Genomic DNA, 144,179 nt, shown 5'->3' with positions numbered 1-144,179 from the left:
ATTCTAAGTTCAAATTTGGAAAGTTTATTGATTTAATGTTGTGAGAAATGAAATCCATTCCTAATATATTTAGATCGCAGCCATTCTTGGCTGAAATCCATGCTTTAATTTTTACCGGATTATCAGTGTTTGTCCCAAAAGTTGAGTCAAAATTAGTATAACCTATAAGTTTAAGTTTTTCTCCATTAACAGCAACTGTATTTGATCTACATTTATTCAGCTGTAGAGGCTGTATTTTACAATATTGTTCATAACTGTCAAAATAAATAAGCGAACATGTTGCTCCAGTGTCTAGTAGAAATTGGGTTTCCAGACCGTTATTTTTATTTTTGTCTCCGACGGGATGTTGGTATAAGTTAATATACAATTGTATTTTTGGTTCAGACGGAGACTGATCTAGTTTAAATTCACAAGTTCACACTCATTATCGGTATAGTCTCCTGGAATGTCATCATCACTAAAGTTGTGGATCTGGTAAGGTGAATGATAATCGTTATTTTCGTTGAAGTGTTTCTTACTGTTCGACCTGTCACGCGATTGAGAACTTTCATTGAAGTTTGACAAGTGCCTGAACTCTTGCTGAGAGTTTATGTCATTGAAATTGTTGTCTACTCTTGACCTACTCTTGCTATAGTTATGGTGACTTCTGTTTGAATTCTCTCTTAATTGAAGCGAGTTATAATTTTGCTCCTGTTGATCGTTATATTTAAAGCAATGGCTTATCGTGTGGCCTGATATGCAACACCAGTTGCAAATTATTGGGTTGTTTTGTTTGTTTCTATGCTCATGTGGATTATAGGCTGCGTTTATTTTATGATCCTTCATTAGTCCTGTTAACTCTTTAAGTTGATTCTTTATTCCCTCTATTTCCAATTTATTTTCTATGCTACTGGATGCTGTTCCGATAAATTCACTACTTATTGCAAAACTTAAGTCTTTTGTAGCAATATGATCTTTTAATTGTTGCCAAGTTGCGGGTGGATTCTCAATTAGGAATTGATGAGCCTTTTGTTTCAAGCCGGGCGGGCTTAAGCCGCGTACAAAGAATTCCATTTTCTTTGCTGTTCTTTGATCATCATTAAAAGTTGGATTAGGCCATCCACGGTCTACTGCAGTGCTTAATCTATGTATGTAGCTTTTAATGAATTCATCAGGTTGTCTTTTTATGTTTTCTGCTTCTATTCGTCTCCTATATTTATCCTTATCATCAGTGAATCTATCTATGAATTGATCTCTTATATCATTCCAAGGTAAGTTTGCTGCTAATCCCTGATACCATTGAGCGGCTGGACCTCTTAATATTGAACCAAATAAGGCTCTTTGTCTGTTATCATATGCGTCTTGTTCGTCACCTGCATCTCCTGGTCTAGTGCCTAGGGAAAATGCTATCTTTTTCTCTACTATATCAAGAAAATCTCTTGCATCTTCATTCGGATCTAAGCCGGTAAACTTTTCGAGAGCTAAATCTGGGTATGCTACTACGTTTGCCATTTTTGTTTAATTCACTCAATGTTTTCTTAACAATATATAAAGGGTTTGGATGTGTTCTGTACTGATCAATTGTACGGACTAAAATATTTGTATTTAAGTTACAAGGAAGTTTGCTGGTTTCAATGAATACGAGTTTTTGTTAGATAGATCAATAGTGCTATGGGGCTGTTTAAGCTTTTTTAAGATAGAAGTTATCTCTGGGGTATTGCTGCTGGAAAGAATGGTTAATTCGTGAATATTTTTGTGTGGGCGTTTGGACAAAATTGTGATTTGATCTTTTTGGATATTGGTGATATACCAAATAATTTTTGTGGATTTATTTTTTAATTTTAGTTTTAAATTAAATGGTGTTGTATTTACTTAATAAAAGTTGGTCATAGCATTTTACATCCTTTTAGGGACATAAATAATTATCTAGGGAATGATAAACAATATAAAAAATATTTAAATTTTTCTTATGAACTTGTTATGATTTTTAATTTTTGTTTAGGAAAATTTTGTGTTTTTAATAAAAAATGATTAAAATGCAAGTAGTTTTGTGCTTTGGTATATTATGATATCAAAAAGCAATCGGGAATGAAGCAATTAATCGCTCTTCCGGTATACAAATTATGTTATTTGGTATTTTTATTTGCTGAAGAATTGTGTCAATTTCTGGAGTATATCGTCGAAAGAAGACGTATAATTCGTGTTTATCTTCGTTAGGCTGTTTTGCTAGTATACTAATATGATTTTTTTCAGTGTTAGTGATATACCATATGATGTTAGAGACTTTATTTCCTAATTTGAGCTTTAAATTTATTGTACTGACGTCAATTTTAAAATGTGTTGACATTAATTTCACGATGTTTGTTTTCTTTTTCTTAAGCCAAGTTGTACTATTTGATTAGTATGTCTTAGAGTAATGAAAACCTCTTAGGAATTACTGAATATTAACAAAGGTTATTAATAATAAGATAAGGAAATAAAAAAACTGTCAAAATTAATAAGCGAACATGTTGCTCCAGTGTCTAGTAGAAATTGGGTTTCCAGACCGTTATTTTTATTTTTGTCTCCGACGGGATGTTGGTATAAGTTAATATACAATTGTATTTTTGGTTCAGACGGAGACTGATCTAGTTTAAATTCACAAGTTCACACTCATTATCGGTATAGTCTCCTGGAATGTCATCATCACTAAAGTTGTGGATCTGGTAAGGTGAATGATAATCGTTATTTTCGTTGAAGTGTTTCTTACTGTTCGACCTGTCACGCGATTGAGAACTTTCATTGAAGTTTGACAAGTGCCTGAACTCTTGCTGAGAGTTTATGTCATTGAAATTGTTGTCTACTCTTGACTTACTCTTGCTATAGTTATGGTGACTTCTGTTTGAATTCTCTCTTAATTGAAGCGAGTTATAATTTTGCTCCTGTTGATCGTTATATTTAAAGCAATGGCTTATCGTGTGGCCTGATATGCAACACCAGTTGCAAATTATTGGGTTGTTTTGTTTGTTTCTATGCTCATGTGGATTATAGGCTGCGTTTATTTTATGATCCTTCATTAGTCCTGTTAACTCTTTAAGTTGATTCTTTATTCCCTCTATTTCCAATTTATTTTCTATGCTACTGGATGCTGTTCCGATAAATTCACTACTTATTGCAAAACTTAAGTCTTTTGTAGCAATATGATCTTTTAATTGTTGCCAAGTTGCGGGTGGATTCTCAATTAGGAATTGATGAGCCTTTTGTTTCAAGCCTGGCGGGCTTAAGCCGCGTACAAAGAATTCCATTTTCTTTGCTGTTCTTTGATCATCATTAAAAGTTGGATTAGGCCATCCACGGTCTACTGCAGTGCTTAATCTATGTATGTAGCTTATAATGAATTCATCAGGTTGTCTTTTTATGTTTTCTGCTTCTATTCGTCTCCTATATTTATCCTTATCATCAGTGAATCTATCTATGAATTGATCTCTTATATCATTCCAAGGTAAGTTTGCTGCTAATCCCTGATACCATTGAGCGGCTGGACCTCTTAATATTGAACCAAATAAGGCTCTTTGTCTGTTATCATATGCGTCTTGTTCGTCACCTGCATCTCCTGGTCTAGTGCCTAGGGAAAATGCTATCTTTTTCTCTACTATATCAAGAAAATCTCTTGCATCTTCATTCGGATCTAAGCCGGTAAACTTTTCGAGAGCTAAATCTGGGTATGCTACTACGTTTGCCATTTTTGTTTAATTCACTCAATGTTTTCTTAACAATATATAAAGGGTTTGGATGTGTTCTGTACTGATCAATTGTACGGACTAAAATATTTGTATTTAAGTTACAAGGAAGTTTGCTGGTTTCAATGAATACGAGTTTTTGTTAGATAGATCAATAGTGCTATGGGGCTGTTTAAGCTTTTTTAAGATAGAAGTTATCTCTGGGGTATTGCTGCTGGAAAGAATGGTTAATTCGTGAATATTTTTGTGTGGGCGTTTGGACAAAATTGTGATTTGATCTTTTTGGATATTGGTGATATACCAAATAATTTTTGTGGATTTATTTTTTAATTTTAGTTTTAAATTAAATGGTGTTGTATTTACTTAATAAAAGTTGGTCATAGCATTTTACATCCTTTTAGGGACATAAATAATTATCTAGGGAATGATAAACAATATAAAAAATATTTAAATTTTTCTTATGAACTTGTTATGATTTTTAATTTTTGTTTAGGAAAATTTTGTGTTTTTAATAAAAAATGATTAAAATGCAAGTAGTTTTGTGCTTTGGTATATTATGATATCAAAAAGCAATCGGGAGTGAAGCAATTAATCGCTCTTCCGGTATATAAATTATGTTATTTGGTATTTTTATTTGCTGAAGAATTGTGTCAATTTCTGGAGTATATCGTCGAAAGAAGACGTATAGTTCGTGTTTATCTTCGTTAGGCTGTTTTGCTAGTATACTAATATGATAAGCTTTAAATTTATTGTACTGACGTCAATTTTAAAATGTGTTGACATTAATTTCACGATGTTTGTTTTCTTTTTCTTAAGCCAAGTTGTACTATTTGATTAGTATGTCTTAGAGTAATGGAAACCTCTGAGGAATTATTGAATATTAACAAAGGTTATTAATAATAAGATAAGGAAATAAAAAAATTTCTTTGGAAAAAAAATTTTTCTAAATTTTTTTCTAAGTTTTTCAAGTATTGTATTTGCTGAAACTTTAACTGAAACCTGAAACTTTGTTCAAGTGAAGTTTTGTTGATGCTATGGTATGGTTAACAATATAACTATATGCCTTTATTGGTTATTATTGGTTCAAAACTTAATTTTTTAGTTAAAAATTTTTAGAAAATTTTTTGACTGAAACGATAATCTGAAACCTGAAACTATGGTGGCTGAAGTTGAATTTTTTTAATCTTAAAGTTTTCTATACGCTGTATTATATCTGGTTTTCGCTTTAACTTGCAAAAAAATTCGAGAAAACCGAATCTTTTGATATCTTAAACTTAGTTTTTGAAATCTCAAACCTAAAACTCTTAAACTCTCTCAAACTCGATGCATGAAAATAAAAAGTTGGTTTTTGATAGCTGGTCTAGTGTAAATTAGAATTTTGAACAGGTTTGAAACTTCAAAATCAAAATATTGTTTGCGGAAACCTAAGTTTTTGGGGCTGAAACTGTGATTTCTAGAACTGAAACTATGGTTTGACCACTTGGTTTTAGAGTTTTGAGATTGAAAATTTAGGTTGGTCTCTCTGATATATTTCTATTCCAGCAATAAAATTGCTAAAACGATGAAAATTTTAGCCTAAAACGACGATTCTAGTTTTCTGAAACTATAAGTTTGAGGGCTCAAACTAACACCTTCTGGAAGTTTTTTTGAGTTCAAAAATTTGTTAGTGCATTAAGGATTCCTATTATCTTTCAATATTTCACAAAAATTTCACTTGGGAACTAAGATTTTTGGTTCTGAAACCAAAAACACCAATTCTGAAACGTACGTTTCAGCCTTAGGAACCAAAATTTAAAATTGGTTTGGTGGGTTTTAACACCGTTAGTTTTCTTTAGAAAGTCAAAATTCGGCGTTCGGAGCTCAATTTTGAGACCAAAAACTCAATTTTTGTGTTCTGAAACCTGAAACTAACAAAAACGTACCATTTAAGACCAGGTTTTTGACTTATGGTATCCAAATTTGGGTTTGACTAGTTCAACTTTTGCTGTTTTACCGGAATCCGTTTACAGAAACTTGAAATTTTGACCGGAAACTATACTTATTTTAACTGAAACGTTTGGACCTATAACTGAAACCTAGACTGAAACCAAAAATTTTGGCTGGTAAAAATCAATTTTTTAGTGCTTATGCTATCATATGAAACCTATTTTATCAATATAAAGTGGATGTGTCAGTGTTTTAAACTTAGTTTTTGTTGTGAAACCTGATATTTTTGTGCTGAAACTAAAACTTGGTGTTTGGTGTTATGTGGTTAACGTTTAAGATTGGTTTTAGACTGTAATCTTATTGTTAATTAGGTGTATATTTAAACTGTGTCAAAAAAACTAATGATTTATTAAAAAACACTCAAATCCGTTCCTTCCTTTTTGGTTTTTGTTATTTTCTTCCTTAGTTTCAGTAATTGGTAGCTTTACTGATGGATGATTTAGGTTTAAGTTACGTTAAGGTGGATAGAATTAAAATGAGTTTAAGAAAAGTTGAGGATAAGCCTCGAGAATTGATGAAGGATTAGAATAAATAGCAACAAGCGTGGATGGTTTGAGATAATGTGATGAAGAAATCAATTTATCATACAATTTAGAGTACTCTTAGATCGCACATATGACCACTTAACCCCCTCGAAAAAAGAATTGAAGATATTTAATAAGTTTTTGAGCACTTTAGTTTAATACAGAATTTCGTTAATTTTAGTGATGATAACTTTAAACTGAAGTTTCGGCAAAAGTTTAGTGGATTACTGGACAAAACGGGTATATCTTACTAGCGGACTTAGGCAGAGAACGATTCTTTCAGAAATTTTATATATTATTATAATAATAGATAATAGTTAAGTTCATGAGCTAATGTCAGTTAGAAAGCCGTCTAATAGACCTCGAGATGGAGGAATATCGTGGGCGACTGCTAGCGCAGGGGATGCTTTCGCAAGAACCCTACTAGGAATATCTGTCAAGTAGAAGACAATGAAATTGTGTTTCTATCGAAAGATACCCATTGTCTCTGGCTTTTTGAGGTTGGAAACTAATCTGACAAATACTCACAGATCCTAATAATAATATATATTTTTTTGAATTTTAAAAGCTGTTTCGAGTTTGTTGGAAAAGGAATTTCTTAAGGAGTAGTTCTCTGCTGCGGTCGCACCAGTTTTACTAAGCGCTCATTGCTGGTTGAATGCTTAGTAATTTTATCCTAAATTATAAGTCTCACCTTAGATCGTCAAATTGTCTTGACAAAAAGTTGAGTAGAAACAATAGTTAGAAAAAGTATGAATTAATTAGTTGGTTAGATACAGAGCACTGGGTTATTAGATTATATAAATGAATCGAACAGCTTAAAGAAATATACCTATGAGGGGAGGTTGAGCTAATCTTATTTTGTTCATCAATTTTTTATCTTCTTACTAAGGTCGGTGGCTGATTAGTATGTATGGTTGCCCTTGATTTTGTCCAAGTCAGCACTTCTGGTTGGGTCGTCTGAATCGTCTTGCCGTAGTCCTTTGGGTACTTGTAGTCCAGACTTCCTCGGGTGTGCGTATCTCGAGTATCTCGATTTATAATTTTTCAAATCAAACTTAAAATGAGAATTTATTCTCTTTTTATAAGTGAAAAGGGCTAGATTAATTTTAGTGTTCGGGCAGAAAAGAAAAATGATTTATTTTTAAAAGATCTGACTGAAGAGAACTGACTTGCTGCTTACTGACCAAAATGAAACACTGAAGATTTCAGGCCAGTCCTTTTGCTCGTAAGCATAAACCGGCGGCTGATTCAATCTTTAATTATTCAGGTTCACCTGCTCCTTTGTTCTCCCTTTCTTATAAGGGAATTTTCAACTAGTTTTTATTTGATTTTTTCAAATCAAATATCTTCAACTTATTAGTCCTCTTTGAAGAAAACCGCAGCCTTCAGTTTGTCTGATTGAAAATTCATATTACTTTCTCTGATGCATCATATTGCAGGTGCATCTATGCTAAATCAAAGCAAGGAGAATTTTAGTGCAGCCGGCAAGACTGCTAAATATTTATCCAGTTTGTTTCAAGTTAAGTTAAAAGGGACGTATTAATAATCGCCGCCCTTTTAAAATATTGAGCATGAAAAAATGAGAAAAATTGGACAAGTATTTAAAAAGGAGTGGATTTTCAAAACAAGATTTTATAGTCCTAATAAGAGTAAATCAGTCAATATCTGATTTAGTGAAAAGAGGCTTTAATTTAAATGGCACGCTCCAAATTAGAATTGGGTCGTTAAATAAACAATTAAGACAATGGTCTTTTGTGTGTGTGTAGTATTTCGCAATACTACAATTTAGTTGGTGCTTCACATCTTCTAGAGTCTCTATATTGTCATGTTAAATGCCATTTTTCGCAGGGTTTAAAAAGTTTACTGAGCTTTAAGTCAACCTTTTGAAATATTCTAGACTAATGTTGATTTACGTCTTTTTGTCCATACGAACGATTGGATGCAAATATCCGAGGTCATTTTTCGAAGTTCACGAGTTTCAGTCTTTGTTTCACAAAATTTGATACCTCGCCAAATTTGATACCTCTAGGGGGACGTTTTTCTGACAGGGTTTTTCTAGATGCATACCTGTTCTCAAAGTCTGAGTATACGAGATATGACTATTTTCCTGATTTTCAAAAAATGGAAATTTTGTTCAAAAATTTGGAAAATCTCAGACCAATCGTGGGGTGCTTTCGGTATCTCCCAGGTGAAATATGAATCTTCCAGGTTTTCGATATCTCCGTTGAAAGCATTTGAGCTTCATCTTGTAAGTAATGACGTTTCCAATGGCACGTCTAGTCGTGATCCTATACTTATTTTAATTGCAACCAGGCATGATTAAAGAACAAACATTTTGGATATTCCTGAAGAAATTGGTTACTGAATAATAACTGAACATCTAGAGAGAAAAGAACTGAAAAACGCTACCTTTTTTCTATTTATCGTCTATATCCATCCATCTATCTTTCCTTAATATATTTTTCTACATATCTATCTCTCGAAAGTTTTTGTTCACATGATTCAATCCTATTTGAAGTTTTAACTTGGCACCTAAAACACTACAATGCTGATATAAATTATCGGGACAAAACGCATAAATTTGAAACGCGTTTTTCTCAAATTGGGTTGACTTTAGACAGATGAAGTTGAAACTGGTTGAGAATTTGAGCAGTATTTTTATGGTGCAAGTTGTTTTGACAAATTCGGGCCCGTTGTTGTTGATTTTAGTCCCGAGGGGGTGCTTCCAGTATGCTCAAACCAAGCCCCAGAAACGTCGCAACTTCGGTCGGACGAAGTTACAAGTCTATTGGGGTTTAAAGTGTGCTCTTCTGGGAACAGTTAAAAATCTGTATTTTGGTATGGGGTGAAGGGCTTTATACAGTTTGGGGTTTTTTTTTGGTCATTTCGATTCAGGTACGTATTCAAGAAGAGACTGTATCCGGTCCGCAACTGGGAATGGGTTCTCCTTGTGGAACGAGGAAGGGATTCTTAGGCGGGGGAGGTTTCAGGTGGTCTGAGGGGAAGAACTTTTGGAGGTGGTGCATCTGCTAAGGCCTGTTTAACTCTATACGCGTGTATTTACTTTTGAAGTGGTTAAAATCGTTAGATGCTTGTACAAGATGCTTTTATCGAAAATGCTTGTAATTGCGTTTATGCAGAAAAAACGTGGATAATTTTTTTTCTGAATCCGTCGAGAATCATTCAGTTTTTTCTCTGATCATAGAGACTTTCGAGTTATAGTGTTATTTGTTATTTGTCTGATTTCCAAAGCTCTATATCCGTCACTTCATTCTTCCCTTACGACCTGACTTTGCTCAACAGTTCTTGCGTTTTCGCGAAAAATCGAGTTTAATTTAAAGTATACATTTCCTCGTTTTATCAGCTAGTAATCTTTCACTTTTTGAAACGTTTTATTGATTTACTTACATGCCAGCTAGTTACAAATTTCCCTCCGACAAATTCCCATCCAGTGGTCACAATCTTCATGTAAGCAATCAAAGTCAGGAGTCGCGTCATAACTCAAACCCCTCTACTGTAATGAACGCCCCAAATTAATCAAGCAAACCCCCTATCTACCAAATCTCTAAATCTCTAATCAATCTGCAATTAAACTGTAATGGCATCTCAGGGAAAGCACCCAAAAATACTGCCTTATTGCGCCAGTACCAGATCAATATCGCGGTTTTTCAATGAAAAAAGGTAAACTTGAAAAGTCCTACTCCCTCGCTGGGCCCAAATTTTACAATTATCGGAAAAGGCCAAACTCGATTGAGATATGGACTCCTTAACGCTAAGCATAGTTTCTTTCTATAACAGAAACTAGAAATAGTGAACGGAACTTTGGAGGCGCAATGCGTGCAAGTACAGGCCAGCAACCAAAATTTTAGCATCACATATATCTACATCCTCCTTGACTTGTCTGCCCCCAAAGATTAAAAGCCTCCATTATAGCTCCCTTGTCAGATGAAAAGTAAAAATCTGCATATTGATGAGCCAGAAAAACTTTTTTCTTTTCAACATTGCGCGAACATCAAGGGAAAATCAATATTGTTAAAAGAGAAATTGGCTGGTGTATAAAACATTAAGCCAAAAACAAAGGTGATAACAAAGATAGCCGGTTACTGTGCAAGCAGCGCAGATTTCAAGTAGCGCAGTTTTTTCAAGTTTTAATTGGATCAGTCCTGTGACTCGATAGTTATAACTTTGAATGTATATTCTTATCAGTGTAAAATTTTCATCAAAAAATGGTCCGAGATAACTCAATTTTAAATTGAAACAAAAACAAAAAAGTTAAAATTTAAATGACGCCAAAATTTTTTTTTAAGTTTCCTTTTATAAATGCTTGTCTACAACTATCAAATTTGAAGAAAAAGTTGTATTTTTCTTCCATTTGAGCACCGTGCTCTCCTCTAGACCGGTGGGTATTATTCAGTCGCTCACTGGGAAAGCTTCTCATAAGCTATCATTGTTTTGACAGAACTCTTACCGAGCAGTAAATGTCACATTTTTTCCATGAGCAATTGTCGAAGCTCAGCATCCATCATACAAATGCTTTTATTTCAAAAGGAACTATTTTTGATTAGATCTGTCATGTGACTCGATAGTCGAAATTTTGAATGTATATTCTTATCAGTGTAAAATTGTCATCAATAAATTTATCAAAACTTGAACGATTCCAGAAAAGAGCGCTAAAATGGGTAACAAACAGTTATGAGAGTGATTATCTAACGTTGTTGAAACGAACGAATACATTGCCCCTTACTATGTTCATACAGCTATGCAATCTATTGAATCTATCGAGCTTTTTTCACAGTGAAAACGATTTACAAATACGACTATTAACCAACAAGTCTGCCTCAAATACAAGACAAAATGACGGCCCGACATTAAGCCTTAAAAAAGTCCGCACAGAAAAAGCTCGCGCTGAGTTTTGTTTCAGGCTGTCTCGGGTGGCCAATCATCTACCTGGAACAGTAGATTTCTTCAATCCCACGGGGCTAAAAAACAGACTCTTGAATTTTATGTGGAACTATCAAATGGCGAAATTCAATGAGGCGAATCCTTGCACATGGATACTGTTGTGTGATTGTCGAAACTGCAGGAATGTATGGAAGACGTTTTAAGAAGAAACGAACTGGGAGCAGTCCCATCAGAAGTATTTCTGAGAATCCACAACAACAACGACAACAAACCAAGAAATGGTCTGAAATGTCTCAATTTTGAAACTGAAACAAACAAAAATTAATTTTTAATTGTCGCGAAATTTTTTTTAGTTTCCTTTTTTAAATGCTTGTCGTCTACTGCTATAAAATTTGACAAAAATTTCTATTTTTCTTCCATTTGAGCACCGGGCTCTCTAGACCGGCGAGTGCCATTCATTCACTGGAAAAGCTGTTCAGGAGCCATCATCGTTCTGACAAAACTCTTATTGCGCAGTTGCTGTCACATTTTTTTTCCATAAGCAAATTTCGAAGCTCAGCATTGATCATACAAATGCTTTAATTTCAAAAAGAAGATGTTTGTAATTGAGTTTACTCCGAAAAAACGTGGATAATTTTTTTCTGAATCCGTCGGGAATCATTCAGTTTTTTCTCTGATCATGAGGTCTTTCGAGTTGTATTGTTTTTCGTCTAATATCCAAAGCTCTATATCCCGCACTTCATTCTTCCCTTACGACCTGACTTTGCTCAACAGTTCTTCCGTTTCCGCAAAAATTCGAGCTTTATTTGAAGTATACATTTCCTCGTTTCATCAGCTTGTAAGCTTTCACGTTGTGAAACATTTTGTTGATTTTCCATTCCGCTTATCAATTTATTTAAATCATAGCCAAAATCCAGCACAAATCACCTGTTGAACATGAGTGATTTTTACTGCGAAGAAGATTCTTTTGCTCTATCTGTCACGCATCTATTTGGAGCCAGAGAAAATTTTTTGTCTTTACAGCTGACAACCCTTGTAACTCGTCAATATGCTATTTTGTGCACGCTTTTCAAATGATCTTATTTTTTGTCGTTAATTTCGTTAAATCCATCTTCCAAGTAACCTTCTATCCGGCAATTCTCATGAACTTTAATTTGCTTTTTTGCTGTATAGCACAGTTTTTGGACTGTTGTAGCAAGTGGTTACTCCATCAATTTAGATTTCAACCATTCTGACTTTCCTTTTATGAACAATCGTTTGATCTGTTCTTCTCGGTTGTCGTTTACTGCATCAATTCTTTCTTGCCATTGAGCAGTTTCTGTATGGAATCGTGCGGCTTCTATTGCAGCATCGTTTGGACTACGGCTGGCTAACCTGATGATGGGTACGCTCGGTTCGCTTTTTCGTTGAGTTCACAAGTAAATTTTTGACTGTATCTGCTTCTGGGTAAATTCGAAATGACTTCAGGGCGTAGATTTCTTGAAACTCGGGATTGCAGAAACGATCTCTTAGGGCTGCGAGACTGTTCGGAACGTTTGCTGTGATTGCTGCTGGAAGAATTTGGTAAAATCGCCGTGCATTGTCCCGTAGATTTAGTATGCAAGAAGTTCACTTGTTTTGCCACTTCTTAATAACCTTGGAACAGTTGTTCGAATTGCAGGAAGTCTTCGTGGTCCCTTCCTCAATAAGAAGCAACCAGACTTTCGCTGGTGCAATTTTTTTTATAGTTGAATAATTATCTGTTCTGATACAGTTAATGATGGGAGACAGTGCTTATTCAATTTAGGAGAACAACGGAAACTTTACCAGCTTTTGAATCAGCTATTGATGTTTCCATGGGATTGCTGATTCGATTGTGGTATTAAAACTATCACAGTGTGCCAAATATTCAGTTTACTTTACTTTTGATGGTTGTAGGTTTTTTATTAATATATCAATATCATTTTACTTCACTAAAGATAGTTAAGTTTTGGTTTAACTGACTCTTTCGAAATTGAAAACCTAACATTAACGTCTTTTGCTGCATGGTCAATAGCTCGCTTGACAAACAATCTCTATCTCGCTGCAGCCAGAAGCAGTGATGATAGAGGTCACGATCTGTAGTCTGAATAAATTGTCAGCCCTGAGAATTTGAAAATATTTGTCTTCTTTTCTGCCCTGTCTGTCTCAGACTTGCCAGCTTACAACTTGTTGTTGGAATCGAGTTCCACTGCACCGTTCTGCTTCAGCAAATGGTGTTTGTCACTGCCTGCTCGTGTAGTCTGGTCCTAATTTCCGAAAATGTTCCAATGATTGGTATTAAATTTCATCAATTGTTTATGTAGTGCAATAAATAAAACATTGAGCTACAATTTAGTATCAAGGTGAATAATATTATCTATTAAATTAAAGTAGCTAAAATGCAATGCATGGCATCATGCAAAGATGTCACAAGTTTTGCTCCTAGTTTTACGATCAAGCCAGTTTAAATTATATTGCAGTTTTTTAGAGAAAGTAAATAAGTTTTTGGGTTCTTGTTTTTTTTTTGCTTTTTCGGCCCCAAATTTTTTTATCATGATTTCCCAGATGCTATTTCGCTCCTAGTTTCATGTTGAGGCTAGACTCAAAATTTAATTTTGTTCAAGACTATCTTATGCGTAATGACTATCGTATTCGTAAAGACTATCGTATTCGTAATGACTATCGTATGCGTGCGTTATGACTATCGTATGCGTAAAGATGAGAATATGTTTTGATTCACTCTGGTTTAGTGGTTTCATCTGAATTTGTTTCTGTCTAGTGTCCGATTCCCATTGCTAATTTTCTCTAAATAAGCTGTTATGGAAGTTGTAAGCACTTTGGAAATTTTCTTTTTGATGCTGTTTCGATACCTGGATTTTTGAACACGTTTTTTCTTATTTTTTTTTCAATTTGTCTAGTCAATCAGCCCATAGTATTAACCCTGAGGTTAACTATTTAGGCTGAAAAGAAGTCATATGACCAGCGCCCATCAAGCCATGACTTATTTGCAAGAGCTCTTCCTGCAAATTGCAGTGCACGTGCGATATGAACCAGCAATCATATGAGTGCTGAGCACCATCAATACATCTGCGCCACAATGCCACAAATTAGGTTTACAATATTTGTTATGTTTACCCTTGCGATAAGCAAGGGTGCTGCTTCCGGTTGGTAGATTTTTTCCGTAAATAATTTTGTTCACAGTGATACAATTAGACATGGGTAATTTAGTCATTTCATTTAGCACCTACATGCACTACATGAAAAGTTTTGATCTTATGCGTATTATTCGATTTTCCTTCTATTTCGGTGTCGGCTTTAACTCAGTCTGCTTGGTTACTTTAAGGTATTTTCTACTAATCTTAGTCGTAGCAAATGATATTTTTTACAAAATTTTTTGTTCGAATATTTTGATTGCTATGCTGTATTTTCTACGCTTGCTATTAGCAAGCGTTATCGAATTGGAAGAGACAAACATATAAGAACTTTTTAAAGATAATTCCTAGCTATAAAAAAATCATTCGATCGTCTGATTAATTAAAAATTCAGTTTTGATAGCTTCTCTGGTACCCTTTGCCTTAACGTAACTACTGGGACGTCGAAAGGCCTAAGATCGCATCCCGCGAGGACCTGTTTTTTTTTCAAACTATAAATTTTCAGTTTTAAAAAATTATCGTGCTATATTTTGTCTGCTTATTTTTTGTCGGCCTAATTGCAATGAAACCAACAGTTTTTTGTGCTCTGAACAAGCTTAATTGTAATTTCATTTTGCTGATTTTTTAGCGACTTCTGTGAATTGTAAAATTTAATAACTCTGACTTATAATTTTTTGTTGTTTTCGCTTGAAAACCTAAATGGGTCTAACTGGTTTGGGCTTTTTTCTGCTTAATGACCTAATTTGAGTGTTTTGAATTGAAAAATGATTTTAAGTAGTTGCTCGCAAAGTGTTAATAGGAGGGCGTAAAAGTTTGGAATGTCAGAGCTTTATAGCTCAATTTTTCGAGGCATTTTTTTTACTTACGGCTCGACGGGAGTTTACCCTAGTGTTGTCGGGTGCCGCTCAATAATTATCCCTGTTGTGTTTTTGAACGTATTTTTCTCAATTTCAACTTTCTTTGAAGAAAAAGTTTAAAAAATTTTGTAGATGCCGTTATTTTGACATTTTAAAGTTTTTCCACTAGTAGTTTTCATTTTATTTACTGTCTGCCAGCTTGCAACAGAAGCTCTGTTTCTCCTCTGATGTGAAAGTAGCACGGAGAGTCATCAAACAATTTTGATGAGCGATTTTCTATTTCCGTAGTTTTTTTGGATATTGTTTGGAAATTCTCGTTTATGTCTCGTCATGATACGAAAGTAACGGAATATTTGTGCTCGGGGTGGTTTTTTTTCTTCAGACAAATTTCGACTTTTTAATTAGCCATTTTTGACGGAATTTTCTGATAATCATTCAAAAGGTGTTGTCGTCCTGAGCTTAAATTTGAAAAATTATTTCACCTGTGATCATTTTTCGTAAAGTTATGGGGGTTTAAAGATTGCCATTTTGGCCAATTTGGGACAATTAAGGCGCGATTTATTTCGTGCTATTAACGCGTAAGCGGAGATACAATCCGTCTTAGAATTTGTTCCAAATTGAATGAAAGAAGCTTATTTGCCATAATTGATTTGTTGCATTGAGCGAAATTTATTCTTTTGTACTGTATATGGCGTGTGCGGGGATGATTTCATAAAAGAAATTCAAATTTAAGAATTTTTTTTTTGATTTTATTTTATTACATTTCATATACTTTTATGTTACTACTGCTCCATAAACTTTAAAAGGCAGTCGGAACATTCAGGTCTTCGCCCTGATACGAGCAGTCTTGTTTTTATTTCGCACTCATGTGTCAAGCAAGCTACTGGTCATCTTTTTAGATTCCATCTGATAATAAAATAGATGAAACAAAAAGTTTTCTTTTAATTTCTAGAATTTGCTGATTGTTGAATTCGTGATATAAACTACAAATTCGTGCAATAAACTTTAATTTGAATGACTGTTTATATTGGAATTTGAATTTCAGAACATTTTGGTGAATAGATAAAATTTTTTGAAATTAATTCTCATCATACACATTCATCATTATTTATCGCTAGTAATGCGATGTCCCGCTACACCTCTGTGTTTCAAGTTTGTCTGAGTCAATATAAGTGGTCCCAAAATTTCATTTTTTTTGCTTGTTTGCAAAATGCCTCTTCGTCTCTGTGATCATGAAACGGTTCTTCTTTAATAAAAAACTTTAGAATTTTGGACACGAGAAAACATAGATAAAGAACAATTTTAAATATCATGAAAGTTATTCTAGCAGACAAATTGCCATCGAAAATTGTTTCTAACTAATAATTTATTCACCTATCTGTAACTGACCATCTCTTAAGACTAATAATCTATTAATAAACTAGTTTATTAATAATTAATCTATTAATAATTTTTTATTAAAACTTATAAACTAATAATCTATTAATCTATCTCTAACTGACCATCTCTCTAACTAATAATCTGTCTTAGTGTTTCGATCTGATTTTCCGTGGATCAGGATTTAATTGAAAAAAAATTGAAACTTTGGTCGACGCCTTTGAAAAACGGGTTGATTTAAAATGCGTGTGGTAAAAAAAAATGAGCCCCTTCGACACATTCAAAAATTCAAATCAAGAAATTTCTATCATTCAAAATTCTAAAATTCAAATCAAGAGAAATGCAAATTGTTGGAAGAAGGGAAGTTTGGTTAAAAAGGAGAAATTCAAGCAGACTTATTTATTTTGTCCTGTTAGCAGATATCAAATGCGTTGTTAGCAGATATCAGCTGGACTAAAAACTTTTTTGAAAAAAATTGAATTTGATTAGCTTCTAGGTATTTGCTTTCGCTTCTAGCTTTCAAAGCTTCTTAACACAAATTCAGAAATGTTTCATTTAAATGAGGTGACAAGACCTTTGGCTTTTGACACTAATTCGAGTTCAATCGGAAATGTGTAATCATCAATTATGAGCAGTTTTATGTATAACATTTAAGTTCCCTATTTTGGGTAGTTGAAGAAAAAGGAATAAACAGGAAAATAGAGAAAGTAATTTTAATTTACGATTGAGGCTAACAGTTTTTGCGTTTCGATCTGATTTTCAGTAAAGAAAACTTCCGCCTATTCGAAGCAAAATTCACCGCTTAAAACATAAAACAATTTATAGTTCTGTTCAGGCACTGAAAAGGTATAACTCAACAGTAATAAAACATGGGAATTGAAAAATTTTAGTATTTTTGTACACAATATTGATACGTCATCTGCGAATACAACCTACGAAAATATTCGAAGGCTGACGTGAACCCGTTTTCAATTGTTGTCCTCTGCCAAATATAAGTTAAAGGCATCATGCAAAGTTCTTAGAGGGAACCGAGCGCCGACGTTTTCTTGTTCGACTGACGTAAAGGGTTGACGTGGCACCTCGCTATGACATAGTTGTTAATTAACATGTTAATCTAACTTTTTCCCTTAAACCATTAAAGTTTTATTAACATGTTAATCTAACTTTTTCCCTTAAACCATTAAAGTTCTATAGCAGATTCAAATAAGGCAGAGAAAAATTAATAATCTAAATATTTAATTTATGATTTTGCTCAGCTGTGTTTTATTGTTTCAGCGTTTCACGCGGGAGTCATTCATTAAAAACAGGAATTTATCAGGGGACAATTAATAATTGCTCATCAGTGAAAACTTTTCATTTTGGTGCTTAGATGCTATTTTTGAATAGCTGAAGTCATACATCTACCTGAACAAATTAATTAGCTGCTATCTGAAGCTGACGTGAACATACTTTCCTTTGTCCCTCTTTTGTACCAACCAAACAAGAAAAAACAGCAATTTTAAAATGTTTCGATCTAACTTAACTTTTCCAACATTAGCTCTTCTTAACTTCTTGATAATTTGTTGTTTGAGCAGCTCAGCGCAACCAGGTGAGTAGAAGGGAGTTCCTTCAAACATTCAAACACTCATACGTTGAAACAAGCCCATGATAATTGAGCGATCATTAAAAATGGTGTAACTGATGAAAACGCTTATAAAAATCAGATTTGCTTGAATTTCAACTTGCCATTTAATTTTAACTTGCATTCAATCATACCAATGAAATAGGTTCAGAATACTGATCAAACAGTCATCTGAAAACTTGATTCTGCACTTTTCGAACGCAATTTCTAGAACGTGCGAACGTTGGCTTACCAAACAGGACTTTAAGTTAACCGAAGGAAAGTTAACCGCGATCGGCGCGACCGAAGGAATGTTAACCGCGACCGGCGCGACCGAAGGAAAATTAACCGCGACCGAAGGAATGTTAACCGCGACCAATGGAAAGTTAAACGCTACCGGCGCGACCGAATGAATGTTAACCGCGACCGGCGCGACCGAAGAAAATTTAACCGCGACCGACGCGACCGAAGGAATGTTAACCGCGACCAAAGGAAAGTTAACCGCGACCGAATGAATGTTAACCGCGACCGGCGCGACCAAAGGAAAGTTAACCGCGACCGAAGGAATGTTAACCGCGACCGAAGGCAAACTAACCGCAATGGGCGCGACCGAAGGAATGTTAACCGCGACCAAAGGAAAGTTAACCGCGACCGAAGGAATGTTAACCGCGACCGAAGGAAAATTAACCGCGACCGAAAGAATGTTAACCGCGACCAAAGGAAAGTTAATCGCGACCGAACGAATGTTAACCGCGACCGAAGGAATGTTAACCGCGACCAAAGGAAAGTTAACCGCGACCAAAGGAAAGTTAACCGCGACCGGCGCGACCAAAGGAAAGTTAACCGCGACCGGCGCGACCGAAGGAATGTTAACCGCGACCAAAGGAAAGTTAACCGCGACCGGCGCGACCAAAGGAAAGTTAACCGCGACCGGCGCGACCAAAAATATCGGCGCAACCGAAGCAAAATTAACAGCAATCGGGGAGAAGCGACCGGAGAAATGCATTTCGAAAGAGTTGGACACAGTTAAGACTGAAGAATTTTTTCATTCGAAAAAATTGAATGGAAATAAATTAACCCATGAACACAATTGACCGATGTATTTATTATCATATTTTCGTTTTTAACAATTATGCTGTGCAACGTCTAGGAACGTATAGACTCATAGCAGCTGTTTGTTATAAATTTATGATACAATTTTTGTTAACTATTCTCGCCCTCTTTTGTACCTTGTCAACTATTACCCCTATGCATGTATTTTTTGACAACATTTTCTGTATATGAAATATGCATTTCAAAAATGTCACCAACTTATTGTGTTTTCATTTTGGCGCGTTCGTATTTATATTACTAGTATTTATCTAATATATACCTTGAAAACTTTAATTAAATATTGCATGAAAATTGTCGTTGAGTAATGAAAATGTGGCAAACAAAGTTGAATTTCTGATAATCGAAATGGGGGAGGCTCTTTTCCAACCCCCTCCACATTTAAAGTTTTCAGTTTTTATAGTTGTTTAACTTGTTTATAGTTGTATTATGGTTGAACGCGTAAGGTTACGATATGAATTATGTGAACAAATTTATCACAATTGTGAGTTTGCTCACCATGCAAGTTTCATTTCATTATGATATCATAACAATAGTTTTTTAAAACTGAAACTCAACTGAAATCCAACTTTTTTAAACTGAAATCGAATTTTTTTTCTGAAAGAGAAAAAAAGCCCGAATGTCAATTTTTATAACAATCAGACAGTTTGAACAAAACTAATTTAACTTCTAGACTACTTTCCGTCCACTCCCGCATTTGAATTTCAAGTTTTAAAAACTATTTCAACATTGTCAAGAAGCAATTAAATTTTGCATGATGAAGTAACCAGCAAATGTCAAACAGATTTGGTCCTGACACTTTACATCGTAATAGTACGCATTTAGCCGTTGAAAATTTGAATTGTCGGGGGAGGGGAGTGGAAAAAAGCCGAAGTAGTTAACAAGATCCCAACTTTTATAAGGGTTAAAGTGATGTGCAGTAGTTAGACCTAGGTTACATTCTTTCGCTCATCTCAGAAAGCAGTTTAGGAGGGAGGTTTTAACTTGGTTCAAAGTTAGAGTTAATAGTTAATCAGACTCGAGCATTTTAAACGCTGCGCTTAGCAAAACATTTGCAAAATAAACGCAGGGAAAGATAATGTTAGCTTGATCCCAGCAGTCTCTGTAAAACATGATTACGTGAACTCAAGTTTGAACTACTTTTCTGATGGTTTGCTAAGCGCAGCGTTTAAAATGCTCTGATGGTTTGCTAAGCGCAGCGTTTAAAATTTGAATTGTCGGGGTAGGGGAGTGGAAAAAAGCCGAAGTAGTTAACAAGATCCCAACTTTTATAAGGGTTAAATTGATGTGCATTAGTTAGACCTAGGTTACATTCTTTCGCTCATCTCAGAAAGCAGTTTAGGAGGGAGGGTCTTAACTTGGTTCGAAGTTAGAGTTAATAGTAAACCAGACTCGAGCATTTTAAACGCTGCGCTAAGCAAAACATTTACAAAATAAACGCAGGGAAAGATAATGTTAGCTTGATCCCAGCAGTCTCAGTTAAACATGGTTACGTGAACTCAAGTTTGAACTACTTTTCTAAATGTTTTGCTAAGCGCAGTGTTTAAAATGCTTGAGTTCAATCTGGTCAAATTTGATTTATACAGCTCAAAAAAGCAATTAAAAAGTTTTTGGAAATTTGTGTGACAAAAACTAATTTTTTTCGATCACCTGTAAAAATCAGAAGAGAAAGCTTTTCTATGCATATATTCAGTTAACTTTATAAACAAAAATTGAATAATGAAACTTTAGTTGTCATTCAAGATTGCTACCTCCCTTTCTTTTCGAGCGTAATTTCGTAATTTTGCTCCAACTTCCGACAAACATGATGGTATGAATATTTGTATGGGTTAACTTTTTCTCCAGATAAATATTGACTTTCTCTTAACAATTTCTGACTTTTTTTTGCATTTGAAAGATTTTTATACCCTGAGTTGCAATCAAAACGCTTTTTTTTACTGCCAATTTTGTTAGTATAGTAACGAAGGCTTGAAACGTGTCCTAATGAAATAATGTTTTATCAGTGTTCCCATGGTTTATCATTGAGAGGAATAGGTGACGAACTAATCTGGTTTAAAATTTGTTCTTTATAAATCAGTCGAGGCGGGCTAATGGTATCAAACAATATATCAGTAGACGACCGGGTTGACCAAAAGTCTCTATCTTAGAAATTTTCTTATAAGAATTTTACACCTTATTTCAAAATAAGGCTCTAATAAAGTGATAAGATATGGATTTTTTTTAAAGAAAGGTGAATGAAAGTAACTTTTCTCAGAAGAAAGTTGTAAGATACACTTTTTTAAAATTTTCGTTTTTGTTTTTCAATTTTAATATTAAAACTTTTTTCTTTTATCCAATTTACAGGTTCCCCACTGTCGCAAAGCACAATAACGAAGCTCGTAGGCCAAAATTACTGCACGCCCCAAGCTATATGACATGACTCGTCAAAATTGATTTGTTATGCCTCCAAAAAAAATTTGAACCACCAAATACCTATAGTTAGGAAAACTGTTGTAAAAAATCAAAATTTTTGCTTCAACGATTTTTATTTGAAATGCGTATATTATACTCACTATCTAAAACGTATCTATTTTTTACGTGTATAAACTTAACAGAAAAACAAATTTTTTCGAAAATTTATATTTATCGTTAATTTAAGGTGTTTTTGGCATTTCTTTAGTTTTGGGGAAAAGTTACTATTTTAGAACTTGTCTTATAAAAAAGTTGTAAGATAGCGGAAGCTTCCTACAAGTCTTATAAGAAGTTCTAAGGCAGAGGATTTTTTGTTAGATGGTTAGCCCGGGCGCAAGTATTTGGCGAGTGAGGTCACCTAAAAAAATGATGTCAAGCGCCTGTTGCACTAGCTTTTTTTTCATAAGTTTGTTGAGCGAGGTGAAACTAGCCATTTTGACTATTTGGGACAACTAATGCATGCAAAATTTCAACTTTTTTGACAACATAGATCGTAAACTGACAATCAATTTGGCAAAAATTTCTTTTGAAACTACTTCGAGGCAAATCACTTGCTTCAGATGAGAATTTTATTCATTTTTTTCTCATTTTGTTTACAAAAACTTAAGAGTGTTTTGAAATGCAGTCGGCAAAATCAGCGCCTTGCCTTGATATGAGTAGTTTTGTTATTGCGATTACGCCATTAAAGTTACTGGAAGGAAATATAGCGTAGGGTCGGGTTCTTTAGCCGTTTGAAGGTACCACAAGGAAGGGAATCATGTCGCGGAATCTTATTGAAGCCTCATAAATCCATTTTTATCTCGAAAAATTGAAAATGTTGTCTCAGTGTGGAGAAAAATAGATCTGAACATATTTCTGTTTTAATGATTGGCGTTAACCTAGTTTATATGGAAAGTGAATTAATCTCTTATAAACTAATTTACGTGTGCACCCTCCTAATGTTTCGCGATTTGTTATTGTTTCATTACCTAGCGATCAGCAAGGGCATTGCAATCGAGTACTAGTCTTTTTTCTCGTAACTAACTTTGCTCACAGGACGCTTTCATCTGGACTCATTTGCTGGAAGCTTGTATGAAACAAAATTATTTGTTTTTTTAAAAAAATTTTTTCATGTTGGTTGTTATATTACCAACTCGATTTGTTAAGATTTCAATTTTTTTCTTTTCTTTTTTTTTCAGTTGATAGATTTTAGCTTATTTTACATCAGTTTAGTGGCTTCAAATTGCGTTATATCGTTCGGTGAGCAAAATGTTTTGTTTGTACGTGTTTTGAGGGTGAGGGACATAATAACTTTTCATTTGTCTTAAGTCTTGATTTTGTCGCCTTTTTTGTTGTTTTTAGGCGTAATCGGCTTCGGCCTATAATGTCTCATTTGACGAGCGATGATAATTTTTGTGTTTGTGGGTGTGTTTGAGGGTGAGGGTGACTTTTTATAAGTCTTATTGATGATTTTTTCGGCTTAATGGGTTTTTGCTAAGGTATTTTCAGCTTTGTTACCGCTTTGTTTTTCTAGACTTGAATATTTTTTTTAAATTATTTTGACTTAGCGGCTTTTTTGTTTTGTATGGCAAGTTGTGCAAAGCTCAGCTTTGCCTCTGTTTATTTTGAAGGATTAAATACGCACTATCATTTTTTTAAACCGGTTATTTCGCTGAATTCTTTTTGTTTTGTCTTCGACTTTTTATTTTTATTTTGATAAACACTGCTTTAGAGAAATTGAAAGGGCTGTTAGAACGTTCAAAGTTGTCTTTTGATACAAATAGTGCTCTTTTACGGTTTTTATTTCCATTGTCTTTTGAATGAAATGTTTGTTTAGGTAGAGGAGATGGTTTTCCGGAGTGGCGTCCCTTGCATACTTACGAAGGAGATGCACTTTTGTACAGCAGACTCATCGACGGTTTGCGAAATGGAGAAATGGAACAGATCGAAACCATGCATCAGCCGCGAAGTCAATGGAAACGAATGTTGGAAAAACGACCATTTGGCAACTACTTTCCACGTGACGGACAAAAGAAAACGGCGAGCATGTATTGAAAGCAGGAATCAAGTACAAATAGCTTCTAGCTGCAATCGATCACTTGACACTCAGCGGCTCGTATTCAGAGATTGGATCAAATGAATTTTAGATTGTTTTAAATTATTCTAAAAATTGTCATACAACCACTTTCTAATTCACTCTCCGAATCACTATTACTGTTTCTTCCGCAGCTTTAGTCAGACATAAATCTAAGATGCAAGCTTTCCCAATAGCTAGCCTGTGTTGGATGCCAAATTTTTTCAGACAGCTTTCATTTTTTCTCTAATTCAGCTCTAACTTGAGCACCCAACAAAAATTAAGAGCTTATTTTAGAATTTTCAGCTCAAGCGACAATTTTATTTCACACCGGCAGAATAAAATGAACAATGAGAACGCACATACTATAAATTTATATTCAATTACAAACGATGAACTTCAGTTTACGCAAATTTCAGAAAAACAGCAGCCAATTGCTGTGCACTATTTAAGTATGTTCTGACAACTACAATTTCAAACAACGAAAGAATTTTTTGAAATCTTTTGCAAGGCAGCTCAAATTTCGACAAAACAGTCTTGAAGGAGCTGTATCACTCTTTTCAAAAAAAACATCCCAAAAGTATGTCGAATAAGCGAAAAATTGAATTGAAGAGAAATTTTTGCTAATTCAAAATGCGAAAACAAAAGGCAAGAAACTTATGATCATTTTAAGACCATTTATCCACGGGGGAAAGGACCAACACAAGAGCTGTACAGCTCATCACGGCGAACCGCTGTTGTGCCCCTGTTTACGAACTCATGCTATTTTTTTGGGTTATTTTTCTGGGCTGGGTAATGTTGCTTTTACCCTCAAGCAACGAGCACGAATCATGGTAGGCCTCGATCATCCGACCTTTCGATTGAGAGGCGGAGACGTAACCACTTCACCACCGCTCCCAAAAATGCATCATTTATAAAAAATTATAAAATTTATAAACAATTGTTTTTTTTTTATTTAACAAATGTTTTCTTATCAAATGCTATCTTTAAAACGTTGAATTTCTTCAGCTGCATTATAAAAACAATGAAACTAGCATACTATATCAAAGCGTTTCCCGCAAGACACTGTTACATAAATGTTATAAAATTCATAATATAAAAATCAAAAATTCATAAAAGGGTAATAAGTTCATAAAAATTTTTCTCTCCCTCTTCCTATTTCTTTCTTTCTTTTTTTTTAGCTAAACTGCCTATCTTGCCCGATCTTGCTGATGAGGTATTTCCCGTCCAAAAAAGATGATGCACTGAGCATAATGGTCTAAGCGCAGAACGAATCAATTAATAGTGGCTATTATTAGCGTATTTTGTTATATTTACTATTTGCGAATTGCTTGCTGCAAATGCTAGTTTTTTGAAACTTTTTATACTCCCATTTGTTCTAAAACGTGGCGGCTGTTTGATCGGTAAAGAAAAGGCCTGCCGAAAACAATCCGGGCCAAAATCTTCTAAAATTGACTTCTTCTATTTGCAGAATGTCTTGACACTATCAGCAGCGTTACAGATCCGTATTCGATGAATAATGAAATTTTGTATCGCGATCGTGATTGCTCTGCAAGTAGTCTCATTCTGCTGCTGGAATTTTAGTCTCATCGAGTAGCCTTTTTTCGGCCGTTCTATGTCTTGACGGACAAAATTTGATAGACTGCGAACATGAAAAGGTTTGAGAAACACTATGCGTTCAAGTACGCATTGATGATTGTATTGTATTAAAGTAACAAAACGTTTAATGTCCTAACTGCAAGAAAATGTGAAAGACAATATGGAGGGTCTCAAGAATAATCAAGAAGATTTCTGCCATTTGCACAGAATCTATTGAAGGCTGTCAGGCCTGTCTAAGCGTAATCAGTTTATTATTATTTCCCCACTTTCAACTTGCTGAGCAAAGTTTTTTTTGCGACTCAACTCTGTTTTTGTTTGCGTCTAACCGTACGATGTTTTCTCTCCCAATTTCTGAAAACCCATCGTAAATAATCAAAGTATTGACGAATTTTAGTTTGATAGTACTCAGAGCGTACTTGATATACATTTATGGTATATTGTCAAAATTAAAAAACTTTTTTTTTTACATTTGACTCTTGCGTCTCTTGAGAAAAAATCCTCAAAAAATTGTTTTTGTCAGTAAAACTGTTGCAAAAACCTGAATATATCTGCATCATGAGAAAAATTAGCTTTCAGAGTTCTAGAAAGAAACTGAAGTTTCGAAAAGTTCTTTTTACGTAACTAAGCCGACAAAAATATGCAGACAGAACATAATTTAAAGTGGCCAAAAGTTATCAGGTGGTGAAAAAACAGTCTCGAATGGAATTGAACTCGCAGGCTTTGTCGTCTCAACCATGGTTGTTTTGGTAACTTGGAAACTGAATTGAACACTTTCGAATTTTGTTAGTACCCTTAAATTTTTCACATTACTTTTACGATTGACAGTTTGTTGATAACATAAGCTCAAACTGAGAAAACTATATCATTTTGTAATTGTTTTTAACCACAGCAAAATCTACACACAGGCAATGCAGAGCTTTGTATCATTTGCGATACAACACAATCGCAGCATTGCCAGCTCTCAAATAGAAAATGTCGAGACCGAAACAACAAAGTCGAAGAAAAAGTTTGGTAAAAACTGGAACCAATTTTAGAAAAACAGTCGACAAACACAATCGCCATATATAAAATTTTAGATTTTACCGAGCAGTCATTAGGTCGACAACAAGTTGGTAGATGCCTATTGCGCCGAAAACAAAAAAAATGCCCTAAGAAATTGGTGTCATAAAAAAAGACAAGATTAGCTTTAAAAATTTGAACACAAATAATCTCATTTTTTTGAAAAAAAAAAAATCTTTGTCTTTTTTGCCTTTGAAGCGACCCAAACACAGAGCTAATAGGCACTTGGAAAAGCCAATGGCTTCTAGTAAACAAATAATAATAGTAAGTCGATTTTCAAAAAAGTAGATACCGTTGGGGCTCTTGGCTGTACTTAATTGCTGGTTATTGATCAAAATGAACGCTTTAAAAATGAACACATTTTATCGGAACAATATTTGCGTCGCAACAATATTTGCGACTTAGGTTAGAAAAAAAAGATAGTTCATATTATAACACAATCTTTGCTTGAGTAAAAAATTAGTAAGCCGAGAAAAAGTAAATTTGAGCCTGAATTTTTCTTGTAACAAAAACGAATAAAATCATCACGAAACTACGTTCATCGACTCTTGAGGTAACTATACCACTAAAACACAAAACGAAACCATTTTGGTCGAACAGTTTTCACGCTAACAATAAGGAAAACCAAGGAAAATCAAAAACACTTGCATCTACGATGAAAATTGTTAATGGCACAAAAAATTATTTGATGACGCAACTAAGCCGACAAAACATAAGCAGACAATTGCAAGTCCGACGATTCAGTTTTTTCTGGAATATAAAAACTTCAATTTCATACATACTGAAAAAAAGATCCGCCAGGGTTTAGATGCTAAGTGGGAAGAGTCTCGAAGTTCGAAGGAGTCTCCCATTTTTATTGCAATCTAGGCCATTTTAGTGTCCATGGCGTTGGCTTTTATTCTCCCTTTGCTTTCTCGCTTCTGTAGAATTCTTACCTTTTCCATTATTTTGACATTCTCTTGATTTGATGTTTTATAGTAGACGAAGCAGCTTTTTGTTAAATCTCAGCTGGGGCCTGAAACCCACGGAAATGCATGTCTTAGGTCTTCCCCGCCATTCCCCATTCTATTTATTAGACGTTATAGATATCAGCGTAACTTAGCGGTGAAACGCTATCTCTACCAATATGATTCACTTTTAGCAAAACTTCATATAATGCTGAAAACAACTACACTGGAAAACTCGGCAAAGAGCCGCGTGATACTCCACTCGAGCCCGTATCTAGAAAGGACACGTTTGCAATGATTGAAGATAATTGGGAGCTGAAACGTTTTTTTATTTATTACACTGATTCATCCTAGTTCTAATTCATTCATTTTGACTTAACTGTCGCCCCAGAAGCTGTTTAAAATTTTAATTTCGTTTCACTACCCTACGATATTACATCTAGCACAATAATTGAATCAACTGTTAAATAGTTCGGAGTGCAAATAACAGCACTTCTTAAATCAGTTTGAGAGGTCATTTCAAATCGATCACTTTTCCGGCTCGTCGTCTGTGCTACCGCTAATATCTCTTGACGCCGTCTTGCTTTCCAGTGTGAAAGGAGGCACTTTAACATCAAATGCTTTTCCAGCTCTAGTCCGGATTCGGAAGGTTCCCCTGCAATCGAAAGAAAGCAATTCACCATTTAAAAGGAAGAACATAGCCGACAGGAGCGCTGCTTGAAAAAGGAAATAGCCTCACAATATAAACCGCCAGAACTTAGCGTGACAAATTTTAAAACATCTGCTGATAAAAACCACTCAAGCTATATAACTGAAACCTGTTTTCAGCCAGTAACACTTAAACAATGCTATGCACAGTATTAATAAAAATACCAATTATACTAATCATATAATACCATACTAACCATATAATACCATACTAACCATATAATAACTAACCATATAATACTACTCACCGGGCGTTCGGTGAGTAGTATTTTTTTTTAGTTCACCAGCCAGAGGCCTAACCCGGAGGTTACTTATTCAAGGTTAACAAAGCTATACCTATCTTACAAGAGCTCATCTTGTACATTACAGCGCACGTGCGATTTGAACCCGCAATCATATGATTGCTGGGCGCCATCACTACCGATGCGCCACAATGCCATAATCGGGCACCTACTTACCACATGTGTCCCGAGGGCGTGTAAAGACTGACATGACTGCTATATTGGAAAGCCGGCATATCCATACTCAATAAGGGTTCCTAAAACATCCACACAACGCTTGAATGAACTTTTATGCCAATATAGCCTCAACCATAAAAATTGTGAGAATTTTTGCACTAAATAAGAATAAGTTATGAAAAAATACAAGACAATGAGCTCTGATTTTATACGCTGCGCATCGCTTTTATAACGCAGAGGCGAAGCGGAGCTTCACACCACTTGCGATACAACAAAATCATTAAAGAAACATAAGTCGCAAAAAAAAATTTAAAAAATATTGAGAAAAACTAGGTGAAACAAAAATTTCGTGCAACTCGAGGAAGGACACCTAGGGCCCAGCTAAAGCTGGAAGCACGTGTTTGATATTTTTTGAATTTGTTATACTGATGCCGTACGAAATGCTTAATTTCAAAATTGAACTTTGTCCAAAACTCTGGTTGTTTCTCTACTAAAATTAGTCCTTAAGAGTGTTTGAGACTTTGGAATGTTGCCAAAGACATCATATTTCTTACAAAAAAGTGAAACGTTAACGTTTGAGATATTGGAGCATTGCAAAAGACATAACATTTCTGCGAAATGTAGGTCGTGACCGGAAAAGTAGAGAAAATTCCCAAAATACCGTTTCTCGATTGAACAATTAATCTAAGAATTGGCAACGGTAATCGTCGAGTAAAGTCACAAAACGTCCAAAAAGACGGCCGAAAGTTTCAAAACTTTCACTTGTTTGAAGTCCATAACTTTTTTAAAAACAAACAAGCAAATTACAAAGGAAAGCTTTAAACAAGCTATTCGACCGATCAACAAATCAAAACGGTCAACAGATCAGATAGTTGACATTTCCGAGAATCATGGCTTGTTTAAAACAATTTGCACCTAGCCGCTTATGCCGAAGAGATTCACCCAACCTGTAATTTCGATTGAACCCAAAAATCAAGGTTTGACTGGGTAGTTCTCCCGCAAAATCAAAAAAAGTTTCAAAAAATCAAAATTTTGACTTTTCCGAGGGCCAAAATTTATGGAGTCAAAAAATTGGGCGTATGCAAAAGAGCTTCCCATAATCAGTTCTTTGAATTTAACCTAAAATCTTAGATATCGGAGGGTATTTTTTGGTAGAGCTCATTAAATATTTTGTGAGTGGCCGCTAATGCGGGGAAGCTTCTCACAACCCGCTATCTCCATTGAACACTCAACATCAAGTTTGGGAGGTTAATTTTTGGGGAAAAAAAAAAGATTCAAAAAAACGGTCGAAAAATTTCACTTTTCCGAGGGCCATAATTTTAGGTTAAAAAAATTTGGGCGTAACCGTTTATGGAGGAGAGTTTTCCAAATCCGCTCTAATCATTGGAACAAAAATATCAGATTAGGTAGGTTAGTTTTTGATCACCCCTACAGCCTTTTTCAAACAGGAATTTTAGCTAGTATACGAAAAAGTTTTGTTGCGGGTCTCCTCACTACCTCTACGCTAAAGATCTATGATACCTTGAAGCTAAAGAACTATTTTTAATACAAAACTGCTCGTATCAAGGCAATATTCTGAATGTTCTGACTGCCTTTTAAGGTCTATGAAGCAAAAATAACATGAAAAAATTAATAATTAATTAAACTAAAATGATTTTTTTTTAATTCGAGATTTTTGAAAAAATCAACCCCCTAACACGCCATAAAAAGTACAAAGTGATAAACTTGGAACGATTTCTAAGACGGATTACATCTCCGCTTACGCGTTCATAGCCCGAAATAGATCGCGCATTAATTTTCCCAAATTGACAAACTTTAAACACTCATAAACTTACGAAAAATGATACAGGCTAAAAATCTTTTCGAATTTAAGCTCAAGACAACAATACCTTTGGAATGATATAAAAAAAATTCCGTCAAAAATGGCTGGTTAAAAAGTCGAATTTTGTCGGAAGAAAAAAAACCCACCCCGAGCACAAAAAATTCCGTTAATTTCGTTACGGAAGTCGGAACAATAATAGTCGGGTGTTAATATCCTTAGCATTGGCTGTACTTAATAGCTGGTTATTGATCAAAATGAACGCTTTCAAAATGAACACATTTTATCGCAACAATATTTGCGACTTAGGTTGGAAAAAAAGGATAGTTCATAGTATAACACAAGCTATGCTTGTGTAAAAAACCTAATCACATACATTTTCATGAAACCTGTTTTTTTTTCAAACAGGAATTCAAGGCAAACAGGCCAAGCAAGACATTTAAAATTCAAATTAGCAACTGAACAAAACTTACGAAGCGGAAACAAGTCCGAAAATCTTTAAGCAGACACCAATTGAGCCGGAAAAAAATCGTTTTGTATAAAACTTGTAAAAGTTTCAAGTCCCCACTGAAACTTCCCTGTAGTAACTAGTACCGACCTAGCAGTTAAATTTGAATTTTCATGGAATTGAGCATGTCAGCATTGAAATCAGCAAGTAAAATCAGCAAGTGATTCAACTGATTTTGTAAAACTAGTTGTTAACTCGGAAAAAAGTCTACATTCCGATTTGATAACGCTAGCTAATCGCAAGCGTAATTATTAATCAACCCATTGCAATAAAATCAGACCAAAAAGCATGCTGTACACTAAGTCCACCTGATGTTTCAAACAAAAATTCTTTTGTGTTACTTTCACTTTCATTTTTATTTTGCACAAGTCTTTAGCCGAGCATCACCTTTAATATAAAAACGGAAATCAAAATTCGGCACTACTGACCACCCCGTTGACTCCTCTGGCGCGCACAGTTTCCAGACTGCCATTCATGGAGAAGATACGCCAGTTCCGCTCACACAATTGCACGTTCTGGGTGCCAATGTTCTCCAGTCTGATGCAGTAGCGCCACCAGTACTGAGGAACAGTGCCAGAGTAGTTGTTGAGAGCCAGACTACCTCCGTTGCCACCAGTGTCGTTCTTCATCTTGCAACCTGACGAAGAGAACACATTAGTGATTGATTACACTTCCGAAAGCAAGATTCTTGTCTTACACATCTGTAAAAAACTGCGAAGTTGCTTGATTTGTGAACCTAAGAAACTCCGATACCTTTTCCCACTTGGCCTAAAGATAAGTGCGGACGCCTTTGTACCCTGAGGTGTGGAGTTCGCGGACCTTGGTTTTTTTTTCAATATGTATGAAATTGATAATTCTATTTCCGGAAAAGTGAATGTGTTATCGGGTTAGTTGCCACATCGGGGCATTTTCTTGTGCTGTCGGCAATTTTCATCGTATGCAAGTGTTTTTGGGTTACTCCTGTAGTTAATAAAAATTAATACCAATTCGTATGTTTTACTTAGTTTTCCTGTCTTTTTTCCTTTGCTTAAAGGGTTTATTCGGCCCAAATGTTTTCAGCTTTAAATGGGCTTAGATATCTTCTTTTGTGTCTATTAAAAGGCAAAAATGATCGATTTTTTCGGAAAATTCAGGTAGTTTTTGCAGCAAGAATTCAAGCTTTCAAAACTTAATTGATCAAAAATTTTTGAATGACAAAAATTTCTTCTGGCATTTTTTTCTCGGCTCAATGGGCGTCTACCCACTTTTTTGTCGGCTTAGGTTCCGCTCGGGAAAAACAAAAGCTTATTTAATACTGGTGGTAGTTTTTTTTGAATTTTTCTGACTTAGGTTGGAAAAAAAAGATTATTCATTCTATAACACAAGCTTTGCTTGTGTAAAAATTGAGTCAAACCGAGAAAAAGTAAATTTGAGCCCAACTTTTCTTGAAACGAAAACGAATTAAATCATCACGACCTATATTCAAGTGTCTTCTGTAGTTCAATAAATCTCTCGCTACCTACCCATGTAAAAAGGGATGACAGTCACCCTGATGTCGTTGGTCGTTTCTTTGTACACATCTGTTGGCTCCAACCAAAACCTGTTCCGCGATGTCCACTCTTTCAAGGCATGGCGTGCCACAAACGGGGGCTCTAAATCACAGTAACATCAATTTGCAAAAATGTGCTGCAACACTTAGAGTATAGCTAAAAGGTTATTGGAAAAAGAGACGATGGAAACGACGATTGACATTTTTTTCGAGTTTCAAAGAAAAAAATATACCACCTTCAATTGTCTGCTAAACTTGACCCAACTAGAGGAAAAAAAGATCAAAGATAATTTTTCTATTCCCCTAGAAAATCTAAGAATTAAACTCCAATTTTGAAACAATTAAATGCTCAAGTTTTTCGCACTATTTGCATTTTTGTCATTGGAGTAATTATCCTCCCATTTAGAAAATAAAAACATAGCCAACAGACCGTTGGAAAAGAGTCAATGAAGGCGAAAAAAAAATAAGGACTTTTGAAAAATTTGATGCTGAAAAAATTCGATGTTTTTAAGGCTCTTTGACTTTCTAGAAAAGTTTACTTGACACATTTTTATTTAATTAACCCAATTTGCGAAAACTAGATCAATAGGTAAGTTTTTTATTCCGCTGGGAAATCTTAAAATTAAATTACTTATTCGAAACTAGATTTCGATCACGTTTGTAGCACCTTTAAATTTTCGCTGTTCGATAGTGGAGTTTGCCTTCTTTTCAACATGGAAATGAGCTGAACTTAAAAAGGAATCAAAAGTCAAGCCACGAAAAAATAAATTTGATCCTGAACTTTCAAAAGTTTTCCCGAAAAAATCATCAGCACCTATATAAAAGACTGAACTATGTAAAAGTAAAAAAACAAACCGCTATAAAAATTGAGCGAAAACAAGTTTATAGACATTTTCTTGAAAAAAAACGCAACCTAAATGGTTTTCTTCGCTCATCGACTTTTAGTGAAGCGATGCCATCAAAACTGAGCTGCCATTTTTCAGATGCTCAGTTTGCGACACACAAATTCTTGAAAACTGTGCGCCTGCCTACTACATGTCTTAACAATATCGTAGTTTAATGCTTATAATCAAACCTCCTACTAACTGATTACTTACTGCTTCTCTTTTTTTCAATAAGTATCGATGAACGAAGTGAAGACAACTAATTAGGTGGCGTTTTTTTAAAGAAAATGTTAAAATAGTTGTTTACCTTTTTTCAGCGATGACAATGTTTGCAGAGATGACAAAATTTTGCGTAAATTTTTTTCTCAAACTTGATCTTTAAATCAGCACAGAGACGAAGCTAAGTGTTTCACACCTTTTGCTATGCAAAAAAAACGGTTACCCAAAAAAATCATTGCAAAAAAGCAATGACCTTCGAAAATTCTCTTTGTTTTGATTTGGTAGTTAACACTTAAACATGATAACAAACAGATTCACATACGCAAAGCCGAAATGAGAACGAAAATATCAATACACAGCACAGCATGAAGAAAAAACGTGTTATTATTGAAACTCGAGAAAATGCTAACTCATAATACCTACGAGAAGGATCACGATTCTCGCCATTTTAAAATTAAGGTCACGCTTGATTGAAATTATTGACACTTAAGAATTGAAAAAATAAAATAAGACAATTATGCCGAAAAAAACCAGATGGACACCTATTGCAACTATCCCATTGAAGAAAAGTCAGCTAGTTAAAAATCACCGCAATTGAAGAATTCAGGCACTAATTGAGTACAAAAATGACGAGAAACAAAAAAAGCTTGGGAAGAACAAAACGAATTTTACCAAAAAAATATAAAAACTAAATGTACAACTTTCATATCACGATCGTTACTCGATCGCGTTACTCGACCGAAATTAGACTTAATCTCAAAAAATTTCCCAACCGTTTTCCTCGACAAATGATTAAATTTTTTAAATGCCGTTCGAATCACGGCTAAGATGGCTTTAATAGAATAAATATATCACTCAACCATTCGACTAATTACGCTGATTATTTGTGGTACCTCAATTTCCGTGAAAACAAAAAAGAAAAATCACACAAAAACACATGTTCCTCCCCATTTTCATTGGTTGAAACAAAAAAAACGGTTACTTCAAAAAATAACAAGGAAAGCGAATTCGTTGTCAAACTAAAAAAAAATACATCCAAGAAGCAATTGTCGTTGGGCTTGCACTGATTTGAGAAAACGCCAGGGATAAACGTGTTGTATTAAAGCATTTTTAAACTTCATCCTGAAAAAAAAAACAAAAAAAAATCACGAAGATCTATCTAAGAGTCTTCACTAAATTCAGTACTGTAGTACTCGATTATGAAACACGTGTTATCACAAGTTTAGAAAACCGTCTGCGAATACCGCAACGTCAATTCATTCAAAAGCTAAACTGATATATATCGTAATCAGTTTTCAAATTTAACACATAGGCAGCTGCACTTTGCGAGCACAAGCGAGACAACGGCAAAAAGTAACTCCAAAAAGGTAAGAAAGAAATCAAAAATAAACGTTGATAATAAAAAAGAATCAAACCACCCAGCTTGAGATGACGAGTAAAACGACCTCTAATCTCAGCCCAGGTCCGTTAAAAAGAGCTATACACTAGCCACTAATAAAGCGTATCGAATCGAAAACATGCTAATAAATTGTCAATTCTACGTAGCAGCTAGAGTTACCGAACTGACACTATTTCATGCGAGTTGGGTTCAAAAAAAACAGATGTGTTATAGCACTAATCTCGCTAGTTCGAGAAGTTACACAGAGGCGAAGCAGAGCTTCGCGCCACTTGCGAAACAACACAAACATTAAAAAAAAAACGTAAGTCCAAAACCTTACTTGTTTGTCTACTAATTTTGAGATAATCCATTTTCCCAAGGAGATAAAATTCTCTTTAGAAAATTAATAAGTCGCCGCTTCTGCAGGAAAAATTATCTCAACCAGTTTTCTCAATTGAACTTTTCATCTCAGATTTGATTGTAAAAACTTTAAGAAAATTCAAAACAATTCTAAAAAAAACGGTCGAATGTTCTAAAAAACGGTCATAAGACTCAAAGAGTGTTTCTACAAAAAGCAGTCAGTTTGTGGCTACTAAGGCAGCGGAAATTCTTGAAACTGGGTTTTTTGGATGAAAAACAACCTGAGAATTGGCACGGTAAATTTTTGCGTAAAGTCAAAAAGAATCATAATTTTGCCTTGTTTGCAGACCATAACTTTTTTCTTAAACAAACTGGGCATGGCCAACTTCAAATGAAAGCTTACAGCAAAATTTTGTTTCGATTAAACCTATGATATGAGATTTGACAGGATGGTTAGCGAGAAAAGTTCAAAAGACGGTCAACAAAACGGAGAAAAGTCCAAAAGACGGTAAAAAAACGGAGAAAAGTCCAAAAAACGGGTCAAATTTTTTTAAAATGACATTTCCGAGAACAATAGCTTTTTGTGTGAAAATATGGTAAACTTGTGCAGAATGGATTCACGATCTGAACACGAACCTGACTTTTCCGAGGACGATAACTTAAAAAAAAATTATAAGTGACCGGTAATACCGGTTATAAGTGACCGGTAATACAGAGGACCGGTAATACAGGGGAGTGCGTTAAAAAAATTATAAGTGACCGGTAATACAGGGGAGCTTCCCACTGCCCGTTAATTCCATTGAACCCACAATGTCAGATTTGAGAGGTTAGTTTTCGGTCAATTTGACTAACCCGAGGGCCGTAAAACATGCCGAATTAATTTTTTTAGCGAAACAAAAAAAAACAGAAGGAAATATGAAGTCGACGTAAGTAAAATTATATCTCTTGTACGATTAAATCAAACACCAAAAACCACATTAAAGAAAAATGTGCGCAGTAAAAAAAATGATTCCAAGATGTGACAACTAAGCCGACAACAAATAAGCAGACAAATAAATGACCGAAAATATTATTTCAAACAAAATATTCACCGTTTAAAAAAACATCCCGGTCAGATTCGGACCCAGGACCTTTCTGTCCAAGGCATAATCGTTACCTCCAGGCTAAGTTGCCTTGGAAAGCAAAGAAGTTTGAATTCATTATGACCCAAGATACAAGTGATTCTGTTGAACAAGATGTTAAACCGAAAAAAAGTCTATATTCCAGTTTGATTGCGCTTGCTAATCGCAAGCGTAATGAAAAATTAATATTTTTTAAATAGCAAAAGACCGAACTTTAATCACAATTTCATAAAAGAATCGGTCATTCGCCCTATGTATGTCGTCTTGTGTAGCTATACCTGTGGTGGGCTCGTACGATATGAATTTGTCGAGGAGGTTGTGTTGTATGGGTTTGAGAGAGAGGGATGAGTAGGGCATGATGTCATCGTGAGAGACATAGTCCAGGCCAGGTATGGTGAAGAAGGGCGAGTTTTCCTCCGTCTCATGGAGAAATGTCACTCCCTCGGTCTGTGTGCGGTATTTCTACTCACAAAACCAACAATCTTAATCAAGCACGTCTTCATCTACTACTGTCATTAGCTTAAAACCCCTCATTTCAAAGCGAACAAAGAATTTCAATCAATTAAAAAAATTACGAGGATTCTAGCAGCTGTTGAAAGTGTTTCGTTGTAGTAGAGCGCAAATGCCAATTCTGAAAACAATATCGACAGAAAGGCGAAGCACAGAGGCCAAGCGGAGCTTATCACCACTATAAAATGACTTTTTGGGAGGGTAGTACTCGAGAAAATTCAAGAAGGTTCAACAATCGTTCAAAATCAAAATTTTGACTTTTCCGAAGGCCATACTTTTTTGAACGAAAATATTCGGGAGAAGCTGCAGATGCCGGTGGGCTTCTCACAAGCCGTTTTTTGGATTGAATTTAAAGTCTCAGATTGGAGAGGCTAGTTTTCGAAAAAAACTCAAAAAATCATATACTTGACAACTCCGAGGGCCTTAACTTTTTGTGTATAAAATGAGCGGAGTCGCTTATACATGGGATCTTTCCCCGACCCGTTTTATCCATTGGACCCGAAATCTCAAATTTGTAAGGGTAGTTTCCGAGAAAACGAAAAAATATATATATAAATATAAAAATGTATGTCAAATATTCCCAGAGACTTTTTCCAAAGCTCCAGACAGAGGGGCAAAGCAGAAAGAGACTAGATGAGTACCAAGCACACAAAGGAGGAGACGGTCTTTCCATAGATACGCCGAAAATTGGCGTCTCAAAATTGTCCGAAGCGTCTCAAAAAAGTAAAAATCTCAATCTCACATATTGCCATTAATACATCTTTATCAAACAGGAAATCTAGGCGAACAAACCAAGCAAGATATTTGAGTTTTGAATTAGCAACAGAACAAAACTTAGGACGCGGAAACAAAGTCGACAATTTGTGAGCAGACAACTTTTAAAAGTTCCCCTGAAACTGCAATGAGCAACACTTGCAACCAAAATGATACTTGCTTAAAGCACAAGGGAAATCCGTGATGTGGCAACTAAGCCGACAAAACTTGAGCATATGAACGAAAATGTGACGAATCATTTTTTACCTGAAAAAAAAAAGTTTTCTATTGCATACACACTGATAAAAAAATAGCCAACTGACAGTTGGAAAAGAGTAATGAACGCAAGTAAACAGAAAAAAGCTCTTCGAGTTTCTAGAACAAATTATGACTGGCACTTTCTGATAACATTAACCCAACTTGAGAAAACTGAATCAAAAATTAAGATTTATATTCAGCTGGAAATCTAACTATTAAATTCCTCTTTCGTATTTGGAGAGCACTATTTACGTAACTTTCACCGGATGAATTTAATTTGAAATCAGAAAAGTCATATACACCTAAGAGCATTCATAAAAGCATTAATAGGTATGAATGCACATCTGTAGTCAGGCCTGCCAACTTTTATAAAACGAAATATGAACCTGGGACCAAACCTTGAAAAACGAACTTTATATGAACCTAAAAGAGCATTTTCTAACTTTCAGAAAAACATGGTCAATTAAACCATTTATTTCTTGACAAATATTGAGTCAATGACAACTGCAGATTGTTGATCCAATGTGACCACAGAAACAGTTTGTTGGTTATGGAGCAGTTCCTTCTTCTTTTCAAGAGCTTCAAGAGCTTTTTTAGCCTCGTCAATGCTAGAATCAAATTCGTTCAGCTAGTTCTTGAGAGCTAAAGGAGTCATTAGTTTGAAAACATACAGTTCCTCTCGCAAATCTTCAGCATGCCCTCTTTTCCGTGAATTTTCTTTTACTTTCGACTCCGTGGATTTCTTATATTCAGAAGCTGCTTGGCGAACTGCGTCACATAACTCAGCTGGAAAATTGAACGCCTTTTCGAAATCGTCGCGGCTAAAGACTTCCTGAATGATATGGACACTGTCGTATGTTTCTGGCAAAAAAAAACAGTTCTGGTGTTGACTCTCAGCGAACTAGGGCCCTGCAAAGCTTTTGTCAGATTATAAATAAGTTTAACATGAAGAACTGTCTGATCACTACGTGTAACTCATTAAAAACAATTAAAAACATGAAATATGAACTCTGGCTCAAATATGAAACAAATATGAACCATATGAACTAGTTCATATAATATGAACTAGTTGGCAGGCCTGTCTGTAGTTATTAGAGCATTTTAAGATTTTTTCCTGAAAAAAAAACACACAAAGTCACCAAGACCTTTATAAGAGACTTCCCTACATTCATTACTCTTAACAAGCTCCGGCCGGGAGTCGAACCAGGACCTTAAGGTTCAAAGGCGACGGCGTTACCTCTATGCCAATTGCGAAGAAACCTGGAAGTCAAAAAGATTCAACTAAGCAAGTTGAAAATCTATAAGTTGTTTACGAAAAAAAAATTCCGGATTACAAGACACTTGCTTTGGCAAGTGTAATTAGAATATTGAGCATGTCAGCCGTTTAAAATTTCCTTTACAGTTTGATCGTTCCATTTTGCTGAGAGCGTATTCGTGATGCATTCCACCCACTATAAGTACTCAGTACCCACCACGTGTTTCCAATCTCTTTCGTCCATTAGCACCGAGTAGAACAGTCTAGACTGAGTGGAAGCCTGGCTCATCGTCTGCTCTACCGCACTCTCAGTCCCCCTCTCCGAACTCTCTTCTTTTCTCTTTCCCCGTATTCGCCCTGCATCATCATTGCCCGCTCTGCTGTGGTTGTCCGAGGAATCTCGATTGCTGTAGATAAAATTAAAATCACATGATGCGTCAAATCTACTGAAGCCTTAAGGTGGGAGCAGCAAAATGAGTGATTAGGGCCGGATGCGAAGAAGGTACTGTTAAGTTTTTTTTGCGTTGGTAAAAATCAAATTAAACAAAAATTTCAAGTTAATATTTAACTATTTTAGATGTCGTGATAGCATTTCTTAACTTTTTCTGCAGTTAAGGAATCTGAGTTTTCTAATTAAACTTCAATTTTTCCGAAAAGTTTATAATTGTGAGCACCTCTCCATCTCAGGAGTGTTTTTCAAGATTGCGTTTACGAAAAGGAACTTTCAACATATTGTTTATAGAACATCTAGTTCTCCGCGCAGAAATTTCAACAAAAAAAACATATCGTTCAAAGCCAACTCTCAAAGAAGCCCAGTTACTCAGCGCAAGACAAACTTCAACACAGAGGCAAAGTTGCACTTCGCATACACAAGCAATATATGACCGATAACGCAACTGGGAAAGACTGAATGAGTAAAACTTTGAGTCTAGAAAAACTCTCATGTGACGCACGCCAATTACGAGTCTACATAATTGCTAAGTGACCCAAACCAATTATGACGCATTAGCAGTACTAGTCAATTTGGAAAAAAAAAGAAATTCCAACTAATATCCTCAAATTATTGAGCGGACGCATTTTAGCTAGTATACGAAAAAGTTCATTAAATACATCCAATCCAACCCAACCCATCCAACCATGTCTCCTTCCCTACCTCTACGCTAAAGAGCCATGATACCTTAAAGCTAAAGTGCTATTTGTAACATAATAGTCTTGGTTAAAATCCTTAGCATTAGCTGTACTTTGATCACAATGAACACTTTCAAAATGAACACATTTTGCCGCAATAATATTTGCGTCGCAACAATATTTATAAGTCTTTTTCATGTAATTCTTATATAGTTTTAAAAAACAACATTTTGCCTGAAAAGATCTTCTAAATTCCCATTATCTTTTCTATTGGTAAAGGGTGACTCGATTAGATGGAAAACTGTTAGAAATTAGTTTCAACGTCACTTGAGCAAATTTACCTCGACTAGTTTATCAACCAGTTTTTGACACAGAGTTTGAAGTTTCTTTCTACAATCCGAATCACGACCAAAGGCAAAAGGGCGTCTTTCATGCTACTACAGCTGTGGTGAAATTTGGCTGAAAAAAACCGACCCGAAACCAAAATTCCTTCCATTCTTCGAGAGTGGTCGGAACGAAAAGATTGTTAATGATAAAATTATTGAGTCGAGCTCTAAAAACCAAGCTATGCAAATAATGTCAATAATTGGAGGCAATAGGTTGTGTTTGAAGCAGGCGTAAAGAAACCCACTAACTTTTTAAACACTTCAAGTATTTCAAGGACGACACAACTCTCTAACAACTCTCAAACATACTGTTGACAAGGAAGCAAACACTAAAAAAATCTGTTGAGAAAAATTCAAAATCATGATCAATCGGCCAAAAATCGGTATCACAAAATTCCAGCAAAATTTGTCGCAACTCAATTACCTGTACCATTATACCAAGATGATTAAAGCTTACAGTGAAATTTGCCTTAATCACTAAACAAGTCAGTTCTGAAGCGACAAATTTTCAGCATGCAAAAAAAGTTACTACTCGGGTGTGAACCACGGACCTTCGCTGTGCCCAGCATGGACGTCAGATCCAGATTAAACGTAACGGATAGAGGGCTGACTTTATCCGAAGTGAACCGAAAAAAAGTTGATTGGATGTTTGAACATTTTTTTAGTTTTAAATTTTGGAATGGTAAATTTTTATTCCGCTGGGAAATCTGAAAACTCATTAACTTTCGTAACGTTAACATATATTAACTAATTTTTCCAATCCGTTCGGAGTCTACAACAGCTCATACATAGCGGTGTGACATGGCACAGTCAGCAGGATACATACAAGAACCCGCTGAGTATCCCACCATTTTGGCAAAAGGCATCAGTAGAACCACCACTGGAATGGTCCAAGTGCGCGGCCATGATGGAAATGGCAATGTTTGCCAAAAACTGGATAAAGGCAAAAAATTTACTCAGAACAAAACCTTCAATTATCGAACCAACTGGAACAACCAACGAATTTGAAATTAGTGGCAAAACCGAGGCCCAAAAACGCAACCGAGACATCCGAAACTGAGAGCAAAAAAAATTGGGAAAACAACGATAAAAAACAGAGACAGGGGCGTCCTTTGTAACAACAACCCATGGTATGATGCGGAAGCCAAAGTAAAAAGCTACACATTCTTATGCCTGGAGGCCAGCAAAATTGCCACAGAGAAAACCGGGACTTGACATTCAATCGGCAACTACAAAAGAACTCATGCGGATACTAGAAGATATCTTTGTCATCAAAAGAATTATAGCTTTTGTAAGATATAATTTCATCTGCTGAAAACAACGAAAAAAGGAAATATTGAATTAATTCTATGCTGACCTCGTAGAACTAGCATCACGTGCCGACTGTGGAGACAGAGAAGATGAATGGGTTAATGACATGTTTACGGCTCATAATTCAAACGAGATGATAGCTGAAGAACTCCTAGCAGAAGAAAACAAAGGAATAGAACACAGCAAAGCAATGGCTAGAGCTTCGGATATGAAAACAAAAACAATCCTGTCTGGTATTCCGCAGATACGGTTTATACGAAATTAGACACCACAATCATAGCTTTTACTAGCCTCTTACAATTTGACGGTTTGAAGATTCGCCGAAACAGGTGCACCAACAAAAATGAAATGACATCTCAGTTAATGGAATCGGGGCCCTCCTTTTACCCAGATCGTCTGGTAATTCAGCCGGTTCAAAAATTCCGATTGGCTCTAGTCTGAAAGCAAACAATCAGCTGTTCGTCTGGTAAGACCTGGTTGTAAACTCATCAGAATCGTAAGCTTTGACAACCCGAGGAATGACTATGATCCCACGGTAACTGAAAACTCTGTAAAAACAAAGCTAAAAACAAACTGAACAGATCAGAGGAAAGAGTTCAAAATTCATTATTCTTTGATCACATTAAAAGCACAATTATTGGTAATATAACTAGAATGACTCAGGTCATCAAAAAGTGTCAGAAGTGCAGAACATGAAACTTCAACATTACTGGTAAAAGCTGATTTATTACTTTATATTGGCTCTTTCCAATTGCAATCATCACAGCTTGTTCTAATTAGAGACCCAAAATTTAGAATCCACTTTATTGCGAGTGCTGGAACTTAAATACTTCAATGCTACGGCGGTAAGGTCTAATGATGGATCAACATACTGGAGAACTTTCATTTACATGAAATACATAGAAGTTTTACCTGGCCAGTTACATACTGTTTTGTGTCATCAGCCGGTTCAAAAATTCCGATTGGCTCTAGTGTGAAAGCAAACAATCAGCAATTAACTTATACTTGCAGCTACATGTGTCAAACAATAAATCCGGTTGCCTAGCGAGCGGCACAGAATGTTCCGATCTGAGAATGAATGAACCAATAATAAAAATTAAAAATTATAAGAAATGTTGTTATTTTTAGACTGTTTTTATTTTGGTCAATGAGAGGGGGCTGAATTGGTTGATTGGCCATACGAATCAGTTAATAATATCTTAGAAAAGCAGTTAAAATGGCCGAATAAGATTGAAATTTCAGTCTAAAAATTTAGTCTAAGAACGAAAAAACGCAGAATCGCGGCCTATAGAATTTCAATATGGAACCACTTTTGATCCAAGTGTCCCCAACACGATACCCTACACGATACCAACCACCTATTTCGATTTCTTTCCCCCAAACCCTAGTTTACACTATTTCACATTGGTCCAATCATGTCGCGGCTTCTGCCTTCCTCAAATTGGATCAGCCTTCTGGCAAATCAGTCGAGGTCGCTCATGGTGGCCAGTGTCGACTCAATACTGGCTAGAGCTTCAGATATGGAATCAAAAACGTTCTTCTGTCTAATGTTCCGCAGATAAGGTATATACGAAATTAGACACCACAACCATAGCTTTTATTATCCTCTCCCCATTTGACGGCTTGAAGATTCGACGAAACAGGTGCCTCATCCAGAAGCAATTGACATCTCAATTAATGGAATCGGGGGCCCTCCTTCTACCCAGAGGCACCCCGCAGTGTGAGAATTGGACGAGACGACGCCAACAACAAACTTCCACTGAAAGTACTGAAAATAATCCATACTAAGAAATCAAAACTTTAAAACAAAACGAAGAACATTTATGACTACATCTGACAAAAATGACGAAATGTATGCGCAACAACAGCAGAAACTTAAGAAAAAAAATCAGGGAAAATCTAGTCAATAGGATTGCTTGAAACGTCTAGCAAAACAAAACTTTACGCCAGCTCCTGAAACAAAAAAACTTGTAATAGTTCAAAGTTTACAATATAACTTGAAATAATTTAAAGTTTCATCGTTTGAATAGCTTGCTTGATAAGCTTTCATTTTTGCAAGCTCTTTTTGGCTATCAAAACGACATCAAATTTTTTTATCTTAGAAATTATCTTAGCTTGAAGCACCTCGAAAAACTTAAGATTTTGATCGGTTCATTGGTTTCGCGAACAATTAGGTCTTCTAGCAAGCTACTCAAAAAAAAAACTGAAAAACTTAATTTTTTTTGATAGCTTGAGTATACAGCACTAATCTTACCTATTGGAGCTGTTCGTCTGGTAAGACCTGGTTGCAAACTCATCACGGTCATAAACTTTGACATCCCAAGGAATGAGTATGATCCCACGGTAACCGAAAATTCTGTGAAGAAAAAGCTAAAACAAACTAAATAGATTCAAAGTTGAAAGAAAATAGTTCGAAGTTCATAAATCTTTTCTCTTATCAAAAGCACAATTACAGGTGATAGTACTAGAATGATAAACTCAAGTCATCAAAAAGTGTCAAAAAAGCAGAACAATAAATTTCAGCATTACTGGTAATAGCTGATTTATGGCTTCATTTTGGCACTTTTCAATTACAATCATCATAGCTTGTTCTAATTACAGACCCAAAAGTTAGAATCCACTTTATTGCGAGGGCTGGAACTTAAATACTTCAATGCTACGGCGGTAAGGTCTAATGATGGATCAACATACTGGAGAACTTTCATTTACATGAAATACATAGAAGTTTTACCTGGCCAGTTACATACTGTTTTGTGTCATCAGCCGGTTCAAAAATTCCGATTGGCTCTAGTCTGAAAGCAAACAATCAGCAATTAACTTATACTTGCAGCTACATGTGTCAAACAAAAAATCCGGTTGCCTAGCGAGTGGCACAGAATGTTCCGATCTGAGAATGAATGAACCAATAATAAAAATTAAAAATTATAAGAAATGTTGTTATTTTTAGACTGTTTTTATTTTGGTCAATGAGAGGGGGCTGAATTGGTTGATTGGCCATACGAATCAGTTAATAATATCTTAGAAAAGCAGTTAAAATGGCCGAATAAGATTGAAATTTCAGTCTAAAAATTTAGTCTAAGAACGAAAAAACGCAGAATCGCGGCCTATAGAATTTCAATATGGAACCACTTTTGACTCCCTATGAGCTTTCCTTGAGGTAGTCAAAATCAGTAAGGAAAAACACAAACTACGCCATAGCTCCTTCACGCCCCCCTTTAGGAGCATACAACTAAAGATCATACTTGGCGGAGAAACGACATCTTTTACACACATTTGCTGGTTTACTGGCTAGTATCCTGAAAATCCGATGTTGCCAAAGACTCATTTTAATCTAAATCAGTATCGCCATCAGTAAAATTTGTTCCCTTTTCAATTTTGCATCGACGAACAAATACTTTATCTTCAAAGGTCAGTAATGCGACGATCAGCGCAAAGGTTGGATACGAAACTACCAACAATACATAAGAGCATAACACATATTTAGCATCGAGGAGTTTTCTGAGGGCTATATCAATAATTTCTGTGGTGAACAAATTTTTCACATCTATAGAGATAATACTTTTAAAAAACCATTTTTGTCGCGAGTCTTTGTCTCGTTTGTACCCTCAATCTTCAATAATTTTTTTTTGTATTTTTGCAGGGTAAATATCATAGTAACCGAGGTTACAGTCAGGAGTCCCTTCATCAAATATTCCAGTCAAAATCCTCGGAATTTTCTAGATATGGAAGTGATAATTAGCTGGTGCTGGCATATATCCATGCTTGATAGTGTACGTTCTGTCTGAATACTATGTTGGTTCTGGTATTTCAGACACTGCATTTTAATTACATGGTTTCAATCTAAAGTGTCTTCAACAACTCACCGACGACAAGGCTCAGCTATGCAGTGTCAACAATATGAGTCAAACGAGCAACAAGGTCCGCGCGGTTACTGTGTCCTGTCCCAAGCTGCAGCTACGAAACGCGAGGTTTGGATCCAAATGTCGCAAAACAGCTACTACGAATGTACCGGGAGACCAACCACGCAACTCAAAGTTCCTCGTCCGGAAAAACCAAAAAGACCCAAACTGGAACTCATTGGCGATTCCGTTGATGACACAAGCTGGTCGTTATTCGAGCACCAGTGGTCACAGTACAAAACACTAAAAACATAGACAGCCCACACCACGCGACGCAACTCATTGCATGACTGTCTCGCTGAAGAAATTATCCGTCTGTTGTTCTCAACTTACGGCACAGATCTACAAACACAAAGCGAGAAAACTCTTCTTTCGAACACTAAACGCCTGGTAACGGCTGGCAACAGATTGGTGACTATTATGGAGCTACTTCAAATGAAACAGGATCCTGGCCAGCCTATATAAACATATCTGGCAAAATTCCGTACAACAGCGAGACACTGCACGTTTCTCGCAGACTGCACGTGTAACGCAAAAGTTGAATACACGGACTAGATGCTCTTGCACCGGCTTCTCGTAGGCATGAATGAAAGAGGATTTACTTACTCTTGATAACCTGACTATCGACAGAGCTGAAAAAACTGCAATGGACCGAGAAGCGGCTAAACGGAGCCAAGGTACTCTGAACAGTGACATACGTATAAGCAGCTCGTACAAAAAGAACAAGAAAGAGCCAACAAAGAGTTCAACTATAGACAAGTGTAACATTTAAGGTAACGCGAAGCACAAAGGACCAAACTGGCGGTCACAGTGTCCAGCAAGAGGTCACATTTGTCCCTGTGGGAAGCAAACCATTCTGTTTCGTGTTGCAAGATAGGCGACAAGTCACCAAAGAACTAACGCGCAGATCGACACACATGACAGCAAGTTTATCATGGGTATGAACGGCTCAGCGGAACTTTGTGAACTCGCCAAACTTTTCGTTAATCACTTACGGTACGACAATAAAGCTCGCAAGTGGATCAGCAAAACTGCAAGTAACACAATATAGCTCGAGGTGACCATTCAAGTTCACAACAGAAGCTATGAAACTATCAACAGGCCCTTGCCTTCCTCAGGTTGGATGAGCCTTCACGCATATGGCTAAGAGCTTCAGATATGAAACCAAAAACGTTCCTCTGTCTATTGTTCCGCAGATAAGGTATATACGAAATTAGACACCACAACCATAGCTTTTATTATCCTCTCCCCAATTGAAGGCTTGAAGATTCGACGAAACAGGTGTCTCATCCAGAAGCAATTGACATCTCAGTTACTGGAATCGGGGTCCTCCTTCTACCCAGAGGCACTTCACAGTGTGAGAATTGGACGAGACGACGCAAACAACAACCTTCCGCTGGAAGTTTTGAAAATAACCCATACTAAAAAATCAGAACTTCTCTGAAGAAGCACTAAACTACCACACTAACCATTGAAAACAAAAACGAAGACCATTTATAACTAAATCTGACAGAAATGACGAAATTTATGCGCTGCCCCTCGACGAGGTAACTACAACGCAGCAACAGGATAGACACTTAAGAAAAAATTCATGGAAAAATCTAGTCAATATGATTGATTGAAACGTCTTGCAAAAAAAAATTTAACGCCAGCTCTTGAACAAAAAAACGGTAAATCCTCCTAACCCACATGTGACGTGGTGTCATCGCATGGTGGTAACAAGAAAACACAATGGTGAGCCCAGAAGAACTGCAGACATGCAGTCGCTCAATGCAGCAACATGCAGGCAGACACTAGATCACCCTTTCAACAAGCTATGTCAATTCTCCGGGTTATGTACAAAACAACACTAGCCGCTTGAAACGGGTACCACTCACTAGCAATTGGAGAAAACGACCGATATCTATCGACTTTTATTACGCCATGGGGTAGGTTGAGATTCAAGACGTGCCCCAAGGCTATCTCGCCTCGGGAGACGCATACACGCATCGATTTTTAAGGGTCACATTTGGTGTAGAGAATGTGCGCAGAGTGATCGACGACATTATTATCTACTCTGAATCAATCGAAGACCTATTCAACAGAACGGCGGAGACGCGTTTGGAAAAAACGCTGCTTGGAAATGCTGCTTGGAAAAAATGGTATACCGCAGAATCAAGAAAATTTGTCTTCTGTCAAAAGTCGGTTTCTTGGGCTGGGTTCTAGGTCAGTAAAGATTCCGTAGAGCCGTTGGAATCTCACACGAGGTCACTAAAAGAGTTTCCAACACCACAGAACGTCACAAATTTGAGATCCTTCTACACCCTTGTAAACCTAGTATCTCACATTTACGCCGCCCAACCGCAGCTCCTACCATTCCGTGAAATACTGAAAAGAAAAAACAGTCCTTGCTACTGGGACAGTCAGTTAAAAGTACTGTTCGATGAAGCAAAAAATATATAGCTATAGAAGCCGAAAAAACGGTGTCAAACAATTCGACCCAAAAAAACAGCCCTCCTCACAGACTGATGCAAAACCGGCATTGGATACATTCTGATGCAGTTTGTTTAGATGGAGCACCTATTCATAAGAGAACATACTATCATAAGAGAACAGTGTACATCAATACTACACCATCATAAGAGGTCAAAATTGCTCACAACTATAGCAGGCCAGCTCTTCCTTTCTGCCTCCGTCATGTCCTGTAACGGACCAGATGACTTCTTCGCACAATGAAGACCCAGACTGTTCAACATTCGAGCTTTCTTAGCAGTTTTCGAGAACTTAGCATCAGAGTTCTTCAAACTAGCAAAAAGATCATAATTGGCGCGATGGTTGGATTAACGCGCTTCCTTGTTGTTGTTGTTGTTGATGGAGCTCGTCATAAATGATATGAGGGACGTAAACGTCCTGTTCGGCCAATAAACATTAAAACTTTATCCGGATTTGTTTGCAAAACTGAGATAATGGGGTTTGCGCTTCCTAGTCGTTCGGTTGGTCTCAAGTTGGCGGATGTGCATCTAAGAATTTCTATAGCTCTGCGATTGGGTCTGCTGATATGTGAACCCCATACCTGTGAATGCGGTCAGCCAGTTGACAAATTCGGTACCCACGGTTTGTCGTGTAGAAGAAGTGCGGGCCGGATTCAGCGTCATGCTATGATAAACGATATTATTAAACGTGCTTTAGGTTCGGCGAACATCCCGTCTGTCTTAGAACCCCCAGGGCTGGCTACGTCAGACAACAAGAGACCAGATGGACTAACTTGGATGCCATGGGAAAGAGGCATGTGTCTTATCTGGGACACGACGGTTGTGGACGCGCTCGCCCCGAGTAGGATTTCTAACAACCCTTGCCAGTTCTCTGCAGCTACCGAAGCAGAAGTGAGAAAAAACTCTAAATACTCGGAAATCATAAGGTTATATCTTTGCTCCGGTGGCCTTTGAAGTCCAAGGTGGTTGTGGGCCCGTCACGTACAGTTTCCTACGCGCGCTTGGTAAACGTCTATTGGCTGCTACGCAAGAACCTAAGTCGACACTTTACCTTAAGCAGCATATCTCTGTGGCTCTACAGGCTGGTAACAGTGCTTCTGTTCTGGGCACACTAGAAGCTAGTGACGGACTCGACGGAGTTTTTTTATTTGCTGAGATAATTCAAGCTTTTCCTTATGTTTTCAACACCTTCCTCACTCCAAAGAACAGATCATTTTTGTATAAAGTCGGATCTATTTTTATATTTTGTTCGAAATTTTTATCTTGAGTTCTGATGCAACAACGTTGTTCATGTGACAACGGCAGATCAGATTGCTCTGATGACGGGTGGCGGGTTTGTTTAATCTGGTCACTCTTCACACTAAAGCTGAATCGAACTATGCTCCTACAGAAGGTGAGTGTTTAGCTGTGGCTGATAGCCTTATAAAAACCCGCTACTTCACCTTAGGATGTGAAAATTTAGTCGTGTACACCGATCACAAGCCTCTGCTTGGAATAATTAGCGACCAATTGCTTGAACACATCGATATTACGAGACTCCTGCGCATAAAGGAGAAAACGCTCACCTGGAGGTTCAGCATCATTCATATTCCTGGGAAAAACACACGCCGGTCCTCATTCGCTGTCCCGCTATAGCAAACCAGAAGAGGTCAACTAATGCAGAAAGACGGCAGAGACCACACAAGGCTACTTTTCACAGACTCACACGAGCAAACTGTAGCTTCAGTCGACTACGACATTTGTCCGGTATACAGAACTCGTATCCTGGAAGCCTCGTCAGCAGACCCCACAATCATATCGATAGGCCTGTTAGTCAGAAATGGATTCCCGAAAATAATTACGAATGTTGACCCAAAGCTACGCCCCTTTTGGGGACACAGAAGCACTCAGGTACGATAACATCTTTCTCTACCATAACGATTGTACATCCCAGAAACGCTGCGGCAAAATGTTTTGAATTGTATTCCGCTCACCAAGGGGTCACAAGTATGGTCCTACACAGACAAGAGTAGTTATTCTGGCCCATGTCTCAGTTGCAACAAATGTGATAACATTACTTCCTCCCAAACTGCGCAAAAGCTGTAACTGTAAGTTATACCCTAGCCAGTATACCCATTCCAATACATCTTCTGTAATACAGATTGCGAACGCCGCTTGCGTACTCGGAACAATAAATGACAAAATAACTTTCGACGAAATTTTTTTACTTGTATATTATATTTTCTCGTGTCGAGTTGCGTGTTCTTATTGAAGAAACGTAACCCGTATCGATTTTAACTATAAGGACATCAACACTTGTCATCTTCTTTCATCATTATCACTTCCATACCAAGAAAATTCCAAGGATTTTGACTGGAATACGTGATGAAGGGACTCCTGACTGTAACCTCGATTACTATGATACTTTTGCCCTTCTGATTACGGATTAAAAAAAGAAAAAAATTGGGAGACGCCACGGAATGTTAGACCGGTTTTCTAATTGGTTTTATTTGTTTACAGCTGAGGGTGGCTCCAAAATTCTAATCAAAGCGCTCAAGCGGCTGTGCAGGGACTTCGGCGTCCCGGTATTACTCACGAGCAATGGAGGCACAGAGTTCAGCGCAAACGATTTGAAACAATTCACCAAACACTATGGTATTGAGCACAGAGTATGTTCTCTAGCCTTCCCACATTCAAACTCTCGTGCCGAAATAGCCGTGAAGACAGCTAAAAGATTGATCAATGACAACACTTTGCTCACCGGCGAGTTGGACACCATAAAACTATCGCCGGCACAGTTATTGTTTGTCGCAATCTACACGGGTTTGTGCCTGTCGGTCATATTTGGAAGTTTGACCTTGAGCAATGCGAAAAACATAATTTTGGGGTCAAATGGTATTTTTCAAAAATTCGAATTGGACATGTCATGCTCAAGTTTCTCGCGACAACTGAAAATATCAAAAAAAACAAGATCAGAACAACCGAATTACAATCGCGGGAAAGTACTTGAAAAAAGCAGCGGGAATTTGCTATGCGCAATTTCAAGATATAAATCAAATGCGAGTAGAGCTGTCCTACCCTGAATAGGAAGCAGAGCGATTGTAAACAGAGCAAAGACAAAGAAAAAGTGAGCCAGAGTGAACCCAGTGGAACGGTGGACAGCTGGGTGTGACATTCGACCAGAAAGGACAAAAATGCAGACACAGCAATTACGAGTTTTTAGCAGCGAACCTTCCGAATTGGCGGTTTTGAGGGAATAAGAGCGTTATTCGAACGATTGGACAAATCGTGAAGGCTGAAGGATTCGGAAATTCCTAAATTTTAAAAATTCGAATTGATGACGTAACAATTCTAAGAAACGTCAAAATTGGCCATTTTGGAGAAAGAAACTGAAATAAACACAACAACATTAGTTGCGATAGCGATAACGACGAAAATTGTGATTGGAAAACAACAACAAATGGCAGAGTTAGCAGAGACCGTTCCGAGTTGCAACTATTGTGTCGCTACAAAAGTTGCAAGGTTGTTGCGAACAACGGTGAAGGGTGGAAGACAGCCCTCCTCAAGAAAGATAAGGGTCTTTATTCCCCGGATTCAAGAATCCGGAGGGGTCTCGGGACTGGAACTTATATAATTTTATACAAACTTTTAGCTTCCCTATTATGTCCTGAATTGAATTTAATTGACATCTGAATTCATTTTGCTAGGATGAGAAGCTAGGAGTTGGGAGAAAGGGTTGATCCATCTTCGATGGAGATGATGATTTTTATCTACTGAACAAAAACAATAATAATTCAATAAATAGTAGTAGCCTTGATTTTAGAAGTGACCTCGGGGTCTGGGGATACTGAGACCCAGCCATGAGCTCACTATTTCTGCATGTAATCTAGTTAATTTGAGTGTTTTGACAGAAGCTGAAAGCAGTAACGTTTTGTCGACCCGATGTTAGAAAGACCACCAAAAGAACTGGCTTGGTAGAGACGGTGAAAAGCATGTAGAGCTCTGTTTAGACGTTAGCCAGTCGTCTTAGAAGCTAGCTTTATTTTTCGTCGATATGTATCTTCCGGGCGAATGTTACATAGATGTTTTTATGGCTCTCCTGGGTGTTATTCTTATAAACATCATGACCGGTAGAACCGTTAACGAGCTCTCCGCGCCGAGCGGATGCTCACATTAACGCCCATTATAGGCCAAAACAGCCGGGGCGGAAGGGTATTTCGGAACGCGGAAGCCTTCCGGATAACCGTGAATAGCTTTTTAACCTAGTTAAGACCAAAAATTCACGAACCAGGAAGGGTGGAGGGATTCGCGGAAGCGTCATCTATTGAGTGGTCCGTGACCAAAAACACTTAAAGATATATATAAAACCAAACAATAAGTAATATAGTATTCAAAATTTAAAAAATCAGTAGAAATTATCCCCCCAGACAAGATGTGATCCGACCCCCTCGTTTGTTGTTGATAGATATATTGTTGTTACAGGCGTTTATATCAGTCAGGATTGTTACGATCAATTTTGTGGCCTGTTTGTGAGGCTTGTACTGTAGGGTTATTTGAGCAGTTAAGCACGTTTATGATAAATTGCGCTCAATCCGGAAGGGTCTGCTGATTTGCGGTCAATCCGGAGGGGTCTTGGGAGAAGACTGATCCGGCAAGCAGTACAAGGAGCAACAAGAAAGGGCTCAACGACAACAACAATCGACTGTTGGGTATCGTTAACAAGTTTTGTATCCCTTTTGGTACAGAAATTAAGATAGTAATCTGTGGGGGGCTCGACAGTGCTGCACTGTAGTGACCCTGCACCGAACTGCGAATATCCGAGTTAAGCACCTTAATTCGGATATTAAACAAACCCGGAGGGGTATAGTATTACTAATATTATTACTTATATAGCCTATATTAAAACTCCTATATCGTTTTTCAGTGAAAAACACAGAAAGCAGACCGGTTTTTAGGCTCAAAATAGCGATATTTTGATTCCCCCACAAATCGCGATTTTTGAGATATCGATATTTTTTGAAACGGAAAAAAGCGCTAAATTAGTGTGTTACATCGTAACTGCACTACTATAATAGATAGAACCGGTTAAGTTTAGTTCGGATGTGGTTGGAACTATTTTGGTACCAAAAACCGAATTTTCGTGATTTTTGAGTAGACGGAACACTATAAACTAAGAAAATTTTTTTGAAATTTTTGAGTTAGGACAGTAAAAATAGTTGTTCGGACAACGTCCACTAGTGAATCTACAAGTCTTAAAACCCGCTTCCTGAAAGCCTTCCGGGTTGCAGAGACATCGAACTTAACGTGTTTGATTTGGTGGATTCATCAATCCGGAGGGCTACAGGTAGCATAGTTTTTCGCAATTTTTTTCAACTAAAGCGTTTTAGATTGGGTTTTTTGCATTGAACAAGAAAAATATAAGCCTTCTGAGCTCGGATCAATAATTTTTAGATCGAAAAGAACAGAATTGCGGAAAAAGTTAGGCGGAACCTTAAGAGAGAAATTTCTTGACTTTAGAAAAAAGACGTTTTTGTTAATAAGTTTGGAACTACTGGGCAGATCCAGTTGATCTTGGTACCAATAGATCAGAAATTAGCTGAGCTTACTGATTAGGACAAAATTTTGTCGAAAAAGTAAGCGTAAAAAGTTTTTGAGATTGTTTTTAGCAAATTAACCAATTCGCGAGGGTAGACCCCTCACGTTTTATAAAATTTTTTTAGTAAAGCCCTTACACCCCTACCAAAGGGCAGAAACGATTGAATAAGGCAATTTTAAGCTGTTCTAGAAGAATAGGGAAGGCTTAAGGCACCGGAAATCATTAATAGAGCCGAAATTAGGCTAGCGATAAGACCCTTCACCGTTAGCGTGAATTGTCAAATAAGAGGCTTAACTTCAATCCGGAAGGGTCTAGGAAAGGATCACATACACTTCCTAGTTAATTTAAAAAGCATAATAGCATCGGAGAACGTATCCGGAGGGGTATAGGTTGAAAATAAAGGAAATCTCCGAAAAGCTACTTTTACAAAACCAGAGGGCTCCCAATCCGGAGGGGTCCAAAATTTTCAAATTCGGAGGGGTCCCAAACCGGAGGGGTCCAAATTTTTCAAATTCGGAGGGGTCCCAATCCGGAGGGGTCTTATATTTACTAACTCAGAGGGGTCCCAATCCGGAGGGGTCTAAATTTTGCCAATCCGGAGGGGTCTCAATTTTGTCAATCCGGAGGGGTATTATTTTATTAAAGGACTTAGGTAAACAGAAGAAAGACTACAGTGAGAGGTATTAGGTTATTAGCAGACAGGCTAGGAATCAGTGACTGCACTGGTAACTTGCCTTTCAATAAAGACCAGACCAAAACAAAACAGGTCCGAACTCGGAAATTCGCGACACTAAGTCTAAACTAAAAAGAGCGTAATTCATTGGTGTGGATTGAAACCCAATACGTTTTTGTGAAAAGTGATTGCCCTGAGGATTTTAGTAGGTCTAGCTCGGGCAGTCCGAAGGCAGATAGGTAACACAGTACTCGGTGGGTGCAATATACGCCCACTTGAGAAAATTACTGCCTTCAAAGTTTTGTCTGTTTGGTGCAGCACCACGCAGGGAAAGCTTTTTCTTTAAAATACAAGTTCGACTATTGTACTGCGACCGACTAAAAGTACAATACACATACGTTTTTCATAGAGGTACTCTTTTTCTGTAAAAATTTTTTTTTTGATTTTAAATCAACAGAATTTGTGCTTGATTGGGTAGTGAGTACACTATCTTTTGAATTGACTGATAACATCATATTGTGCTAGTTCTCAAAACTTACGACCGATAATCGGTTAGTGTGAATAAATTATATACAAGCTGTACTCTGATAACATACAGGGATTCGTGGTCACTATTTAATATAATCTTGTGAAATTGATTGTGTTGTGTCATTATTTTTGATAGTCAAACTATAAGGTCACTAGCAATCGAATTGAGTGTATAGGCATTAAGAAGTGACAAATTGAGAATGAGTCTAGACAAGTCAAGGATACCTAAACGAGGTAAAAGATCTAGGAAATTCATACCTAAAAAGCAAAGAAAAACAATGACCGACCCTTTTGTGGATCGGATCAAACGAGCCCGGACCGACAAAGGGCAGACGGTTTCAGGCAGAATGGTTGAAACTAGGAGTCAGAAGTCCTCAGAAGAACAAAAATCTATGTTAGAAGTGTAGGTCCATACGGACCAGGCCATGAATGAGAACCAGGAAGTACATGGACCGGAGGGGAGAGGCAGAATGCTGGCGAGTGAATCTACTCCAGTAGAACAAGGCCATGATTTTGCCTTTTCCACCGGGAAATTGGACCGAGAGGAGATGTCGGAACTGTCCGACATCTCAACTGAAATAGTGGCAACTAGAAGATCCCCAACAGACAACACCCTGATGGCAGGCGGGTCTGAGAAACAAACAACGTCTTCATCGTTCTCAGAAAGAATGAGGTACACCTTAGGAAACATCTTTCCATTCACCATGGGAGTGGGCACAGGAAATGAAGGTGAATCCCAGGAGGAAGAAGAGGACGAAGACGAGCAAGTGGATTTTGGATCTCAAGTCAGCCTCAATAGTTCGACATAGGAGAATGAGGCATACGTCGAAAGAGAGACTGGAACCATGGACAAAATTGGTGTGGTGAGAACGATAAGCAAAGACGCAAACACACCAGGCCAGTCGAGAGGCTTTGAGATTATGACAAATTCAGAGCCGCGAACTGGGGAGAGTAGAAACAAAGGGCTAGGCAACGCATTGGCGGATCCTGAAGTGGATAATGAAAAGACGTCGAGACAGAGAGTAAAAGCCCGAATCTCGACCAGCACGAAGCTACCTGGGACCGACAGGGTGACACCGCCACTAGTGACGCCACTCGTGGATAACGGGGCAGCATTAGAAGAAGCCTTGAACAACATAGTGGGCAGTATAGGAGAACAAAATGAACAGATGTCCATAAGAATGAGTGAACTAGAAAGAGCAGTTCACATTGAAAGAGAGTGTCTGCGGGAAGAAATAAACCTCAATGGGCAAGAAGTTGGTAGGAGCGAAAAATGCTTGAAGGAAAGAACGGACGAGCACATAGCGAAGAACTTGTCGCGAATGACAAGAGAAGCGGAACAGAGAGAGTTACGCTTAAGAGACGACATGGAGAAGTTAAGAATTCAACAAGAGCAGTCTCTTGGGACTCTTGACACAAAGATAGATGCGATGATGGAGAGGCGAACTCAGGCTATCATGGATAGGTTGGACGGGCTACTAGGCAGCAAGAGTGGACCAAAAGAAGGGGAACCAAACTCGGGAGGTCCCAGCAGGGAGCCGAAGGTGAACTTCAATGACCATCAAAGGAGGAGGACATATGGACCCACTAGAGGTAGGGGCAGTTCATCAGGCTATGCCACAAGGGATAATAGAACATGGGACCGAACAGTAGTGCATGTTCAACGGGGAACAGACAGACCTCTAACGAACGACCAACACATGCGACTGGGAGAGGTGATTCCGGTAACAGGAGACATGCGAGCCCAGGGAGGAGTCATGTGGGCCAAGTGGAAAACACTCACGGCGATTCGGATTGCAGGGATGCACCGAATACAGAGCCCTTAACAAGGTGTGATGACACTCAGGCGGGGCACTCGAGAGATGCTACGGCAATGGCCACAGCCTTTGAACCCCTAAACAGGTCTTTAGAGACATTCCTTACAAGGTTATCCAGAACCAATGAACGCAGTGAGAAGTCCAGAAGAGTCTTTAAGAAACCAAGATGCTACAAAGACGAATCTGATGGCTGTATTGATACCTGGATAGAGGTAATGAAACTGCATTTCGAGGAAGAAGACTTGTCGGAAAGACAAGAATGCAGTGCGCTCACCAGTAACTTGGAAGGGACAGCCCTGAACTGTGTCATGGCCAAGAAGCAATATCAGCGTGACACAGCCGAGAAAATCTTCGAAATCTTCTTAAACCGTTTTGGATCAGGGGTGCATGGGCACCAAGCAATGATGCGCTTCGAGAAACGGAGGCAACGAGAAGATGAAACGATAGACAAGTTTCTAGATGACTTGGAAATGCTGAGAAGACGCAGCCAACCGGATGAGTCGAACCGAAGGATGAACCTAGCAGTAGCCTCAAAATTCATCGATGGTGTGAAGAATGATGAACTTCGAACAATGCTAGCAACGCATTACACACCACTATCAACCAATGCGCCAACACCAGAGGAGTTGAGGCTCAAGTCAAAAAAATATCTTTTGTTGAAACCTCCTTCGAGATCTGGATACTATAAGAACAATTATGGCAATTTTAACAACGGACCGCAAACCAAGGGAACAACTGGTACAAACCGAGGGATGATATGGACAAGACACGCTCTTGTGCCAATTGCAGTTCAACGAACCATCATGTATCAGCATGCCCAACTTACAAACAAGGCATGAAAGCAATAGGCTTTAGCCTCGAGGACGAAGATGCGTCAGAAGTTGACCATGAGGATTTCATGAGAGGAGTAATTGCAAAATTCGGCCCGAAGTGTTTCTTTTGCAACTTGGAAGGTCATTTTAAATCAGATTGTCCGCAATTCTGGGATGCAGTGGCAGACATCAAGCATCCAAGGCATGAGGAAGCTTTATCAGGAGTAAAAGCCAGCAAGGCTCGCCTGTTGAGTGAAGCGGAGGCGCGCAGAAAAGACAAACCGCAAGAGCTGCGACGAAAAAAATGCAAGCGGTAACTGAAGAGACACGTGAACCGGAACCAGTGACTGCGGCCGATGACTTCAAGATTGATTATAGGGCAGCCGCGAGGGATGCTCTAAATAGAGTGCAGCAGGAACTGGTGACGAAAGGGATCGAACAAAAAGTGAAACTCGAACTGGAGAATGAGAAACTACAGGAGCAACTGGTTACCTTCGAAGCAACGGAGGTCGAAGAGACTAAAACACCAAGCAGTTTGAGCATGAAATTTAATGTGATCTCCGGTCAGAGATTCGGCATGGTGCCACAAGGAAGCAAGATACAGTCGATAATCTCAGTGGCTGGACACCAGGTAATCAGAAATCTGAGTGAACCATCCGAGTTCACATTGATGCATTTGGACACATATGCAGATTATCTGAGGCAGGTGGAGCCACGCACTGAGTCGAGGGCTGTGCGAGCACTACTAACAACGGGTGGTCCTCGCATAAAGAAACTTCATGGACGCTACCTGGAAGTCTATGGGCCGTATCAAGTGATGCTGAACGTGGATGGAATCATTATCTACACTAGGACTTATGTAACAACAGATAGTGACCAAATAGGGTGAGGAGGAACTCAAAGTCCGCAGGATAGGCCATGACGCCATGACAAGATCGCACCAACGGGAAGAAAATCGTAGTCACAGGGCTTCTGGACACAGGAGCGGTAGTGAGTGTGACGCCGATAAAAACTTGGGAAAGAATGGGCTTCACGAGGGAAGATCTAATTCCAACGAATCTCCGACTGGCGGCCGCCAATCGAGGAGCGATTTACGTAGCCGGAAGAACACCAATAACGGTTCTTCACATGGGAGGACGGGATCTTTGGATGAGCTTCTTTGGACCTGGTGGTAGAGAATTTGGACGACGCCGACCAATTCATCTTGGGCAGAGATTTTGTCAGGAATTTTGACATGATGATTGACTTGAACAACGGTCTGATACAAATTAGAAACCCGGACTGGAAGTATGTTAAGAAACCAATTAATAGGATAATAACAGACGAAAACAAGGTACCAATTTTTTTAGATAGAAAAATGAAACTACAGCCAGGACAGGCTGTGGTGGCAAATTTTACAATGAGAAATTTAAATTTGTTAAGCGATAGTAAACAGGTTTGCTTAGTACCGAATCCAAATAGTCAGAGTTCGGTGATTTTAGGCCGGAGTTTCTCGGTAACGCGAAACGGACTGTGTGTCAGTGTGTTATTGAACACAATGGACACCACGGTTTCAATGCAGCGTGGAAAGAAGCTTGGTTACGCTTTGCCGATGAGGACCGACTATGAGGAGACACAAAACTTGAAGAAACATAGTGTGAAAGACTGTCCTTATCATGCCAAAAAAGAAAAATTTTTAAAGAGGATTAATGAATTAAAATCTATTCATAAATTGTTTTCAATGAAAACCGAAACGGACGACGGCTTATCGAGCTGCTCGATTTTTCCGGAAGGCCCCACGTCATATGAACTAGAATCTGACAAACTGGTTTTGCCAGAGATAGAACATTTAAAAGGGAAAATAGGTGAGGGAGATTTCGAAAAATTGCGGGACCTCTTAAATCGGAACGCAGATGTATTTTCGAAACATAAGGCGGATATCGGTTGCTGTAATTTCGTCGAACACGAAATCGAATTTGAAGAGGGCGCCGTTCCCATTAGGGAAGGCGCAAGACGAATGACGCCACACAAATCGGAAGCGTGCCGAGCGGAAATAGAAATGTTGCTCGAATACGACATGATAGAACCCTCTAAATCGCCATGGGCTTGTGGTGTGGTAATGGTGAAAAAGAAAGGGGGCAGCTTAGGTTTTGTTGCGACTTTCGCTACTTGAACGCGAAAACTATAAAAGATGCGTACCCGATACCGCGAAAAGACGAGAGCCTCTCTAAACTTGGTGATGCAAGTTCTTCACCACATTGGACTTGGGTTCTGCCTTCTGGCAGGTCCCTCTGCGGAAGAAGGATAGAGAGAAAACCGGATTCGCGTGCGAATTAGGGTTGTACCAGTGGAAGAGGATGCCCTTCGGCTTGTGCAATGCAACGGCCACTTTTCAAAGAATGATGGCTCAGGCTTTGACCAGAGTGAAAAAGAAGTACGGGAACCTTGTGATGTGTTACGTGGACGACGTGGTCATAGCGACACCAACCCTGGAAGACCATTTTGATCGGCTCGATGAGGTCTCTGCAAATCATCGAAATGTGAAATCCTTAGGGATTCAATCAAGTACCTGGGAAGAATGGTGGACAGGCATGGTGTGAGGCCGGACCCGGAAGCAGTAGAAGCAGTGTTGATATGGAAGGCTCCCAGAACGGACACACAGCTCCTGAGCTTCCTAGGGTTTGCCAACTACTACCGGGAGTTCATAAAAGGGTATGCGGACAAGGTGTATCCGATGCAGAAGCTGATGCGTAACAAAGGGGAAAATTTCGAATGGAACGATGAAGCACAAGTTGCATTCGAGAACATAAAGCGGGAACTGTGCGAAGCGCCAGTGCTAGGCATGCCTACTGAAAAGGGCATGTATGTTCTTGACACAGACGCATCGGTAGTAGCCATCACAGGAATATTGCATCAGGAGCAAGAATGGAATAGAAGAACGGTTCTCCGTCCCATTGCATACGGCAGCAAGGTTTTGAGTGACACTGAGATGAAATATGGTGCACCAAAAGCAGAAATGTTTGCAGTAGTCACATTTGTGGAAAAATACCGCTCATACTTGGGGAGCGCTCCCTTTAAGTTACGCGTAGACAACAGAGCGTTATCCTGGTTGAAGACCTACTCGATGGATCAGAGTTATATTGGTAGATGAATAGTAAGATTGGATGGCTACCATATGATAATCGAACACAGGATGCGTGATAAACACCAGAATGCTGACAGCCTCAGCAAGAAAACTGAGTTCTATGAAAGATTGGAGCAGAAGCAAGCCAATCAGGCAGAAATAAAGGAAGGATTTTTGTTTCTGGACAAAGAAACTTATGAAGCGCTTCCCTTAACGAGATGGTTGGATAAGTCTGGACATCCAATTCCAGGGCATCCTGAGTTACCTGTAGATAAAGCAGCCGAGATAAAGATCCTATCCAAGGAGGACCCGTTCCCCTTGGATCTGTTGCTGCGCTCAAACCTGGTCCAACAAGAACTCTCTCGCATGAACATTAACAGCCTCTCATTATTGGATAAAACGGTACAGGTCACACCGCAAGTGATGCGGATGCTGAGTGGATTGTTAGAAATAGAAGTGACCAGAGATGACCCCGAGTGGACAGCAGCAGTGGCTTCACTAACAATCAGGGAGAAGGTGAAGATCATGCCGCCCAGACGACAACACGAAGAGAACGAGAGGGATTGTAGGACAATAGTTCAGCAACTAGTATCTTCAATACCACACGAGGTTTTAACCAGTACTTCTTACGGACGGAAAGAACAGGGGAGCAGTACGCGAAGGAAAACCGTTACCTTTGTGGACCAGGATAAAGAAGGTGAGAAGGTAGAACAAAACCTGCTGCAAGATTGTTTGTCCGAGGAGACGAACGATGAGATGAGCCAGCGAGTACAAGATCAACACCCGGGACAAGAAAGTTTGTCCGGGGAGTCTGAGATAGATGAAAAAGTTCCTGATGAGAAACAGGACCTGGGGAACAAGGTTTTGTCCGGGGAGTTCAGATGGATGCGAAGAAGGCACAGACATGATCTGGAGGAGCGTGCAGACTCCATCACAACCTCTTCAACACATGACAATTCCCGAAACTCGGGAATTGACACCTATTTAGACAGGAACTCGAGCTCGGGATCAGAACTGTCCGAACTAGCGATCCACACACTACTAGTAGAAACTCGTACAAGGGATCTGGACAGAGAGGTGTACTAGGATCCTGACAGTGATCGCTACCTTATATCAAGCGAAAGAGTCTTTGACAACGCATTGGATGATTTGGAGACAATAGCGGTATCGAAACGTTCGATAAGTCTGTTGCCACAAAAAGAGTTAGTCAGGACTGATCTTCAGCCGTTCAAGCAAGAAACACAGCCGCTGGCGAAAATTTGGTGCGTTAAGATGGAAGAAGACACACACCAGCCCAATGAGCTGAATAGTCAGATGAGGGTCATGAAGACGTACTTGAAGGCGAGATACAGACTCTCAGATCTTCTAAGGGCGCAGAGAAATGATCGCATGACAAGCAACCTGAAAAGGTGGATCGAGAATGGTTCTCTGGATAAGGGGGACCTCGAGGAAGACAGTTACCGTATCCTGAGACAGTACTTCATGCAGAAGGAGGGGAGGTTATATTTGAACAAGGACGGGATTGTGGCTTGCAAAAGAAGAGAAGAAGACAGAGTCCTATACAAGTATAACGCGATAGTATTGCCGCAACTCTATTAGACCGAACTATTATTCAGGTCGCATGATCAGATGGGCCATCAGGGGATCGACAAAGTATATCAGAGGATCTTGAAGCGCTTCGAGTGGCCTTGAATGGAAAAGGCATGCGAGAAGTGGGTAACAGCATGTCTGTCATGCCAACAGGTCAAGGATCCAAGGAAGTTGCGACTTTCTTTACAATCGATCGAGTCGTCTGAATTCAACGAGGTGGTGCAGATAGATCACCAAAAGATATGCATGACAGACAGTGGTTATAATCAGGTGTTGGTCATGATAGATCATTTCACGAAGTATGCAGAGGCCGTGCCCTGCATAACTGCCTCGGTGGAAGAGACATGCGACCACCTGATCAATACGTGGATAGCGAGACATGGTTATTCCGATGACGTTTCAATCGGATAATGGAACAGCTTTCGTAGGAGAGCTTACGAAAGAGCTTATGAGACAATCACAGGTTGCTCAGGCTCACTCCACGACATACCACCCCCAGACGAATGGCTTGGTGGAAATACAGAATAAGACGTTAGTGTCGATGCTGAGAGTATATTGTTCCAGGTACATGACCGATTGGGACAGATACCTTCCACAGGTGATGGGAGCCTATAATAGCACGCAACACTCCACCACTGGAGTTAGTCCACACATGATGCTAACTGGACACGAGAAGTCTTTACCCTTAACCTTTTTCTACCCAGAGTATGAGGGAAAGAAAACGTCTCCACAGGTCTACGTGAGGGATGTGATCAGACGTCAACAGGAGTTGAACCATTTATGTAGACAAAATACTCAGCAAGCACAGGCAAGGCCGAGGAAAAAATTCGACGAGAAAGCAGCTGGTGCAAAAGCTTACTCGGTGGGAGATTACGTATGGGTATTTCAGAACGTTATACCACCGAAAAGGACGAAAAAGCTCCTAAAAAAATGGAGGGGACCCTTCATGATTACGGAAGTGCATCAGGAGAGACGCTTTTATAGACTGAGTACTGGCCGAGCCGCACATTACGAAAACATTAAGCAACACAATCCATCGACAGAAGACTGGTGTATACCTGCAGACATGGAAGAAGGGGATTATCTAATGATGGATCCTACTTGTGAGGTCAACGAGAAGGGCACGAGGGAGAAGAACGATGGAAAAGAAGTCGTGGAGGAAGGAACGAATACACCGCTGGACCTGGATCCAAACGAGGTGATCGAAGCGGACGATGAAACCTTACCCTACGCAGAGGAGGATTGGCAGGATCCCGAACAGATGGAGGTTCCCAAGAATTTGGAACCGGGTCTTCCGTTCACGACACAGACTCGTCAGAATGAAGGGACAAGACCCAGAAAGAAATATAACCCTTACGGTGACGACTTTGTAGTGGATAGGATAGATCTGAAGAAGATAGTGGAAGAAGTAGTGGGTCTAGAAGAAATAACTGTGTCACAAGACATTGACATAGTTGATGATCACGACGATTAGTGGGTCGACGACCGGTCGAAACCCGAGGTAGAGTTCGACGACGAGCAACAGCAGTCATATGAACAAGACTTGACGAACCTTTGTGTCTTAGAGTGGCTGAATGAAACGACCTCGGACCCTGAGGAGACCAGCGTCACGATTCAAGACGTAGACCGTGAAAGCATGAAGTACATCAAGACCGAACGAGATGATCCTTCCTGGGCTGCCCAGGAAGGTCGACTACTCATTCCAGCTTCTAACCTCGACTTGATACCCGGTATGCGATCGACGGGGACGTCGATGGATATTTTTGTCCGGGGAGTGGGGGTAGGAATTACCCACACTGAAAACTTGATAAAAAAAAATTAAGAATAGCAAGAGAAACAGGAGACTTAGAAGCAGAAACAGGCGAAGAACCTAAGAAAACTGACATAGGGAGGGTAGTTGAGTCATATTTTAACTTACCAAATGAATATTCAAGCAACATAATACTAACAGACAGTGATTTCATACTCCTAAATAGAACATGTGCGATAGCAATCACAGCATACATGAGTTTTAGGACAGCGTTAGCGGCAGATTTTAAGAGAGAGTATAAAAACATAGAGTTTCTTTGGAAGCAAACACCAGGGATAGGGGGCGTAGCGGCCTTACCTCCGGCGGCGTCACAGATACCGGGAAAATACCTATGCTTCTTGGTGACGAGGGCGACGGAGAAGCAGCACGTGGACCCAGAGAACCTAGTCTTGTCCTTGACGAGGTTGAGAGACTTCCTCGTGGAAAAGGACGTGAAGGAGCTCTCGCTTCCAGTGTATGACCCAAACAGAGGACGACTGCATCCTCGGGAATTGTACGCGCTTGTACACGTGATATTCTCTGATACTAATATACAAGTATATTTACATAAAAAATATTGCTTAAGTATAGGCTGAGTGACGTGCGAGAGGATGTTAGGCTATAAGACTAAGTTGTGTGACATGTGTGATATGTGTGTTATGTTATGTTATCTTATGTGTTATGTTATTAATATCTTAGGTATGAAGGGGTTAGTGACCATAAACAACTGAATGACGATCTTAGGAATAGATCCAAAGTTTGAACTGTCCAAACTTAGGTCGAATTCCAAAATGTTAGAGACCGATTGAATTTTAATAAATTTTAGGATAAAAATCTTTTTATCTGATTGTTTTTTGAAAAATTTTAACGAGAAGTTAAGGTGAAACTGACAAGTGTGATATTCGAGACCTCTTTTCTAGATCCTGATTGATCATTTACTCACGGAAACTTGGGAAGATTAATGAAGCTGACACGTTGTCCAGAGCAGATGAAAGAGAAGGTGAGAATATTGGTCATGAAGAAAACCACGGACTCGTGAAATAAGATAAGAGACCTGAGACACACTCTTATCCAAAATCTCTTCCAACAAAATCGCTTTGGAACGGGAGAAGATGAGACTATCGAGAGAGAAGAAGATGTGAGACGACATGTTGGGGGCATGCCCCTACTAACCGATCTGTGCTTGGCCATGAGGACCGATCCCTTAGCGTTGATCAGAGGAGCCACGGAGTTTGTGACAGTGATCTATGGACCAGCAGTTCAATTTGCGTTCCCTGATGTCAAGGTGGAGGCGTACAAGAGGTCGGTGCTGCACCTGAACCTCATATCAGCAGTGGACGGTAGTGCGCTGAACTGGTGTGAGCAGCACGTGTTGCGGGAGCTCATGAGCGAAGATCTGTTGTTTGCGAAGATATCAGAGCCAGAAATGACGGTCATCAGTTTTGACGATCACTTCCGTGATCGCATGGGAGAAGTAGAAAGAGGACACATCGAGGTGTTTCCGAAGCTTTGGAATCTGAGACCCTATGATAAAACGAATGGTGAGATAACCAGAGTGCCTCGTCTCACTGCAGCATATCACAAGGTGAGAGAAGAGACGAGAGATTGGGGTGATTACGAGAAGCTGCCGGAAGAAATCCCCGAATTCCCTTTGATAAGAAGGATGTTGCTCGAAGCAGTCTCCGTGGTACAAACTCCTAGGTTGAGAGCATTTGAAACCAATGAAAGGAGAATAGGGAATTTCGTGGGAACGATGGATCCATACTTTGCGGGGAGAAATGCCGCCGTGTTACAGTACACACGGTTTGCCTATACGGATCAAGCGACGAGAAGGCGAATATGCAACGCCGCGACTCCCAAGCCTGGAAGATTTGACGAGGAATGGGCGGGATTAGGCTTAGCGCCTATGAAGATGAGAGGCAGGACCGAACTGTCTGAGGCCTCCTTGATCCTGACTAGTGTGAAACCGGAATTGAAAGAAGGAGGAACGCTGCAGGCGAGAACCTTCCTAGCACCCTTCGGCTGCGAGGAAATCAAAGTGGTCCATGGAGAAGAGGAAGATGGATCAGCTGGCACACTGATCATACCGGAATTTCCCGAAGGGGCCGACAATGAAAAGCAAGGACCCTCAAGCTCGAAGAAGGATATGTCAGAAGTAGATTACGGACAGGGAGGAAGCCGTCAAGCGGAAGAACCCATGCAACAAGATGCAAGTCAAGCTGGTGGGGAAGACGACAGGGCATCGACAGGAGGAATATCCAGCCTGGATTTCAATATCTTCAGTGATCTTGAGAACAACGCGGATACGTTGGAGGCGACTGAGCCAGCAGATGAAGGCGTTTCAACCCTGGAACCTCCGTCAGCCTTTACAGAAATGAAGCTGAAGCTCTCCTGGCAATTCGAGAAATAAAGAACAAAGAATCCCCATGGAATCACCTAGGAGAAGAAGAATAGAGGGCTCAGCCAGAGTACCTTTCTTGGGAACGTTGCCCGAAGAAGAGTGGGAAGTACATCATCGAGACCATGAAAGTAGGACGGGATGCAGATTGGACAGAGTGGCGTTCATGGAAGAAGTCTGGACAGTGGTTCAGAGCTATGGGACCCAGTCCATTTTGAAAACAGGTCTCAACCGACCATTGATGCGGGAAGTCCTTGACAAACTTGATGAGTGTGAAGGGAGATTGAGTGAGTTGTTGATTGACTCAGCCACTGATGAAAGTGAGGCGAACTCTCCCATCAAGATGACACGCAGGATCATAAAGGAGAGGTGGTGTATCTGTCAAGAACCAGGAGGGGAACGATGCGATCAAAATTGGTGATTGATAAGATCAATGAGATGAAGATGAAGTTAGGCAGCAAGGTGATGCCGAGGAGAGTAGGAAAGACGAAGGAGGATTCAGAGATATCAATGAAAGCTGTCAATTCAGCGAAACGAAAACGAGTCGAAGAGGCCATGGATTTGGGACAAGGTGATTATCAATTACCTGGCACGGACAGAAAGTTAACCGATGTAGCGATGGTGCCACCCATTCTCATGGCAGGGATAAAGTCAACAGGTTACAAATCCGAAAGGAGTGACCGCACTCTGACTGGAGCAATCTTAGAAATGGAAATACTTAGCCAATGTGGAGAAAGCACAATTAAAGACTTTAAACCATCTCCCATGAACCACGGAAAGGGAAGTGTCGCAGGACAACAAGTACCAGTGGACTATAACCGACTGACAGTGTCGGAGACTGTGTCAATAGATGAACCCGCCGGTGGATACATGGAGATGTTAGAATACCGAAACTCGGCTAGAGGGTATGTGATGGCTCTGGAAGACGAAATGGCCATGGAAGGTTATCTGGAGACAATGTTGCGAGGCACCACCTTCAAGCAAAAGGCGTATGGAACTTTAGCGTCATCTGAGATGCAGGCGAAAACAATCGAGCAGTTAGTGAGCCTTCCATGGAAAGCAGTGGTGTTGAAATACTTCGAAGAGGAAATGAGGACTGCGCCGAGAATACACGCTCTCATGGCAGTACCCTACGTAAGAACCGACTTACAACTGAGGTTCGTCTGGTGCATGATGGGATTAACTCGCAGGGAATATGACTCAGAAGAAAGGAAAATGTCAAAAGAAGAAAAACTTTTCCTTATGACGAACCTGAGGGATCTGATAACCCAAGAGGGAGCAGCAGTGGCGTGCGCGAAGCGGAGAGACGCTCTCTGTTTCATTCGATTCCTGATAGAGCAAATTTCAGTACCAGCATTGAACACCTGTGCCAAGATGTTGAGGGAAGGCGATGAACGAGCAAAAGCCTTACTCTTGCTAGCACTGCTCGAGATGCATCAAAGCAAGCCGATGAGGGTGAATATGAAAGAACCTGAGGAGTTAGAGTCCATGAGAAAGATAGACCAAATCAGGAGATTTTCAAACAAGGAGCTGAGACTCACTAAAGAATCTATGGGGGCACTACCAAAATCCAGTGAGTACTGTGGACCGATCAAGAAGAAGTCGTACAGCTACGTGTCCGGAATCATAGGGATAGCATACAACCCTTTCCTGAGTGAAGACATACGCGATTGCTTCTTCGATTACGAGCATGCAGTGTTGCTAAGATTCTGGACGTCGAGGATTGTAACGATTAAGAGCGCTAATAATCCACAGACCAAATTGGGACTGGTCTTTGAAGAAGAGGTGACTGCACCTTCCTTACCAAAATCTGACAAAAGAGTGGAGTTTGGGTTGGGATTCTCAGATGAACTACTGAGAACGAGCTTGATGGTAGTGTGGGAACTGATGAGACCATAATGGTGTCCTAGTCCCAATGCTGACACGATATTACGGGCGACACAAGACGTGCAGAGGGAGCTGAACGCAGATTGTAACCTGCGTGACCTGAACATCATATATAATGTGATGATAACAGCCTCTACGGGGAAGACAAAGTGGAGTTGCCTGGCTGGGGACCAGAAGACTGGGTCAAACCTGGTAGCTGTCTGGCGGAAGTCTGTGGACTGGAATGTCACGTTTGTGGAGGTCTGGAGTCACTATTTAATCTAGCACAGAAACATGAGATGGTCACAACCATCAGTGTAGAAGTGTTCCCAGGAGTTCTGCAAACTGAGCAAAAGTACATAGGAAAATGGAGGGAAGCGATCGAGACGGAAATGAACATCAGACACAGTGAGTCTTAATGTAGACCATCAGGAGCACGATATTTGGTGGGATCGACATTGGCTCCAATGTGCAAGAGCAGATACCCGGTGCATTTCGTTGCTGTAGATGTAAAGAGTACGAGAACGATCGTGGATCAAGCCTTCTCAGTGCCAAAGTGTGTGAGACTAACGAGAATGTCCAAAAAATCTTACGAGTTGCTAAGTAAGATGTTCTCAGCAGTTCCAGAGAGAACAAAGAAGGAGTTGGAATCGATACTGGGAAGGAAGTTCATGGGATACGTGAGTGGGAACTTCAGTGACTTTGAAAGACACAAACAGAGAGGATCAACCGTTACGGATTAAAATACAGCAGACGAGAATGATGAAGTCTACCGAGTGATGATGGAAGTAGAACCATTACTGGAAGCTTTGGGAAAACGTAATTGGAGGAGCATCATGTTGACACATATCGAGTTTCCCTGCCACAGCTTGCTGCAGACCTGGTGGTATCCCGATCGTGGTAATCTGGTGTTGATCTGGGACTCTGGAGAGCTGCTCTCCATGGGTTTACCAGACTCATCGCGGCCCATAACGGTAGTGATAGTGGGAGTTATGATGGCAATACGATGGCTGGAGGCTCATGTGAGAGAAAACAATAGACAGGAGGCACCGACGAGAGAACGGTTGCAGAAATTGGATTGTCTAAAAGATTTAGATCTTTTTGAGACAATGTGCAAGATTCTGAACATTCCGATGGGAGTGAAATAGATATGGGCAAGAAGACGATTAATGCCATAGTTCAGAGCTAACATGACTGCATGGTTGTACGAATATGCCACAAAGCATATGTCGAAGCACGGCAGAGCGTACAGTGGATATCAGCTGGACATTGGAGCAGGAGCTTTCAAGCGAGCTTTCGTGACTCATCGAAATGCAGTGACCACCGCTGTAAAGATAATTTCCAGGACGAGTGAACATAGTGGAAAGGAGAAGGAAGAGATGTTGAAGAAAGATTTGGAGAAAGACAAACAGAGGGTAGAAGAGCAGAAGTGTTGGAGGACTGATTCCAACAGCGTCAGAATAGCTAACGATGTGTTGCAAGACACAGAAACTGAAAGTGCAGAGTCAACGTCACAGGAGGAAGAGATGGAACATTGACAAACGGTCGAAAGAACAAGAGGCAAAAAGAAAGAAAATTAGAAGAATTTAGAAGTTTTAGAACTTCTAAACGACGAAAAGAAGAGAAACAAAGGAGTGACGAAAAAGAAGAAGTTAAAACTCAGAATTGTTTTATGTGTGCGAAAACACTCAAGTGAGAAACTAAGCAACCAAGTTGTAATTGAAAACTGAAAAATTTAGTTGAGCTTTGAACATTAAAGAATTTGTTGCATTTATAAATTTGCATTTTGATTTTAGTTAGTGGCTTTAGAGACACTTACTATTTATTTAGAAAGGCTTGAGTAAAGAGTATATTTAAATATTCCAGCCTGCATGACTGTTTTTAATCAACTAGGAGAACTGATCACTTTGTGGTGATATGAAAGGCTTGGGTAATCTCTCGAAGAGGGAGATTGTTTCATTGTTCTTTCTAACCACAGAGTTTCTTAGTTTTAATATTCAGGACAATAACAAGCAAGATTTCCGAATGGAAGAAGCATAGTAGGATAATTTTAGCTTGTTGGTTGGCAGGACTGTCCTGCAAACCAACATCTTTTAAAAAACTAGGAGAAAAAAATTTTAATCAGGGCATTGACATTGGAAGTCAGAAAAGATGTTTTTATCTTAGGTCATATCCTCAATGTGCAGATTAATGAAAAAAATTGAAGGCTATAGTGATGTAGTATGATGCCATTTATATTCTGCAGTGAGTCGATATGACGCGGATAAAAGTAATTTCGTGCATTTTGTAAATTCTGCTCGATGACACTGTACCAATTTTAAGAACATTGCGAGATTCAATGAGGACATTGACCGGACTGTCTGGGAGTATGTGACATTCGACCAGAATGGACAAAAATGCAGACGCAGCAATTTCGAGTTTTTAGCAGCGAACCTTCCGAATTGGCGGTTTTGAGGGAATAAGAGCGTTATTCGAACGATTGGACAAATCGTGAAGGCTGAAGGGTTCAGAAATTCCTAAAATTTAAAAATTCAAATCGATGACGTAACAATTCTAAGAAACGTCAAAAACGGCCATTTTGGAGAAAGAAACTGAAAAAACACAACAACATTAGTTGCGATAGCGATAACGAAGAAAATTGTGATTGGAAAACAACAACAAATTGCAGAATTAGCAGAGACCGTTCCGAGTTGCAACTATTGTGTCGCTACAATAGTTGCAAGGCCGTTGCGAAAAACGGTGAAGGGTGGAAGATAACCTTCCGGAAGGAAGATAAGGGTCTTATTTCACCGGATTCAAGAATCCTGAGAGGTCTCGGGACTGGAACTTATATCATTTTATACAAATTTTTAGCTTCCCTATCATGTCCTGAATTGAATTTAATTAACATCTGAATTCATTTTGCTAGGATGAGAAGCTAGGAGTTGGGGGAAAGGGTTGATCCATCTTCGATGGAGATGATGATTTTTATCTACTGAACAAAAACAATAATAATTCAATAAATAGTAGTAGCCCTGATTTTAGGAGTGACCTCGTGGTCTGGGGATACTGAGACCTAGCCGTGAGCTCACTGTTTCTGCATGTAATCTAGTTAATTTGAGTGTTTTGACCGAAGCCGAAAGCAGTAACGTTTTGTCGACCCGATGTTAGAAGGACAACCAAAAGAACTGGCTTGTTAGAGACGGTGAAAAGCATGTAGAGCTCTGTTTAGACGTTAGCCAGTCGTCTTAGAACCTAGCTTTATTTTCCGTCGATATGTATCTTCCGGGCGAATGTTACAGGGGTATCCCAATGGTCAGTTCCAAAACTTAATTCTCGAGTAAAAACTTATTTCCCTTGCTGGAATTTATTAGTAGCAAACTTCTCAAGTTATTATACTTAATGCTAGAGTTACTGATTAATTTAGTTATCCCAATTCTCGAGTGTGCCGATATGTGAGTATTCAGTTTAGTTTTCTTGAGTGTGCTTTATGATTGTTATGTTGAGGTAAGGAGAGTTTTAGTTTGATCCATCTGAAATGGATCAAAGTTTTGCTGTCTAATAAAAAGGAACTGTACGGACTGTTCCGACCCTGTTTTTAACGGCGTTCGGGTATTTTGGGTATTTTGAGACCTAAGTATGGGGACGTTCTTTTTTTCCAGAGTGGGGGTATTATAGTAGTGGCATTTAAGCTGTAACGGGTTTTTAGTCTCATGTCGCAAGTGAACCGAATTGGCTCCGACCGTTTGAGGTGGAAAAACACAAGAGATAGTGTCCCTGACTCTTGAGTCAATGGTTATAGGGTCTATTTTTCTTTAACCTCAAGTAGGTGACTGTTACATAATGTTTTTATGGCGCTCCTGGGTGTTTTTACGACATAATGACTACGGAGTCGAACCCACTTGAAACAGCTCCGTGCTACATGCCCATTCTAGAGTACCTGTGGTACGGTTCAGCGGGATTGTGCAAACCTTCCGGTCGAACCGTGATAGCTTTTTAAGAAAACTTGAGAAAATTACCTGGTAAAACGGTCTCCAAATGAGGCCTAGCTAACCGAGTAAGGGGGGGGGGGTAATAAGGGGGACTAAAAAACGAACAAAAAGACAAAAAGCGAAACAAAAACCGAAAAAGAATAGAAAAAGGAACAAAAACCATAAAACAAAAAATGACAGTGACTTTGACACCAGATTAATTGGATCAAACCTTTATATTAATTAAATAGTATACCCATACTGTTTTTATAAGACCGATCGTTTCGATTAATTCAGCAACTTAATAAGGTGCCCGAGTGTGGGGCGTTGTTAAGGGTTTTCAGATAGCTTGCAACTTAGCTGGACCACTAGGAGACTTAACTGGAAGAGGTGACCAGTCGAGTAGGAAAGTGGTTCACAGGGACTTAGCTGGACCATTAGGAGACTTGACTGGAACAGGTGACCAGCCAAGTGGGAAATTGGTGCTGGTGATCAGGTGCAGGACACGTCAAGGAGACAATCAGCGCGGAATTAGAACAACCAAAAGAGGACACACAGAGGTATTCTGGTTGATCAATCGGGTATCGCTAGAATCCACATTGCATTATAGGAGATAAGTGTAAAATTAGATAAGCGGAACCCCATTGTTCTGAGGAACATTTTTACTTAAGCAGAGCTTGGAAACAGGCTCTACGGTTTTCTCTTGAGAGGTTTAGCAACCAGCGCATAAGGGAATTTTCGGCTTAAGAGGGGGCTAAACAGGGGGGAGGTTAGAAGAGGAGCTGGTTAGGTTAGAGGTTGGCGGTTGCAAATTGTAAAAAGGGGGGACACATTAGAGTAACTAATTGATCGACATCGTCGTTCTAGTTACATCAGAATCTTACACGCGTTGATTATAAGAAGCGGATATCCAAATTTAAGATCGAATTGAGGTAGGTACCCTGGTTGGATCGTGTGGGGGAAGGGAAGTAGACAGTTTTTGTGATACCCTATAAGATTGCTAGCAGGGGGGAGGAAAACGCGTGGCAATCAGGTACCAGACGTTTTTTCTAATAAAAGGTTGACACAAATCACCTTTGAAATTTAAGTGGGTTCATCTTTCTGTTTTTATCATTTTTTCCCTGTTTAAGTATTCATGTTTTTGGTAAAAAATTTTAATCGGTTTTGAACAAACAGGTGATCACAAGACACTCCCGAACAAGTTGGGTTTCAACTTGCATCAAAATATTAAAAGGGAGATAAATACAGGGGGGTCGGTAATTCTAACTTTTGGCCAGTAAGATTGGGTTTTTTGGGAATTTTTTTTACTAGAGCTCGAGTGGTGGTATCAGGTACAGTGGTTCAAGAGTCCCGATAACGAAAGAGAAGAGTTCCCACTATCCCAACACTTGGTAGAGAAGTCCTGGGACAGTACCGAAGAGTCTTGGGACAGCGGTCTTGGGACAGTACGGTCTTGGGACAGTGCGGCCTTGGGACAGTACAGTCTTGGGACAGTGGTCTTGGGACAGTGGTCTTGGGACAGTAGTCTTGGGACAGTACAGTCTTGGGACAGTAGTCTTGGGACGGTGGTCTTGGGACAGTATAGTCTTGGGACAGTAGTCTTGGGACGATGCAGTCTTGGGACGGTGGTCTTCGGACAGTGCAATCTTGGGACGGTACAGTCTTGGGACAGTAGTCTTGGGACGGTAGTCTTGGGACAGTAAAGTCATGGAACGGTAGTCTTGGGACAGTGCAGTCTTGGGACAGTGGTCTTGGGACAGTACAGTCTTGGGACAGTAGTCTTGGGACGGTAGTCTTGGGACAGTACAGTCATGGGACAGTACAGGGACAGTAGTCTTGGGACAGCAGTCTTGGGATAGTGCGGTCTTGGGACAGTGGTCTTGGGATAGTGGTCTTGGGACAGTAGTCTTGGGACAGTACGGTCTTGGGACAGTAGTCTTGGGACGGTGGTCTGGGGACAGTGCAGTCTTGGGACAGTAGTCTTGGGACGGTGCATTCTTGGGACGGTGGTCTTGGGACAGCGCAATCTTGGGACGGTACAGTCTTGGGACAGTAGTCTTGGGACGGTAGTCTTGGGACAGTACAGTCATGGAACGGTAGTCTTGGGACAGTGCAGTCTTGGGACAGTGGTCTTGGGACAGTACAGTCTTGGGACAGTAGTCTAGGGACGGTAGTCTTGGGACAGTACAGTCTTGGGACGGTAGTCTTGGGACAGTGCAGTCTTGGGACAGTGGTCTTGGGACAGTGGTCTTGGGACAGTGCAGTCTTGGGACAGTACAGTCTTGGGACATCACGAGGAAGTCTTGGGACAGTTCAGAGAAGTCTTGGGACAGCACGAGAGGGTCTTGGGACAGTACATAGAAGTCTTGGACAGTACCGGAAAGTGTTGGGACGGTACAAAAAAGTTGTGTGACGGTACCAAAAGGACTTGCGACAGTGAGAAATAGCTCACCGCTCAATTAAAAGCAAAGGGATCCGTCAGAACGATTAAAATCAAAAAAATCTTCTCTAATAAGATCACGAGTTGAAGATTTATTTTACTTAAGAGGATTAGGAATATTTTTAGAGTTTTTATCCTTAGAAGAGAAATTTGTAAAAATTAATATTGTAGATAGAAAAAATTGTAAAAAAAAATCATGAGGCGAAGTAGGGTACCAATAGCAGAAAAAAGGGTTCTAGAATCGAAGACAAAACATAACTCGTCGCAACGAAAACTGATGCCGTGGGACCAAAAAGTAACAAGGAAGAACTTTTCAGTGAGCATGGTCAACACAAGAAGCGCAAAGGAAAAACAAGACCAGAGGAAGCGCTGAAGAGGGACGGACGAAACCTGCTATAGAAATTGATCTTGAGACACCAGATCAGAGTGTTGATGAAGTGGAGAAGAAGACAATGGAGTCGACACCGATGCCGAATGCGGAAGAACAAAAGCAAAAGTCGATGGAATTCTCGCCGATAGACACCGTGGAGGACACAACGGGCAACACGCCAGAAATCATAAAGGACGAGTCTCAAACGAAAAGAACGTCATTCACAGAGAGGTTCGCAATGATGGTCGGAATGAAATCAAGAGACATAGTGGAGGAAGAACCGAAGGCCGAGAAAGGCAAAACGTTCGGAACAGTTTCCACCATAACAGCAAATGATCAAGTCAAACATGGGGCAACAGCTAGTCATGGGGCATCAGCTGACCATGAAACGAAAACTCCTCTTGAGTTGGGCGATTTAATGAATGGCGAAGTTAGATCAGGTCGACAAAAAACTAAAGTGCAGCGAGGAGGATCCAGAAGTGATAAAGAAGGAAATAAGATACAACAAAAGCGAGTACTTGGACAACTATTTTAACCTGGCAAGGGCGACGGAGGAAAAGCTTCAGCAGATGTCAGACAAGGTAGAGGCCACTGACAAAGACCGAGAGAAGAACATCAAGAAAGACATGCAAGAAATGAAGCAACGGTATGACACCGTGAACAGTAAGCTAGGGAATCTGGAGACGAGGATGAACACTATGAGCAGAGACCAGGCGGAGAGTTCGTGTGCCATACAGTCCAAACTGGATGCCATCTTGAGAAACTCTATAACACAAGACAATCTGGTAACAAATCGAACACAAGGCAACAGAGTCGATTTTGTGGAACCACAACGGAACAAACGGGAGTCAACACCGTTACCGTTAACCCGGGATGCAGCAAGCACAGCACCGGGGGGGGGGGGGGCAAGACAATTATGAAGAGTGGAACCGCAAATACGACGAGTGGTCCAGGGGATTCCACGACGAACAATAACGTGAGACCGGATGCCATGACGTCGGCGAGCACCTGGGAAATGATGAACAGGACACTGGAGGCCTTCGCCTAGAGTAACACTGACTCGAGTGAAAGAGGAGGTGGCAAATCCAGGAAAACCTTCCAGAAGCCGAAAGAATTTAAAGATGACTCAGATAGATGGGTGCATCGACACATGGGTAGAAGTCATGAGATTACACCTGGAACAAGACAACTTGAATGACGAGAGACAGGCCTGCACGGCGATATTGAGCAACCTAGAAGGCGCAGCGTTAAAATGTGTAGTTGCGAAGAAGGAGGAGGAACGCGACACTGCGGACAAGATCTTTGAGATATTGTTGAATCGATTCGGGTCAGGCATGAAGGGTCACCAAGCGATGATGAGATTTGAAAAGAGAAGGCAAAGGGACGATGAGTCAATTGATCAGTTCCTGGATAATCTTGAGAGCTTGAGACGAAGGAGTGACCCTGAAGAGTCAACAAACAGAAGGAACTTTAGCATCGCCTCGAAGTTCATCGATGGGGTAAAAAGTGACGACTTGAGAACAATGTTGGCAACATACTATACACTGTCGAAAGATAATGCACCGACTCAGGAAGAGATGAGACAAAAGTCAAGGGAGTACATGCTGATGAAGCCTAAGAAGTACTCGTACTCAAAGAACAGGAATGTGCAAGGGGGGGTCAACCACAAAGAACGTCATGGTACAAGCCTAGAGATGACATGGACAAACGTAGATCATGCGCAAATTGCGGGTCAGCGGATCATCACGTGGCGGATTGCACGACGTACAAGCAGGGCATGAAGAGCCTAGGATATGCACCGGATGAGCAAGATATGAGCCAGATGGAAGAACACGAGTTCTATAGTGGCTTGATCATCAAAATAGGTGCGAGATGCTTCTTCTGCAATCAAGAGGGGCACTTCAGGATGAACTGTCCATTGTTTTGGGAAGCGGTCAAGAACCAGAGTCACCCCAAGCACAAGTGGGCCTTACCGGCGGTGCAGAACCAGAGAAACAGACAAACTGAGTTTGAAACAAAAAATTCGGAGGCACCGAGTGCGGAATTACCGACCAAGACGGTGAAGGCTGTAACGCAAGTCAAGAGTGCCATGGAGGCCAAAGCCATGAACTCTCTGGAGACAAATTATGAGAGAGCAGCTGCAGAGGCCATCAGCAAAGTGAAACAAAACCTAGCCACGAGGGAAATCGAGCAACGATTGAAACAAGAGATCGAAAAGCAGAATTTGAACGAGACGTTAAGTGGGTTAGTGCCAAAGCCAGAAGCTGAAGTGGGAGCGACAAAGAGTGGAAAATGCAAAATTCTGAAAATGGTGACGGGAAAGCCATTCGGCAAAACGAAGATTGGAGCCAGGATAATGTCAATAATCACAGTGGGCGGTCACGAAGTAACGAGGAATCTAAGCGAAACCAACGATCAGACAGTAATGCACACTAATGTGTACGCAGACTACTTAAGTGCAATAAGTCCGCAGACAACTTCTAGAGCCCTGAGGGCACTACTAAAAAGAGGTGGCAGCAAGTCAGTCCGCGTCGAGAACAGATATACGGAGGCTTATGGTCCGCATGAGGTGATTTTAAACATAGACGGGATAAACATCTACACGAAACCCATGATAACATGCCACGAAGACCTTGCCGGACAGATCTACGTGGGCAAAGAAGAACTGAAAATGAGATCGATTGGACATTGTGCCATGTTGGAAGAACATGCAATGCACATCGGGACGGAGGCAGATATGTCAGCACACGTGCTTGACATAAGTGGCAAGAAGACTCAGTTACGCGGGTTACTTGATACGGGAGCAGTCTTGAGTGTAATACCAATTGAAACTTGGGAGCGAATGGGTTTCAATAAGGATGACTTGAAAGACTCAAGAACACGGCTGTCAGCTGCAAACAAAGGGGCGCTGCGGGTGCTAGGCAGAACACCAATAATAGCCCTAAACCTGGAGGAACGCAACCTGTGGATGAGCTTTCTCGTGGTAGAAAACCTAGATGAGTCTGACCAACTCATTTTAGGCAGAGACTTCACCAGGAACTTCGACGTAACGATTGATTTAAACAATGCTATGTTCAGGATACGGAACCCGGATAGGAGGTACGCAATTAAACCGGTAAATTTAATAATGGCGAGTGAAAATAAAGCACCGGTAATCTTGAGTAGGAGGGTGAGTCTGGAAGCGAACGAAGCGGCAATTGTAAGCGTGCGAAAGAAAAACCATAATGAACTAAGTGATAACAAGCAAGTATGCATAGTCCCAAAACCTAATAGTCAATGTGCTGCTGTTTCAGGAAGATCCTTCTCGATAACCAAGAGCGGCCTCTGCGTCAGTGTCTTGTTGAATACTCTTGATATACCCATCACGATACAAAGGGGAAGGAAGCTGGGATATGCTTTACCCGTGAAAACTCGATATGAAATGACTGAAAATCCAAAACAGAATGAAGTTATTGATTGTCCCAATCAAACGGACAAAATTTGTATCTTGAGACGATTGAAGAAAATAAAAGGTTAATCAGGTCTTGTAAAATCACTTAAGTCAGAGACAGACGATGGACTTTGGAGCTGTTCAAATTTCCCAGAAAGACCCACACTAGAGGAGATGGAAATGGATCAACCAGTTTTACCTGAAATAGAACACTTGAGGGGTAAGGCAATGGATGAACAGCTCGAGGCCGTCAAGAACGTAGTAGAGCGGAACGAAGACGTTTTCTCGAAACATAAGGCAAACATTGGATGTTGTAATTTCGTTGAACATGAAATAGAGCTTGAGGAGACTGCGGTACCGCACAGGGAGGGGGCGAGGCCATGACCCCGCACAAATCGGATGCATGTAGAAAAGAAATAGAGACCTTATTAGAGTATGATATGATAGAACCATCCAAATCACCGTAGGCGTGTGGAGTAGTGATGGCCAAAAAGAAAGGCGACCAATTGAGGTTTTCTTCTGATTTTCGGTATCTGAACTCCATCACGGTGTAGGATGCCTATCCCATACCTAGAATTGATGAGAGCCTCTCGAAGTTAGGTGATGCAAAATTTCTTACGACTCTTGATTTAGGATTGGCTTTCTGGCAGGACCCACTGAGGAAGCAGGACAGGGAAAAAACGGGGTTCGCCTGCGAGCTGGGGCTGTTTCAATGGAAACGGATGCCGTTTGGTCTTTGCAATGCCACGGCTACATTTCAACGGTTGATGGCACACGCATTGATAGGTGTGACAAAGAAATACGGCAACCTGGTAATGTGCTACGTGGATGACGTGGTAATTGCGACGCCTACACTGGAGGACCACATCGAGCGATCAAGAAGAAGTCGTACAGCTACGTGTCCGGAATCATAGGGATAGCATACAACCCTTTCCTGAGTGAAGACATACGCGATTGCTTCTTCGATTACGAGCATGCAGTGTTGCTAAGATTCTGGACGTCGAGGATTGTAACGATTAAGAGCGCTAATAATCCACAGACCAAATTGGGACTGGTCTTTGAAGAAGAGGTGACTGCACCTTCCTTACCAAAATCTGACAAAAGAGTGGAGTTTGGGTTGGGATTCTCAGATGAACTACTGAGAACGAGCTTGATGGTAGTGTGGGAACTGATGAGACCATAATGGTGTCCTAGTCCCAATGCTGACACGATATTACGGGCGACACAAGACGTGCAGAGGGAGCTGAACGCAGATTGTAACCTGCGTGACCTGAACATCATATATAATGTGATGATAACAGCCTCTAGGAGCAACGGGGAAGACAAAGTGGAGTTGCCTGGCTGGGGACCAGAAGACTGGGTCAAACCTGGTAGCTGTCTGGCGGAAGTCTGTGGACTGGAATGTCACGTTTGTGGAGGTCTGGAGTCACTATTTAATCTAGCACAGAAACATGAGATGGTCACAACCATCAGTGTAGAAGTGTTCCCAGGAGTTCTGCAAACTGAGCAAAAGTACATAGGAAAATGGAGGGAAGCGATCGAGACGGAAATGAACATCAGACACAGTGAGTCTTAATGTAGACCATCAGGAGCACGATATTTGGTGGGATCGACATTGGCTCCAATGTGCAAGAGCAGATACCCGGTGCATTTCGTTGCTGTAGATGTAAAGAGTACGAGAACGATCGTGGATCAAGCCTTCTCAGTGCCAAAGTGTGTGAGACTAACGAGAATGTCCAAAAAATCTTACGAGTTGCTAAGTAAGATGTTCTCAGCAGTTCCAGAGAGAACAAAGAAGGAGTTGGAATCGATACTGGGAAGGAAGTTCATGGGATACGTGAGTGGGAACTTCAGTGACTTTGAAAGACACAAACAGAGAGGATCAACCGTTACGGATTAAAATACAGCAGACGAGAATGATGAAGTCTACCGAGTGATGATGGAAGTAGAACCATTACTGGAAGCTTCGGGAAAACGTAATTGGAGGAGCATCATGTTGACACATATCGAGTTTCCCTGCCACAGCTTGCTGCAGACCTGGTGGTATCCCGATCGTGGTAATCTGGTGTTGATCTGGGACTCTGGAGAGCTGCTCTCCATGGGTTTACCAGACTCATCGCGGCCCATAACGGTAGTGATAGTGGGAGTTATGATGGCAATACGATGGCTGGAGGCTCATGTGAGAGAAAACAATAGACAGGAGGCACCGACGAGAGAACGGTTGCAGAAATTGGATTGTCTAAAAGATTTAGATCTTTTTGAGACAATGTGCAAGATTCTGAACATTCCGATGGAAGTGAAATAGATATGGGCAAGAAGACGATTAATGCCATAGTTCAGAGCTAACATGACTGCATGGTTGTACGAATATGCCACAAAGCATATGTCGAAGCACGGCAGAGCGTACAGTGGATATCAGCTGGACATTGGAGCAGGAGCTTTCAAGCGAGCTTTCGTGACTCATCGAAATGCAGTGACCACCGCTGTAAAGATAATTTCCAGGACGAGTGAACGTAGTGGAAAGGAGAAGGAAGAGATGTTGAAGAAAGATTTGGAGAAAGACAAACAGAGGGTAGAAGAGCAGAAGTGTTGGAGGACTGCTTCCAACAGCGTCAGAATAGCTAACGATGTGTTGCAAGACACAGAAACTGAAAGTGCAGAGTCAGCGTCACAGGAGGAAGAGATGGAACATTGACAAACGGTCGAAAGAACAAGAGGCAAAAAGAAAGAAAATTAGAAGAATTTAGAAGTTTTAGAACTTCTAAACGACGAAAAGAAGAGAAACAAAGGAGTGACGAAAAAGAAGAAGTTAAAACTCAGAATTGTTTTATGTGTGTGAAAACACTCAAGTGAGAAACTAAGCAACCAAGTTGTAATTGAAAACTGAAACATTTAGTTGAGCTTTGAACATTAAAGAATTTGTTGCATTTATAAATTTGCATTTTGATTTTAGTTAGTGGCTTTAGAGACACTTACTATTTATTTAGAAAGGCTTTAGAGTAAAGAGTATATTTAAATATTCCAGCCTGCATGACTGTTTTTAATCAACTAGGAGAACTGATCACTTTGTGGTGATATGAAAGGCTTGGGTAATCTCTCGAAGAGGGAGATTGTTTCATTGTTCTTTCTAACCACAGAGTTTCTTAGTTTTAATATTCAGGACAATAACAAGCAAGATTTCCGAAGGGAAGAAGCATAGTAGGATAATTTTAGCTTGTTGGTTGGCAGGACTGTCCTGCAAACCAACATCTTTTAAAAAACTAGGAGAAAAAAATTTTAATCAGGGCATTGACATTGGAAGTCAGAAACGATGTTTTTATCTTAGGTCATATCCTCAATGTGCAGATTAATGAAAAAAATTGAAGGCTATAGTGATGTAGTATGATGCCATTTATATTCTGCAGTGAGTCGATATGACGCGGATAAAAGTAATTTCGTGCATTTTGTAAATTCTGCTCGATGACACTGTACCAATTTTAAGAACATTGCGAGATTCAATGAGGACATTGACCGGACTGTCTGGGAGTATGTGACATTCGACCAGAATGGACAAAAATGCAGACGCAGCAATTTCGAGTTTTTAGCAGCGAACCTTCCGAATTGGCGGTTTTGAGGGAATAAGAGCGTTATTCGAACGATTGGACAAATCGTGAAGGCTGAAGGGTTCGGAAATTCCTAAAATTTAAAAATTCAAATCGATGACGTAACAATTCTAAGAAACGTCAAAAACGGCCATTTTGGAAAAAGAAACTGAAAAAAACACAACAACATTAGTTGCGATAGCGATAACGAAGAAAATTGTGATTGGAAAACAACAACAAATTGCAGAATTAGCAGAGACCGTTCCGAGTTGCAACTATTGTGTCGCTACAATAGTTGCAAGGCCGTTGCGAAAAACGGTGAAGGGTGGAAGACAACCTTCCGGAAGGAAGATAAGGGTCTTATTTAACCGGATTCAAGAATCCGGAGAGGTCTCGGGACTGGAACTTATATCATTTTATACAAACTTTTAGCTTCCCTATCATGTCCTGAATTGAATTTAATTAACATCTGAATTCATTTTGCTAGGATGAGAAGCTAGGAGTTGGGGGAAAGGGTTGATCCATCTTCGATGGAGATGATGATTTTTATCTACTGAACAAAAACAATAATAATTCAATAAATAGTAGTAGCCCTGATTTTAGGAGTGACCTCGTGGTCTGGGGATACTGAGACCTAGCCGTGAGCTCACTGTTTCTGCATGTAATCTAGTTAATTTGAGTGTTTTGACCGAAGCCGAAAGCAGTAACGTTTTGTCGACCCGATGTTAGAAGGACAACCAAAAGAACTGGCTTGTTAGAGACGGTGAAAAGCATGTAGAGCTCTGTTTAGACGTTAGCCAGTCGTCTTAGAACCTAGCTTTATTTTCCGTCGATATGTATCTTCCGGGCGAATGTTACAGGGGTATCCCAATGGTCAGTTCCAAAACTTAATTCTCGAGTAAAAACTTATTTCCCTTGCTGGAATTTATTAGTAGCAAACTTCTCAAGTTATTATACTTAATGCTAGAGTTACTGATTAATTTAGTTATCCCAATTCTCGAGTGTGCCGATATGTGAGTATTCAGTTTAGTTTTCTTGAGTGTGCTTTATGATTGTTATGTTGATGTAAGGAGAGTTTTAGTTTGATCCATCTGAAATGGATCAAAGTTTTGCTGTCTAATAAAAAGGAACTGTACGGACTGTTCCGACCCTGTTTTTAACGGCGTTCGGGTATTTTGGGTATTTTGAGACCTAAGTATGGGGACGTTCTTATTTTCCAGAGTGGGGGTATTATAGTAGTGGCATTTAAGCTGTAACGGGTTTTTAGTCTCATGTCGCAAGTGAACCGAATTGGCTCCGACCGTTTGAGGTGGAAAAACACAAGAGATAGTGTCCCTGACTCTTGAGTCAATGGTTATAGGGTCTATTTTTCTTTAACCTCAAGTAGGTGACTGTTACATAATGTTTTTATGGCGCTCCTGGGTGTTTTTACGACATAATGACTACGGAGTCGAACCCACTTGAAACAGCTCCGTGCTACATGCCCATTCTAGAGTACCTGTGGTACGGTTCAGCGGGATTGTGCAAATCTTCCGGTCGAACCGTGATAGCTTTTTAAGAAAACTTGAGAAAACTACCTGGTAAAACGGTCTCCAAATGAGGCCTAGCTAACCGAGTAAGGGGGGGGGGGTAATAAGGGGGACTAAAAAACGAACAAAAAGACAAAAAGCGAAACAAAAACCGAAAAAGAATAGAAAAAGGAACAAAAACCATAAAACAAAAAATGACAGTGACTTTGACACCAGATTAATTGGATCAAACCTTTATATTAATTTAATAGTATACCCATACTGTTTTTATAAGACCGATCGTTTCGATTAATTCAGCAACTTAATAAGGTGCCCGAGTGTGGGGCGTTGTTAAGGGTTTTCAGATAGCTTGCAACTTAGCTGGACCACTAGGAGACTTAACTGGAAGAGGTGACCAGTCGAGTAGGAAAGTGGTTCACAGGGACTTAGCTGGACCATTAGGAGACTTGACTGGAACAGGTGACCAGCCAAGTGGGAAATTGGTGCTGGTGATCAGGTGCAGGACACGTCAAGGAGACAATCAGCGCGGAATTAGAACAACCAAAAGAGGACACACAGAGGTATTCTGGTTGATCAATCGGGTATCGCTAGAATCCACATTGCATTATAGGAGATAAGTGTAAAATTAGATAAGCGGAACCCCATTGTTTTGAGGAACATTTTTACTTAAGCAGAGCTTGGAAACAGGCTCTACGGTTTTCTCTTGAGAGGTTTAGCAACCAGCGCATAAGGGAATTTTCGGCTTAAGAGGGGGCTAAACAGGGGGGAGGTTAGAAGAGGAGCTGGTTAGGTTAGAGGTTGGCGGTTGCAAATTGTAAAAAGGGGGGACACATTAGAGTAACTAATTGATCGACATCGTCGTTCTAGTTACATCAGAATCTTACACGCGTTGATTATAAGAAGCGGATATCCAAATTTAAGATCGAATTGAGGTAGGTACCCTGGTTGGATCGTGTGGGGGAAGGGAAGTAGACAGTTTTTGTGATACCCTATAAGATTGCTAGCAGGGGGGAGGAAAACGCGTGGCAATCAGGTACCAGACGTTTTTTCTAATAAAAGGTTGACACAAATCACCTTTGAAATTTAAGTGGGTTTATCTTTCTGTTTTTATTATTTTTTCCCTGTTTAAGTATTCATGTTTTTGGTAAAAAATTTTAATCGGTTTTGAACAAACAGGTGATCACAAGACACTCCCGAACAAGTTGGGTTTCAACTTGCATCAAAATATTAAAAGGGAGATAAATACAGGGGGGTCGGTAATTCTAACTTTTGGCCAGTAAGATTGGGTTTTTTGGGAATTTTTTTTACTAGAGCTCGAGTGGTGGTATCAGGTACAGTGGTTCAAGAGTCCCGATAACGAAAGAGAAGAGTTCCCACTATCCCAACACTTGGTAGAGAAGTCCTGGGACAGTACCGAAGAGTCTTGGGACAGCGGTCTTGGGACAGTACGGTCTTGGGACAGTGCGGCCTTGGGACAGTACAGTCTTGGGACAGTGGTCTTGGGACAGTGGTCTTGGGACAGTAGTCTTGGGACAGTACAGTCTTGGGACAGTAGTCTTGGGACGGTGGTCTTGGGACAGTATAGTCTTGGGACAGTAGTCTTGGGACGATGCAGTCTTGGGACGGTGGTCTTCGGACAGTGCAATCTTGGGACGGTACAGTCTTGGGACAGTAGTCTTGGGACGGTAGTCTTGGGACAGTAAAGTCATGGAACGGTAGTCTTGGGACAGTGCAGTCTTGGGACAGTGGTCTTGGGACAGTACAGTCTTGGGACAGTAGTCTTGGGACGGTAGTCTTGGGACAGTACAGTCATGGGACAGTACAGGGACAGTAGTCTTGGGACAGCAGTCTTGGGATAGTGCGGTCTTGGGACAGTGGTCTTGGGACAGTGGTCTTGGGACAGTAGTCTTGGGACAGTACGGTCTTGGGACAGTAGTCTTGGGACGGTGGTCTGGGGACAGTGCAGTCTTGGGACAGTAGTCTTGGGACGGTGCATTCTTGGGACGGTGGTCTTGGGACAGTGCAATCTTGGGACGGTACAGTCTTGGGACAGTAATCTTGGGACGGTAGTCTTGGGACAGTACAGTCATGGAACGGTAGTCTTGGGACAGTGCAGTCTTGGGACAGTGGTCTTGGGACAGTACAGTCTTGGGACAGTAGTCTTGGGACGGTAGTCTTGGGACAGTACAGTCATGGGACAGTACAGGGACAGTAGTCTTGGGACAGCAGTCTTGGGATAGTGCGGTCTTGGGACAGTGGTCTTGGGACAGTGGTCTTGGGACAGTAGTCTTGGGACAGTACGGTCTTGGGACAGTAGTCTTGGGACGGTGGTCTGGGGACAGTGCAGTCTTGGGACAGTAGTCTTGGGACGGTGCATTCTTGGGACGGTGGTCTTGGGACAGTGCAATCTTGGGACGGTACAGTCTTGGGACAGTAATCTTGGGACGGTAGTCTTGGGACAGTACAGTCATGGAACGGTAGTCTTGGGACAGTGCAGTCTTGGGACAGTGGTCTTGGGACAGTACAGTCTTGGGACAGTAGTCTAGGGACGGTAGTCTTGGGACAGTACAGTCTTGGGACGGTAGTCTTGGGACAGTGCAGTCTTGGGACAGTGGTCTTGGGACAGTGGTCTTGGGACAGTGCAGTCTTGGGACAGTACAGTCTTGGGACATCACGAGGAAGTCTTGGGACAGCACGAGAGGGTCTTGGGACAGTACATAGAAGTCTTGGACAGTACCGGAAAGTGTTGGGACGGTACAAAAAAGTTGTGTGACGGTACCAAAAGGACTTGGGACAGTGAGAAATAGCTCACCGCTCAATTAAAAGCAAAGGGATCCGTCAGAACGATTAAAATCAAAAAAATCTTCTCTAATAAGATCACGAGTTGAAGATTTATTTTACTTAAGAGGATTAGGAATATTTTTAGAGTTTTTATCCTTAGAAGAGAAATTTGTAAATATTAATATTGTAGATAGAAAAAATTGTAAAAAAAAATCATGAGGCGAAGTAGGGTACCAATAGCAGAAAAAAGGGTTCTAGAATCGAAGACAAAACATAACTCGTCGCAACGAAAACTGATGCCGTGGGACCAAAAAGTAACAAGGAAGAACTTTTCAGTGAGCATGGTCAACACAAGAAGCGCAAAGGAAAAACAAGACCAGAGGAAGCGCTGAAGAGGGACGGACGAAACCTGCTATAGAAATTGATCTTGAGACACCAGATCAGAGTGTTGATGAAGTGGAGAAGAAGACAATGGAGTCGACACCGATGCCGAATGCGGAAGAACAAAAGCAAAAGTCGATGGAATTCTCGCCGATAGACACCGTGGAGGACACAACGGGCAACACGCCAGAAATCATAAAGGACGAGTCTCAAACGAAAAGAACGTCATTCACAGAGAGGTTCGCAATGATGGTCGGAATGAAATCAAGAGACATAGTGGAGGAAGAACCGAAGGCCGAGAAAGGCAAAACGTTCGGAACAGTTTCCACCATAACAGCAAATGATCAAGTCAAACATGGGGCAACAGCTAGTCATGGGGCAACAGCTGACCATGAAACGAAAACTCCTCTTGAGTTGGGCGATTTAATGAATGGCGAAGTTAGATCAGGTCGACAAAAAACTAAAGTGCAGCGAGGAGGACCCAGAAGTGATAAAGAAGGAAATAAGATACAACAAAAGCGAGTACTTGGACAACTATTTTAACCTGGCAAGGGCGACGGAGGAAAAGCTTCAGCAGATGTCAGACAAGGTAGAGGCCACTGACAAAGACCGAGAGAAGAACATCAAGAAAGACATGCAAGAAATGAAGCAACGGTATGACACCGTGAACTGTAAGCTAGGGAATCTGGAGACGAGGATGAACACTATGAGCAGAGACCAGGCGGAGAGTTCGTGTGCCGTACAGTCCAAACTGGATGCCATCTTGAGAAACTCTATAACACAAGACAATCTGGTAACAAATCGAACACAAGGCAACAGAGTCGATTTTGTGGAACCACAACGGAACAAACGGGAGTCAACACCGTTACCGTTAACCCGGGATGCAGCAAGCACAGCACCGGGGGGGGGGGGGCAAGACAATTATGAAGAGTGGAACCGCAAATACGACGAGTGGTCCAGGGGATTCCACGACGAACAATAACGTGAGACCGGATGCCATGACGTCGGCGAGCACCTGGAAAATGATGAACAGGACACTGGAGGCCTTCGCCTAGAGTAACACTGACTCGAGTGAAAGAGGAGGTGGCAAATCCAGGAAAACCTTCCAGAAGCCGAAAGAATTTAAAGATGACTCAGATAGATGGGTGCATCGACACATGGGTAGAAGTCATGAGATTACACCTGGAACAAGACAACTTTAATGACGAGAGACAGGCCTGCACGGCGATATTGAGCAACCTAGAAGGCGCAGCGTTAAAATGTGTAGTTGCGAAGAAGGAGGAGGAACGCGACACTGCGGACAAGATCTTTGAGATATTGTTGAATCAATTCGGGTCAGGCATGAAGGGTCACCAAGCGATGATGAGATTTGAAAAGAGAAGGCAAAGGGACGATGAGTCAATTGATCAGTTCCTGGATAATCTTGAGAGCTTGAGACGAAGGAGTGACCCTGAAGAGTCAACAAACAGAAGGAACTTTAGCATCGCCTCGAAGTTCATCGATGGGGTAAAAAGTGACGACTTGAGAACAATGTTGGCAACGTACTATACACTGTCGAAAGATAATGCACCGACTCAGGAAGAGATGAGACAAAAGTCAAGGGAGTACATGCTGATGAAGCCTAAGAAGTACTCGTACTCAGAGAACAGGAATGTGCAAGGGGGGGTCAACCACAAAGAACGTCATGGTACAAGCCTAGAGATGACATGGACAAACGTAGATCATGCGCAAATTGCGGGTCAGCGGATCATCACGTGGCGGATTGCACGACGTACAAGCAGGCCATGAAGAGCCTAGGATATGCACCGGATGAGGAAGATATGAGCCAGATGGAAGAACTATAGTGGCTTGATCATCAAAATAGGTGCGAGATGCTTCTTCTGCAATCAAGAGGGGCACTTCAGGATGAACTGTCCATTGTTTTGGGAAGCAGTCAAGAACCAGAGTCACCCCAAGCACAAGTGGGCCTTAGCGGCGGTGCAGAACCAGAGAAACAGACAAACTGAGTTTGAAACAAAAAATTCGGAGGCACCGAGTGCGGAATTACCGACCAAGACGGTGAAGGCTGTAACGCAAGTCAAGAGTGCCATGGAGGCCAAAGCCATGAACTCTCTGGAGACAAATTATGAGAGAGCAGCTGCAGAGGCCATCAGCAAAGTGAAACAAAACCTAGCCACGAGGGAAATCGAGCAACGATTGAAACAAGAGATCGAAAAGCAGAATTTGAACGAGACGTTAAGTGGGTTAGTGCCAAAGCCAGAAGCTGAAGTGGGAGCGACAAAGAGTGGAAAATGCAAAATTCTGAAAATGGTGACGGGAAAGCCATTCGGCAAAACGAAGATTGGAGCCAGGATAATGTCAATAATCACAGTGGGCGGTCACGAAGTAACGAGGAATCTAAGCGAAACCAACGATCAGACAGTAATGCACACTAATGTGTACGCAGACTACTTAAGTGCAATAAGTCCGCAGACAACTTCTAGAGCCCTGAGGGCACTACTAAAAAGAGGTGGCAGCAAGTCAGTCCGCGTCGAGAACAGATATACGGAGGCTTATGGTCCGCATGAGGTGATTTTAAACATAGACGGGATAAACATCTACACGAAACCCATGATAACATGCCACGAAGACCTTGCCGGACAGATCTACGTGGGCAAAGAAGAACTGAAAATGAGATCGATTGGACATTGTGCCATGTTGGAAGAACATGCAATGCACATCGGGACGGAGGCAGATATGTCAGCACACGTGCTTGACATAAGTGGCAAGAAGACTCAGTTACGCGGGTTACTTGATACGGGAGCAGTCTTGAGTGTAATACCAATTGAAACTTGGGAGCGAATGGGTTTCAATAAGGATGACTTGAAAGACTCAAGAACACGGCTGTCAGCTGCAAACAAAGGGGCGCTGCGGGTGCTAGGCAGAACACCAATAATAGCCCTAAACCTGGAGGAACGCAACCTGTGGATGAGCTTTCTCGTGGTAGAAAACCTAGATGAGTCTGACCAACTCATTTTAGGCAGAGACTTCACCAGGAACTTCGACGTAACGATTGATTTAAACAATGCTATGTTCAGGATACGGAACCCGGATAGGAGGTACGCAATTAAACCGGTAAATTTAATAATGGCGAGTGAAAATAAAGCACCGGTAATCTTGAGTAGGAGGGTGAGTCTGGAAGCGAACGAAGCGGCAATTGTAAGCGTGCGAAAGAAAAACCATAATGAACTAAGTGATAACAAGCAAGTATGCATAGTCCCAAAACCTAATAGTCAATGTGCTGCTGTTTCAGGAAGATCCTTCTCGATAACCAAGAGCGGCCTCTGCGTCAGTGTCTTGTTGAATACTCTTGATATACCCATCACGATACAAAGGGGAAGGAAGCTGGGATATGCTTTACCCGTGAAAACTCGATATGAAATGACTGAAAATCCAAAACAGAATGAAGTTATTGATTGTCCCAATCATACGGACAAAATTTGTATCTTGAGACGATTGAAGAAAATAAAAGGTTAATCAGGTCTTGTAAAATCACTTAAGTCAGAGACAGACGATGGACTTTGGAGCTGTTCAAATTTCCCAGAAAGACCCACACTAGAGGAGATGGAAATGGATCAACCAGTTTTACCTGAAATAGAACACTTGAGGGGTAAGGCAATGGATGAACAGCTCGAGGCCGTCAAGAACGTAGTAGAGCGGAACGAAGACGTTTTCTCGAAACATAAGGCAGACATTGGATGTTGTAATTTCGTTGAACATGAAATAGAGCTTGAGGAGACTGCGGTACCGCAAAGGGGGGGGGGCGAGGCCATGACCCCGCACAAATCGGATGCATGTAGAAAAGAAATAGAGACCTTATTAGAGTATGATATGATAGAACCATCCAAATCACCGTAGGCGTGTGGAGTAGTGATGGCCAAAAAGAAAGGCGACCAATTGAGGTTTTCTTGTGATTTTCGGTATCTGAACTCCATCACGGTGTAGGATGCCTATCCCATACCTAGAATTGATGAGAGCCTCTCGAAGTTAGGTGATGCAAAATTTTTTACGACTCTTGATTTAGTATTGGCTTTCTGGCAGGACCCACTGAGGAAGCAGGACAGGGACAAAACGGGGTTCGCCTGCGAGCTGGTGCTGTTTCAATGGAAACGGATGCCGTTTGGTCTTTGCAATGCCACGGCTACATTTCAACGGTTGATGGCACACGCATTGATAGGTGTGACAAAGAAATACGGCAACCTGGTAATGTGCTACGTGGATGACGTAGTAATTGCGACGCCTACACTGGAGGACCACATCGAGCGACTAGCCGAGGTGTTTGCATGCATGAAGAGGTCAGGACTAAAGTGCAAACCGTCAAAGTGCGAGATACTCAAGGACTCGATCAAATACTTGGGAAGGATGGTGGACAGGCATGGCATCAGACCAGACCCGGATGCAGTAGAAGTGGTTCTGACTTGGAAATCGCCAAAGACGGAACATCAATTGATGAGCTTCCTGAGTTTTGCGAACTATTACAGAGAGTTCATCAAGGGCTACGCGGACAAAGTATACCCGATGCAACAACTAATGAGGCACAAAGGCAAGAAGTTCACGTGGAACAACGCGGCGGAAGAATCATTCCAGAGAAGAAAGAAGGAGTTGTGCGAGGCATAGGTGCTAGGGATGCCAACGGAAAAAGGAATGTACGTGCTGGACACGGATGCGTCGGTAGTCGCGATTTCTGGCATTCTCCATCAAGAACAGGAATGGAACGGGAAGACAATCTTAAGACCAATAGCGTACGGAAGTAAAGTCTTGAGTGATACGGAAATGAAGTACGGGGCGCCAAAAGCAGAGATGTTTGCGGTGGTTACCTTTGTCGAAAAATATAGAGCATAACTAGGCAGCGAGCCATTCAAACTGCGAGTCGATAACAGGGCACTCAGCTGGCTGAAAACGTACTCAATGGACCAGAGCTACATTGGAAGGTGGAAAATTCGCCTGGACGGATACAACATGATAATTGAGCATACGACAAGAGGCAAACATCAAAATGCCGATAGCTTGAGTAAGAAGACGGAATTCTACGAGAGGCAAGAACAAAGAGAGGCAGATAGGCCCGAAATCAAAGATGGTTTTTCCTTCATGGATAAGGAAACGTATGATAGTCTTCCACTCACGAGATGGCTTGACAAGTCAGGCAAACCGATAGAAGATCACCCCGAATTACCAAAGGAGCTTCCTAATAAAACGATCTTGAAAAGAAGCTAAGAGATGCCGATGGAGATAATACTCAAGTCGAAAAATGTGAGGGAGACACTCAAGGCGAAAGGCTACGACCTGAACCGAGTAGAGACGGGAAGGGCAGTGATAGATGAAGACTTGAGGAGATTACTCAAGAAACTGGCAGACGATAAACCCGTGATCAAAGAAAAGGGTAAGGAGGAACCGGAAGTCACGATATTGAGAAGGAATGAAGCGGGTGGAGGCGAGGACTCCTTAAAAGCAAAATCTGACGGAAAAGAAGTCGTGCAGTCATTGGTTGATAAAATCCCTGATGACATACTTGAGCGGACTCGGGTTAGGAAGAAGAAAGTGGCATTTAAGGAGGAGGCTGAGCACCTTGGACTAGGACAAGAGTCCGGGGAGTGGCCCACAGTGGAAGAAGATGCTGGAGAAGAAAAATTGTCCGGGGAGTGTGAAGAGTGGGATGAAGATTCGGAGAAGAGCAGCGATGACCAAGATAGTCTATGCATGATACTGACGGAGGAGAAGATTAGGCACTGCGACAGGGAGCTACAGACGGATCTCTCTTCAGGAACGTACAACTTGGATCAGCAGGAAGTGCGAGGAGGTGAAGAACTTGAGAAAATTGTAGTGTCGAGGAAACCATTTTCGAGCTATCGTGCAACTCAATGTCAGAACAAATCTGGTGCCAGAAGATGACAAGAAGATCATGAGGAGGATAGTATGCGTAAAGCTGAAGGTTGACATCCACAACCCTGGAGAAAAGAATGGTCAGATAATGGCACTAAAAGAACACGTCAAGGCGAGATCTAGGCTGTCGGATCTAATACGGGCCCAAAAGAATGACAAGATGACAAGTAACCTCTCCGAATGGATCCGGACGGGGTTTAAAGAAAAGGGGGACCTGGAAGAAGACAGCTACAAGATCTTGAGCCAGTTCTACAAAGACAGAAAAGATTTACTTTATCACACAGCTGATGGGGTGGTAGCATGCAAGAGAAAAGATGAGGAGAAGATATTACACAAGTTACACAGTTGTATCAGACTGAAGTGTTATTCAGATCGCATGATCAAATGGGGCACCAGGGGATAGACAAGGTGCAACAAAAAATACTTCACAGGTTTGATTGGCCAGGATTAAAGAAAGCTTGCGAGAGATGGGTGAATGCATGCCTGGCATGCCTGCAAGTGAAAGACCCAAGGAAGATGAAGTTCCCACTCAAGTCAGTTGAAAGCTCGGAATTTGATGAGGTTGTGCAGATAGACCATCAAAAGATCTGTATGACTGAATCGGGATATAACCAGATACAGGTCATAATAGATCATTTCACAAAGTTGGCAGAAGCATTTCACAAATCAGACAGCCTCGGCAGAGGAGACTTGTGACCACCTGATAAGACATTGGATATCACGGTATGGTTGTCCCATGAAATTTCAGTCGGACAATGGCAAAGCCTTCGTGGGGGACCTGACGAAAGAATTGATGAAGAGGTCACACATTGCTCAAGCGCACTCAACGACCTACCATCCCCAGACCAACGGGTTAGTGGAGAGACAGAACAGAACGTTGGTGAACATGCAGAGGGTATACTGCTCAAGATATATGACAGACTGGGATAAATATCTGCCTCAAGTGGTAGGGGCATACAACAGTACGCAACACTCAACAACAGGAATCAGTCCCTTCATGATGTTGACTGGCAGGGAAAGAGCGATGCCTCTAACATTTTTTTACCCAGAAGACGAAGGGAAAAAGACATCGCCTCAAGCTTATATGAAAGAAGCGGTTAAAAGACAGCAGGAACTAAACGAGCTCTGCAGGAGGAACACAGCGCAAGCACAAATGAGACAGCGGAAGAAATACGATGAGAAAATACTGCAAGCGAAACCATATGCAGTGGACCAATATGTCTGGGTCTTCCGGAATGTTATACCTCCCAAAGGTACAAAGAAACTACTTAAGAAATGGAGAGGACCATTCATGATAACGGAAGTTCACCAGCAAGGACGGTTCTACCGCTTGAGTACGGGGCGTGCAGCGCATTATGAAAACTTGAAACCTCAAGTCCCATCCCAAGAATACTGGTGCGTACCGCAGAATATGGAGGGACTCGAGTACCTATTATTGGAGCCAGCTTGCGAGGTGAACGAAAAGGGCACCAGGGAGAAAAATGATGGCAACGAGGACTTGAGTTTGGATGATAATGAAAAGATAGAAGCGGACTCAGAGGCGGAATCTTTTGTGCAAGAAGACTGGAACGATCCGGAGCAGGACGAGGTGCTGAGGTGAACAGAACCAGACTTGCCGATACCAGCGGGAACCAGGAGTGACAATCGCAAACGGACAGGCCTGAGGTACAATAGGTACGGGGATGACTTTTTGATTGATAAGATACAGCCTGATGAATTATGCGAAGAGCTACTGAGTGTGGGTGAACTAGCAGCCGACAATGAATGGCAAATCATCAACGATAGTAAACACTACCAGCAGGAAGACTACTCCACACCGGAACAAGAGACGGATCTGGAGCAGAGCGAGATAGAGAGGAGGGAAAATACAAACTTGAGGACACTAGAGTGGATGCGCGATGTCAAGAGTAAGAGTGATGAGAAGCAAAGCATCCAGCAAGTCGACATCTCGGCGGAAGAACACGTGAAAACGAAAAATCCCCTCTTCGGTTGGACGGCGACCGACAGGCCGCTCGAAATACCACCAGATAATTCAGACCCAGCATCTTCGACGGGGACGTCGATAATTATTTTTTTTCGGGTAGTGGGGTAGGACTTACCCACAGCAAAATTTTGATGATAAAGAAACTCAGAGAAGTGAGAGAAACGAGCGGGCTGGAACTGGATGAGGAGGTGGTTGAGCCTACCATTGGGAGGAATTTCAAAACAAAATTAGAAATTCCAAATGAATATTCAGAGAACATCCTGATCACGGACAGCGACTTCATTCTGTCAGACAGGACCAGCGCGATCTGTATAACGGCGGACAGGAGCTTCAAATCAGGAACTTTGGTACGAATGGATTCATAGCTTTCTGCCAAAATTCATCCCGCGTAGAACTCAACATAGACAAAATCTTCCTCCCTGGATAACTCCTGAGACGTCAAATTCAATGAAACGTCTGTCAACATTACGCAAACAAAAAGGTTCACAATGTGCCTCGGTGATTGCAATGAATGAAAAGGTACAAACCGCCGTAGAGAATAACAGAAGCGAATACGAACAACATCTGTCTAACTCGCGTGATACTAAAGCCCTGTTTAAATACTATAGAAAGTTCCGTCATGAAATTTGATAATTCAGTTGCAAAAACCTTGCCAGAACAAGCTAATCTATTCGCCAAGTTTTTTAACTCAGCATTTATAAACTCTTCTCAACCATCCTGTCCTGAAAAACAAGAGCACTCAGAAAAACAAATAATTCATAATATAGAACCAGACAGGAATCTGATTGCCAAACTGTGTAATGATTTAGATCTAAGTAAGTCGAGAGGTCCCGATCTACTATCTCCTGTTTTATTTAAGCGTTGTAGTGAATCCTTAACGCCCTCTCTCTACCATATCATATATAAAGCACTCCAGACTTGTTGTTTCCCTGATCAATGGAAACACTCTATTGTCAGCCCAATATTCAAAAAGAAAGGAAGCAAGGCCTCGATAAGTAATTACAGACCAAAATCACTACTTAATATTGCCAGCAAAATCTTCAAAAAAGTTCATTTCTTCGATCTATATAAACATCTAGAACCTATGTTGCACAACAACCAATTCGGATTTCGCGCGAAAAGGTCAGGGATCATCCAAATGCTGCTCTATCTTGATACCATATATTCAGCTATAAGCAAAAATGAAGAAGTAGACGTAATATATACCGATTTCGAGAAAAATTTTGGCAAATTAGATCACGGTATTCTGATTGACAAGGTCTACTCGCTGGGAATCAGAGGCAAAATTTTAAAACTAATTTATAACTACCTGACAAATAGAACACAATGTGTCAAATCAAAGACTGTCTGTCCCAATCATTCTATGTCACAAGCGGTGTTCCTCAAGGATCAATCCTCGGGCCATTGTTTTTTCTTGTCATGACTAACGACCTACCAAGTGTATGTAAACATTCCACCAGCTTTCTATACGCAGACGACGCAAAGTTCTTACGATTTGGTACACTTAACGCAGATTTTCAGAAAGACCTAAATAACATCTTCACGTGGACTCAGATTGTGTTCAATGCGTCAAAATGCACTCACCTACCGGTTAAACGTCCCACAAGTAGTGACTTTTACTTCGACTCAATTTTAATTAAGAAACTTTCAGAGGAAAAAAACCTAGAAATAATTGTAAAATCGGATCTAGGCTGGACATCGCATATTAAACTTAGAAGAGGAAAAGCCCTCTGCACTCTATGCATGCTGAAGCGCAACCCACTGCCTCTTAATACCAAGACCAATTTAATCTGTTCAAATCCATGGTAATTCCAGTTTTGCTATACGGCTCAGCGTGCTATCAATTGAATGTCGAAGAAATGAAACTCTTAGAAGGTGTTCAACGCAATGCATGCAAATGGATTGCAACAGATCCTAATTACAAAACGTCGCTTCAGCGTCTAGGAATACTGCCTTTACCCATGTACATTCAGCTCAATAATTGACTTCTACTATCTAAAATCCTCAATAAGCACTACGACTTCAATTTTTCTGACCGGTTTCTGCCAAAAAAAGATCTAGTTAATACAAGATCTCGTTTATTTGAATGTACACGCCCTGCAAAATTTGTTTGTGAAAAAAATTTCTGGTTTCATGCAAAGAGGCTGGCTAATTTGGTTCCTCAAAAAGTGGACTTTACCAACACGATAGGACTCAAAGGACGGTTGCTGCAATGGATGTGGGAGCATTTCGAGAAAAGATTCGATGACTCCAACCCCTGTAGCTGGAAAATTCTGTGCGACTGTACCCGAAACAACTGCAGAAATATGTCTAACTAACTTAACTGAAACTGTGGGGGAAACCCCTTGCTTACGCTAAATTCATATTTTAATTATGATTTTTATCCCCCATTCTTTGCCACAAGACCCCTGTCCAGTCGCCCGGGAGCAAGAGTCGACTCAAAAGACAGCTCGAGGAGCAGCCGGACCAGATTACAGGGTTCGCCGATGGAAGCCGAGGAAGCAGAGTCATCGACGCCCCAAAATTCAGTGGTATCCTCAGTGGTGGTGGTAGATAACAAGAGAGTGGAGAGACCAGCGGAGACAAGCCGAACACGATATCTGGAGAAGATAAAGGAGTTGGACCTGGAGGATCTGGAGTGTAGACAGGAGTTGGCGGAGGCCCTGGGGCTCAAGCACTTGTCACACGAGGACTTGAGCCGACACCATTGCGTGGATTGGTTAAAGTCCCACGAAACGCATTTCTTGAGAGCAAGAATGATGGAGACGGCTGATCTGACTGGGATCCCCGTGAAATAAGTCATGAGAGCGGTCAATTACAGACCTCTCAAGTTGCTAGGAAGTCCGGGACTCATAATGGAGCCCCACAAGCCCCAAACAAGTATTGCGAGAATCAGATTGGCTACTCCCGCGCAGTTGAGGGTAGTAGATAAGCTACTGGAACCGAAGGAGATAGAACTACCAGACGCCACTTACGAGGGTGCGAAATTAGCGGACGACCCAAGATATGGAAAAGCCTGCGGGAGCGCCCAATTGGCCAAGACACTGGCAGTATACGATAGAGCGGATCCAGCGGCCGCAAGGGTGATCATCGTGGCGGGCTCGGATTTCGAGGGAACGTCTCACAAGTTGTTCTGGCCGGAAACTCTGGTATACTCGCTGCCAGGTGCAGAGTTGAACCAGATGTTGACCCTGGTGGTAGCGTTGAAGTCAAAGATGCCTTGTGAACCAGAGCTACTGCTGTTCGCAGGAATGAACGATCACCTGCACGCGGCTGGACGTCTTGAGCAGTTGAAGGGCGATGAGCCTATGCCAAAGAAAACCTGGCCTGCAAGTGAAAGACCCAAGGAAGATGAAGTCCGTTGAAAGCTCGGAATTTAACGAGGTTGTGCAGATAGACCATCGAAGCTTAGTGAACTCAAGTAGGCGCACATCTCTATCAAACTGTGTCTTCACTAACAACTTTGACATCATCTGTTTCAGCGAAACATGGCTCACAATTAACATCAGCGACTCCGAACTATTCCTCCCTGGCTTCAATATTTTTCGTTCTGACAGAAACACCAAACAAAATGAAAAAACAGCCCACGGTGGGGTCCTTATTGCAACAAAGTCTACACTAAATTGCTATGAAATCTCTCTTCCTGACCAATTTCAAGGTTATTGCACAGCTATAATCTGGGAATCTTCCGAAGGCACATTACTAATTGCCACATGCTATTTCCCCCGTCCTAACAGCAAATATTATCTGGAGCCCTTCCGCATTTGTCAGCTAATGGACTTCTTGTCGAACTGCAATGCAAATCATCGTATAACAAACGGAGACTTTTATCTTTCTTCAATTGACTGGTCCATTCAAACCTCAGAACCGCTCCATCAATGTATACTTGACAAATTAGATAAATTAAGCTTAACTCAAACTGTTCATTTCAAAACAACGAACGCTAATATACTTGACCTAGTCCTTGTTAGCAACCAAGTTGAAATAATCGACACCCTACCACTCGACGCATTTACTGCACCAAATTATGATCACAAACCTATTAACTCAATAATCCGCATAAAAAGAACTCGAGAAAAACTCCACATTTAGTAAAACCAGTTTCTATAGCTATTGCAAAGCTGACTTCAACGGTTTAAACGAGGTGTTTTAAATCAACACCTTCTCACCTTACTGCTGGTCAAATGTTACAAAAATAGTCGAACTTTGGTACGAATGGATTCATAGCTTTCTGCCAAAATTCATCCCGCGTAGAACTCAACATAGACAAAATCTTCCTCCCTGGATAACTCCTGAGACGTCAAATTCAATGAAACGTCTGTCAACATTACGCAAACAAAAAGGTTCACAATGTGCCTCGGTGATTGCAATGAATGAAAAGGTACAAACCGCCGTAGAGAATAACAGAAGCGAATACGAACAACATCTGTCTAACTCGCGTGATACTAAAGCCCTGTTTAAATACTATAGAAAGTTCCGTCATGAAACTTGATAATTCAGTTGCAAAAACCTTGCCAGAACAAGCTAATCTATTCGCCAAGTTTTTTAACTCAGCATTTATAAACTCTTCTCAACCATCCTGTCCTGAAAAACAAGAGCACTCAGAAAAACAAATAATTCATAATATAGAACCAGACAGGAATCTGATTGCCAAACTGTGTAATGATTTAGATCTAAGTAAGTCGAGAGGTCCCGATCTACTATCTCCTGTTTTATTTAAGCGTTGTAGTGAATCCTTAACGCCCTCTCTCTACCATATCATATATAAAGCACTCCAGACTTGTTGTTTCCCTGATCAATGGAAACACTCTATTGTCAGCCCAATATTCAAAAAGAAAGGAAGCAAGGCCTCGATAAGTAACTACAGACCAAAATCACTACTTAAAATTGCCAGCAAAATCTTCAAAAAAGTTCTTTTCTTCGATCTATATAAACATCTAGAACCTATGTTGCACAACAACCAATTCGGATTTCGCGCGAAAAGGTCAGGGATCATCCAAATGCTGCTCTATCTTGATACCATCAGCTATAAGCAAAAATGAAGAAGTAGACGTAAAATATACCGATTTCGAGAAAGCTTTTGACAAAGTAGATCACGGTATTCTGATTAATAAGCTCTACTCGCTGGGAATCAGAGGCAAAATTTTATAACTAATTTATAACTACCTGACAAATAGAACACAATGTGTCAAATCAAAGACTATCTGTCCCAATCATTCTATGTCACAAGCGGTGTTCCTCAAGGATCAATCCTTGGGCCGTTGTTTTTTCTTGTCATGATTAACGACCTACCAAGTGTATGTAAACATTCCACCAGCTTTCTATACGCAGAGGACGCAAAGTTCTTACGAATTGGTACACTTAACGCAGATGTTCAGAAAGACCTAAATAACACCTTCACGTGGACTCAACAAAACCAGATTGCGTTCAATGCGTCAAAATGCACTCACCTACCGGTTAAACGTGCCACAAGTAGCGACTTTTACTTCGACTCAATTTTAATTAAGAAAGTTTCAGAGGAAAAAGACCTAGGAATAATTGTAAAATCGGATTTAGGCTGGACATCGCATATTAAACTTAGAAGAGGAAAAGCCCTCAGCACTCTACGCATGCTGAAGCGCAACCCACTGCCTCTTAATACCAAGACCAAACTTAATCTGTTCAAATCCATGGTAATTCCAGTTGCTATACGGCTCAGCGTGCTATCAATTGAACGTCGAAGAAATGAAACTCTTAGAAGGTGCTCAACGCAATGCATGCAAATGGATTGCAACAGATCCTAATTACAAAACGTCGCTTCAGCGTCTAGGAATACTGCCTTTACCCATGTACATTCAGCTCAATAATTGACTTCTACTATCTAAAATCCTCAATAAGCACTACGACTTCAATTTTTCTGACCGTTTTCTGCCAAAAAAAGATCTAGTTAATACAAGATCTCGTTTATTTGAATGTACACGCCCTGCAAAATTTGTTTGTGAAAAAAATTTCTGGTTTCATGCAAAGAGGCTGGCTAATTTGGTTCCTCAAAAAGTGGACTTTACCAACACGATAGGACTCATAGGACGGTTGCTGCAATGGATGTGGGAGCATTTCGAGAAAAGATTCGATGACTCCAACCCCTGTAGCTGGAAAATTCTGTGCGACTGTACCCGAAACAACTGCAGAAATATGTCTAACTAACTTAACTGAAACTGTGGGGGAAACCCCTTGCTTACGCAAAATTCATATTTTTATTATGATTATTATCCCCCATTCTTTGCCACAAGACCCCTGTTCAGTCGCCCGGGAGCAAGAGTCGACTCAAAAGACAGCTCGACGAGCAGCCGGACCAGATTACAGGGTTCCACGCGGATGGAAGCCGAGGAAGCAGAGTCATCGACGCCCCAAAATTCAGTGGTATCCTCAGTGGTGGTGGTAGATAACAAGAGAGTGGAGAGACCAGCGGAGACAAGCCGAACACGATATCTGGAGAAGATAAAGGAGTTGGACCTGGAGGATCTGGAGTGTAGACAGGACTTGGCGCAGGCCCTGGGGCTCAAGCACTTGTCACACGAGGACTTGAGCCGACACCATTGCGTGGATTGGTTAAAGTCCCACGAAACGCATTTCTCGAGAGCAAGAATGATGGAGACGGCTGATCTGACTGGGATCCCCGTGAAATAAGTCATGAGAGCGGTCAATTACAGACCTCTCAAGTTGCTAGGAAGTCCGGGACTCATAATGGAGCCCCACAAGCCCCAAACAAGTATTGCGAGAATCAGATTGGCTACTCCCGCGCAGTTGAGGGTAGTAGATAAGCTACTGGAACCGAAGGAGATAGAACTACCAGACGCCGCTTACGAGGGTGCGAAATTAGCGGACGACCCAAGATATGGAAAACCCTGCGGGAGCGCCTAATTGGCCAAGACACTGGCAGTATACGATAGAGCGGATCCAGCGGCCGCAAGGGTGATCATCGTGGCGGGCTCGGATTTCGATGGAACGTCTCACAAGTTGTTCTGGCCGGAAACTCTGGTATACTCGCTGCCAGGTGCAGAGTTGAACCAGATGTTGACCCTGGTGGTAGCGTTGAAGTCAAAGATGCCTTGTGAACCAGGGCTACTGCTGTTCGCAGGAATGAACGATCACCTGCACGCGGCTGGACGTCTTGGGCAGTTGAAGGGCGATGAGCCTATGCCAAAGAAAACCTGGCCTGCAAGTGAAAGACCCAAGGAAGATGAAGTCCGTTGAAAGCTCGGAATTTAACGAGGTTGTGCAGATAGACCATCGAAGCTTAGTGAACTCAAGTAGGCGCACATCTCTATCAAACTGTGTCTTCACTAACAACTTTGACATCATCTGTTTCAGCGAAACATGGCTCACAATTAACATCAGCGACTCCGAACTATTCCTCCCTGGCTTCAATATTTTTCGTTCTGACAGAAACACCAAACAAAATGAAAAAACAGCCCACGGTGGGGTCCTTATTGCAACAAAGTCTACACTAAATTGCTATGAAATCTCTCTTCCTGACCAATTTCAAGGTTATTGCACAGCTATAATCTGGGAATCTTCCGAAGGCACATTACTAATTGCCACATGCTATTTCCCCCGTCCTAACAGCAAATATTATCTGGAGCCCTTCCGCATTTGTCAGCTAATGGACTTCTTGTCGAACTGCAATGCAAATCATCGTATAATAAACGGAGACTTTTATCTTTCTTCAATTGACTGGTCCATTCAAACCTCAGAACCGCTCCATCAATGTATACTTGACAAATTAGATAAATTAAGCTTAACTCAAACTGTTCATTTCAAAACAACGAACGCTAATATACTTGACCTAGTCCTTGTTAGCAACCAAGTTGAAATAATCGACACCCTACCACTCGACGCATTTACTGCACCAAATTATGATCACAAACCTATTAACTCAATAATCCGCATAAAAAGAACTCGAGAAAAACTCCACATTTAGTAAAACCAGTTTCTATAGCTATTGCAAAGCTGACTTCAACGGTTTAAACGAGGTGTTTTAAATCAACACCTTCTCACCTTACTGCTGGTCAAATGTTACAAAAATAGTCGAACTTTGGTACGAATGGATTCATAGCTTTCTGCCAAAATTCATCCCGCGTAGAACTCAACATAGACAAAATCTTCCTCCCTGGATAACTCCTGAGACGTCAAATTCAATGAAACGTCTGTCAACATTACGCAAACAAAAAGGTTCACAATGTGCCTCGGTGATTGCAATGAATGAAAAGGTACAAACCGCCGTAGAGAATAACAGAAGCGAATACGAACAACATCTGTCTAACTCGCGTGATACTAAAGCCCTGTTTAAATACTATAGAAAGTTCCGTCATGAAACTTGATAATTCAGTTGCAAAAACCTTGCCAGAACAAGCTAATCTATTCGCCAAGTTTTTTAACTCAGCATTTATAAACTCTTCTCAACCATCCTGTCCTGAAAAACAAGAGCACTCAGAAAAACAAATAATTCATAATATAGAACCAGACAGGAATCTGATTGCCAAACTGTGTAATGATTTAGATCTAAGTAAGTCGAGAGGTCCCGATCTACTATCTCCTGTTTTATTTAAGCGTTGTAGTGAATCCTTAACGCCCTCTCTCTACCATATCATATATAAAGCACTCCAGACTTGTTGTTTCCCTGATCAATGGAAACACTCTATTGTCAGCCCAATATTCAAAAAGAAAGGAAGCAAGGCCTCGATAAGTAACTACAGACCAAAATCATTACTTAAAATTGCCAGCAAAATCATCAAAAAAGTTCTTTTCTTCGATCTATATAAACATCTAGAACATATGTTGCACAACAACCAATTCGGATTTCGCGCGAAAAGGTCAGGGATCATCCAAATGCTGCTCTATCTTGATACCATCAGCTATAAGCAAAAATGAAGAAGTAGACGTAAAATATACCGATTTCGAGAAAGCTTTTGACAAAGTAGATCACGGTATTCTGATTAATAAGCTCTACTCGCTGGGAATCAGAGGCAAAATTTTATAACTAATTTATAACTACCTGACAAATAGAACACAATGTGTCAAATCAAAGACTATCTGTCCCAATCATTCTATGTCACAAGCGGTGTTCCTCAAGGATCAATCCTCGGGCCGTTGTTTTTTCTTGTCATGATTAACGACCTACCAAGTGTATGTAAACATTCCACCAGCTTTCTATACGCAGACGACGCAAAGTTCTTACGAATTGGTACACTTAACGCAGATGTTCAGAAAGACCTAAATAACATCTTCACGTGGACTCAACAAAACCAGATTGCGTTCAATGCGTCAAAATGCACTCACCTACCGGTTAAACGTGCCACAAGTAGCGACTTTTACTTCGACTCAATTTTAATTAAGAAAGTTTCAGAGGAAAAAGACCTAGGAATAATTGTAAAATCGGATTTAGGCTGGACATCGCATATTAAACTTAGAAGAGGAAAAGCCCTCAGCACTCTACGCATGCTGAAGCGCAACCCACTGCCTCTTAATACCAAGACCAAACTTAATCTGTTCAAATCCATGGTAATTCCAGTTTTGCTATACGGCTCAGCGTGCTATCAATTGAACGTCGAAGAAATGAAACTCTTAGAAGGTGCTCAACGCAATGCATGCAAATGAATTGCAACAGATCCTAATTACAAAACGTCGCTTCAGCGTCTAGGAATACTGCCTTTACCCATGTACATTCAGCTCAATAATTTACTTCTACTATCTAAAATCCTTAATAATCACTACGACTTCAATTTTTCTGACCGGTTTCTGCCAAAAAATGATCTAGTTAATACAAGATCTCTTTTATTTGAATGTACACGCCCTGCAAAATTTGTTTGTGAAAAAAATTTCTGGTTTCATGCAAAGAGGCTGGCTAATTTGGTTCCTCAAAAAGTGGACTTTACCAACACGATAGGACTCAAAGGACGGTTGCTGCAATGGATGTGGGAGCATTTCGAGAAAAGATTCGATGACTCCAACCCCTGTAGCTGGAAAATTCTGTGCGACTGTACCCGAAACAACTGCAGAAATATGTCTAACTAACATAACTCAAACTGTGGGGGAAACCCCTTGCGTACGCTAAATTCATATTTTTATTATGATTATTATCCCCCTTTCTTTGCCGGTGGGGTCCTTATTGCAACAAAGTCTACACTAAATTGCTATGAAATCTCTCTTCCTGACCAATTTCAAGGTTATTGCACAGCTATAATCTGGGAATCTTCCGAAGGCACATTACTAATTGCCACATGCTATTTCCCCCGTCCTAACAGCAAATATTATCTGGAGCCCTTCCGCATTTGTCAGCTAATGGACTTCTTGTCGAACTGCAATGCAAATCATCGTATAATAAACGGAGACTTTTATCTTTCTTCAATTGACTGGTCCATTCAAACCTCAGAACCGCTCCATCAATGTATACTTGACAAATTAGATAAATTAAGCTTAACTCAAACTGTTCATTTCAAAACAACGAACGCTAATATACTTGACCTAGTCCTTGTTAGCAACCAAGTTGAAATAATCGACACCCTACCACTCGACGCATTTACTGCACCAAATTATGATCACAAACCTATTAACTCAATAATCCGCATAAAAAGAACTCGAGAAAAACTCCACATTTAGTAAAACCAGTTTCTATAGCTATTGCAAAGCTGACTTCAACGGTTTAAACGAGGTGTTTTAAATCAACACCTTCTCACCTTACTGCTGGTCAAATGTTACAAAAATAGTCGAACTTTGGTACGAATGGATTCATAGCTTTCTGCCAAAATTCATCCCGCGTAGAACTCAACATAGACAAAATCTTCCTCCCTGGATAACTCCTGAGACGTCAAATTCAATGAAACGTCTGTCAACATTACGCAAACAAAAAGGTTCACAATGTGCCTCGGTGATTGCAATGAATGAAAAGGTACAAACCGCCGTAGAGAATAACAGAAGCGAATACGAACAACATCTGTCTAACTCGCGTGATACTAAGGCCCTGTTTAAATACTATAGAAAGTTCCGTCATGAAACTTGATAATTCAGTTGCAAAAACCTTGCCAGAACAAGCTAATCTATTCGCCAAGTTTTTTAACTCAGCATTTATAAACTCTTCTCAACCATCCTGTCCTGAAAAACAAGAGCACTCAGAAAAACAAATAATTCATAATATAGAACCAGACAGGAATCTGATTGCCAAACTGTGTAATGATTTAGATCTAAGTAAGTCGAGAGGTCCCGATCTACTATCTCCTGTTTTATTTAAGCGTTGTAGTGAATCCTTAACGCCCTCTCTCTACCATATCATATATAAAGCACTCCAGACTTGTTGTTTCCCTGATCAATGGAAACACTCTATTGTCAGCCCAATATTCAAAAAGAAAGGAAGCAAGGCCTCGATAAGTAACTACAGACCAAAATCATTACTTAAAATTGCCAGCAAAATCTTCAAAAAAATTCTTTTCTTCGATCTATATAAACATCTAGAACCTATGTTGCACAACAACCAATTCGGATTTCGCGCGAAAAGGTCAGGGATCATCCAAATGCTGCTCTATCTTGATACCATCAGCTATAAGCAAAAATGAAGAAGTAGACGTAAAATATACCGATTTCGAGAAAGCTTTTGACAAAGTAGATCACGGTATTCTGATTAATAAGCTCTACTCGCTGGGAATCAGAGGCAAAATTTTATAACTAATTTATAACTACCTGACAAATAGAAAACAATGTGTCAAATCAAAGACTATCTGTCCCAATCATTCTATGTCACAAGCGGTGTTCCTCAAGGATCAATCCTCGGGCCGTTGTTTTTTCTTGTCATGATTAACGACCTACCAAGTGTATGTAAACATTCCACCAGCTTTCTATACGCAGACGACGCAAAGTTCTTACGAATTGGTACACTTAACGCAGATGTTCAGAAAGACCTAAATAACATCTTCACGTGGACTCAACAAAACCAGATTGCGTTCAATGCGTCAAAATGCACTCACCTACCGGTTAAACGTGCCACAAGTAGCGACTTTTACTTCGACTCAATTTTAATTAAGAAAGTTTCAGAGGAAAAAGACCTAGGAATAATTGTAAAATCGGATTTAGGCTGGACATCGCATATTAAACTTAGAAGAGAAAAGCCCTCAGCACTCTACGCATGCTGAAGCGCAACCCACTGCCTCTTAATACCAAGACCAAACTTAATCTGTTCAAATCCATGGTAATTCCAGTTTTGCTATACGGCTCAGCGTGCTATCAATTGAACGTCGAAGAAATGAAACTCTTAGAAGGTGCTCAACGCAATGCATGCAAATGGATTGCAACAGATCCTAATTACAAAACGTCGCTTCAGCGTCTAGGAATACTGCCTTTACCCATGTACATTCAGCTCAATAATTTACTTCTACTATCTAAAATCCTCAATAATCACTACGACTTCAATTTTTCTGACCGGTTTCTGCCAAAAAATGATCTAGTTAATACAAGATCTCTTTTATTTGAATGTACACGCCCTGCAAAATTTGTTTGTGAAAAAAATTTCTGGTTTCATGCAAAGAGGCTGGCTAATTTGGTTCCTCAAAAAGTGGACTTTACCAACACGATAGGACTCAAAGGACGGTTGCTGCAATGGATGTGGGAGCATTTCGAGAAAAGATTCGATGACTCCAACCCCTGTAGCTGGAAAATTCTGTGCGACTGTACCCGAAACAACTGCAGAAATATGTCTAACTAACATAACTGAAACTGCGGGGGAAACCCCTTGCGTACGCTAAATTCATATTTTTATTATGATTATTATCCCCCTTTCTTTGCCACAAGACCCCTGTCCAGTCGCCTGGGAGCAAGAGTCGACTCAAAAGACAGCTCGAGGAGCAGCCGGACCAGATTACAGGGTTCCACGCCGATGGAAGCCGAGGAAGCAGAGTCATCGACGCCCCAAAGTTCAGTGGTATCCTCAGTGGTGGTGGTAGATAACAAGAGAGTGGAGAGACCAGTGGAGACAAGCCGAGCACGATATCTGGAGAAGATAAAGGAGTTGGAACTGGAGGATCTGGAGTGTAGACAGGAGTTGGCGGAGGCCCTGGGGCTCAAGCACTTGTCACACGAGGACTTGAGCCGACACCATTGCGTGGATTGATTACAGGCCCACGAAACGCATTTCTCGAGAGCAAGAATGATGGAGACGGCTGATCTGACTGGGATCCCCGTGAAATAAGTCACGCGACCGGTCAATTACAGACCTCTCAAGTTGCTGGGAAGTCCGGGACTCATAATGGAGCCCCCCAAGCACCAAACAAGTATTGCGAGAATCAGATGGGCTACTCCCGCGCAGTTGAGGGTAGTAGATAAGCTACTGGAACCGAAGGAGATGAAACTACCAGACGCCGCTTACGAGGGTGCGAAATTAGCGGACGACCCAAGATATGGAAAACCCTGCGGGAGCGCCCAATTGGCCAAGACACTGGCAGTATACGATAGAGCGGATCCAGCGGCCGCAAGGGTGATCATCGTGGCGGGCTCGGATTTCGATGGAACGTCTCACAAGTTGTTCTGGCCGGAAACTCTGGTATACTCGCTGCCAGGTGCAGAGTTGAACCAGATGTTGACCCTGGTGGTAGCGATGAAGTCAAAGATGCCTTGTGAACCAGAGATACTGCTGTTCGCAGGAATGAACGATCACCTGCATGCGCCTAGACGCCTTGAGCAGTTGAAGGGAGTTGAGCCTATTCCAAAGAAAATCTGGGAGGCTATCCAGACGTTGATTGCCGCGATGAAGGAGGTGCAGGAAAATGTCAGTTCTCGATTCGGACCTAAGACGAGAGTGGTATTTACGACGTCCCCTGGATACGCGAGCATGCCTCCTGCTCTGTAGTTTGTTTATGCCATTTTAGTCTTAATAGCCGAAGGGAACGCATGGTGGATTCTGATGGCAGCTCCCAATCGGGAGCTGGAACCCACGAACTTGAGACTTCGGAAGTCGGAAATGGCAGCGGCGTGGGCGGACGTGTCCCACGGGTTGAGGAGATTCTATGAATTGGCAGAATTGGGTGCTAGGCAGAACACCAATAATAGCCCTAAACCTGGGTGAACGCAACCTGTGGATGAGCTTTCTCGTGGTAGAAAACCTAGATGAGTCTGACCAATTCATTTTAGGCAGAGACTTCGCCAGGAACTTCGACGTAACGATTGATTTAAACAATGCTATGTTCAGGATACGGAACCCGGATAGGAGGTACGCAATTAAACGGTAAATTTAATAATGGCGAATGAAAATAAAGCACCGGTATTCTTGAGTAGGAGGGTGAGGCTGAAAGCGAACGAAGCGGCAATTGTAAGCTTGCGAAAGAAAAACCATAATGAACTAAGTGATAACAAGCAAGTATGCATAGTCCCAAATCCTAATAGTCAAAGTGCTGCTGTTTTAGGAAGATCCTTCTCGATAACCAAGAGCGGCCTCTGCGTCAGTGTCTTGTTGAATACTCTTAATATACCCATCACGATACAAAGGGGAAGGAAGCTGGGATATGCTTTACCCGTGAAAACTTGATAATGAAACTTGAAAATGACTGAAAATCCAAAACAGAATGAAGTTATTGATTGTCCCAATCATACGGACAAAATTTGTATCTTGAGACGATTGAAGAAAATAAAAGGTTCATCAGGTCTTGTAAAATCACTTAAATCAGAGACAGACGATAGATTTTCGAGCTGTTCAAATTTCCCAGAATGACCCACACTGTATGAGATGGAAATGGATAAACCAGTTTTACCTGAAATAGAGCACTTGAGGGGTAAGGTAACGAATGAACAGCTCGAGGCCATCAAGGACGTACTAGAGCGGAATGAGGACGTTTTTTCGAAACATAAGGCAGACATTGGATGTTGTTATTTCGTTGAACATGAAATAGAGCTTGAGGAGACTGCGGTACCGCACAGGGAGAGGGCGAGGCGCATGACCCCGCACAAATCGGATGCATGTAGAAAAGAAATAGAGACCTTATTAGAGTATGATATGATAGAACCATCCAAATCACCGTGGGCGTGTGGAGTAGTGATGGCCAAAAATAAAGGCGACCAATTGAGGTTTTGTTGTGACTTTCGGTATCTGAACTCCTTCACGGTGTAGGATGCCTATCCCATACCTAGAATTGATGAGAGCCTCTCGAAGTTAGGTGATACGACTCTTGATTTAGGATCGGCTTTCCGGCAGGTCCCACTGAGGAAGTAGGACAGGGAAAAAACGGGGTTCGCCTGCGAGCTGGGGCTGTTTCAATGGAAACGGATGCCGTTTGGTCTTTGCAATGCCACGGCTACATTTCAACGGTTGATGGCACACGCATTGATAGGTGTGACAAAGAAATACGGCAACCTGGTAATGTGCTACGTGGATGACGTGGTAATTGCGGCGCCTACACTGGAGGACTACATCGAGCGACTAGACGAGGTGTTTGCATGCATGAAGAGGTCAGGACTTAAGTGCAAACCGTCAAAGTGCGAGATACTCAAGGACTCGATCACATACTTAGGAAGGATGGTGGACAGGCATGGCATCAGACCAGACCCGGATGCAGTAGAAGCGGTTCTGACTTGGAAATCGCCAAAGACGGAACATCAATTGATGAGCTTCCTGGGTTTTGCGATCTACTACAGGGAGTTCATCAAGGGCTACGCGAACAAAGTATATCCGATGCAACAACTAATGAGGCACAAAGGCAAGAAGTTCACGTGGAACAACGCGGCGGAAGAATCATTCCAGAGAATAAAGAAGGAGTTTTGCGAGGCATAGGTGCTAGGGATGCCAACGGAAAAAGGAATGTACGTGCTGGACACGGATGCGTCGGTAGTCGCCATTTCTGGCATTCTCCATCAAGAACAGGAATGGAACAGTTAGACAGTCTTAAGACCAATAGCGTACGGAAAAAAAGTCTTGAGTGATTCGGAAATGAAGTATGGGGCGCCAAAAGCAGAGATGTTTGCGGTTGTTACCCTTGTCGAAAATTATAGAGCATAACTAGGCAGCGAGCCATTCAACCTGCGAGTCGATAACAGGGCACTCAGCTGGCTGAAAACGTACTCAATGGACCAGAGCTACATTGGAAGGTGGATAGTTTGCCTGGACGGATACAAAATGATAATTGAGCATACGACAAGAGGCAAACATCAAAATGCCGCTAGCTTGAGTAAGAAGACGGAATTCTACTAGAAGCAAGAACAAAGAGAGGCAGATAGGCCGAAATCAAAGATGGTTTTTCCTTCATGGATAAGGAAACGTATGATAGTCTTCCACTCACGAGATGGCTCGACAAGTCAGGCAAACCGATAGAAGATCACCCCAAATATTACCAAATGAGCCTCCAGAGAAAACAACCTTGAAAGGAACCCAAGGGATGCCGATGGAGATAATACTCAAGCCGAAAATTGTGAGGTAGACACTCAAGGCGAAAGGCTACGACCTGAACCAAGTAGAGACGGGAAGGGCAGTGATAGATGAAGACTTGAGGAGATTACTCGAGAAACTGACAAACGATAAACCCGTGATCAAAGAAAAGGGTAAGGAGGAACCGGAAGTCGCGATATTGAGAAGGAATGAAGAGGGTGGAGGCGAGGACTCCTTAAAAGGAAAATCTGACGGAAAAGAAGTCGTGCAGTCATTGGTTGATAAAATCCCTGATAACATACTTGAGCGGACTCGGGTTAGGAAGAGAAAAGTGGCATCTAAGGAGGAGGCTAAACACCTTGGACAGGGACAAGAGTCCGGGGGAGTGGCCCACAGTGGAAGAAGATGCTGGAGAAGAAAAATTGTCCGGGGAGTGTGAAGAGTGGGATGAAGATTCGGAGAAGAGCAGCGATGACCAAGATAGTCTATGCATGATACTGGCGGAGGAGAAGATGAGACACTGCGACAGGGAGCTACAGACGGATCCCTCCTCAGGAACGTACAACTTGGATCAGCAGGAACTGCGAGGAGGTGAAGAATTTGAGAAAATTGCAGTGTCGATGAAACCATTTAGGGAGCTATCGTGCAACACAAATGTCAGAACAAATCTGGTGCCAGAAGATGACAGGAAGATCATGAGGAGGATAGTATGCGTAAAGCTGAAGGATGACATCCACAACCCTGGAGAAAAGAATGGTCAGATAATGGCACTAAAAGAACACGTCAAGGCGAGATATAGGCTGTCGGATGTCGGATCTAATACGGGCCCAAAAGAATGACAAGATGGCAACTAACCTCTCCGAATGGATCCGGACGGGGTCCAAAGAGAAGGGGGATCTGGAAGAAGACAGCTACAAGATCTTGAGCCAGTTCTACAAAGACAGAAAAGATTTACTCTATCACACAGCTGATGGGGTGGTAGCATGCAAGAGAAAAGATGAGGAGAAGATATTACACAAGCATAACCTCATCATACTGCCATAGTTGTATCAGACTGAAGTGTTATTCAGATCGCATGATCAAATGGGGGCACCAGGGGATAGACAAGGTGCAACAAAGAATACTTCACAGGTTTGATTGGCCAGGATTAAGGAAAGCTTGCGAGAGATGGGTGAATGCATGCCTGGCATGCCTGCAAGTGAAAGACCCAAGGAAGATGAAGTTCCCACTCAAGTCCGTTGAAAGCTCGGAATTTAACGAGGTTGTGCAGATAGACCATCAAAAGATCTGTATGACAGAATCGGGATTTAACCAGATACTGGTCATAATAGATCATTTCACAAAGTTGGCAGAAGCATTTCACAAATCAGACAGCTTCGGCAGAGGAGACTTGTGACCACCTGATAACACATTGGATATCACGGTATGGTTGTCCCATGACATTTCAGTCGGACAATGGCAAAGCCTTCGTGGGGGACCTGACGAAAGAATTGATGAAGAGGTCACACATTGCTCAAGCGCACTCAACGACCTACCATCCCCAGACCAACGGGTTAGTGGAGAGACAGAACAGAACGTTGGTGAACATTCTGAGGGTATACTGCTCAAGATATATGACAGACTGGGATAAATATCTGCCAAAAGTGGTAGGGGCATACAACAGTACGCAACACTCAACAACAGGAATCAGTCGCTTCATGATGTTGACTGGCAGGGAAAGAGAGATGCCTCTAACATTCTTTTACCCAGAATACAAAGGGAAAAAGACATCGCCTCAAGCTTTTGTGAAAGAAGTGGTTAAAAGACAGCAGGAACTAAACGAGCTCTGCAGGAGGAACACAGCGCAAGCACAAATGAGACAGCGGAAGAAATACGATGAGAAAATACTGCAAGCGAAACCATATGCAGTGGACCAATATGTCTGGGTCTTCCGTAATGTTATACCTCCCAAAGGTACAAAGAAACTACTCAAGAAATGGAGAGGACCGTTCATGATAACGGAAGTGCACCAGCAAGGATGGTTTTACCGCTTGGGTACGGGGCGTGCAGCGCATTATGAAAACTTGAAACCTCATGTCCCATCCTCAGAAAACTGGTGCGTACCGCAAAATATGGAGGGAATCGAGTACCTATTGGTGGAGCCAGCTTGCGAGGTGAACGAAAAGGGCACCAGAGAGAAAAATGATGGCAACGAGGACTTGAGTTTGGATGATAATGAAAAGATAGATGCGGACTCAGAGGCAGAATCCTTTGTGGACGATCCGGAGCAAGACGAGGTGCCGAAGTGGACAGAACCAGACTTGCCGATACCAGCGGGAACCAGGAGTGGCAATCGCAAACGGACAGGCATGAGGTACAATAGGTACGGGGATGACTTTTTGATTGATAAGATACAGCCTGATGAATTATGCGAAGAGCTACTGAGTGTGGGTGAACTAGCAGCCGACAATGAATGGCAAATCATCAACGATAGTAAACACTACCAGCAGGAAGACTACTCCACACCGGAACAAGAGACGGATCTGGAGCAGAGCGAGATAGAGAGGAGGGAAAATACAAACTTGAGGACACTAGAGTGGATGCGCGATGTCAAGAGTAAGAGTGATGAGAAGCAAAGCATCCAGCAAGTCGACATCTCGGCGGAAGAACACGTGAAAACGAAAAATCCCCTCTTCGGTTGGACGGCGACCGACAGGCCGCTCGAAATACCACCAGATAATTCAGACCCAGCATCTTCGACGGGGACGTCGATAATTATTTTTTTTCGGGTAGTGGGGTAGGACTTACCCACAGCAAAATTTTGATGATAAAGAAACTCAGAGAAGTGAGAGAAACGAGCGGGCTGGAACTGGATGAGGAGGTGGTTGAGCCTACCATTGGGAGGAATTTCAAAACAAAATTAGAAATTCCAAATGAATATTCAGAGAACATCCTGATCACGGACAGCGACTTCATTCTGTCAGACAGGACCAGCGAGATCTGTATAACGGCGGACAGGAGCTTCAAATCAAGACTAGAGGCCGACTTCAAGAGAGAGTATCAGAACGTGGAGTTTCTATTCAGACGGAGACCGGGGTTGGGGGGAATGGCTGCGCTTCCCCCATCAGTTTCACAAGTTCCGGGGAAGTACTTGTGCTTTCTGGTAACGAGGGTCAGTGAAAGGAACACAATAGACCCTGAGCACGTGATGCTGGCACTAACAAAATTGCGGTACTTCCTGGTCGAAAGAACAAAATTGGAGGTCGCGATGCCAGTCTATGACCCGAACAGGGGCAAGTTGAGCCCAAGAGAACTGTAAGCTATCCTACATGTGGCCTTCGCAGAAACGGAAATAATGGTGCATCTACACTAGAAATACTACTTGAGTATCGCCCGAGTTGGGTACATGGGAATCTCAAGTTAGGTGCATGGGCATCTCGAGTGAGGGTACATGGGGATCTCGAAGCAAGTAGATGGGTTTTAACGTAATTGGCATGACAATTATAATTTCAAAAGTTGACGATGCTAAAACATTAACTGAATCTGCATGCTCTTAAAAAACTTACAACTGAACTATTTTAGTTAAACAAATGAAGGGATAATGTTTTAACCAAAATAATGGGGGTTTAGGTTAGGAATGAAACAAATTGGTCTAAAAGATGGATTTTATTTTCAGATTGATTTGTTAAATCGAGTTGACGACCGAGCCACACTCTTTTGGAAGAAAAAAGAAGGTCTTGAACAGAGTTCACGATCAGCTACATTCAAAAGGAGATATTTCTCAAGTACGCAAGTTGATTGGTACGGTAGTACTCAAGTTGGTTGGTCGGTAATACTCAAATTGGTTGGTACGGTAATACTCAAGTTGGTCAGTACGCAAGATCATCTAGAAATCGTAAAAATGTCAGATCGATTTTGGAAGTCCTTGCCTGCTGCGCTAAAAAGGCCTACGCTCGATGAATTGTATAGACGCTTGAGGGACCTGGACTACACCCAAGTGGATGAGAGGATGGCAGTGATGTTGAACGCCATCCTGCAGTTAGAGGAGCAAGGTGAATGCAGGGAGTACGCGACAGAAGCTGTCTTGATGGTCGGCTACACCACAGAAGGGATATCCAATCAAGAACAGACCAGGTGGTTGTCCTGGAATGTGGATCGAGGTGTGAGAGGATTCGACTTGGCAAGAAATCCTGGCTTGAGCAACAACACTGAGGACGGCGTGGGAGAGTTCCCATTACCGACCAGACCACCGGCAACATCCGCGGGCCAGTCCACGAGCAAGCCACCTTCTATGATGCGAGCACAGCAAACGGAGGAGACATACCCTGACCTCAGTAACCTGAAGAGGGAACTAAAGAGGGTGCACAGGGAGAGGAATAAAGCGAATCTTGACCTGGATAGCGCGAAACTCGAGAGGGTTTAAGCGAATCTGGAGAGAGATCAAGCGAAACTCGAGAGGGATCAGGCGCGGCGTGACCTTGACATGTTTAAGGCAGAGTACCAGCAAGAGCAAAGGGTGCGAGAGAACGAGGCGAACTGCGAGCAGTTGAAGTCAGAACTTGAAAAGATCCAGCGGCGACAACGAGAGTTCGACAAGCAAAAGGAAAAGGGGACTAGGACTACGGAGCGAGCAGCTGCAGGCTGAAGGCCGGAGTCACGTATGGAGGTGAATGAGGCTCCCAGGTCAAAGGGACCATTCAATTTAGACCGCGCGGCTCAAGAGCACATAAACGAGGGACTGGAAGTGTGGATACCAACCGAGTCAGTGTCCTCCCTGCGTGGTTTGGAGACGCAACCGATACGCCCACTGATGGACGTGGCACTGCCGGGATATACCCCGAGCTCAACCCCGAGCAGCAGTCAGGTGAGCGGGAGCTCGTCGCGTCTCAAGGAATTAAACGACAGGCTACAGCTGAGAAACCGTGAAAGTCCAACTAGAGTGGAGAGTAGTAGATGTTGGAGGTGATCAGGGGGGGGGGGGGGGGGGGGGGGGGAGGTTGCGGACCTCCATGTATTAAGATAGGGAATAGAGCATCCGGTCCGCCAGCTATGTATTAAGATTGGGTATAGAGTCTACAATGTATTAAGATAGGGAATACCGATGGTAAGGTTTCAGTGTGATGGTAAGAGAAAGAAAAACGTAATTTTTTTGGTTTTTGAATGGAAAATTCTAATTTTTTCGCAAAAATTTCGGCGCCCGTTACCTAATTGTTAAATATCAAAGTTTAATTACGAGTAGGTTGTGTAATGAAGGGCTTTCAATTAGTTTTTTGATATATGGTAAGTCGATGGTAAGAGTTTTTTGGGTAAGAACTTGGAATTTTTGTGAAAATTTTTTCGAAAAAATTCAAAACACGATAAGATTTTGTTTAATTTGATATGATAAAAATTTATTAGATACTTTTACTTTCTACCTATCTGAATCTATTCTGAACCTACAGAGACCTCGAAAAAAAAAATCAAATTTTTTGAGAAAAAATTGCAAAAATTTCAAGTGTTTGGAAAAAATTGCAAAAATTTCAAGTATTTGGAAAAAATTGCAGAAATCTCATAATTTTGGCTAATGTATTGTTGCTTTTGATCTAATTTTAAACATACTTTTACTTATAGATTTTAAAAATAAGCTACGACTATATGTTAATTGGCATTATGTTGAGACAATGATACAAAATTTTGAATAAAAAATGACTTTTTCAACAATTTTTTCTCAAAATATTGAAATACGATGAAGTTTACCTTAATTTGAGCTAAATATTTGGTTATACAATGCTCTAAACACTGAAAAGAAGGTTCATAGTAGCAGAATCAATTTTGAAACTTCCGGAAAACAGTAAAATTAGTCGTAATTTTCGAGAAGGTAAAATAAAAATTAATCAAATTTACATGAAATTTTCCATTTCGAACCTTTTATTTTGGTTTTTAACTGTTTTTTTGTCCAGTTCAGGGATTATTTTTAGGAATCTCAATTCAAATGAACATTAAGGGTAATATCCTATGAAATTTCCAAATCAAACTCCATGATTCAAACTCCATGATTCTCATTTTTTTCTCAATGAATTACCAAAATTTGTACAAAAATTACAACTTGTGAGAAATTTTTCATTTTAAAAATTAGAAATTTCTGATTATTGATAAAAAATTAACGGTTTATTGCTAAAGTTGTTTAAAATAGGATAAATGTTTCTCAAAAATTTATTCGATATTGGCTCAAATTCAACAAAAACTTCTTCATAACTGATGATTATCTCTCTGTTGCTTCTGCAACATAACTTTCAAGATTTTCCGTAGAGTTTTTCCATGTTTTAAAGTTATTCTTGCTTCCTGTTTAAAACATGTTTTCGCTATTGAACACACTTTACTAGAAAATTTAGTCAAAACTGGAGAATTTAGGAGGAAAATAGTATCAATTGAACGAACAATTTGCTAGCAGAGATGAAATTAGAACTGATACCGTATGATAATTACAATGAAAAATGTTAAAATCTTCCTCGAGGTTCCCCTGTTCAGTTGCTATTGTAAACTATTTAAGCAAAAATACACATTTTGGAATCATTAACTATCACTTTTCTTGCAAAATAGTTATTAACTCGCTTTTTTTTTTAATTTATGACGGAAATTTTCTCAAAAATATCCAAGTGAGAAAGAATTGGTGCTAGTTAAAGCATTCAAAAATATATGTACACAATGAGAGTATAAAGGTGTATTTTTACGATCTAAGAACAAATTAGGAGCAGCTCTATTATTTATAATCTGAAAATCTCCGGAAATACGCAAGAGAACCTAGTTCCTAACATCTACAATATAAAAACTTCTGAAAGAGTGAGTCTAAAAAAATTGATTTAGCAAAGCAAGGTGTAAATTGGAACAATTGTGTAATTTTCCGATTTTTATTAAGAAAAAAACTCTATGTAGTAAAAATGTAGTAATGTATTGTATATAGTGTTGTATATTCTATGTAGTATTGTGTAGCAAGGAAAAGTAGATCTTGAATGCAAGTTTTCGATTTATGCTTTATGTATCTTCTTCCAAAAGATGTCGAATTGGGTTTGCTTTTCAAAAATTATCTTCAAAACATTTGATCTTTCATATAAAGTACCAAATATATCAAATGATAACAATTTTTTCTAATGAATTACGGATAAATATAAGACTTTGAGAATTTTTATGTTGGATTTTTTTTCTCACGATATACTTTATAACCTAAATTTTAGTAAAAGTATCTCAAATCTCTTAAGGATTAAATTGAGTTTCTATCTCATTTTAGCATTTTCTCAGTTTCTGCTTCATCTACTTTCTACCAAATGAATCCAATTTGAGCAAATTTTTACTTGAAAATTGAATTTTAGATGGAAAAATGTATCGTTTCAACGAACGATCAATAATCCGAAGCTGAATTAATACCATAAACCCTTTACTAAAAAGCTTTAAAGGATTTTCTCAAGCTCATAACTGTATAATGCTGTTTTAAATCTGAATTTCTTTTTTAGAATAAATTTTTAGTTGGAATGATGTGTATCATTATCTTGAAACTTTCAAAGTTTAGCAAAAAATACATTTTTTCCAGGTCATTTATCAATTTCTTTTCTGAAATTATCAAAACATCAATAGAAAAACATTATTCTTAATAAGTCAAACCACATTATCTGCTTAAAAAGCTCTGCTCTATGAACACTTTTACAAGCACAAAACAAGGAAAACTTTAAAATAGCAACTACAAAAAACCTTTCAATTAGTTGATGTTTTCCAAATATCCAAGTTTTTTAAATTTTAGGTGAATACTTAAATACTCATTAGCATATGTTATGCACTTTACTACAAATTTATCACAACAAATCTCCGCAAGCTTGCAATCAATGGAGTTTTTACTGTTGATTAAAAGTTTTCGGATCGAGTTCCATGGAAAGCTTCACGACGATTTGAACTCGATTTTTGCTGTCTTTAACATCAATCAAAACCTTTGAATAAAAAAAATGATAGTTCAGGTAATGTAATGAAAACACTGTATAATTACTGACTTGATTTGTTACAATTGCTGAGACTTTTCAGATTCAGTAAAAACTAATAATCATAGTAATTTCTAAGTTTTTCAAAAAAAAAAAAACTTAAAAATTATACCTTTTCCTGAAGTGTGTTTGGAGTCTGCTGAGCACATAACTTAATATTATGCTGAGAATGCTTCTTCTTGAAATGATTAGCGAGTTCCTCGCTGCTATAAGTATAAAAATTACAATTAGAACACTTCAAAACACCACATGTTCTACGATGTCTTGATGCATCTTTGTGAGTGTAATCCCTGCCACATTCAAGACATGCAACTCTTTCGTTTGTATTGGGTAAAGGCATCTCAATAGTAATGAAAAATTAAATGGGAGATTTAAAATGTACCAAATTTTTAGATAAGGTGAGTTGAATAGCCTCAAAAAATGAACAAAAGTAAATAAAAACAGCAAACTTATTAACCAATTGTTTTTAACGAGAAAGAAAATCAGAATGGATATGCTATTTAGCCTAGCTGAAATAAAAATCATCCAATCTAACCATGGAATTTTTAAAAGTATCAACCAATCAGAATCGAGCATTAATTACAAGGAAACTTTATCTTTTCTGATATCAACCAATCAGAATTGAGCTTCAATAGTCATGTAATTTTCAACAAATTCAATGTCAACCTATCAGAATTGAGCTTCAAAAGTCATGAAATTTTCAAGAAATTTAATGTCAACCAATCAGAGTTGAGCTCTTTTTCTCATGAATTTTTCAACAATTTCTTCAAAATTTATTGATTTTGAGGATACTTTCACAGACATTATTTGTGTTAATAACCAATCAGAATGAAGTAATCACAGATTTTAAAAAATTTTGTAGATCAGAACCAGACTATGTTTATGAAACTTCTTAATCAATAAATTTTATTGAATTTTTCCAACATAACTAAGATTTGAAGTTTGATAAATGAGATTTCTTGTCTATTTTATATTGTTTTTTCGATATTCAAATCAAATTTTAAAATTTCGATCAAAATTTTTCCGATTTGTTCTATTTCTAACCAGTGAAAAAAGAAATTACCAAAATATACGTTTTTATCGTTTTCTTTTTGGTATATTGTAGTATAAACAACCGGAAGTCTATTAAATTTGGATAAACGATCAAAAGAAATTCTGTCAAATCTGTATTTTGTATTTGTATCAAATTCAAAACAGTAATCGAATTGATGTTCCTTATCTCCAATTTCTGATTCATAGGCTCTTCCATTGTTTTGTTTTTTACTGATCGACCACCCAATCTGAGTTAACTCTTCTAAATAAAAATATTGTTGATAAATCTGACAGTACTCTTCTTTTTTGTAATCTCCTCTCCATTTTTTTAACAAAACTATTGAACTTTCTGTGTTTCTATACAAATTAAAACTAATACAATCTCCATCAACTTCATCTGTCCACCACTCTTGTAGTTTTTTGTAGTAGTTCAATTTTAAATCTGATAAATGTTCAATTCAGACATTGAAAACGCTTTTGATGGAAACATTTTTCTTACTGAAATATATGAAGAAACTTAAAAAACTTGAATTGTTTTATCATTTTTAAAGTATTTTGTAGTAAAATTCACCGTAAAAATTTTAAAATTATTTAGAGTCTAATTAGTTTCAAGGAAATTCATGTAGCCAATAAAAACCTCAAACTAAGGCAGAAAAAAATTGAAAACAACCAATGAAATTCAAAAAATCTAAAAAAATAATGATAATGTTTTCAATTAAATATACATTCTTGTTTGCAATTTTCTTAAATTGAGGCAAAATTTAGCTAAATTGTGATGAAAACAGTTATTAAATAAATTCATCAGTAATTTCATAAACAAATACTGGAAAATCATTTCATAATTGGTTAGTGTTTTATGTCAATTTCGATTAAAATGTATGTTTTGTCTGACTTTTCCTCAGATATTATAGCTCTAAATATACACTTTAGTGAGAAAAAATAGTTTTGAACCAATAATATCTCAATTACCAAACATGCAAAACATCACAAAGCTTTACTGAGGTTTACAATTATCAACAAACATAAAGTCTCCCAATATTTGGGACAGTTCTTTGAATTCATTCAAAGTATAGTTGACATATGCAACTTGCTTCAAGTCTTCATTTTCCTTTGCGGTGAAGAGTCGAATCTGAATGTAGGGTGGCTTGCTCACGTTGTACTTCTTGATTGTGACACACACCCTCCTCATGTTGTACATTGCTACTTCATATACTCTATTACAGATGTCGAGCTCCTGATCCATCGTTGATTCTCTGCCAGATTTGGCTTCATATATAGGTACGAGTCCAAGATTTTCAGCATCGTGAATAATAGTATTCCGTATTGCGGATATTGCTTCGCCTTCTTTTTCACTAAGATAGACTTGTTGAGACTTTTCAAATTGTCCCAAATCATTTATTTTTAATAGTTGAAAGCACGGTTCCAAGCATATTTTTCCCTTGTAGGATTTTTGGAACCAAACAAATCTCCCAATTCTTTTTTGATTTTTTGAAAATTCAATATAGTTGGAACTATCAACTTTTCTCGAGTACATTTTGAAGAACAAACTGATCAGATGAGGAGAAATGAGAGAAATGACTTTGAGTTTAAATGAAAATGAAAGTAAGCAGTATGAGTCATCACCATTTCCATATATGGAAGTAGTACCAAATATGGAAGGATTTCCCTATATGGAAGCTGCGTAGGTGTTACTACTACTATATAACTCCACCATTTTCTCTAAAAATCGTTTTCCCAATGGCAGCTGCTATGTGTCAAGCTCTTCCCAGCTTTTATTCAGATTATAATAGTAAATCATTGTTTATTTCTGTTTCCAACGATTTTTACGAAAAATACATAGTAACCCAAGATTATTGCGTCTCTACTCACGATTCTTTCTGTTCCTTGGGAAATTGCAAATTTCATATAATTTTAATTGGAACTTCCCTTAGCCAAATTCTTCAGAGATTAGACAAATATCAATACATATATCAAGAAATTGATTGTCTTTACACTTTGTACAAGCACAGATTCTTTTCGAGTATTGTCACATCAAGTGGGGAAGTCTTCAATCAGCTTAGTTGTGGAGTGCAGCATAATTTACGATGGAAAGGAGCAGAAAAAACACCAAGCGTATCAAGGAAACGACTTGTTCGCAAAAAGTTCAAAAAACATTATCTAAGTTCTAATCAAAAACTTGCATCTACGCAAACTCTTGGTTCAGCATTTTTAGACAGAATTCGTAAAGTACAAAACTCAAAATATGAACATGATTTGTTTAAAATAATTGACTGTTTTATTGATGGTTATGGATTTGTAAATAGTGATCATGTCAATTTTTCAATAAAAAACTTCTGATATTCCATCTATTTTCTCTCATATGTTTACAAAGTTACAATTAATTACCGAAACAAAAATCACCGTTGTCAAAAAGATTTGCAAAAAATTTTTCAATCATGTAAGAAAGATGTAATATTTCTTTTGATTTTCAAAAAGTTGCAAAAAATCATTTCAATTTTTTAACAAGTTGTAAAAAGTGTTTCAATTTTTTTTTGACATAATGCGAAAAATGTTTCAACTTTTTTGAGAAGATGCGAAAAGTGTTTTACTTTTTTTAACAAGATGTGAAAAATGTTTCACTTTTTCACTACAAATGCGAAAAGTGTTTTACTTTTTTCGACAAAATGCGAAAATTGTTTTACTTTTTTTCGACAAAATGCGAAAAGTGTTTCAATTTTTTCTACAAAAAGCTAAAAGTGTGTACAAGATGCAATATCGATTAGGTAACTTTTTACTTGCGTACAGTTTTTCTAGTGTTTTTCCGAATTTTTGTGCAAAAATTAATCAAACTTTTTAACATGTGTGCGAGTTCGGAGCACTTAACTAAGTTCTAATTGTTTTTCAATGGTTTACCTTGAACCTCTCATCTATTCTCATAATTAAAGTAAAATTGAAGAAATTAATTACAGAAAACGAAGTCAAAACAACCTTTATTTACAAAAGTATTAATCAAAGAGCTGTCGAGCAGCAGAAGAGTTCTGGAGGTTCTCTATAGAACGCATTTCAGTTTCCTTTTATGGATTTCTTATAGAAAAATCGGGTCTAATCGGAAACAAAGCTCCATTTTACACATTGTCGTTTCCAATCACAAAAATGTTCATTTTTGTTCAAGTTGTCGTATCCAATCAGAGGAACCTTTTAAGGATTTAAGTCTTCCAAATAAGTAAAAATATACACAAAAGCAATCGCAAAAACAAATGACCAAAAGTTGTTTGCTGTAAAAAAAGAAATATTTTTACAAAAGTATTAATCAAAGAGCTGTCGAGCAGCAGAAGAGTTCTGGAGGTTCTCTATAGAACGCATTTCAGTTTCCTTTTATGGATTTCTTATAGAAAACTCGGGTCTAATCGGAAACAAAGCTCCATTTTACACATTGTCGTTTCCAATCACAAAAATGTTCATTTTTGTTCAAGTTGTCGTATCCAATCAGAGGAACCTTTTAAGGATTTAAGTCTTCCAAATAAGTAAAAATATACACAAAAGCAATCGCAAAAACAAATGACCAAAAGTTGTTTGCTGTAAAAATAAGAAATATTGCCGATATAAGTAACAAAAGAAGGAAAATTAATCAAAGTAGCATCTCTGCAATTTTTTCATTTCTGAGCAGGAACTTGCGTCCACTCAGACTCTTGAATCAACTTTTTTGGAAAGGATTCGAAAAGTTCAAAACTCAAAGTATGAGACTGACTTGTTGAAAATTGTTGATTGTTTTATTGATGGTTTTGGTACTGTAAATAGTGAACGTATCAATTTTTCTATTAATAATTGAATATTTGTTAATAAAAATCTTGTCAAAATTGTTTATATTTAAATCAAGAGTTTTTTCGCAAGATGCAAATTTTGGTTTGATTTTTTCAACACGTTTGCAAAAATTTAATTAAACTTTTTTACAAGATGCAAAAATTGTTTTGATTTTTTCAACAAGTGTGCAAAAATTTTCAACAAAATTTTGTGTTAGATGCAAGTTTTTTCGTGATTTTTTTGAAAACAAATGCAAAACTCTAACTTATTTTTTCTTATTCATTTGCAAAAATTGCAAAAATTTTTTGTAAAAAACTTGTTAAATTAATGCTAAAAATTTTTCATAATTGCTGACTTTGAGTACTATTCCCTATCTTAATACATTGTTTTTCCAATATTTTTGATCAATCTACATGCAAAAAAGAGATTTTTTATGATCAAAATCAAAACAAAGATTTTCATTTTATTTAATTATTAACAGTGCAAGAAAATTTTCTTTCAGTTTTCTTTAAAATGCGAAAATATTTAATGAAATTTTTCTTAATTTGCGAGATTTTCTTTGATTTTTTTTAACAAGTGTGTAAAAAAATTATGAAAAGTTTTGCATGGTGCAAAAATTAATGTAAAGTTTTTAACATGCTTGCAAAAATTGGTTTAATTTTTTTACCATCTTTCTAACAAAATTCTATAAAAGTAATTACCAGATGCATAATTAGTTTAATTTTTAACAAATTTTTACCATTGAAATTTCTTAAAAAACTTTTCTATGATCTCTTTGTTCCTATCTCTTGAAAAAAAATTTACTAGATAGAAAAAAATTAAATTACAAAGCACAAGACAGTAGCCAATTTATTTACAAATCAAAGAGCTGTCGAGCAGCTGAGTTCTCAAAGTTTTCCTAGTTCTCAATGGAGCGCAAAGCTGGTCTTGCCTCCATCACTGGTGGTTCGCTGACTGGAGTTCTTGGCTCCGAGAACCCCTCATCCTCTTCGATGGTAATTGGGTTGTCCACAGATCCCTCTTCCCAAGGAAAGAGGAAATCGTCGAATGGTTGGGCTACATATCTAGAGGCAGGAATTTCGGGGTAGTTCATTCCCACATGCTCAGCCACTTCCTCCATCATTTGCATTTCTGCAAGTTGATTCTCTGTAGGAGGTACTTGCGTTATATGATGATCGTTGAAATCCCTTCGCATCACTTCCACCATATGCCAGACTTGGATTGGGATGTCCATTCGTGCCAGAAAAACTCCACAAACTGTTTCTCGCACTTGGATTTGTACTAAATCAGCCGAAAATTCCACCGAGAACATAAGGTTGTTGTTTTGTACTGAGAAGATCATTTTGAGCAATAAGATGAAAAAGTGATTAAAAACAAGATTTAAAGTTGAGAGGGTAAAAGTTGACTGTGGTTAAGTTGAAATTATTGTATTTAGAGCTGAGAGAGGAGGTAGTTGACGGTAGTTAAGTTGAAAATAAAATGATTTTTAGTTAAGAGAGAGGGGTACCTTCAACTGGAATGTGTGGGTTTAACCAATGAGAATGAATTTTCCTTTTTTGGATTGTAGTCGTGTCCAATTAGATTTTAGTTTCCTTTTATGGAATTCTTATAGAAAACTCGTGTCCAATTGGAAACAAAGTTACACATTGTCGTTTCCAATCACAAAAATGTTCATTTTTGTTCAAGTTGTTGTATCCAATCAGAGGAACCTTTCAAGGAATTAAGTCTTCCAAATAAGTAAAAATATACACAAAAGCAATCGCAAAAATAAATGACCAAAAGTTGTTTGCAGTAAAAATAAGAAATATTGCCGATATAAGTAACAAAAGAAGAAAAATTAATAAAAGTAGCATCTCTGCAAGTTTTCTCATCAAGTTAACTGAATTTTTTGTATATAATTGATGACAAATTGCTGATTTTTCAGCAGATATTCAAGTTCTTTAATTTTGATGTAGATTTGAGATGATAACTCAAAGTTGATGAATTTTTCAAAGCAAATCTCTGGAAATCTGATACCAAACCTGATCATGCAAGATTTTGAACTTTGAAAGTCCTTAAAAAAATGGAGGAATAAAGAACTCTGCTGGGGAGTTTTAACAAATTTGGGAGTTGGATATGGAATAAAAAGAGTCTTTGAAATATTATCGTACGATTTTTTTATCAACTTCAAATTTTCTAAAATAAATAAAATTTCTTTTCTAGTCAAGTGTAACTCAGCTGTAAGTTTATAGCTTTGATAAGCAATATGTGAATCAAAAGTAAACTCTTTGATTGAGTAAGTTTCTCTAAAGAGACCTTTACTTAGCCGGAGAACTCTATTTTGGACAACATAAACGTCCAAAAAATTGTGAAAAAAGTAAGAATCTACATCTATTTCATCAATAAGGAAATCACACGGAATATTTTTTTTTTCTTGTAGAGTAATTCGAGGAAGTTCAAATGCTTTTTGATTGACATTCTTCAAAAATGAATATTTTGGATCCAAAGTTATGACTAGAAACTGCTTAGTTCTGATTGGTTGAAAATTTTTCTGGAAAATTCTAGAACTTTCAAAGGAATGACGTCATTACCATAATAGGAAAATTGTGTGGGTGTTGACGTCATTTTTATTTCTAGAATAACGTCATTATCATAAAAGGAACATTGCGTGGGTGGTGACGTCACTTCTAAATATAGAATGACGTCATTACCATAAAAGGAAAATTGCGTAGGCGGTGACGTCACTTCTATTCAAAGAATGACGTCATTACCGTAAAAGGATTATTGCGTAGGCGTCATTGATAGTATAAATACACTTATTTTATTGGGTTAAATCATTCATTTTGTTTGCCAATCAGAAACAGTCAACTGAATTTTACTTCAAATTTTACATTTCGTTACTTCACGAAAAGTAAGTATTTTCATTCAATTGGTACTTTAAGTTTCTAAATTTGGAACATTTCTAAAGTCCCAATTTTTTTAGATAATGCCTGCCCTTAACCGAAACGAGAAAGTCAAATGTGAGGAATGTGGTCAGGAATACAGGAGAGCTGATAATGCGAGACATCGAAAAAGATGTGCTAAAGGATTTGTTTCTTGTCCTGAATGTAAGTATTCCACTTACAATCAACAAGAAATGAACTATCATATGGCTAAGAAGCATGCTCAACCAAGTTCGAAGCAGTCGACGGTTTGTTCTTCTTGTGAACAAGAGTTCCCGAGTTACTACTCTCTCCAGCAACATCGGAGAAAGGAACATGGAGCGAAACAACGGAAACCTAGTGCTACGGTAGCCGACTTGAACAAGATTGTGGAGGATGAGGGGGAAGATGGTGAAAAATTGAAGGAGGAACTTGGTGCATGTCAACATTTTCTAGTGGATACGGAGATGGAAAATGGGAGACACAAGGTATTTAACTTCCAAATGTCCAAGTTAGATACTAAAATCATTAACGAGAAACTTGAAGAAGTCTTCAACAAGCTCGATTCTGTAGCCAAAATCAATATTGCTCTGGGTTTTGTTCTTCGAAATATTGAGACTGGTGAATATCGATAGTTCTACGCCCATGAAAACAATACTCTGTTTGAAAAATCCCACTTACTTTGTACGAAAGCGGATTTGATAACAATCCAAGGAAAAGTAGAAAAATTTGATATAGTGGAACAAGGTACCCAAGAACGCCAGAACACAAAGTGGCGATTCAAGTTGATTACTAAAGTTACAATTTTTGCTGCTTTGCTGAAAAACATCCCAATGGGATGTCCAGATTCTGTCTTACCCGAACCTCTACTGAAAAACCATTCTGTTAACTGTCTTTTATCTAACAAGGACAAGGAACCTTACAAAGATCATTTGTGTCTATTCCGCGCATTGGCCATGTACATGAACGGACACAATGATCTCGACACTCGCACCTCCAGATATTTTACAGAATTCATAACAAAATCTGGTTATGAACCTAAGAATTTTCGTGGAGTTTCCGTTGAAGGCTTACCTGTTGTCGAGGAAATAATTGGACGCAACATCTTTATTTACGATTTTGATATTCAAGAGGGAGAATATGTGGGAGAACTACCACGAAGAAGTATTGGTAGATTTGATAAAACAGTCAAATTACTGAGATTCAACAATCATATCATTCATGCAAATGATATAGATAGCTTCTTTAAGTGTTTCCGGTGCCCTAGTTGTGATAGTTTCTTCAAAAGATCCGAGTTTCTCAACAAACTTCTTCTGAGATGTAAGGATCGTGTGAAACATATTTACCCAAAGAACGTATATGAGCTTCGCGAAACCCTGTTTGAAAAGCTAGAAGGATTCAATCTTCCAGTTTCCGATGATAAAAAACTCTTCAAAAACCTAGCAATTTTCGATTTTGAGTCGATTTGTGTTCCTACAGAAGAGCTAAAAGAAACACAAACTACTACCTAGATTGGAAAACATGTCCCCATTTCAGTCTCTATATCATCAAATCTGATTGATGAACCCATCTTTTTGTACAACAAGGATCCACAGAACTTGATTATTGATTTTGTATCCAACCTCGAGCTGTTGGCTGAGAAAAGTAAGCTGGAGATGACAACAAATTTCCAAGATATTGAAGTTGCTGTCGATGAAAGAATGAAAAAAATCTTTGATCAATTGAATGAGCGAGGCCAGAATTTTTCAAGTAACAACTTTGAGTACGAAGATGAATGTATTGAAGATTCGGAAGAAGCAGATATGTCAACACAATTCTTGCGAATTCAGAAAAATCAACTCATTGATTTGAAACAACATCTGGAGAGATATGTAAATACTCTACCGGTTTTTGGATTTAACAGTGGGAGATATGATTTAAATTTGATCAAGTCCTACCTAATCCCCTATTTGATTCGCGATAAAGAACAAGAAACATCCGTCATCAAAAAAGCAAATGACTTTATATCTTTCAAGTTTGGAGATGTACAATTTCTCGACATAATGAAGTTTCTAGGAGGGGCAACTACTTTGGACTCCTTTCTCAAAGCCTATAAAGCTAGCGAAACGAAAGGATTTTTTCCCTATGAGTGGTTTGATAACGCAGACAAACTTGATTTTCCAGGACTGCCCCCATATGAAGCATTTTTCAGTAAACTTAGAAACAACAATCCTCTAGACAAATACTTTACTGATTATGAAAAACTGAGGAAGAGTGGACTTGATGAACAGCAAGCACTGAAAAAACTTCAAATCAAGACTGTTCCTTCATCTGGTTTGGATAATTACAATTAATTACAAGAGACTTGGAAGAAAAATGGAATGACAGTGTTCAAAGACTTTTTGCAGTGGTACAACAACAAAGATGTAGTTCCAACCCTGGAAGCAATGCAAAAAATGATTCAGTTTTATCATAACAAAGGGATAGACATGTTGAAACTTGGATGTACACTTCCAAATCTAGCAAACATATGTCTACACAGATCTACAAATTACAAGTTTTATCCATTTTGCGAAAGTGATAAAGATTTGTGTGAAAAAATACGAGAAGACATGACCAGTGGGCCTTCGATTGTGTTCACTCGAAAAGCTGTTGTAGATGAAACCTTTATCAGAGATTCATCAAATATTTGTAAGTCAATCGTTCGAATTGATGCGAGCCAGCTTTACCCCTATTCAATGTGTCAAGATATGCCAACAGGACTGTATACGAGATGGGAGTTTGACACTGATATGCAGAAATTCAAGGCTAGACATAATCAAACTCGCAACTTTGAGAATATGGTCATGTCTTTCTATCAATAATCAAGACCAGAATGTAAAATTGAGAGCTTTTTTACATCTGGAAAACAGAAGAAAATTGACTGTTTTAATGTGGACGGTTATTGTGATCACTGTAAAACAGTATTCGAGGCAATGGGATGCTACTATCACTTTTGTTCTTGTCAAGAAACTCGTTCCTCCTTAACAGAACAGGATATCGAGCGAGGAAATAAGAAGAGAGAGATGGATGAGATGAGACGAGAATACATTCAAGAGAAAGGATACAAAGTTGAAGAAATGTGGGAGTGTGAGTGGTGGCAAAATTTCAAAACCAATGACAAGATCAAAAATCATGTTCGAACCCACTTTCCCTACAAAAGACCTCTTTCTATAGACTCTCTTCTAGCAAAGATAAAAGATGGATCTCTTTTTGGCTACGTTCAGTGCGACTTGGTTGTTCCAGATGAACTGAAATCAAAATTTGCGAATTTTCCTCCAATTTTCAAAAACACTGAGGTTGGAAGAAACGATATTGGTGACTATATGAAGAATTATGCTATTGAAAATGAAATGTTGAAACATCCACAGAGAATGCTTATATCTAGCTTCAAGCTAGAAAATGGAACAGTTATAACTCCTCTCTTCAACTTTTATTTAGAACTTGGCTTGCAATGCACCAAAATTTATCAATTTGTTGAATATTCTCATCGGAAATGCTTTAATAATTTCGTTCAGTCAGTGGTTGATGCAAGAAGAGAAGGAGATGAAAACCCTCTATCAGGAGTTGTAGCAGAAACAATGAAGCTCTTGGGCAATTCCTCCTATGGATATCAGATCATGGATAGATCCAGACATACAATCACGAAGTATCTGAACGATGAAAAAACTCACAAGGCAATCAATGAACCACTGTTTAAGAGACTTAACACAGTTGAGAAGGACTTATATGAGGTGGAGTTGTTGAAGTCAACCATTGAGCACAGAGAACCCATCATTGTTGGTTTTTTCATACTTCAGTATGCAAAACTGAGAATGTTGGAACTCTACTATAACTTCTTTGACAAGTTCTGTGATGTAAATAAATTTGAAGAGTTGGAGATGGACACAGACTCACTTTACTTGGCACTTGCAGAAGAAAATTTGTACGATTGCATCCAACCAGATAAGAGAGCTGCTTGGGAAAAAATGAGGGAGAGTGATTGCAGAGATTCCTTCAAGGCGGATGCAAAATCCAATTTCTTTCCTCGAACCTGTTGTAGTGTCCATAAAAAACATGATAAGCGGGAGCCGGGACTTTTCAAAGAAGAATTTAGGTGCACAGAAATGCTCTGTTTATGTAGTAAGACATATTGCTGCTATGACAACAAGTCAGACAAATTCAAATTTAGCAGCAAAGGATTGAATAAGCGGGTTCTAGAAGACTCTGGAGATGGACTTTAAGCAAAGTATAGGAGAATGCTTGATGAAGCAATTAATCTTACATCTACTAACAGAGGATTCAGAACTATAAATCATATGGTGGCCACATATGAACAGACAAAGAAAGGACTAAGCTATTTTTATCCAAAAAGACAAGTACAAGATGATGGAATTCATACAAAACCACTGAACTTATAAGAACTGATCTGGTCAAGTAAACTTATTCATGATGTTGTATTATATTGGGTTTATGATGTTAAAATGTAAAATGTTGCGGTAAACTTGTTATACAATGCAGTGATTTAAATACTTTCTTTGTAATTTAAACTTTTTTCTCAAAAAACTTGCCTTTTTCGAAGTCTCTGTAGGTTCAGAATAGATTCAGATAGGTAGAAAGTAAAAGTATCTAATAAATTTTTATCATATCAAATTAAACAAAATCTTATCGTGTTTTGAATTTTTTCGAAAAAATCTTCACAAAAATTCCAAGTTCTTACCCAAAAAACTCTTACCATCGACTTACCATATATCAAAAAACTAATTGAAAGCCCTTCATTACACAACCTACTCGTAATTAAACTTTGATATTTAACAATTAGGTAACGGGCGCCGAAATTTTTGCGAAAAAATTGGAATTTTCCATTCAAAAACCAAAAAAATTACGTTTTTCTTTCTCTTACCATCACACTGAAACCTTACCATCGGTATTCCCTATCTTAATACATTGTAGACTCTATACCCAATCTTAATACATAGCTGGCGGACCGGATGCTCTATTCCCTATCTTAATACATGGAGGTCCGCCACCTCCCCCCCCCCCCCTGATCACCTCCAACATCTACTACTGTGGAGCCACCCCCGACTTGGAGGGAGCAACCGGTCAGGAATGTGGTGATCGCAAGCTATAAGAAGAACACAGATGGCAGATATCACAGGCACAACCACATGGATTGGAACGCGGCGCAACGAGCGAGAAGGGATTGTTTCCATGACGCGTCTTGGGCTGAATACTATACACAGCCACAAATACCGGAGGGTGCAGTTCACCTGATTGTAGGGGACAGCCTGATACGGGTGCTGACCCGGACCCAGTCGCACTGGCAGACTGGAATTTTGAGTTTCTCTGGAGCCGCAACGCCGCAGATGTTGGCATCACTCGAGATGCTGGGGATGGCAAGAGTGAATACATGACTCTAATGATGGGGACCAATGACGTGTCCAGAGGTGAGTCGAGAAAAGTGATGAGGCTACATGATAAAATGAGCTGCATTCTGGAGGATTTGCGGATTCAGATGGATCCCGCCATACTCACAATTTGCACCATCCCGTATAACATGAAGGCCGACCAACATGCGATGGAAATGAATGAGAAAGTGCGGAACCTGAACGAAATAATCAGGCAGATACATCAGAGGAATGTCCTTCCCGTCAGATTGTTGGACGTAGCAGACCAGATGGAGCGTTCCTTCCCGGAGGATGCGTCTTCAGACGGAATCCATTTTGACAGACCTAGGGTGCGGAGTGGTTGAACGACGTTTTCCAGAGGCACATAAGTGCGCTGGAGGCAGATCTGCTTGAAACGGCCCAATTCACATTTGGTCCACCCCAAATCCCCGTTTCCTTACCACAAGACCCCTGTTCAGTCGCCTGGGAGCGAGAGTCGACTCAAGAGACAGCTCGAGGAGCAGTCGGACCAGATTACAGGGTTCCACGCCGATGGAAGCCGAGGAAGCAGAGTCATCGACGCCCCAAAGTTCAGTGGTATCCTCAGTGGTGGTGGTAGATAACAAGAGAGTGGAGAGACCAGTGGAGACAAGCCGAACACGATATCTGGAGAAGATAAAGGAGTTGGACCTGGAGGATCTGGAGTGTAGACAGGAGTTGGCGGAGGCCCTGGGGCTCAAGCACGTGTCACACGAGGACTTGAGCCGACACCATTGCGTGGATTGGTTACAGGCCCACGAAACGCATTTCTCGAGAGCAAGAATGATGGAGACGGCTGATCTGACTGGGATCCCCGTGAAATAAGTCACGCGACCGGTCAATTACAGACCTCTCAAGTTGCTGGGAAGTCCGGGACTCATAATGGAGCCCCCCAAGCACCAAACAAGTATTGCGAGAATCAGATTGGCTACTCCCGCGCAGTTGAGGGTAGTAGATAAGCTACTGGAACCGAAGGAGATGAAACTACCAGACGCCGCTTACGAGGGTGCGAAATTAGCGGACGACTCAAGATATGGAAAACCCTGCGGGAGCGCCCAATTGGCCAAGACACTGGCAGTATACGATAGAGCGGATCCAGCGGCCGCAAGGGTGATCATCGTGGCGGGCTCAGATTTCGATGGAACGTCTCACAAGTTGTTCTGGCCGGAAACTCTGGTATACTCGCTGCCAGGTGCAGAGTTGAACCAGATGTTGACCCTGGTGGTAGCGATGAAGTCAAAGATGCCTTGTGAACCAGAGATACTGCTGTTCGCAGGAATGAACGATCACCTGCATGCGCCTAGACGCCTTGAGCAGTTGAAGGGAGTTGAGCCTATTCCAAAGAAAATCTGGGAGGCTATCCAGACGTTGATTGCCGCGATGAAGGAGGTGCAGGAAAATGTCAGTTCTCGATTCGGACCTAAAACGAGAGTGGTATTTACGACGTCCCCTGGATACGCGAGCATGCCTCCTGCTCTGCAGTTTGTGTATGCCATTTTAGTCCTAATAGCTGAAGGGAACGCATGGCGGATTCTGATGGCAGCTCCCAATCGGGAGCTGGAACCCACGAACTTGAGACTTCGGAAGTCGGAACTGGCAGCGGCGTGGGCGGACGTGTCCCACGGGTTGAGGGGATTCTCATTGTATTGGATGAGATCCTCTTACTTGAGATCTCGAATCTCGCTAGTCAACTGAAGTTCAGTCCGGTGATAGGGGATGAACACCCAATAATAATTCACCTGACAGCCAGCCTATGGTTCCGAGGTATTGACTTGACCATCACGAGCTCCACCAGCAAATCGAGGGAACAGAGAGACGACTTGAGTGAAATCTGGGAAGAGGAACTTCTGGGTTTGGAAAGTGAGAACACGAGTGACCTCGAGAGACAAAGTATGATCGGGAAACCGATGAATAGTGCTCCAAACCTGGAGTAGAATGATGCGATGCATGAGAAGGTGATGGAACTGGAACCTCTCTTAGAAGCTTCGGGAGAACGCAACTTCGGAGCATCGATATCACACATGGGGAATGCCCGTGCCATTGCCTGGCACAAACGGTGTGGTACCCGGATCACGCAAACCTCTGCCTAATATGCGATGTGGAGGAGATTCGGTCGATCGGATTACCAGATCCTAGACAAAAGGTGACACTCTTGGTGGTGAGCACGATGCTGGCTTTGCGATGGATCAAAGAAAATGTGACGAAATATCGGGAGTCGAAGACACCAACAGCAGAATCAATATACGCTAAAGATTGCAGCAGGAGACTTGAGTTGTTTGAGACTGCATTCAAGGTATTCGCCATACCAATGGAAGTCAGGCACGTATGGAGCCGCATAAGGTTCTTTCCATGGTTTCGAGCGACGTTGACGTCTTGGCTGTACATGGTGACGAAAGATCACTTGAAGAAATATCAGAAGGAATATCGACAGTTCCTGGCAGAAATAGGACCGGAGGCCTTCAGGTGACTTCTGCTGACCCATCGAAATGCGATCACGACAGGTTGGAAAAGAGTCGGTAGGGTGTCTAGAGACAATACCCAAGCGAGAGAGTCGATACTGGAGGAGGACTTGGCGAAGAACGTGAGCTTGAGCGTGCACAACTCCTTTTGCTTGAACAGGGAATTGAAAGGAAAAGGGTTTACCAAATCAGGCAAAGAGGTTGCAAGAGCAGAGGGAGTGGATGCGATCCTTCGAACAATTAAAAGCGTGGGAAGAGATCGAAATCAGTTCCGATGATGAGAAAGCGCTGCTAAGGCAGATCACGGTGTCAAACTCATCAGGGCCTAGCACCTCGAAGGCTAGGAAAACGAAATGAGCAGAGAGCTCAATGTGGGTTTCTTGAGTCTTGAGAGGGAAAGAAAGGGGCTCGAGTGTGAACTCGGATGAAATCCGAGGTCAAGAAAAAGAAATTTTAACGAAACAAAGTATTCTTATTAACATGCTATGATTTTTATATAAATCAAAATGTTGCATGACAATTTCTTGATTGGATAGGACAAAAGAAATTTTAAATCATTAACTTGCAAAGCAGGTGTATGCAGATTTTGATTGCTGTTTAGCGATAGTGTGACAATTTTACATGGTTGTGAATTTTGGGGTGTAGATAAACTTAAGTCTGCTGCAAACTTCTGTAAATGACCACTGGCACTGTATCTTGAGCTATACTCAAAATTCTGGAAATTCACTGGCAGACGGCAACAAGCGATGACGACATCGATTTTGAGCCCGGGTAGTATGTGCCAGTCGGTCATATTTGCAACTTTGACCTTGAGCAATGCGAATAACATAATTTTGGGGTCAAATGGAATTTTTCAAAAAATTGAATTGGACATGTCATGCTCAGGTTTTTTGCGACAACTGAAAATATAAGAAAAACAAGATCAGAATAACCGAATTACAATCGCGGGAAAATACTTGAAAAAAGCAGCGGGATGACAGTTTAAAAACCACTCTTGACTTGAGGTCATTAGAAATTCAGTGATGGTGAACATGATTCTACTTTTCTTGTGGTGAAAACCACTTGAACGTTAGTTAATTTTCGTAACCTGTTAGCAAAATTTTGGCTTTGGTTACGTAGTCCCAAAGCTCTTGTTTCAATATAATAAAGTATTTTATTTAATTTTTATTGACTTAGTTCTATTTGAAACATTAAGACACACAGGATATTGAAATCATGGATATTCGTAGAGTCGCTTAGAGTAACTTGGGTTACCATGATAATTTCTGACCATCAAGGAAGAAGAAGAAGAAGAAGAAGAAGAAGAAGAAGAAGAAGAAGAAGAGACTTTATTAGTGAATGATACTACATATAAAAGTGAAATTTTGATTTGGCGTAATTCAAGCTTTGAGTTAAATTGTTAATGTTCAGGAACGCATTTGATGAAGAAAGTGCATGGATTGTTGAGATTGAAGGTTGATTGAAGTTGCTGTTTAAGGAAATTGAAGAGTAGAGTCTTGGTTTGTGAGACTGTAGTTGTAGAGTTGATGTCGACTTTTGCTAAAACACTATTGACGATATGAATTGTTCTTTGGAAAAAGCTCCCAAGGGAACAGAATTTGCGGGTAAGAGGTACAGAGAGTACCATTCTCTGACTGGATCTGTTACCCGGTCTCGATTCACTAACAGTAACATATTCATTAATATCGAAGTCATAACAGTTATGTAACAGTTTGAAGAAGAGAAGACAATCAGTAAAAATAATTTGATAGCAAATAGGCAGTATGTTTAACATCACAAGACTGTCAGTATAATTAGTGGAACCAATTATCCACTTTACTGCTTTTTTCTGGAAATTTTCCAAATCACGTAGCTTTGATAAATTTGGGTACCAAATACAAGAGTTATAAAGTAAAATGGACCTCACACAAGAAATGTACATTTGAAGCTTAGTTTTAACAGGTGAGTTGAAAGGAACATTACGCTTTAAATAATGAAAACACTCTGTGGCTTTACCAAGTTTCGCAGAAACATGGTGATTCCAAGACAAAGTAGGCGAGATATAAATACCCAAGTCTTTGATATGATCAACAGAGCATATTTCTGACCCGTTAAGATAAATGTTGAAAATAAAGCTATTGTTTGAAATGAATTTAGTTTTTTCTGGATGAAAATCAAGACCGTTTTGGGTTGCCCAGGTCTCTACCGAATCTAAATCAGACTGAAAATTGTCATAACAGTTGTCTCGATAAAGCAGTTTCAGGTCATCAGCAAATAAAGACGGTGAGGAATACTTTACAACATCCGGGAGGTCATTGATATAAATAAGGAATAAAAGTGGTCCTAGAATGCTTCCTTGTGGTACACCGCTAGAGATGTAACCTTTGTAAGATAGAATATTGTTAATACGTACTCTTTGTGAGCGATTGGAAAGATTAGATGAAATTAACATGATAAAATTTTCGTCAAAACCAAAAGAAGACAGCTTGTTCAGCAACTGTTTGTGTGACACAGAGTCAAAAGCCTTTTGAATGTCGAAATATACAGAACAGAAATTTTGATTGGCATCAATACATTTGTAAATATTTTCAACATATTCCAACAATTGTGTAAACGTGCTGCGCTTTTTAACAAAGCCATGCTGTCTACGAGAAAGTTTGTGTCGAACATTAGAATAAATGAAAATAAAAAGCATTTTTTCCAAGCAAAGCGATAAGCGCGGTAAAATACTAATTCCACGATAATTTGTAAGGTCAGATTTTGACCCGGACTTATGAAAAGGCATGATAAACGCCTCTTTTCAAAAATCGGGCCAAATACAGCAGGTAACAATTTGACTGAAAAGAATATATACCATAGGCGTGAGTGCATCAGCATTATATTTGAGAACAAATGGTGGAATGCCATCAGCTGCAACTGCTGTGGTATCTGGTACCTTTTAAAGTAAACTATTTACATCACTTTCACCAAACGATAATTCGCGCAAGTTAATGGAAGTATTATCAGAACAACCGTTATACGTAAACGTTTCGCTTTTGTACACAGAACAGAAAAAGTTATTAAACAAATCGGCTTTGGTGTTATCAGTAGAAGCACATGATGCTCCCAATTTAACAACAGAAGGAATTGGTGTGCTGCCAGAAAGTTTGTGAAGAATTTTGAAACAGTCGTTAGTATCAAGTGAATGAAAAGAAGACAGTAATGTAATTTTGTCTAGCTCAATCGAGTTATTCAAATCTCGTTGAAGTTCAGACAACAATGTCGAATAGAGCAAATTGAATTTCGCCAATTTACGCTTCTCCGTAGAGACTTTGTTACTGAGATGTACGGAATTGCTAGAAAAATAGAATGGTAACATAGATCTTTTCTTGCGTTTCAGCGAATAGAAGTCTGAACCGACTTTATCATAGCATCATACCACGCAAGATAAAAATCAGTCGGAATCATTTGAAAATAAATTTGGAAAAGGCAATCAAATATAACTAAAGAATTCATGAAAACATCGATGTTAAAAGTGTTTTTAGAATAAATTGGAATGTTATTAGGTAAATCAGAAGTGATGCTTTCAGAATTAGACACATGGAAAATAACTGTAACAGGATAATGATCGGATGTAAAATGGTCTGGTTCCACATTCACTGAGCACAGCTCAGGTTGATTTGTAACAAAAACATCTAACGTGTTGCCGCAAATACGCGTCGCCTCAGTCACTAGTTGGACACAATTCGAGGAATCGAAATTGTCGATCACAGCCTGTGAACTAGCGGTAGTGGCAGAGTGAGATATACAACACGCGTCTGGCATATTGAAATCACCAAAAATAGAAATAATACCACAGGGAAAATCATGCAGAAACTTTGAAGTGTATAACTCCAGACACTGAGATAAATGTGTGGATGATACTCTATAATTTGATGTGGCGGGGGGATTATAAACCGATAAGATAAGGATTTGAGGATCTGTACTTAAGACAGTGCCGCAAGCAAAATCAAAATCAGGTAAAGTGCAGTCCCAAACCGCCAGGTTCAAACCATCACGCACAAGTATTGCAACTCCGCCGTGATTGCCATTTTTTCGGGCAGCTTGTGAATTTGTGTAATAACCTGTATTAGGTAAAATATTTGTGTCATTGGAGCTTAACCAAGTTTCGCATAAACACAAAACATCAAGAGACATGATATGTAAAAGTTTGATACAGGATAAACGTTTGTCAAGGCTGACCAAACTACGAGCATTCCAAGATACAACTGTTATACTGGTCAGTCATCCTTTAATATCCACGACAATGTCTTTGTGAAAGAGTTGTAAATTCCGAATTTTCAGATCTTGCTTTGGAATTCCGCTATTGATTAATTCCCAGCGTTTCTTGAGAATTAGTTTTTCCAATGCAAGTTCATCACTTGTTAGAGACTTCGATATAAATACTGGTGAGCGAAATTCTTTGAGAAGTTGTGCTTTTTTCAGAACTTTGCTAGCAGTCCATTCATTGGAAAATTTCACCAAAACAGACCGAGGTCGTGTATTAGTGGAGTTGAATTGACCCAAACGCTTAATTGAGGATACACTATGTCGATCCCACTCATTCAAATGCTTAAGTACATCAGATACAAGGTTTTCATCAGACTCCATCCTTTTCAACTGTGTATTATCAGCTGGTTCAGGAAGGTTCTGAATGCGAATTTCAAGTTTGCGTTCTAGTTTCTGAGTAGATACTCTTGACTGAGTGTTAACAGCAGGTAAAATAGTAGATAAGTTGTCCTTCACTAATTTATCAACAGTATTAGGTAACTCTGAAAGAGCTTCCTTGATAGCATGTTGAACAGTAACATGAGAAACAGGTAAAGCTTTCTTTGATACACAAATATTGCATCTGAATAACAGTAACTTAGCTTTAGTAATTTGTGGGATAAGATCAGGTGGTGGACCGCAACAGGCAGGGATTTCAATACAATATCAATATATTGAGCTCAATATCAATATCTTCCATTCTATATCAATATCAATATCAAATAGGATGAAATTTCAATATCAATATCAATATCTAAAAGCTCAATATCTCAATATTATCACTGTTTTAAGATACCAGAGACCAAATTCAATATTGAATTTCGAAATATATAATTAAATTTGTTTAGTTTTTTTTGCAATGTAATCAGTGTTCATGTAATACCTCTTTGAAAGAGGCTCTTTCACATTTCAGAAACTTTTTATCACCATTTGTTTTATGTGTATGTGTTAAAACGTCACGTTTCAAGCAATGATACAAAATCCGTTTTTCTCAATATCTACAAAAAATTCAATATCAATATCAATATCTAGCCTTCAATATCTCAATATTAAAAATTCAATATTGACATCGTCTCAATATTCAATATCTGATCATTCAATATATTGCAATCCCTGGCAACAGGCATTATGAAACCACTCATCACAAATATCGCACTGTATCCATTGTGATCCAGGTTATCCAGTCTTCTTGCATTTCGCACAGTTTCCGCTAACCGTTGTGACAACATCCGTTGTGGATACTGAGTCTGCACGTCTGGTTCGCATACTCAAAATATGAAACTATTTAATAAGTTTATCACAACAATTAGGCTAAGGTTACGTGTTGGCTTTGGTTACGTAGTCCCAAAGCTCTTGTTTCAATATAATAAAGTATTTTATTTAATTTTTATTGACTTAGTTCTATTTGAAACATTAAGACACATAGGACATTGAAATCATGGATATTCGTAGAGTCGCTTAGAGTAACTTGGGTTACCATGATAATTTCTGACCATCAAGGAAGAATATGTGCTTCTTGCACTGAAAGTGTCGATCCTTGTTTCTCAGTATGCTATTGTTACAGATGTTCAAAGATGGGACGAAGGGACGATAAGTCACTTGCCGCATTTGTTTCAGCCTGCTGCTTGCTTTGTCTTTGCGACTTTCCGATTGCCCTTGTCCGGTGCTATGGATTTTAGCTGACTGGTTTTTTAGCAGAGCAATTTTTAAGCACACTCAGAATAATTAGCAAATCAGATCGCATACTTCAAACCCGGCATTGGCGATTAGCAACCGCTTGCTCCGATGCGATTTTAATCGGCACATATTAACTTCGGCCAAACAACGGCCAGATAACTTTTCAATCTTAACTTTTCTAACAACTCGTTTAAACTCAATTTGTTTTTGATTTACCCCATAAAAGGTAATTTAAGTCTTTTTTATCTATCTATCTATTATTGTCCTCGTAAATCTTTGTTTTGCTGTTAATTGAAGCTTTTGAAGTTGATAGTTTTGTTGACAAATCGTGAGATAATTGTATAAATAACTGTTGCATTATTGCTGAGCACTTGCTACAGAAAATTGAATTACAAATAAAACCGAGCGTCACCATGTTGGGCTTCGAAGAGAGGACTAACTGCTCACAGAAACTGCCTATGATGATGTGCTCATTGTTTGAATTGGAGAGGCTTGACGCAAGGCGGGAGCATCTTTCCAATTTTGTCAATCAATCATGCATCACTTTAATCCGTTGGTCAGCTAAAAGACTCATTTTTTACTTTTTATGCTAAAAGATAGGTCTGCTAAACGATCAGTCCCCCTTGTCCTTATTTGACCTGAACTGATGTTTTCTAAACAATTCGGTGTTGCAATTTCTGTAATACTTCGCAGTATTTGTTAGGTTTGTCTGATTGATTGTTTTAGTGACTTGTTCATCCTTTTAAGTCGTTGGCTTACTCTTTATGTAAATTTGCATCGATCGTTGTTCTTGATACTTCATGGTACGTAAGTTTTTTGCCTTAGTTGACGACGAACGCCAATTATTCATCAAAAATCAGCCGAAACTAGTGAAAAATTGCTTTATGACCGCATTCGAATAAAAAACTGCTCGTTAAACACGGTCCTCCAATCAAATAAAAATTTCAGGTTGATGTCACCTGGAGTGCACATTTGTTCAAAAATTGGTCGCTGTAGCAATTTAAGATGGATTTTGTGCCACTTTATTGGTCGACTACTGAGACAAAGTCTGCTGATGCGTCTACTAATAACTTTTCTGGCCATCATGTTTTGTATCATGCTCTCAGTTTATCACATGGTTACAGATAATCCTCTACAGAGAAATTACAACGTGGCCATGAATACTGATTTAAGTTGGCACGTACCTGCTTGCAATGTTTTTAATGGAAAGAAGTCAGTAATTTTGGGTTCAAGTAGACCCTGCATTGATTTCAGTCATACTGAAAAGAAAACTATGAAGCTTTATATCAGCATACACAGTACTCCTCGTGAGGCGAATTCTAGAAATAACCTTCGTAAACTTTTTAAAGAAACAGTCGGAGTTGCAAAGTCTCTGGGAGTGGAAATGTTGATTCGCCATCAGTTTGTAATTGGGCGCACAAACAAGGAATATCTACTAGCCATTGAAAAAGAGTTTCTAACCCATGATGATGTTGTCATCGGGGATTTTGTTGATAGCTATAGAAACCTCACCCTAAAAATGATGTTCGGGCTACTTTATGCCAATCAGTTTTGCCAAACTGCCGATTTTGTGCTGAAAATGGATGATGATATGTTTTATAACCCAATCAAATTAATATCATTGCTTCAAAGTAGTCCCCGAAAGCGAGTATATATTGGCATGTCAAACGCAAACAGGTTCCCGCGAAGAAACCCGAACAATAAATTCTATATCTCCCCAGTAATCTATAAAGATGGATTATTTCCACCTTTTGTATTCGGTGGTGCTACAATTCTGTCAATGGATTCGATAAAGCATTTAAACAAGTCACATTACAAAGTACCTTGTCTACCTTTGGAGGATACGTATATGGGCTTGTTGATGAACGGATATGCGGAAGTAACATGGACGTCAATGTGGAGCCGGACAGAAGGTATGAATCGGCCACTGACTGACTGTGAGTTGAGCTCCACTGTTTTCGTCGAATCAAGGAAGTATCAAGAGTTCTACGTAGAAAACAAAGTGAGGTTACAGCCCACAACGAATTGTCATCTTCTCACTAATCTATTGCAGTACATTTTTTAGCCAAGCCAAGGTACCAAATCTGTTCGCTGTTTATAATATGAAAGTCATGTTTTTCTTTAGTCTAGTGTTTCATCAGGGCCAAAAGCAGCTAACAAGGCGAAAGAAAATTTTCCAAGCATATAACAGTTTTCGGGAATCAGCGTCGATGATGGTATCATTTCACATCTCGATAGTCCTTAGAACTTATGCGACTGTTTGATGAAATACTTTATAAGTGCTTATTATTGTGCAGTTTTATTTTTATTTTGAAAAATCTGTCTGATTGATTATTTAAAGTTTCGATATGATTAGATTATATATGGATTCAAAAGCAATTTTAAATCGATACAGCAATGTTCGTCATCATTTTGTAGTTTATGCTTTATATGTTTATAATTTAGAGTGCCACCTAATGAAAAATTTAGTTTTGTAGATACCACATTCTGATTTCAAGAAATGGACATAACACACATTCATATAGAAAGCAAAGATGATCGATTAAATAGTGGTTCTGATATAACGTATGTTCACTTGCGAGGACAAGTGTTTTGTAATCGGGAACTAGACTTATTCCATTGAACAATTTTCACAAATTTGGAAGAAATACGTGCATTTGCTGACACGTGCAAGTGCATGCTGACTTAATCAGTTTCTTGGACATTCAAAATTACCTAGTGCATATGACGTTCTATAAATGAAAAAAACCTTCTGAAAAAAAGGTCAGATTTTTTTTATCTATAATTTTGGTCATAATTTTTTTGGCTCATTTTCCGTTTTTTTCCAAGGTTTAATTACGTTATCTCATACAGCATTGTTTTCAAGAAGGTATATTCTCCAAGCCTTTTCAGTCTCAATTCAGACTCCTAAATTTTTAAAACTTATGTCAAAATGTCCGGAAAAGTAGGCTTTAATTTTCTCGTTTTTCAGATTCAAAATCAGATTAGCAATTCAGACTAAATTCTACCTCATCTCCCGAGTGGTTTTTAATACAATTTTTTTTTGCTAATAAATAATCTTGTTTTTGCATTTTTTCCGTCTGAATCAATCGACTGTTTTTTTTTTTCAATCAATTTGTTTTTCTTTTTTTGAGTTTGCCTGTTTATCTTTGCAGTTGGAACTTTTTTTTGGTAATGTCACCTCTCCAAACTTTTTGGTTTTCGTTTTTTGATCAGAAGCTATTATTACCATGGTGATAAGCGAGGGTGTTACCATCGGGTACTGGACTTTTTTTCCCGTAAACAACTTTAAGCACACTCCTTGTACTCTGATGTACCTTGGTTCATAATGAATTCAAATTTTGTAGTGTCTCTTGAACACTTAGCCTTGTGGCAAGGAGTACGCCTGGGACGGTAGAAGTCCCGGGTTCGAATCAGACCAGGACCATATACTTTTTTCTTGGTTGGGATATTTCTTGTGTTGTGTAATTTTTTTTCTTTAGACCAACTTTTTAACG

General features: G+C 39.7%; 1 protein-coding gene and 1 long non-coding RNA gene across 2 annotated transcripts; one reads left to right on the top strand and one right to left on the bottom strand.

The window, feature by feature from the left end:
• Positions 1 to 17,440: 17,440 nt before the first annotated feature.
• On the top strand, positions 17,441 to 23,850 carry LOC134846490 (uncharacterized). Its single transcript, XR_010162806.1, has 2 exons — positions 17,441 to 18,087; positions 23,477 to 23,850. It is a non-coding gene; the product is annotated as an uncharacterized LOC134846490 (long non-coding RNA).
• A 3,858-nt stretch (positions 23,851 to 27,708) lies between these two features.
• Positions 27,709 to 140,331, bottom strand: LOC134845520 (polymerase delta-interacting protein 2-like). Its single transcript, XM_063862449.1, has 10 exons — positions 140,290 to 140,331; positions 45,145 to 45,236; positions 44,634 to 44,694; positions 44,157 to 44,272; positions 39,295 to 39,484; positions 36,580 to 36,763; positions 32,314 to 32,442; positions 31,240 to 31,448; positions 28,485 to 28,564; positions 27,709 to 27,973 (listed from the first exon to the last, which is right to left on the bottom strand). Exons 2-10 carry the CDS (start codon positions 45,225 to 45,227, stop codon positions 27,847 to 27,849), a joined length of 1,179 nt encoding a protein of 392 aa, XP_063718519.1. The 5' UTR covers positions 45,228 to 45,236; positions 140,290 to 140,331; the 3' UTR covers positions 27,709 to 27,846.
• Positions 140,332 to 144,179: the final 3,848 nt, after the last annotated feature.

Source organism: Symsagittifera roscoffensis, chromosome 5 (genome assembly GCF_963678635.1).
Source record: "Symsagittifera roscoffensis chromosome 5, txSymRosc1.1, whole genome shotgun sequence".
NCBI lineage: Eukaryota > Metazoa > Xenacoelomorpha > Acoela > Convolutidae > Symsagittifera > Symsagittifera roscoffensis.
Note: the sequence above shows the minus strand (reverse complement) of the source record. Positions and strands in the feature narration are given on the sequence as shown.

What these genes read in the sequence shown, in the direction of transcription:
- LOC134845520 (XM_063862449.1), bottom strand. Translation starts at nt 45,227, where the DNA reads ATGAGTCTTTGGCAACATCGGATTTTCAGGATACTAGCCAGTAAACCA. An exon ending in AGATGTCGTTTCTCCGCCAA is followed by an intron (nt 44,695 to 45,144) that starts GTATGATCTTTA and finishes GTTTGCTTTCAG; the next exon opens with ACTAGAGCCAATCGGAATTT. An exon ending in AACAGTATGTAACTGGCCAG is followed by an intron (nt 44,273 to 44,633) that starts GTAAAACTTCTA and finishes AGTTTGTTTTAG; the next exon opens with CTTTTTCTTCACAGAATTTT.